The sequence below is a fragment of the Macaca nemestrina genome, chromosome 6 (assembly GCF_043159975.1).
Source record: "Macaca nemestrina isolate mMacNem1 chromosome 6, mMacNem.hap1, whole genome shotgun sequence".
Classification (NCBI taxonomy): Eukaryota; Metazoa; Chordata; class Mammalia; order Primates; family Cercopithecidae; genus Macaca; species Macaca nemestrina.
This window is the reverse complement of record NC_092130.1, coordinates 89835965-89980143: the sequence shown is the minus strand read 5'-3', so window position 1 is coordinate 89980143 and position 144179 is coordinate 89835965. Positions and strand designations below refer to the sequence as shown.

The 144179-nt window shown below is 36.8% G+C and overlaps 1 long non-coding RNA gene across 1 annotated transcript; it reads right to left on the bottom strand.

Moving 5' to 3' along the window:
• Positions 1 to 48076: 48076 nt before the first annotated feature.
• On the bottom strand, positions 48077 to 117653 carry LOC105475020 (uncharacterized). The gene is made up of 4 exons (XR_011624862.1): positions 117271 to 117653; positions 99713 to 99773; positions 49817 to 52562; positions 48077 to 48527 (listed from the first exon to the last, which is right to left on the bottom strand). It is a non-coding gene; the product is annotated as an uncharacterized lncRNA (long non-coding RNA).
• Between the last annotated feature and the right edge of the window lie 26526 nt (positions 117654 to 144179).

Below are 144179 nucleotides of genomic sequence, written 5' to 3'. Positions count from 1 at the left end.
CGAACTAGGAAGGCTTTTACACTGTTGGTGGAAGTGTAAATTTGTTCAACCATTGTGGAAGACAGTGTGGTGATTCTTAAAGGATCTAGAACCAGAAATACCATTTGACCCAGCAATCCCATTACTAGGTATATATGCAAAGGATTATAAATCATTCTACTATAAAGACACATGCACACATATGTTTATTGAAGCACTATTTACAATAGCAAAGACTTGGAGCCAATCCAAATGCCCATCAATGATAGACTGGATAAAGAAAATGTGGCACATATACACCATGGAATACTATGCAGCCATAAAAAAGGATGAATTCATGTCCTTTGCAGGGACATCAATGTAGCTGGAAACCATCATTCTCAGTAAACTAACACAGGAACAGAAAAGCAAACACTGCATGTTCTCACTCATAAGTGGGAGTTGAACAATGAGAACACGTGGACACAGGGAGGGGAACATTATACACCAGGGCCTGTTAGAAGGTGGGGGGGAAGGAGAGGGAGAACATTAGGAGATATATTTAATGCACACAGGGCTTAAAACCTAGATGATGGGTTGATGGGTGCAGCAAACCACCATGGCACATGTATACCTATGTAACAGACCTGCACATTCTGCACATGTATCCCAGAACTTAAAGTATAATTTTAAAAGAGATAGATAGATTTAGTTTAACATTGTCAGATTTAGCCAATAAAAATTCAGAACACCAAGTTAAATTCAAATTTCAGATAGTCAAAAGTATTTTTTACTAGTGTAATCTATATTTAGGATATACATATACTAAAGTATTGTTTATGTGCAATTCAAATTTAAGTGTTTAATAATTTTTAATATAAATATGTCCTAATTTTTTTTTCTTTTTTTTAACTTTTAAGTCCAAGGGGTAAAAGAGCAGGTTTGTTACTTAGGTAAATTTGTGTCATGGGGGTTCATTGTACAAATTATTTCATCACCGAGGTATTAAGCCTGGAACCCGTTAGTTATTTTTCCTGATCCTCTCCCTCCGCCCACTCTCCACCCTAAAATCGATGACAAAATTGGAAGTAAAACACTCCTTAGCAAATGCAAAAGAACTGAAGTCATAAAAAACAGTCTCTTGGACCACATGGCAATCAAATTCAAAATCAAGACTAAGTAATTCACTCAAAACTATACAATTACATGGAAACTGAATAACCTGCTCCTAAGTGACTTCTGGGTAAATAACAAAATTAGGGCAGAAATCAAGAAGTTCTTTGAAATTAGTGATAACAAAGATACAATGTATCAGAATCTCTGTCCTAAATATTTTATGGATATATTTATACTAAAAATTATTTGTTAATAACCCAAAATTAAACTTTAATTGAACCTCAAAGGGTTTCTGGAAAAGAAGCAAAACACTAATGAACATGCACAGATTTGGGATGTTACATGCAAATTTATTTCAAGAAAAGTAGAAGACTACAGGATTTCCAAAACTTGCTTTGGCCTGTTTGTAATTAAATGTGTTTGCATTCATGCATATGTATGTACTCTCTCTTTAAATCACTGCTCAGTTCCCCAAACAACTTCTTATAAAAAATAGATCAGATTCAGTTGGCATATGTTAAATATCTATAATTTTTTTTAATAAAGAAAGTATTTTGTGTTGTAGGTTATATACACAGGTTCTAAAGGTAAAAGAATGTTGTGTACTGTTTACAGAGTCAAGCTGTTTGATGTTGTATGACACACTGACATTTTTGGGTCAGGCAGAAAAATCTGTATTTGCTCCTTGACATACTTTATTACATACACAGTTCCAGGAGAAACCAATCATTTGGAATTTCAACTTGGCTCACAAAAGGAGAGAGGCTGGGTGTGGTGGCTCACGCGTGTAATCCCAGCATTTTGGGAGGCCAAGGTGGGTGGATCATCTGAGGTCAGGAGTTCCAGACGAGCCTGGCCAACATGGTGAAACCTCACCTCTACAAAAGATAGAAAAATTAGCCAGACATGGTGGTGGACACCTGTAGTCCGAGCTACTCAGGAAGCTGAGGCAGGAGAATCACTTGAACCCAGGAGGCAGAGGTTGCGGTGAGCCGAGATCGCACCACTGCTTTCCAGCCTGGGCAATAGAGTGAGACTTTATCTCAAAAAAAGAAAGAAAAGAAGAGAAGAGAGAAATGTAATTCTGCCAAAAACTGGGAAAATAGGAGCAGTGTATAAGAATAAAACTTATTTATTTGAACTCTTCTGCTACACTGGAATCAACTTTCTGCACAGATTTGCACCAGAAATTTAAGAGCCTGAATTATCAATTATTGGTCAGAGTATCTCCTCTCCTCTCTGATTAGATTCAGGTAACATAATCTAAAATATGGTTATTATTAAAAAAAGTTGGTACATTTAGATGAGGTATATATGAGATGTAGTTATTTAAATTATTTGCAGGAAACTGAAACAGAGTCAAAGGATAGAGAAACTCACTTTTTGAAATTAATTCAGATAGAATTCTTGGAACTTGTTTAGCAGAATTGATTGGCTCTAAGTGAGAGATGTCACAAATCCCATTGATAGAGCAAGTAATATCATTAACTTTGATTCATAAACCTAACCTTGAGTGAGTTCAAGGGCGGCAGGGCTTAGTAACTGGCAAGCACATCCACTTCACTGGTAGAGTCCCTTCTGAGACATTTAGCTTAATTCAGATACTACTGGAAATGAAAACAGTTAATAGGGTTCAGATTAGCAGATAATACACAAGAAACTATACTCACAAAACTTATCATGTCTAAAGGGAAAAAAGAAAACACTGCTCACAGAAAGAAAAAAAAAGTAGCCATTATATGTAATTGGTTGATACGTATTTAAGAGTTTTATGCTCTCAAAATATATGATTTCATTATACACACTTAAGGTGACCATACAGTTTATCATCCAAACCTTGACATATTTTGCCCAGGACAAATGCTAAACCAAAGAGAACTCCTGGACAACGGGCATACATTGGGAATGCAATGGGCAAACTTTAACGTATACATACTATGATTTGTATATACAATAAAAATAAAAATAGAAAATTATTTAAATTCATATAATCCATGAAGCAATCAAAATAATCATAGCTAACATTTTTGATGTTTACTATGTCCCAAATGTTCATTTAATCCTGGCATCAATCTTATCAAGTAAGGAGCTATTACTATTTCCAACTTACAAATTGGTAAATTATGACCCAGAGAGGCTAAGAAATGTTGCTAGAGTCACAAAGCTACATAATGTAGAGTGAAAATTTGAATCCACACAGCCTGGATACAGAGCTTGTATTCCAAATGAAAACATTTGCTAAAAGAGAATTAATTAAATTAAATAACTGGATGTTAAGTATAATATATTCAATCACATATAAGAACTAGATAATAAGAAAATATATACTCATTTTTAAAGATAATGACTATATTATAGTCCCATTACAAATGTGGCAAGTGTGACCCTGAAAATAAGACACTCTAATTATAGACCACCCACCCAAAACAGATTCTTGAGCCCTACCCAAGACTTAACTAAGAATTCCACTTGATTCTTACAATTAGTGTTTGAGAATGTTTCCTAAAAAATAGGAAACAAGAGTAAATTGGTGGTGTTGCATTTATGCTGTTGTTATAATTTTGTCTTTGTTTTTATAAGAACATGGAGCTTACAATAACTAAGCACAAGCACTGACTTAGAATGATGATCTTTAAGTACTCAAAAACAACTACACTAATTTAATCTCCGTTGATTAAAAATATTAACTTCTACCCACCAGCTCACTAGATGAAGTTTTCTTATAAAAACAATAATTATGAACAATATGTAATTTGGTACAGAAGTTAGATATTTAAATCATTGTTACAAAATAACCACCACTGACAACATAGGATAAATTATTTTGATTATATTATCTGTATTTAAAAAGCTGAAGTTGTAGAAATGATTTTCTTTAACTGCATCTAGGAAAGTCAAAAATATGAGTTCTGTTATCACTCAATATTATTTGTGAGATTTTTTATTTTAAAATATTTTAAAATGCATTTTTCATTCAATTAGATTATAATTATCACAGGTAAGCACACTAAAACATATAATGTCCTTATTCTTTTAAAAATATTTGCTTATACTTACCCAACATTATTCTAGGCATGAGTTACAAGTCAGACAACAAAATATTATAAGCAAAGAAAAAAAATACTTTTCTTCTAGAGTTTACTGTTTAGCAAGTCTTGTGCTTCCTTGGCCTTAAAGTATTTGACTATTTTTCAACAAACTTTCAGGCATGCGAAAAAATAGTGTACCAATAAAAGAAAATGCCTGCTCTTATCTAAGCACTAACCAGGTCGTACCCTTCTTAGCTTCTGTCTTAGTCTGCTTGTGCTGCTATAACAGAATACCTTAGACTGGATGATTTATAAATAACAGAAATGTATTTCTCACAGTTCTGGAGGCTGGGAAGTCCAAGGTCAAGATTTCATGTCTGTAAGGGCTTTCTCTCTACTTCCAAGAGGGCACCTTATTGCTGCATCCTTACATGGTAGCTGTGTCCTCACATGGCAGAAGAGCAAAAAGAAACAAACTTGCACCCTCAACTTCTTTTATAATCCCACCCAAGAGAGCAGAGTCCTAGTGGCCTAACTACCTCCCAAGGGCCCCGCCGCTTAATATCATCATCTTGAGGTTTAAGTTACAATATGTAATTTTTGGAGGGACATATACATTCAAACTATAGAAGTTTCCAAAATCAGAGAAGATTGAGCACATCCAAGATGGTATGTTGGCAAGGTTGTGAAGAAATAGGAACCCTTATACACTGTTTAGCAGGCATAAAAAATGGTACAGCTGTATGAAAAAATGAAGATTCCTCAGGACAGTAAAATTAGAACTACCATATTATACAACAATCCAACTTCTGGGATATAGCCGCAGGAATTGAAATCAGAATCTTGAAGCAACTGCACCCCATGTTCAATGCAGCACTATTCTCAATAACAAAAATATGGAAACTACACAAATGTCTAACATCAACAGATAAATAAAGAAAATATGGTATATTCATAAAATGGAATATTATTCAGCCTTTAAAATAAGAAATTCTACCATTTGAAACAATACGGATGAACGTTGAGGACGTTATGCTAAATAAAATAAACCAGTCACAGAATGACAAATAGTTCATGATTCCACTTATATGAGGTATCTAATATAGTCAAACCCATAGAGGCAGATAATACAATTGTAGTTACAAGGACCTGGGAGTAGAGGGAAAAGGTAAGTTGTTCACTGAATATAAAATTTCAATTATGCAAGATTAATAATTTATGGAGATATGTTGCACAACATAGTAAGTAGAGAACAATACTGTATTGTGCACTTAAAAATGTAAGAGAGTGGGCCAGGCATGGTGGCTCGTGCCTGTAATCTCAGCCCTTTGGAAGGCCGAGGCAGGTGAATCATGAGGTCAGGAGATCGAGACTATCCTGGCTAACATGATGAAACCCTGGCTCTACTAAAAATACAAAAATTAGCTGGGCGTTGTGGCACGTGCCTGTAATCCCAGCTACTCGGGAGGCTGAGGCAGGAGAATCGCTTGAACCACAGTGTCGGAGGTTACAGTGAGCCGAGATCGTGCCACTGCACTCCAGCCTGACAACAGAGTGAGACTCCATCTCAGAAAAAAATAAATAAATAAATAAATAAGAGAGTAGATCCTCATGTATTCTCACAATAAGAACAAAAATGAGACACAAGGAAACTTTTGGAGGTGATGGATATGTCTATTACTTTGGTTGTGGTGATTGTTTCATAGGTGTTTCTATATGTCCAAATTCACCAATTTGGTGTGCCGTTTCTGTGCATCAATTATACTTCAATAAAGCAGTTTTTTTAAAAAGGGATGAAGGAAGGGAAGAGGGGAGGGAAGGTGGTTACTGTTAGTTCCCAGGGAGAATAAGAGAGAAAGTTAGGGTAGAAAAAGTGTAAACTGAACCACTAGAATAAGTTTCAGTCAGGTAGAGAAAAAAGAAGAACCATCTTATGTGAGGCAGGGGACAAGGAGACTCAGACGTCTTTGTGTCTAAAGATGGACAGAGATGTTAATCACCTCCTTAATTTGAAGGGGCACCTCAGTTAATGATTAGCTTAGCTCTCTTTATGCTATTCTGGTAGATCTTCCCAGCCTCCCTGCTTGGAAAGAGACCTCCAATGAGAATGGGGTAAGCAAGCCCTTTAATGAGAATTAGAAAGAAGGAGGAAGTGTGGTGAGTTTATTTTTTGGAATAAAAGCACAAAGCAGAAAATCAATGGGACACCCAGCTACTTTGCCAACAATATGCAAAACACTAATTTTGGAAGGTCCTGTTAAGCTTGGTATAGTCTCTGAGTATTATTTTTATTCTCCACTATCTGTTTCCCAGTTGTGATCACATAATAGTAAAACTCACCTAATGAAAGCACCTGCTTGCTTGTGTTTACAAGAAATAAAAGCAAGGGTCCAAAAAAAAAAAAAAAAAAAAGAATGAGTAAGACCTACTATTTGATAACACAATAGGGTGACTATAGTCAATAATAACTTAATTTTACATCTTAAAATAACTTAAAGCATGTAATTAGATTGTTTATAACTCAAAGGATAAATGCTTGAGGGGACAGATACCCCATTCCCCATGATGTGCTTACTTCACATTGCATGTCTACATCAAAACTTCTCATGTAACCCATAAATATATGCATCTACTATGTACCCACAAAAGTCTTTAATTTAAAAAAAAAAAATTAAGTCAGGCCCAAGTAAATCAAATGACGGTATGGCAGTTTTAGAGGAGAGAGGAAAACAAATTTAGTCCTGCAAGCCCTGCTTATGCTGAAAAAAAGAAAAAAAAAAGAAGAAGAACACTAGGAGTTGGCTGAGTCTTAGACATATACCTGAGGCCTAAGAGAAGATATCTGTTTCGTGTGCACAGAATTTACATTTGGCACCAAACAGGAAATAATGTTTCAGTCATTCATGGGGGCAAAAGGGTGGACAAGTTGTACTGAGGTGGATAATTGCATCATAAAAATGCATTGCTTATTCTTCATTACCTAATGCACTGTAAGTTCTTCAAGGGCAGAGATTGAGTCTCCATTTTTGTCTTCCTATGGCCCACCTTGGTAACAAATTAATTACTCATAAATGTTGATACAAAATAAATGAGTGGTTTAATTAATTACTTAAAATGCTTTATAAGTCTCAGACTTACAGTTTTAGAAAAATAACAAACACAGAATTCTTATTAGGCACTAGAAAAACATGTGTCATGGAGGAATTGATATTTGATCTGAGTCTTGATCAATGTAATGTGGAAAATGGGGAAAGAGATCTTTGAGGCAGAGATATTAGAATTTGCATGATGAAGAGTAATTTTGGGTGGCTTACATGTATGGGAGGAGGCATAAGACACAAAGTATGTCAAGGCCCAACTATGAATAATCTTAAGTGTCATGTGAGAAAATTTGAATTTTAATCAATGAATCATGAGAAATGGGAAACCATAGAAAGTTTATAAGAATGCAAGTGTGACTTGTGATCTGATTTGTCTTCTGGAAGGTGAGATCTGGTACTAGTTTGTATGAAGGACCAAATGGGGACTAGAAAAGAATCAAGTTATGAAGCTATTGCAATGGTTCAGGAAAGCAATAAAATAAAATATGGACAAAGATAAATAAGGCACAAATCTATGCTATATTTAAACATGTAATTCCAAAGACTTCTGATGGATATGAGATGGAGGATATAAGAGAGAAAAGACTCATGGAACGCAAGGTTTCTATCTAGGGAAGTTGTAAAGCTCTCTTTACTAATAAAATCAAAAAGAGATGGAAGATTTGGCAGGAAAGGCCAGATATCTGTATGGGACTTTCTGAGTCTGAAGTGCCTGCAGACATTTTTATGAAGATGTTCATAAAACATCTAGGAAATTAAATATTGATATCTGCAACTCTGGGAAAGACTTGTGTTGGGCATGGATTTGAGATTTCTCAACAAAGAATTAGAAGATGAGCCCAGGATAAGTAGCTCATCCTGTAAAAGTAGGTTGAACTGGAGGGGAAAAGCCTGAAATTGAAAATCCAGAAAAGTCAACATTCAAGTAGCAAGAGTTGAGGAGCAAACAGAGAATATTCAGGTAGTCAGGAAGAGAGACAGAAGAGAACTTCTCACAGAACTCAAAGGAAGTCCGATTTCAATGAATGATTGAACCAGATAGCAAATAAGATGACTGAAAAAAATTACCACTTAACTGGATAATTTGGAGACATCTGATGATCTTATTGCAGCATATTGAATTGAGAAAGCAGAGTACAAAAGCTGGAAGAAAAAAAAAAGTAAAGGGAAAATGGTACATCACTGGCAGTTAGCAGCGAAGGAAAGAGCACGATACTGCTTGCAGCTTGAAAAAGTGCCAGAATCCAGAAATTGCTCTGTCTCTGGGAAGTTCTGCTCTCTGATCCCTGATTAAGGACAAGAGAGGGGCAAAAATCTGTCTTTGATCCTAACTCCCTATTTTTTATTTTTCCTCTTTCTTGATCCCCTTGTCCACTTTTCTGATTTAGCCTTGCCTTGTAAGTGCTTCCCCTCTGAGGTCTAGGTAAGAAAGATTGAGATTCCACCAGCACTAGACAAACCCAGCAGTCCAGAGCAGTCAAGACAGATTTGACGGTTTACAGGTTGAGGGGAGATAGATGTGCCAGCTACAGAGGAAACTATGTTTTCCCAATATACCCAAATAATAACATCCCTCTGAAATTCAAAAGAGCCACTAAACTTCACAGAATTCTTCACCCAAACATGCAGCGAGCCTAAAGCACTTCCATTTTTCTTATTTTGACTTATTTTTACCTCTATAAGTCTTTCTTTATTTTGAAGTGATTTTCTGGGCCTCTATCTTTCTGTTGGATATTTCCCAAATGTTTTGAAAAATTCCAACTGACATTGTAAACTTTTTTACTGAGTTGAAAAACTTTATCATGGGGCCTTCCCTCCCTAACCCCCATTTTCAAATGTAAACCAAGTTGGTTTAATTCTGGAGGTCACATGTAATATTTGCCATAAGAATTGTCTAGGAGGGGAAGGGTAGAATTTAAATACTAGTTTAGACCATATTCAGCCTTATATAAGTCTTATGAAATATATAGTTAATCTAATTTATAAGCTACAGTTTTTGAAAAAAATACAATACATTGGGTGCTTATTTCAAAGTGGCTTTTTCTAAAAAAAAAAAAAAGTACTGTGAATTACTAAAGTGAAACTATTCTTTTTTCAGTGTCACTGCCCCATTTTATATATTTTTCGAAATCACTTGCTTTTATATTAATGTAAGTCAACCAATGCCTGTCTCGGGAAAGATTCCATATGGTTGAGTCCAAAACCACTCTCTGCCAAACACATGGAGGCGTCTGGCGCTCTGGAGAAACTGACAAACGTAAACTCAAGAAAATAGAAGGGCCTTTGTTCTCTTATTCCTCGTGTGCTGCCTTTCAACCTGCCCATGGCCTCACGGCAGGCGCTTATCCAAGGCAGGAAGCATTCTGTCTGAGTGTCTTTGAGCCTTGCTCTTGTTCCAATTCCAGAAAACCACAGATTCGTTTATTTGCAATATTTCCAAAAATTCAAATGGCCTAAGGAAATGAGTTAGATGGAGCAGTTAGTAATTTGTCCCTTTAAGTTCCCAGTGTTTGTTTCCTGAAGATTTAACAATTTCAGTGTGCCTTTCTAGAGTATTAGTAAGCCAATATAAACATCAAAATTCTTAAGCTGTGATTTCTGATTTCTTGTTGAATAGCACCACCTCATGGTTATTCTCCTTTTTTAATTATTATAAGAGATAGCTGACAATATTTGATTTCCCATTCTTATGTGTTTTACTTTATAGCCATGACTAAAACTAAAGTATGTTCAAATATAGTTTAAATAAATTCATTTTTCTGGTGAAGCTATTTATATTTATCCACCAGCTCATCATTTGCCCCTGAAGTTTCATTTTCCTACTCCTTTGAACACCTAGCACATCATTTTCTGTAGAGTGGATGCTGTATGGATGTGTGTTAAATGAATCCATCTTTGTCAGTCTCACTATTTCAATAACCATCTATATGATGGATTTTAATTTAATTTTCTTCTTAATCCATTCTAAAATTCAGTATCACTCATGCAAAAATATGTAACTGAATGTCAAATAATTTCTTAAAACTTAATACATAAACAAAGTTTCTCACATTTTCTTTTTATAAAAGTTTGTAGCATTATTACTTCTGAAATCCTAATTTAGAATCTTGCAGACATGCTGATTCTAACTTCTTGGTCCTTTCCTTATTTCATATTATAATACTGTCCTTTCTATATCATATCTTTCCTTTCTTTTTCCTCCTTAGCTAAATCTTCGGTTCAATTTTTGTCAAAGTTATGCTGAGATTACAACTATTTTACCAGCCACCTCTTTTTAAGCAGATCCTTCTCCACTTTATTTCAAAACTCATGCTTTTCTGCTGAATTCAAAAATTAAAATTAAATACTATAAAAGTTACATTTAAAATCATTGGCACCATTATTCTTTCCATTAAAGCACTCCTCCATATAAAGATAAATATTTAGGTTTAAAGATGTTCAGTATCACTTTATTTATAATACTATGAGACTGGAAACAAAGTAAATGTCCAACTGACAAGGAGATTAATGCCTCTACAAGCAGAAGTGGAAAAATTATTGTACATTCATGCAATGGAATATTAAGCAATCATTAAGAATATTGTTTTTAAGCAAAAATTAGTATTAAATGAAAAGAGCAAAATTAAGGGAAAAAAAAAGTCAATCTATTTTTTTTTTTTTTTTTTTTTGAGATACAGTCTCAGTGTGTAGCCTTGACCTCTCAGACTCAAGTGATTCTCCTGCCTTGGTCTCCTAAAGTGCTGAGATTACAAACATGAGCCACCTCACCTGGCCACAATCATATTTTTTAAAAATATATGTGCAAAGGCCAGAAAACAATATGTAAAATGCACAGCAGATATGTTGTTAACAATAAGTCTTTTTGTATTTCTCTAACCTTTTCCTATATTGTGCTGATTTTATTAGAAAGGATGAATTAATTATACAATAAAATTATCAATGTACTTAATTCTTCTTGCTCTCTCCAAATTAGCATTTCATTCTGAGTTATAACTCATCAGTTCATGTAAATTTTAAAATTTTAATTTTAAATGTTTCCTTTCATTTCTCAAAAGAGACAGCTGCTCTAAAGCACCTTAAAATAGGATACTCCATCATGTAAGGCCTTAATGAAATATTTAAAATAAAAATGTACATGTGATTAGTTGTCAAGCTCAGGTAAGTTGCTTTAAACAAATTCAACCCACAGTCAGAGAGTTTCATATAAGAAAATGAATTGAAGAATTCACTCATCTTCATAACTACAAACCACTCTGGTAAATTGTCCACTTGGAATGGAAGTTGATCAAAAGCTAACAATGGAAAAATATGGTTGCAAGTGTATCTTATCAATCCTTTTCCAATGGCTGTTTATTTAGATACACAAAGCAGTCTGGTCTCAGTGAATGGAGTTCATGGTCACAGACCCAACTGCCTCATATATTCCATATACAGCTTCTCACTTCAGTGCCTTGCACTGCCACTGACAAAGCTGTGGTGATTGCAACATCAATAGTGGTGAAGAAAGGGGAAGATGAAAGGAAAAACATGGAAAAAAGAAAAGAAGGGGACTCAGTAAAAACAATATATTAATACATGTATTAAGCGCTTCTCTTGTGCTAGGCTCTATGTTCAGCTCTTCTCATACCTTGCCACACTTATCTTTATTTATTTACTTATTTATTTAGAGACGGAGTTTTCACTCTTGTTGCTCAGGCTGGAGTGCAGTGGAGCAATCTCGACTCACTGCAATTTCTACCTCCCAGGTTAAAGCGATTCTCCTGCCTCAGCGTCCCAGGTAGTTGGGATTACAGGCATGCGCCACCATGCCTGGCTAATTTTTTGTATTTAGTAGAGACGTGGTTTCACCATATTGGTTAGGCTGGTCTGAAACCCCTGACCTCAAGTTATCCACCCACCCATAGTGCTGGGATTACAGGTGTGAGCCACCATGCCCAAACCACACTTTATTTTCACAGTGACTTTAGGAGGCAATGTACTGTCATCATCTCTTTTTGCCAATAAGGACACTGAGATTTATGAAAGGTAGAACACTATCAGTAGGGGACAAATTTGTTGCTTCAAAACCATGCTCAACCATACTCTTCTGACAGTCGGCCATGGACTGTGAAACGTATTTCAGGTATGTCCTTATGAGAGGGATAAGAATAAAAAAAGGAGTGCAGAGATCTGATTAGATCCATGTATAGTAAATAAATTTTACCTTATTATTGGAATCTAAAAATGCAGATTCTAGATGTCCTCACAGAGAAGAAAGAAGCTCATGTGACTAAAATTGTGCAAGAGAACAACAGGTGGGAAAGTCTAGGCAAATGCCAGAGCCTGGCTCTATTTAGTTTTCAGTGACTCTCAATAATACCTTTTATTATGAGATTTCTCAAAATGAACCTTTACCAATGTTCACAATTCTAATGCTTCTTCTTCATTTTCTTCCTGTTCTCATTTTGACACCATTGTTTCTTCCATTGTACTGAGAGAGGGGAAGGAGTTTTAATTTGTTCCAGGAGCAGAGTTCTTATGTCTTCAATGGAGTAGAGGAAGAGAAACACTAAAGGAGGTCAGGAGAGAGGATAGGAACTTTCTCATGTGCCCCTGATCAACCAGCCCTACATTCCCCAATATGCCAATGACCATCTCACCTCTTCTCCTGGCATCCAATTCTCAGTCTAGAAACTCCATCTTTCCTACTACTGTACAGCCCTTGCTCTTCTGGCCAAGTGAGTGGGTAAGGAGACTAGAGAATTCTCACTGGACATAGGTATTTTCTGGCATCCAAAATGTTGGTGTATTCGATTAGGAATTTTAAGTGTGGTATTTTTGTATATTTAGGGGATATGTTCTCAAAGTAATCTCTGTGTCTCTTTGGCCAGGAAACATAATCACAGTGAAGGTAATAATAACATACCATGTGAAGAGATTGGTTTACTTTATTTAAAAAAAAAAAAAAAGGCCAATTTAAATCCAACTCTAAGTTTTAGTGCACAATAATCTATTTCTTAAACTTGAAGGAGTTTCCACATGGTAATTTTAAAATGGAAAGAGAGAGTGAAACTGTTTATAAAACCAAATCTATAAAGTATTCTACAAAACCAGTGTATCAAACAGGTTTACAATTAAAAGCTGCAGGAGGCTGTAAATTAGCCACAATACTAGCAAGTTCTGCCATCCAGATAAACAAACTTTCAAAAAAATAAGACTTCACAAAATTCAACTCTATAAATATAATAGAATTACAAAAAAATCCCAATAATTCTTAGAAATAGCAGCTCATTCTACAACCTGATAATTTGAAGCTGTTTATAGTTCAAAATAAAGTGTTTTATCATTCTGACCTTTAAAATGTAAAACTTGAAATAAAATTCTATTCTTATTGGTTATCTTTTTATTTAGAAATCTTAGATTAAAATGAAATTATAGTTATATGTTCATGTGTGTTTTTTCCACGTTAGGCAGTAAGAAATTTGAGGAGAAAAAAGATCATTATTTATTTATGTTTGCATTTTTCTAGGAACATTAATTAATATTCATTCTAGGAACATTAATACAGTAATTTACACATTGTAAGTGTTAAAATATCTTATAAAATACTTATTTTTTTCAGTAAATTTAAGACTACTTCAGTGAAAATCAAAATACGTGGAAGAATTCAAATGTAAAGAATTATTCTGGAATGTTTTCAACCATATAGTCTGTGTTACAAAAGGAGATTGAATTTCATGAAAAAGTATAGGTTAATTGGCAATATTCAAATGTCAGGTGATAGTGTTGGTGAGTATGTAAGTAACAATCCCACACAATTTATGTGTGGATAGGTAACTAAGTACTTAACTGTTCAAGAATAAGCAAAACCCCTCTCTAACTTCCAATACAGACTAATGGAGTTGGCCATAATTTTAAGAATATGCAGACCTCTTGACTTGAGGGAAAGAGAAAGTTTTTAGTTTGAATCATGAAACAGATTGCCAAATTATCCCAGTTTATGCATTTTGGAGAATAGCGATTAGAAGAAAATTGGAACAAAAAAGAGAATAGATTCCTTTAGATGACAAGGAGGAGCATAACAGGTAAAGATTGCACTCAAATGGCTGCTCAGGAATCTAGACCCAAAGTCACAAAATACGTATTTCTATAAGCCTGATACTATACAGAGTTTTTTAACGAAGTTACATATTTAATCCCCAAAGTCTCATGAGTTAGACTCTATTAATCTGTCCCTTTTACAGATGATGGAGTTGAATCTTAGGTTAAATAACGTGCCCAAGTTCATGAATCTCAAACGAAATACACATCCATATAAAGTCTATCCTCTCCTGATTCAGTACCACAAAGAGAAAAGTTACAATGAAGAGGATGTTTCATTGTAACTTTGATTACTGTGTTTAATTACACATAATTACTGTGTTCCTAAGAGGTAGCTCCAGCAATCTTCAGTTTGTATTATAGAAACAAACACGGGGAACCTGTACATCTGCCACCCAGTTTATAACTGTAGTCACATTAGAAATGGATACTATCATTCAGGTTTGAATATTTGTCAGATGTGAAATTCAATACCAGTACTTAATTTGTAGATTTAGAGGTATTCTTAATAGCTTTTTGTCCTTTTTAAATTTCAATTTTATTTTAGTGGATATTTTTTCATAACTTCATTAGCACAATTTACCCTCCAACGTACAGACAAAAAACTCTAAGTTCTAAGACCCAAAGTGACCAAAGTGAATGAATCAATAAACATATTAACTTGGATACTATTGGCAGTGGATAAGGACAGTTTAGAATTTGGAAGACAAGGTCTTTATATTGGGAAAGACAAGTCCTCAGTAATGGAAGACAGAGAAAAGAAGAGAATTAATTTATGGTCACTTAGTAATTCATTTGATGTATATTAAGTTAATTCCCCTTATGTGCCAGGAGCTATGCTAAGAACCATTCATATAAATATGAAAAAGAGAAGACTTCTGCCCTTACATAGCTCCTGATCTAGAGGAGGAAACCAGTTTTTCTTATAATTCGGTGGTGGTGTGGGGCTCAGAGGAGGGAGAACCAAATGAGCAACTGGTGAGGTTTGGGTGAAGGGTGTTAAAAATGGCTGCCCAGAAAAGCAGATTTTAAACTTCAGTATTTAAAAATAAGTAGGAATTGTTATACCAAGTAATAACAGTAAAATCATAAATAATAGTGAAATTATGCCAAAAATGAGAAAATATCATTGACTCAAAAACAAAAAGGCATTCCTAATTGCTGGTGGTAAAAGTATGACTGGGAAATTAGAGAAAAGGCAAAGACTACAGAGTCAGAAAGGGACAGATCATAACCAGCCTAATATCCTTCACTAAAGATTTTGGAACTTGATACTTGAGATGGGGCGATAGTAAAGAATTTTAGTGAAGTTTATGATCATATCATATTTTAGAAATGACAAACTAAAATAATATTTTCATGACTTTATAAAACAAGGAGAATGCTTTGACATCATGTTAAGTAAAATGGTAAAGTAAAATTATGTGCATATATAAATTATAAATATGATGTTTTCAATATTGTCAGAAACAAAAATCAAAAAAGATTGAACAAAAAGAAAATACATCAAAATAATGAGTGATTTTAGGTGGTGTAGGATTATAGTTAAATTAATTCAATAAACACATATTATGTATATTTAAATTTCATTTCTAAAAGATTTAAAGCTTCACTGCTTTCTTTGTAAAGAGCTGAAAGCTAGAATGAGTGTCATGTCTCTTTTATTTTATTGTAAGTATGTGTTAAAATTTAATATTGGTACTCTAGAATAATGTATCCTAAAAAGTAGTCCTTATTCACTACAAATTCACAGTGAATTTAGTGTTGTGTTTGAAATGAAGTTCCTATTCCCATGTTGTTTTCCTTCAAAAGATACAGGAATTGGACTAGCATCATTATTTCTGGAGAAAGACAAGTATGGTTTATAGAACTAAAAGGCCATGCTCAAGCTAACATAGGTTTATTTCCAGATGTCCGTTCTCTAACAAATTGCTTAATATTCCTGGAAAAGGGTGATCATAATGATGGCCCACAGATGTGTGGAGGGTGTGGTAACAGAAACAGGATGTGTGGCCAAACTTCAGCTCAATTAATTGTAGTTAATTATATACCATTAACACTCACATCTGAAAAATGGTTGAAAGCACAGATGTCATTCTTACATATTTAGATATTTTTTCCCCAGGTTCATCATTCTCTAAATGTGGTTTAAACTATTTTTCCCCAAGGATGTTTCCTAGTATGTCAAGATTTAAGTGTGTCTGCTTCTTTTCTGCTCATTTATGTGGGCTTTTAAGATCTTTCAGTGACAATTCCACCGTATTTCCATTTCCTTGCCTGGAACTGGTGACTCATCTGAAATTTTGCAAATTGTATCCCAAACATAACATCCATAAATATCTATGGCAATTTATGGATATAAGGAAGTTAGGAAATTCCTTGACTATATGGCTGTTTGCTCCATGTCCACATATGCATACTACATAGGAGCTGGTCTTGACAAATTTGTAGAGTGGTCATAATTCTGATGTTTAATTTTTAAGCACGCTTGACAAAGAAGAAAGAAAAAAATATTTGTTTATATGAATCATTCTTCTGTCCCAAACTTACCTATGCTGGCTGGTCTCATTCAGAATTAAAGGCAAAGCACATGTATCTACAAGACAATGTAGTCTCATGCTCCATACCCTCACTGACTTCAGCTTCTATGCCTCTCCCCCTTAGCTTGGTTCCAGATACACTGACCATCTTGCTATTTCTTGTACATGTCAGGGCTTTGCAGTTGCTATTTCCTTCTTTCTGCAGCACTCTTCCCTAGATCCCTACATAGCTCACTCCCTTGCCTCCCTTAAGTCTATGGTTAAATGTTAACTTATGAGTGAGTTCCTCCCTGCCTAGCTAATTTAAAATAGTAACTATCCCCACCAGTTCTCTCCAGTATCCCCCTTCTCATGCTTTACTTTTCTTACTGAACTTGTAACATCTGACATACTACATATTTTATGTGTTTGTTTATTTTCTGTCTTAGTTAACTAGAACATAAACTCCATGAGAGCAGGGATTTGTGTGGGTTTAACCATTGCTATATGGCCAGCATCTAGAACTGTATCATCACATACTATATGCTCAATATATTTTTATGGCAAAAGTACATTAATCAGTTTAAGTTAGGGATGTTATTTCAAAAAGCAGTACTTATTAAACCAGAATAAATTGGGTTTAATTGGAAAAAATAAATAGTACATTTATTTATAGTAAAAATGTTATTTGTGATAATCTCAGAGTAAACAGGGTCTCTCAATTATATGAATAATTCATAAGGAGGAAGAAAGGTGGAATTGGAAACCAATAGAAAACCTTCAACATAACAAAACTAGTATAGGAAGTACCAGCCCAGCCCTGGGTAGTAGAAGTTGTTGTCAGCAAAATCTGGTTTCAGGATTTTATTATTCAAGACTTCAGGGAGTAGGAGCAGGTAGTACCTTTCCTTCTAGTTAGAAGACTGTAGGCCAGTGACCATAAATATCACCATTCTACTACCAATTTGGAACAGATGAACATAAATAGGATATATTTGACCCAGTTTGTCAAAAACTTCATTCTGTCTATATGAAGCAAATCATAGAAAGTCATATGATTGTAGAGATCAATGCTGTCTGAAACTAAGCAATTCTAACGATTGTCTAAGAATTGGAGTGCAATGCTATCATAGAGGCATTGCGAAGCTCAGGGTGGTAGTTATTTCCAGGGTCATGACCCATGATTCTATTAAATGGAAATGGCACCCCTTAGCTAGGATTGTGAGAACGGGCACTTCGTAAGCACTAAGCACACCAAAAAGCCATCCTCAATGAAATGGAAAGTAAGGCTTTTCTGGAAACGTTCTGGCAACAAGTGAGATTGCAGAAAATTTCAAGAGGAATGGGGCTTTCTAGTTCCCATGAGCAAATATGTTTAGTTGACTATAGAGCTCTCTTCCCTTTTATAGAGGGACTTGGGAAACAGGCAAATTTCTAGGTGGAGTGTCATGCCAAGCACAGGCAGTATATGATTTTAAAGGGGAGTTGATACAGAGTCAACTTACTGTTTTCTGAATCCCATCGTAGGGAGCAGGAATGGGAGAAAATATTATTTTAATGGAAACAGGAGCATACCATTCTCAAAGGGACAAAACCTTGGCAATGAACGATGTCTTTCAAAACTATAAATCAGAGACTGAAGCCTCAGGATAGAGAATAATGTTGATATTCTCACCACACCCATTTCCTCATGCTTGAGAGAGAGCTGTTCATTCTCATTCCCCAATTATGCAAATTTTTAAGAGATTTCCTCCAGTTTTGGAGAGCTCTGCCTGAAACAGTTTCTCATACTAGGTCTGCATGTCATACAGATTGAGTAGCCTGAAATAAGTGTCCATAAGATATTAGATAATATGTTTTTATCTTTTCCAGAGCATGACCTATGGAAAGAGTTTATGGACAACTTTCTTTTCCAGCTACAGAAAATATTTTGCTGAAGGAAAGGTGTAACCTAATGAAAATATTGATTTTGAAAACATAATATGGTTTGCAACTACTTAAATCATCCTTGGTGTAAGCATTTACCAAGATAAATGGTTCTTTGTTTCTAGGAAATTATCTTTATGGGCCACAAGAGACTTTTTTATTGTACAAGATAATGGGGGCTCCTACGATAATCTAGATAGATAAATCCAAGTGTGGGAAATTGAGTGAAATCTCTCCTGTGAAATAGAGTAACAGGAATTTTGTAATTATTTACTAATAACTACAAAATAGTAGTTGGCAAATGGGGTGAGAACCTTGGAAAAAGAAAGGGAATCAATCTTCACAGTAAGTTGAACAGACCTTTGTCATGCAACATGATATCCACTAGTCACGTGACTAAATTTACATTTAAATAAAATTTAAAATTTAGTTCCTCAGCCTCATTAACCACATTTCAAATGCTCAATAGCCACATGTGTCCAGTGGCTACTGTATTGAACAGTGCAGAAAGTTTTGTTAAACAACTCTGGTCTAGAGAGATAGGACCCTCAGGAACATGGTTTTAGGAAGGGCAGAGAATTGTTTTCTCAATGTAAGGAAATTCTATTTTTTGCAAATCTTCAACAGAAATCTGTTTGGCCCAGAATTTCAGTCATTAATATTAATGGTACCTTGGGGAATGGAGAAAGAGAAGCAAAGTTCTAAAGCTGGGGGGACCAGCCACAAAGTAAACAGAAGCCTGACGTTCAGCAGGAGACATGATAATGGGTCCTGGAGATGACAGTAAAGAAGCAAACTTCAAGCAACCTTGATTTTTTTTCAAATATTTTAGGGAAAGTTAGCCCTCAAAAGAATGAAGTTGATTGAAGCTAGGTAGTGCTATTTTATAAAAAGAAATTTGAGCCATTTTATTTAAATGTTAGAATAAACGATAGCTCCAAAAACTGGAGGACTTGATGAATTCCAGTAGGCAGACATTTTGCTTACCCTCATATGTAAGTATCAAATACTTTTTGAAGTAGGGACTTGGACTATTGACTTCCTGATCGTAGCCCCAGAGATGTAAATGCTTTACTGCAGGGAAGTAAACCAAGGGTAGTATTTAACTTCAGTTCATTATAGATGAGAGGATTTTTTTTTTTTCTAAGACTAACGTTTAGCCTTTCCTAACATAATTTCACATCAGAGATATACATAGCAGAAGACTCTGAACTGGCTTGCACTTCCCCTCTCAGGATAGCAAAACTCTCCACAAATGATAGAAAGTTGTACCTATACTATCTGGGTTGACTTTTCAATGAATCTACTATTATTTCTCCAAATGAAAAAACATAATTACCCTATATTGCCTCCCTGTTTAGAGAAAGAAAAAATTGAAGGAGACTTATGTATTTCTAACAAAAATGACCCAAATTTGTGTTTTCCAGAACAGTATGGTTTGAGAAACAATATTATATTTATATTGGAGTGTACCCTTCATTTAATTCACTAAATAGCAGATTTCTTTAAAAGAAACAACAGTTATCCTTCACAATGCCTAGAAAAGAGCATTTGATAATGAATATTTCCTAGTTACATCCCAAGTTAGTGCAAAGATCAAGAGCTACACTCTGTATGTATTGAGCCCTTGAAATATTGCTAATCCAAATCTTCCTGTGTTTGAGGATAAGATATACACCAGATTTTGAATAAAATATCTCAATAATTTTATATTGGTTTCATGAAATAATAATTTTGATGTTGAGTTTTAAAAGATATATTAAAATTAATTTCCTGTTTCTTTTTATGCTTTCTAATAAGGTACTAGAACACTTATTAATTCTATATGTGGATTACATTATATATCTCTTGGCCAGTGCTGATTTAGAAAAGTCATGCAAGGGAAAGAGCCTTGAAAGCAAAAGAGACGTTAAATAATAAAACAGACAAAGAGCAGAAATGTAACACAAATAGAGAGAAACTGTTTTGAGGCATCAATGGAAAGGCATTGGAGGTACAAAAAATAATCCTCATTATTACAATTGTTTAAAACCCTGCATCTAAAATCTGAACTTTAATTTACTAAATGCAGAGTGAAATAAGACAAAAATGAGAAGTAGATGCTTGAGAAAGAAAACTACATATATCTGGAACTAGTCATAACAGATATATTTGTCTCAGCCACTCCAGGATAATAGTTTCACCAAATAATAAAGAAGAATAGGAAGTTAGAGTCTGAAACCCATTTATATTACTTTCAGTTTATTCTGTAAAAGGAAATTTCATAGCCAAGCTTCAGTCAACCAACTCACCAGATTAGCCTACACTCTCACTTCCTCTATAAAGCACAATGACTAATGCCCAAAGTATGCTGAATGCTTCAGCAGCAAAGACCAGATTAAGCCTATTGCCACCCCGCCCATGACTCTTCTCGCAGATGGTCCCAAATTTACCACCCTTATGTTGAAGCAGGAAGGACAGACAGAGCACAGAGGCCAGTTAATAAAAATCTAGACCTTCCAAGCTTATAAACCATGTCTAGATCTTTGGCTGTGGTTATCACTACATGGCAATAACCAGAAACAAAAAGATCAGAGACCACTAGAATTTTTAGGAAATTGAATGATGGCAAAATGACCTTGTAGTCTTTTTAGCAATGAAATTCCCATGACTTTTTGAACCTTACAGCAGTCCCTGGAACCCCAAATCCCTTGCACCAGCAACAAGGAGACCACAAAGTCTGTTTGAAAACAAACAAAAAGCACATGATTCATCACCCATTTCCTAAAAAAATAATTAATACTATATAAGGCTCAGGGCCATGGAGAACAATAAACAGGGCTATTCTCCCAGGGAACAAAACCTTAACGTCCAGCTAGACTGACCAAGAAATTTACTTAATTGCCCTGAGAGTTTGCCTTCCCAATTTCCACGTGTTTTCCACTCTTCCCTGTTCTGTATGCAAATTTCTATTATACTGAATAGTTTGAGAAACAATATTATAATGACAGTGTGTACCCCTTATTTCATTCACTAAAGAGCAGATTTCTTGAAAAGAAACAATTTCTATCCTTCTCAATGCCTAGAAAAGTGAACCTACTCTAATCCACCATTGTATAATACATGCAAGGGAAGAAGTATAACTGGCCTTTTAGTTTATAGGTCAACAGAACACAATTAATCATCACCTTTACACTAGTTGGAAAGGACTGAACATCACCCAGAGACTTTGGACTTGAACAAAGGAAGTGGATGGGATTTGGTGGATGTCTTCATTAGGGATAGAGTGTTTTATGTATGGAAAAGGGAATTTATGTGCAGGAATAAGTGGATAATGGATGAACGAAAACAGACACATGCTTAATATTTGCAGGGCCTGAGACAAGAATACAAACGGAGGCATAATATCAAGCTATTAAATGGAAAATTTTTGTCATAGATTGTTTCTCAAATGGCCATCCCTCCCATCTTGCATGGCTTTTTGCAATGTACCTTTGCCACTCCTCCCATTAAGTGGTTAAACTTATTTGCCCTCTTTTTTACCTGGGCCGATTCTATGACTTACTTTGAGCACTAGAATATGGTAGAAGTATGATTTTTGTGACCAGGCTTTAAGGCCTGCAACTTCCTATTTTTACCCATCATGGAAGACAACTGCCATGCGAAGAAACCCATAATGAACTCTTTGATGAGAAGAAAACACATGGAGAAAGAGGCAATGTAGAGATGACCAAAGGCACCGTAATTGGCAGACAGCATCAAAGTTCCAAACACATGAATTAAGCCTTCTTGCATCCTCCAGCCTCAGCCTACAACTTAAGGAACAGTTTCCACAGGGACAGTAAAATGATTGTTGTCTTAAACCATAAAGCTTTGGTGTGGTTTGTTATATAGCCGCAGATAAATGATACCATCTTCCTACTTTGGCATATATACCTACATAATGAGCTGAAAAGCCAAATTCAATTTTATACATTTCAAGCTCTTCTGAATTCTCCATCAGAAGTTTCAAATGCCGGGAAACATGGCTCATATATTCTTCTATTCTCTTCCCACCTTTGGCTCTGTGGATACTATAAGGGACCTCAAACATATGTGTGAGAATTCCCATCCTGCTCACCCAACCTCTATTCATACTCCTGAAGTACATGTAGTTCACCATCCAGAGGACCCAAGAGGCACTGGATACAGGTCCAAGGCTGTTCAGACAGGGAGTTTTAGACTTTTGAGTAGCCAGGTTAAAAGGAGGGCATGGATTCTGGTTAGGCAAGACCCCTTGGCTCTGTGGGATCCCCACCACACATAGAGAGGCATAACCAGAGAAGTTCAGAGCAAAACCTACTAAAGCATTTGCCTGATTTCAAAAGAATAGATCTGAATAAATCAGAGACTGCTCAGTGTTCCTTAATATCTATTCTCCCCTTCTTATATAACAATAAACATTTTAGTGAGCACACGGTCATCTAGCTACAGGCTACATTTCCAAGCTTCCTTTGCAGATAGGTATGACAGTGTGACTAAGTGTTTTGAGGTGATGTGTGCAAATTATGGGTCATACCATTAAAGTGGCAGAGCCTATTCTTCCTTCCTTTTTCCCCTTTTGCTGCTGACTGGTATATGAATGTAATGGCAGGAATGGCAGCAGTCATTTTGTAACATTAGTTGGATGACTAGAGCAACTAGTTAGCTATAGGTTCTACCCCTAATCATTGTTGAGCTATCATTAAAAATATCAGCCTTAAAAATATCTAACTAGGGCCGGGCGCCGTAGTTCATACCTGTAATGTCATCACTTTGGGAGACCGAGGTGAGCGGATCACCTGAAGTCAAGAGTTCAAGACCAGCCTGACCAACATGGTGAAAACCCATCTCTACTCAAATGAAAAAAAATTAGCCAGGCATGATGGCGAGTGCCTGTAATCTCAGCTACTCAGGAGGCTGAGGCAGGAGAATCACTTGAACCCGGGAAACGGAGGTTGCAGTGAGCTGAAATCACGCCATTGCACTCCACCCTGGGCAACAAGAGTGAAACTCTGTCTCAAAAAAAAAAAAAAAAAAAGAAAAGAAAAGAAATATATATATTATAATATATTATATAATACATATCTCTTTCTTGGTTTTTCTGTCAGAGAGATAAAAATTCTTTCTTCTCTAGGCCAATGTTATTTTAGCTTTAATCTATATCCTACTGTGTAATTATCTTTATAATTATATAATTGGATAAATTTTTCATTAATTGAAAAATGTGAATATGAAAGAAAGTCATTGTTTCTTTCATACTCACATTTCATACTCACATGCAAATTAAGGTAAATGCTTTGGAAAGGCTTCATAAAGTCTAAGACAAAAAAAGCAGCCATTGAATTGAGAGTAGAACTATTATAAAAATAATGGGAGATGAGGGAATCATGAAAATATATCATGATTCTGCACTCAACTTCACAAGTACCTGGAAGATTTTTCTACACATTAAAGACACTGAAACTAGAAATGTTTAAAGTTGCATTATAGGTATGCTTATTCAAGAAAGAAGAGGCAGAACTCCAAAGAGTGGACATAACGCTCACAGAAAAGGGCCTCAGCTTACAGCTAAGGGTTGGCTAATGCATACATATGTGTATGATTTAAGTTACAAAATGTTAAGGTAATCCTGACTTTAAAAAAGCTTTTGATTAACCAACCATCTATAGGGCCCAAACACAAGGGAAGGCTTTATTGTACACAATTTCACTTATGGAAATTGCATAAAAAATACATACATTCTTATTTCAGACTGTGGATTCAGTCACTCTAAAGCAACTGTTTTAGGATCTTCATACAATCTCAGACACCTCTAATTATAGATTTCTGCTTGGGTGAGGTAGACTACCATTTCAGTCAACTTAGTCAAAACATTGGTACTCAGAACCCTTTCTAAGTTTTGTTTCTGTTTTTTTAAACTAAGGCCGCTTTCTGTTTGTTAAACGCCCAGGTGATAAATCCTATTTTATTTATCTATTTTGTTAGATAGCCCTAGTTTGATGTATTTATTACCATATACTATAACCTGAGCCTCCTCTCTGTTTAAAAGTTCAGGAGAAAAAAGTTCTAAGAAGAAATAAAAACATTTTTGACTTGGGAAATAATTTCTTTCAAAATGAAAGCTACCTTTTTCTAAGGGCCAAAGAAGTCTTCCAAAAATGTGTTTTGAAATAATTTTCTGGTTTTTCTCATAGGTTATTTTTGCTATTAAAATAAAATTCCTTCCTATCTTCATATCAACACCCACAGTTTTCACTAGTTTCTTTTATAAATCTGGCTTACCGTATGGTAGATTTATTTAGCTTCATGGACTTAAGCGTGTTTTGAAGATTCACCCACAAATATTCCCTATATCTGTCCCGGATTCCTGGCCTTATATAGAGCTAAATCTGGTTTACTTTTATCTAGTGTTTTCTCAAACCCAGAGACAAGAATATTTCTTCTAAGAGCTCTGGAATACTAAACCATATACCCAAAGCAACTTCTTAGTTTGAAGTGGGGTGGAGGGAGAATCACAGAGAGTAATGAGGTTAAAAAAATTGATTTAATCTCTAACATAAATTTTACAACACTGTATTTCTTCACATTATCCAGTCCTTATTACTTTAGCATGCATTTTTATTTGTGAGAAGTGGCACAGCATATTGATTAAAGGCTAAGTTCTTAGGTTAAACTATCTGCTTATAAATCCTCAACCCATCACTTGCTACCTATGTGATATCAGATGAATTACTTACTTGTTGCAACCCTCAGTTAATGGTATAATAATAATCATCACTCACCTATGTTGTACAAATGAGAAAATATATGTAATAAGGTTAGCTTAGGATTTTAAATGCAATAATTGATCAGCTAGTACCAGCTTTTGTAGACTGTGAAAAAAACTGATAATGCAGAAAGTCATAATTAATTAATTGGAAATGTTATTCATCAAAAGATTGTAACAGAATGGCATATACAAGATAATGATAATAATGCCAATTCAGAGGAATATATGAATAAATTTTGGAGGGATTAAGCACAAACAAATAGTTACTATGATGAAGCTATAAATACTTTTTTAATGATAATGTTGTAAAGTTACTTTTATGATTTAAAACAAGTGTTTGGAATCCAATTCTCCACTGGATGACTCAACAAAATGTTTTTTTATTGAATTATCTTTCTCATTTTTCCTGGTGCAACACAAATATATAAAAGTAGTACTAAATGAGGACAATCTAATAAGAAATCTCCATCTAGGAGATTTTCAGAGGATACTGCCAGTTGGTCTGAACCTGATATCCATTTCCACAAAATACCGTATTATCCAGCAAAATGTATTATTAGTCAATAAATGAGTATACAGAAAGAAAAAATGTAGATAAATGTGTGATGACAGAAAGCAGAGTAGAGGAAAGGAAAGAGAGTTCGCATCCTGATGCGCTTAACCTGCCTCCTGGGGGACAGCCTTTACCCAGTTCCGAAAAGCATTGATCTAGACCTTTGCAAACCCAAGCCTGTCAAACTCACTTCCAGTCTTCCTTCCCACCTCCACAGAAACCTACGTGGACTTCAGCTAATAGAATTGTGCCTTTTAGAAGAATGCTGGAAAACTCTCATGTGAGTAGAGACGCTGTGTTTTAAAAGACAATTACTGGCTTGTTTGCCATCAGCATTCAAAAGAACTGGAATATTACGTACATGATTCCATATAAATAGATTACTAAGAACAGAATAATAAGGCCTTATTTTTTAAAAATACTGAAATTTATCATTTGTAATAATTTCAACAGAACTTAGGACTTACTATAACTAGGCCTATAAGTAAATTTTCCAAGATTTATTATTTTAAAGTTTTAAAGTTGGTTTCACATTTTAAAGAGACCACTTGATAAGTTAGTAGTTCAAATAAAATTATAGAACATTGTATTTAAATAAATACACACTTTCAAGAACCTTTTATGTTTTAAAAATCCCCATTATGAATGCAAAACAATTGATAGCATACTTGTAAATCACTTTTATTTATTGATGAAAGTATCTGTAAGAATTAATTTAAAATTTTAACAATGATAATAGTGAACGTGTTACTTCGAGAAAAGACAAGCAGAGCCTAATGAAATAAGCTCATATTTAGGATCATGAATTTATACAAATAAATGGAACACATCTGAGAATTAGTATATATTTAGTCTAAATACCTATCCCTACTTCAACATCTAATATAGAGTGCTTACTAAAAATTAATTATTGTATTTTACTTTTTTGAGAGTAGGAACCAGACAGAGTTGGAGACACAAATTCAGTTAAACAGAAAACTGTAATTAATCAGAATGCCTCAGTTGCCAGGCTTCTTCTAACTGGCTCAGTGTATTTAACATAATATAATTACTATAGAAATCAATGAAAAACCTTTCTATATTTTTTGTTATTTTGGAAGCATCCAAGAAAAATTTAAGCCATTTACATGGATGTGAGTTTCTCACAGTTCATGAACACTGAAGTGTCTATTTCAGAGAAATAAAACCCAAAACATTTGAGGGTTTACTAGCCAACAGAGCCTAAAACAGTATCAGAGAAACAAATATTTATAAAGCTATTATGTGATTCATTGCTTTTCTTCCAAAGTAACTATTTAAACCAGGTAATATAATAAAAGAAACGGTTAGTAAATAAAAGAGCAAGAAGAATGGGTCCAGGGACTTTGCTTTTGTTTTGGAGCGTTGTTCATTCGTTTCCCCAAATTCAGTTTACAGCAAGTTGTCATTATTCTATTCACGTTTAGAGATGAGGTCTCGCTATGTTCCCCAGGCTGCCTCGAAGTCCTGGGCTCAAGGGTTCCTCCAGCCTCGGCCTCTCGAATAGCTGGGACCACAGGTGTATGCCATGGTACTCAGCATTCTCCACTTTCATCAAAACGTTTTGACAAATGTGCTCTTTGTTATGCATTCAAATTAATTCAATAATTATACCTGGAAAAATTGGATTACTAAGAAACACAATACCAAACAAAGATTAAACAATGTATCTTTTCCTATACATTAATAAGGTCACTATTTTAAACTGATTTTTTTTTATTTTGTGCCTCATGATGTCCACGTAATATTTGAGCATTGAAAAATTCAAAACTTTACTAAGAACAAAACAATTCCTCATGCAAAACTCTTAAAATATCCTTGGTGGAGCTTTCACTACTCATCATTAAAAATGAAGCTTAAATATTTATAGAAGTTGTAGAAATTCTAAATAGACTAAAAGCATAGATTCTATGTGTCTAGATTATAAATTGATAAAAAGAGTAATATCTTCCTGAATGGTTTGTAGCCCAAGCAGACAAATGCTAGCTGTGACTCAAATGAACAGTTGAGTATATCTGCTGATTAACTGAAATTGATATTACTTAGCTTAAATAAAAGAGAGGGATGGATTATCAGAATATGAAAAAATCATAGGTGTACTTCACCTTAAATAGCTATAGATGGTGCCAATATGACATTTAAAATTCCCTAGAAATAACCTAAAAGTTAATAAACATACTTTTTAATCTTCACTAGTCTGAAAAATTCATGCTCTGGTCAACAAAAAATGATTTCAGTTCTCTACCACAGAGTGACTAGTATTTTATTAAATTTCATGAGCTTCCGCCACTTTATGTATTAAGGACACAGAAATCTTCACTAGTCTTGAATCTTTGCAATCTTGACAAAAGAATTCCTACAACTAGCAAGCCCAAAAAGGTAATTAATCACATAATAATTATTATCTCTTTCCTCACACAGAGACCAAAGTTAAAAAATCTTACATCTTAATTTTATACAGCCTTACAAAAGGAGACTCTAAATGAGGAGGAAACTTTAAAGATTAACGATCTCAAGAATCAATATCGTGAAAATGGCCATACTGCCCAAGGTAATTTATAGATTCAATGCCATCCCCATCAAGCTACCAACGAGTTTCTTCACAGAATTGGAAAAACTGCTTTAAAGTTCATATGGAACCAAAAAAGAGCCCGCATCTCCAAGACAGTCCTAAGTCAAAAGAACAAAGCTGGAGGCATCACGCTACCTGACTTCAAACTATACTACAAGGCTACAGTAACCAAAACAGCATGGCACTGGTACCAAAACAGAGATATAGACCAATGGAACAGAACAGAGTCCTCAGAAATAATACCACACATCTACAGCCATCTGATCTTTGACAAACCTGAGAGAAACAAGAAATGGGGAAAGGATTCCCTATGTAATAAATGGTGCTGGGAAAATTGGCTAGCCATAAGTAGAAAGCTGAAACTGGATCCTTTCCTTACTCCTTATACGAAAATTAATTCAAGATGGATTAGAGACCTAAATGTTAGACCTAATACCATAAAAACCCTAGAGGAAAACCTAGGTAGTACCATTCAGGACATAGGCATGGGCAAAGACTTCATGTCTAAAACACCAAAAGCAACGGCAGCAAAAGCCAAAATTGACAAATGGGATCTCATTAAACTAAAGAGCTTCTGCACAGCAAAAGAAACTACCATCAGAGTGAACAGGCAACCTACAGAATGGGAGAAAATTTTTGCAATCTACCCATCTGACAAAGGGCTAATATCCAGAACCTACAAAGAACTCAAACAAATTTACAAGAAAAAAACAAACAACCCCATCAAAAAGTGGGCAAAGGATATGAACAGACATTTCTCAAAAGAAGACATTCATACAGCCAACAGACACATGAAAAAATGCTCATCATCACTGGCCATCAGAGAAATGCAAATCAAAACCACAATGAGATACCATCTCACACCAGTTAGAATGGCAAGCATTAAAAAGTCAGGAAACAACAGGTGCTGGAGAGGATGTGGAGAAATAGGAACACTTTTACACTGTTGGTGGGATTGTAAACTAGTTCAACCATGATGGAAAACAGTATGGCGATTCCTCAAGGATCTAGAACTAGATGTACCATATGACCCAGCCATCCCATTACTGGGTATATACCCAAAGGATTATAAATCATGCTGCTATAAAGACACATGCACACGTATGTTTATTGCGGCACTATTCACAATAGCAAAGACTTGGAATCAACCCAAATGTCCATCAGTGACAGACTGGCTTAAGAAAATGTGGCACATATACACCATGGAATACTATGCAGCCATTAAAAAGGATGAGTTTGTGTCCTTTGTAGGGACATGGATGCAGCTGGAAACCATCATTCTCAGCAAACTATCACAAGAACAGAAAACCAAACACTGCATGTTCTCACTCATAGGTGGGAACTGAACAATGAGATCACTTGGACTCGGGAAGGGGAATATCACACACCGGGGCCTATCATGGGGAGGGGGGAGGGGAGAGGGGTTGCATTGGGAGTTATACCTGATGTAAATGACGAGGCGATGGGTGCTGACAAGTTGATGGGTGCAGCACAGCAACATGGCACAAGTATACATATGTAACAAACCTGCATGTTATGCACATGTACCCTAGAACTTAAAGTATAATAATAATAAAAAAATAAGTAAATAAATTTAAATAAATAAATAAAATAAAATAAATTAATTAAGTGGCCATCTTTCATGTGGTTTTGGGCAGATTAATCTTTGCTTCTTGCAAGAATTAAACAAGAAGGCAGATTTGCTCTGTGAAGAATCATATCATCACGGTCAAGAGCACAGGCTTTGGATTAAAATCAAACCACATTTGATTCTTGGTCAACAATTATGTATTATATGATATTGGGAAAATGATTTAACCTTTTTTTGATGCCTGGCACATGTAAGTACTTCAGGTTATTATTACTAAGAATGACAAATCAGTTTTATTAAATATAAATTAATCAAAATTGCATGTAAGTCCCAAGAAATTTGTGAGTTTGTTATTGTAATCAGAGTTAAATAAATGCTTGCTATGAATGACTTATGAAAAAAAAAAAAAAGATTAACGATCTCTTTTTCTTGATGAGGATGCTGATACCTAGAGTGATAGGATGTTGTCATTCCTCACTGGTTTACAGCAGAAAGAGCATTTGTACTCACATTCCTTAGTCCCAAGCCACTGTCCATCCTGAGCAGCCTTCTTCAAGTGAATCAGTTCACTCGCTCTCTCTCTCTCATCTCTCTCTCCCTCTCTCTAAATCTCTCTCTTTCTCTCTCCTTGTCACTCTCTCTCTTGCCCTCTCGCTCCCCGCTTCATAGACTCTCGGGGGCGGGGGGGCGGTCTTTAGTCTGTCCTTCTTTAAAAACATTAAAGTTTTAAGTTCTGGACTTGGACAATTCCTGACTTGCCAATACCTTGAGATTTCTTCAAGTTAGTTTATTAAAAAGCTAGTCTGTTCCCAAATGATTTCTATAATTATTTTCTTAGAAGAAATAATTTGTAATATCATGGTGATGCTGTAGAGTATACTGTAGCAGGACAAGCCGCAGACAAAACTCCCCAGACACCAAGTTAAAGAAGGTTAAAGAAGGACTCCTGTCTCAAGAGCCGAGCTCCCGGAGTGAGCAATTCCTGTCCCTTTTAAGGGCTCACAACTCTAAAAGGGTCCATGTGAGAGGGTCGTGATCGATTGAGCAAGCAGAGGGTACGTGACAGGCGCTGCAGGCACCAGTGGTCAGAGTGAAACAGAACAGACCGGGAAGTTTTACAATGTCTTTCTATAATCTATAGATAACCTCAATTGCTAGGTAAGGGGTCGAATTTTAACTGCCATGCTTAGGTCAGGCAGGCCCAGGCCTGGTTTAGGGTCTGGTTCCTTTGTTTCGGGTCTGGTTCCTAGGTGCTGGGCTACCTGCTTTTAGTTTTGCTTCTCTTTCCTTTTCTGAGTATAAAACAATATGAGAGGGTCTGTCTCTCTTCTCTCAATACTACCCTGTTGTCTGTTAACCTAGATAAAACTAATATAATAAAAAAGTGATCACACAGCAGCAAAATCTATATTAGGATCTTGATTTAAATGTGTTAATATTTCTAACAAGCATACAGAATAGCTCAAGTGTTGCTAAACTGTCTTTATTAAAAGATCTGTCAAAGGACACCTCCATCTTCATAATTAGAGTACGTAGTTTAAAAAAAAGTAAAACATCATGTATTATGTAGACAAATTTCCATTCTTTCGTCTGCTATGACAAACATAGTCTCACAAAGGGAAAAGACCCAAGTATTGATTCCTGTAGAAAATTTACTTCATGCTGCTATTTCTGTCTCTGCTGAAAGTGGCTTAGAATTTTTTCACCTCTCATAAATTCAGTGGTTTTTCGCTATGGCCTGTTTCTTTGAGGACTTCATACTACATTGTTTCATTCAGAAAATTTTTCTTCCACGTTTCCCCCTTACATAAATATATAAATATAATATCTATATATTTCATTTATATACACACAGGGAAAAAGAAACAGAATCCTCTTCTACTAAAGGAATAAAATAAAATGTCATCCATTATTATTATTATTTGAGACAGAGTCTTGTTCTGTCATCCGGGCTGGAGTACAGTGGTGCAATCTTGGCTCACTCTCACTGCCACCTCTGCTTCCTGGATTCAAGCAATTCTCCTGCCTCAGCCTCCCGAGTAGCTGAGATTACAGGTGTGTACTGCCAAGCCTCTCTAATTTTTGTAATTTTTTGTAGAGACAGGGTTTCGCCATGTTGGTCAGACTGGTCTTAAATTCCTGGGCTCAAGTGATTTACCTGCCTCGGCCTCTAAAGTCTTGGGATTACAGGCTTGAGCCACTGTGCCCAGCCAAAATGTCATCAATTATTAATACTATATTAAAGGAATTTGATGTTAATGGTTTTCAAATTACACCCTAAATGATAGGGAATTCTGCTCCAAGTTGATCAACTTGACTGATTCTTAGACAGTTTTAGGGATATACACTTAGGTTTTGGGGGGGGGTGGTTAAAATTTTAATTGTTATTTATATACTTATTTTTTCATTTACTTCTGAGTGTCAAGAAAGAGATATACACTTATGTTCCATACACACCCTATGCAACCCTTATTGGTTAGATTAGTTATCTAAGTGAAGGTTATGATGATAAAAATAAAATGCACAGTTATCTTTGGACAGCATACCTTGTATATCTTGCCAAAAACAAAAAAACAAAAAAACAAAAACAAAAAACTTGCATAAGCCTGAAACTTGGATTGCTTTGAAGGTGATTTGTTTCATGTATTTAATAATTGGTATTAGATCAAAGTCATTAAAACAACAGTCAGCATAAATAGCTTTTATCTGGGAAGCTGGAGGGTTTCACTTGAAAAATCTTTTGTCCACTGTTAAACTGTCTTGAAAAATCATTTTCACTCATCTTCTCATTAGAGGAGGTGGTCGCAGCAGCTATTTTTTTTAATTTCTTTTTTATTGTATAAGCAAAACATGAGGGGAAAAAAAAAAAAAACCTTCAACAGTAAAGATAATGGCTTGCCATAAATCCAGGAAAAAGAACAAAACTTTGTTATCCATGTTACAAACCCCCTTGAAGTCGGATAGCCCCTTATCAGCTATAATGTTTGGGTCTAGCAGAATGAGGCTTGAAATTCTACCCTTGTATATTCAGAAGTGATTACAAGGCATTTCACTAATAAGTATTGTATGTAAGGGCATTTTTTGAAACATTTACTACTTACTACTAGGAGTCCTTAAATAAAATACAGATTCTTTTTCTCTATAAAATTTAAATTATTTTGTTCTGATTTGACTATGAATAACTAGCAAATATTTTTTATTTATTTATTTATTGTTATTATACTTTAAGTTCTAGGGTACATGTGCATAATGTGTAGGTTTGTTACATATGTATACTTGTGCCATGTTGGTGTGCTGCACCCATCAACTCGTCAGCACTCATCAACTCGTCATTTACATCAGGTATAACTCCCAATGCAATCCCTCCCCCTCTCCCCTCCCCATGATAGGCCCCGGTGTGTGATGTTCCCCTTCCCGAGTCCAGGTGATCTCATTGTTCAGTTTCCCCCTATGAGTGAGAACATGTGGTGTTTGGTTTTCTGTTCTTGTGATAGTTTGCTGAGAATGATGGTTTCCAGCTGCATCCATGTCCCTACAAAGGAAACAAACCCATCCTTTTTTATGGCTGCATAGTATTCCATGGTGTATATGTGCCACATTTTCTTAATCCAGTCTGTCACTGATGGACATTTGGGTTGATTCCAAGTCTTTGCTATTGTGAATAGTGCTGAAATAAACATACGTGTGCATGTGTCTTTATAGCAGCATGATTTATAATCCTTTGGGTATATACCCAGTAATGGGATGGCTGGGTCATATGGTACATCTAGTTCTAGATCCTTGAGGAATCGCCATACTGTTTTCCATCATGGTTGAACTAGTTTACAATCCCACCAACAGTGTAAAAGTGTTCCTATTTCTCCACATCCTCTCCAGCACCTGTTGTTTCCTGACTTTTTAATGCTTGCCATTCTAACTGGTGTGAGATGGTATCTCATTGTGGTTTTGATTTGCATTTTCTGATGTCCAGTGATGATGAGCATTTTTTCATGTGTCTGTTGGCTGTATGAATGTCTTCTTTTGAGAAATGTCTGTTCATATCCTTTGCCCACTTTTGGATGGGGTTGTTTGTTTGTTTTTTTCTTGTAAATTTGTTTGAGTTCTTTGTAGGTTCTGGATATTAGCCCTTTGTCAGACGAGTAGATTGCAAAAATTTTCTCCCGTTCTATAGGCTGCATGTTCACTCTGATGGTAGTTTCTTTTGCTGTGCAGAAGCTCTTTAGTTTAATTAGATCCCATTTGTCAATTTTGGCTTTTGTTGCCATTGCTTTTGGTGTTTTAGACATGAAGTCCTTGCCCATGCCTATGTCCTGAATGGTATTTCCTAGGTTTTCTACTAGGGTTTTTATGGTATTAGGTCTGACATTTAGGTCTCTAATCCATCTTGAATTAATTTTTGTATAAGGCGTAAGGAAAGGATCCAGTTTCAGCTTTCTACTTATGGCTAGCCAATTTTCCCAGCACCATTTATTAAATAGGGAATCCTTTCCCCATTTCTGTTTCTCTCAGGTTTGTCGAAGATCAGACGGCTGTAGATGTGTGGTATTATTTCTGAGGACTCTGTTCTGTTCCATTGATCTATATCTCTGTTTTGGTACCAGTACCATGCTGTTTTGGTTACCGTAGCCTTGTAGTATAGTTTGAAGTCAGGTAGCGTGATGCCTTCAGCTTTGTTCTTTTGACTTAGGATTGTCTTGGAGATGCGGGCTCTTTTTTGGTTCCATATGAACTTTAAAGCAGTTTTTTCCAATTCTGTGAAGAAACTCATTGGTAGCTGGATGGGGATGGCATTGAATCTATAAATTACCTTGGGCAGTATGGCCATTTTCACGATATTGATTCTTCCTATCCATGAGCATGGTATGTTCTTCCATTTGTTTGCGTCCTCTTTTATTTCGCTGAGCACTAGTTTGTAGTACTCCTTGAAGAGGTCCTTTACATCCCTTGTAAGTTGGATTCCTAGGTATTTTATTCTCTTTGAAGCAATTGTGAATGGAAGTTCATTCATGATTTGGCTCTCTGTTTGTCTGTTATTGGTGTATATGAATGCTTGTGATTTTTGCACATTAATTTTGTATCCTGAGACTTTGCTGAAGTTGCTTATCAGCTTAAGGAGATTATGGGCTGAGACAATGGGGTTTTCTAAATATACAATCATGTCATCTGCAAAGAGGGACAATTTGACTTCTTCTTTTCCTAACTGAATATCCTTGATTTCTTTCTCTTGCCTGATTGCCCTAGCCAGAACTTCCAACACTATGTTAAATAGGAGTGGTGAGAGAGGGCATCCCTGTCTTGTGCCAGTTTTCAAAGGGAATTTTTCCAGTTTTTGCCCATTCAGTATGATATTGGCTGTGGGTTTGTCATAAATAGCTCTTATTATTTTGAGATACGTTCCATCAATACCGAATTTATTGAGCATTTTTAGCATGAAGGGCTGTTGAATTTTGTCAAAGGCCTTTTCTGCATCTATTGAGATAATCATGTGGTTTTTGTCTTTGGTTCTGTTTATATGCTGTATTATGTTTATTGATTTGCGTATGTTGAACCAGCCTTGCATCCCAGGGATGAAGCCCACTTGATCATGGTGGATAAGCTTTTTGATGTGCTGCTGGATTCAGTTTGCCAGTATTTTATTGAGGATTTTTGCATCGATGTTCATCAGGGATATTGGTCTAAAATTCTCTTTTTTTGTTGTGTCTCTGCCAGGCTTTGGTATCAGGATGATGTTGGCCTCATTTTATGAGTTAGGGAGGATTCCCTCTTTTTCTCTTGATTGGAATAGTTTCAGAAGGAATGGTACCAGCTCCTCCTTGTACCTCTGGTAGAATTCAGCTGTGAATCCATCTGGTCCTGGATATTTTTTGGTTGGTAGCCTATTAATTTTTGCCTCAATTTCAGAGCCTGTTATTGGTCTATTCAGGGATTCAGCTTCTTCCTGGTTTAGTCTTGGGAGAGTGTAAGTGTCCAGGAAATTATCCATTTCTTCTAGATTTTCTAGTTTATTTGCGTAGAGGTGTTTATAGTATTCTCTGATGATAGTTTGTATTTCTGTGGGGTCGGTGGTGATATCCTCTTTATCATTTTTAATTGCGTCGATTTGATTCTTCTCTCTTTTCTTCTTTATTAGTCTTGCTAGCGGTCTATCAATTTTGTTGATCTTTTCAAAAAACCAACTCCTGGATTCATTGATTTTTTGGAGAGTTTTTTGTGTCTCTATCTCCTTCAGTTCGGCTCTGATCTTAGTTATTTCTTGCCTTCTGCTAGCTTTTGAATGTGTTTGCTCCTGCTTCTCTAGTTCTTTTAATTGTGATGTTAGAGTGTCCATTTTTTATCTTTCCTGCTTTCTCTTGTGGGCATTTAGTGCTATAAGTTTCTCTCTACACACTGCTTTAAATGTGTCCCAGAGATTCTGGTATGTTGTATCTTTGTTCTCATTGGTTTCAAAGAACATCTTTATTTCTGCCTTCATTTTGTTATGTACCCAGTAGTCATTCAGGAGCAGGTTATTCAGTTTCCATGTAGTTGAGAGGTTTTGATTGAGTTTCTTAGTCCTGAGTTCTAGTTTGATTGCACTGTGGTCTGAGAGACAGTTTGTTATAATTTCTGTTCTTGTACATTTGCTGAGGAGTGCTTTACTTCCAATTATGTGGTCAATTTTGGAATAAGTGTGATGTGGTGCTGAGAAGAATGTATATTCTGTTGATTTGGGGTGAAGAGTTCTGTAGATGTCTATTAGGTCTGCTTGCTGCAGAGATGAGTTCAATTCCTGGATATGCTTGTTAACTTTCTGTCTCGTTGATCTGTCTAATGTTGACAGTCGGGTGTTGAAGTCTCCCATTATTATTGTATGGGAGTCTAAGTCTCTTTGTAAGTCTCTAAGGACTTGCTTTATGAATCTGGGTGCTCCTGTATTGGGTGCATATATATTTAGGATAGTTAGCTCTTCCTGTTCAATTGATCCCTTTACCATTATGTAATGGCCTTCTTTGTCTCTTTTGATCTTTGATGGTTTAAAGTCTGTTTTATCAGAGACTAGGATTGCAACCCCTGCTTTTTTTTGTTCTCCATTTGCTTGGTAAATCTTCCTCCATCCCTTTATTTTGAGCCTATGTATGTCTCTGTGTGTGACATGGGTCTCCTGAATACAGCAAACTGATGGGTCTTGACCTTCATCCAATTTGCCAGTCTGTGTCTTTTAATTGGAGCATTTAGTCCATTTACATTTAAGGTTAAGATTGTTATGTGTGAACTTGATCCTGCCATTATGATATTAACTGGTTATTTTGCTCCTTAATTGATGCAGTTCCTTCCTAGCCTCGATGGTCTTTACACTTTGGCCTGTTTTTGCAATGGCTGGTACCGGTTGTTCCTTTCCATGTTTAGTGCTTCCTTCAGGGTCTCTTGTAAGGCAGGCTTGGTGGTGACAAAATCTCTAAGCATTTGCTTATCTGTAAAGGATTTTATTTCTCCTTCACTTATGAAACTTAGTTTGGCTGGATATGAAATTCTGGGTTTAAAATTCTTTTCTTTAAGAATGTTGAATATTGGCCCCCACTCTCGTCTGGCTTGTAGACTTTCTGCCAAGAGATTTGCTGTTAGTCTGATGGGCTTCCCTTTGTGGGTAACCCGACCTTTCTCTCTGGCTGCCCTTAAGATTTTTTCCTTCATTTCAACTTTGGTGAATCTGGCAATTATGTGTCTTGGAGTTGCTCTTCTCAAGGAGTATCTTTGTGGCATTCTCTGTATTTCCTGAATTTGAATGTTGGCCTGCCTACTAGGTTGGGGAAGTTCTCCTGGATGATATCCTGAAGAGTGTTTTCCAACTTGGTTCCATTTTCCCCTTCACTTTCAGGCACCCCAATGAGATGTAGATTTGGTCTTTTTACATAATCCCATACTTCTTGCAGGCTTTGTTCATTTCTTTTTCTTCTTTTTTCTTTAGACTTCTCTTCTTACTTCATTTCGTTCATTTGATCCTCAATCGCTGATACTCTTTCTTCCAGTTGATCGAGTCGGTTACTGAAGCTTGTGCATTTGTCACGTATTTCTCGTGTCATGGTTTTCATCTCTGTCAGTTCATTTATGGCCTTCTCTGTATTAATTATTCTAGTTACCAATTCTTCCACTCTTTTTTCAAGCTTTTTAGTTTCTTTGTGCTGGGTAAGTAATTCCTCGTTTAGCTCTGAGAAGTTTGATGGACTGGAGCCTTCTTCTCTCATCTCGTCAAAGTCATTCTCCGTCCAGCTTTGATCCATTGCTGGTGATGAGCTGCGTTCCTTTGCAGGGGGAGATGCGCTCTTATTTTTTGAATTTCCAGCTTTTCTGCCCTGCTTTTTCCCATCTTTGTGATTTTATCTGCCTCTGGTCTTTGATGATGGTGACATACTGATGGGGTTTTGGTGTGGGTGTCCTTCCTGTTTGATAGTTTTCCTTCTAACAGTCAGGACCGTCAGCTGTAGGTCTGTTGGAGTTTGCTTGAGGTCCACTCCAGACCTTGTTTGCCTGGGTATCAGCAGCAGAGGCTGCAGAAGATAGAATATTGCTGAACAATGAGTGTACCTGTCTGATTCTTGCTTTGGAAGCTTCCTCTCAGGGGTATACCCCACCGTGTGAGGTGTGGGGTGTGGGTCTGCCCCTAGTGGGAGATGTCTCCCAGTTAGGCTACTCAGGGGTCAGGGACCCACTTGAGCAGGCAGTCTGTCTGTTCTCAGATCTCACCCTCCATGTTGGGAGATCCACTGCTCTCTTCAAAGCTATCAGACAGAGTAGTTTGCATCTGCGGAGGTTTCTGCTGCTTTTTGTTGTTGTTGTTGTTGTTGTTGTTTAGCTGTGCCCTGTCCCCAGAGGTGGAGTCTACAGAGACAGGCAGGCCTCCTTGAGCTGCTGTGAGTTCCACCCAGTTTGAGCTTCCCAGTGGCTTTGTTTACCTACTTAAGCCTCAGCAATGGAGGGCGCCCTTCCCCCAGCCTTGTTGCCGCCTTGCCGTTAGATCGCAGACTGCTGTGCTAGCAATGAGGGAGGCTCTGTGGGTGTGGGACCCTCCAGGCCAAGTGTGTGTTATAATCTCTTGGTATGCCCGTTTGCTAAGACCCTTGGTAAAGTGCAGTATTGTGGTGGCAGTTACCCGTTTTTCCAGGTGTTGTGTGTCTCAGTTCCCCTGGCTAGGAAAAGGGATTCCCTTCCCCCTTGCGCTTCCCAGATGAGGCAGTGCCTTGCCCTGCTTAAACTCTCACTGGTCGGGCTGCAGCAGCTGACCAGCACCGATTGTCCGGCACTCCCTAGTGAGATGAACCCAGTACCTCAGTTGAAAATGTAGAAATCACCTGTCTTCTGTGTCGCTCGTGCTGGGAGCTGGAGACTGGAGCTGTTCCTATTCTGCCATCTTGTTCTGCCCCTAGCAAATATTTTTAATGAAAGTATAGTTGATAAGAGGGAGGGAAAAACATTCTTTTGTTTCTCTCATCTATTATAAATTGTCAGCCTATAAAAAGATGTTTAGGAAAGTAAATTGCCATTCAGTCATAGAGTGTAATTCATGCTTACTGACTATAGAACAGCATTGGGTGTGTGCTCCAGCCATTTCGTATCTCTATTTTAAAATGATGTTACATTTTCTGGTAAGACATACAAATGTTTTCTTGTTTGTTTTTGCTTATACTGAAAAGAGCTAGTCAGAAGTACACTGAGTAAATTACAAATTGCTAAGGAACTACTAGGTAACTATTTTACTTAAATCCCTAATAGTCTCAGTTATGCTTGCTAAATTGTAGCAACTTGATCTATAACTTAGAGGAAAGAGATTCTGGAAAATTGGGAGAAAGTATTTTGAAACAAAAATATGGCATTTCTCTGTGCTATAATAATTTATTTTTCCTCTTTAGCATGGAGGAAGTTTATAGCCATAAAAACAATGTTTCTCAAACTTTAGTGAATATAAGAATCATCTGTGATGCTTTAAAAATCTAGGTTCCTGACTGCCCACATGTAATCAAATGCAATGAATCAGAGCATGGAGTGAACATTCTAATATGTGTATTTTGGAAAACATGTATACTTTTTTGAAATTTTTATTTCAGGTTCAGGAGTACATGTGAACGTTTGTTATACGGGTAAATTGCACATCACAGGGGTTTGGTATACAGATTTTTTTGTTGCCCAGGTAATAAGCATAGCACAGCACCTGATAGGTATTTTTTGATCCTCTCCCTCCTACCATCCTCCACCCTCAAGTAGGCTCCAGTGTCTGTTTTTCTCTTCTTTGTGTCCATATGTTCTCAAAGTTTAGCTCCCACTTATAAGTGAGAACATGTGGTTTTTAGTTTTCTGTTGCTGGGTTAGTTTGCTTGGGATAATGGCCTCTAGCTCCATCCATGTTGCTGCAGAAAACATGATCTTATTCTTTTTTATGCCTGCATGGTGTTTATGTACCACATTTTCTTTATCCCATCTACCACTGATGGGCATTTAGGTTGATTCCATGTATTTGCTATTGTGAAGAGTGTTGGGATAAACATATGCATGCATGTGTCTTTATGGTAGAGCAATTTATATTCCTTTGGACACATACCCAGTAATTGAATTCCTAGGTCAAGTGGTAGTCCATTCTGTTTTAAGTTCTTTGAGAAATCTCCAAACTGCTTTTCGCAGTGACTGAACTAATTTGCATTCCTACCAGCAGTGTATAAGCATTCCCCTTTCTCCACAATCTCGCTATAATCTCTTATATTTTAACTTTGTAATAATAACCATTCTTACTAATGTGAAATGGTATTTCATTGTGGTTTTGACTTGCATTTCTTTAATGATTAGTGATGTTAAGCGTTTTTTCATGTTTGTTGGCCACATGTGTGTCTTCTTTTGAAAAGTGTCTGTTTATATTTTGCCCACTTTTTAACAGAGTTGTTTTTTTCTTATAAATTAAGTTCCTTATAGATTCTGGATATTAGACCTTTGTCGGATGCATAGTTTACAAATATTTTCTCCCATTCTGTGGCTTGTCTGTTTACTCTGTTGATAGTTTCTTTTGCTGTTCAGAATCTCTTTAGTTAAATTAGGCTCCATTTGTCAATTTTTGGTTTCGTTGCAATTGCTTTTGGCATCTTCATCATGAAACCTTTGTCAGTCCTACATCCATATTGTATTGCCTAGGTTATCTTTCAGAGTTTTTTTATAGTTTTAGGTTTCACATTTAAGTCTTTAATCCACGTTGAGTTGATTTTTGTATACAGTGTAAGGAAGAGGTCCAATTTCAGTCTTTTGCATATTGCTAGCCAGTTATCCCAGCACTGTATTGTTTGTTTTTGTCAACTTTGTTGAAGATCAGATGGTTGTAGGTGTGCAGCATTATTTCTGGGTTCTCTACTCTGTACCAATTGTCTACGTGTCTGTTTTTGTACCAGCACAATGCTGTTGTGGTTACTGTAGCCCTGTAGGATAGTTTGAAGCTGGGTAATATAATGCCTCCTACTTTGTTCTTTTTGCTTAGGATTGCCTTGGCTATTCAGGCTCTTTTTTGATTCCATACGAACTTTAAGATAGTTTTTTTCTAGCTCCTTGAAGAAGACCATTGGTAGTTTGATAGGAATAGCATTGAATCTGTACATTGCTTTGGACAGTATGGCCATTGTAACAATATTGATTATTCCTAACCATGAACATGAAATGTTTTTTATTTGTGTATTCTTTGATTTATTTGAGCAGTGTTTTGTAATTCTTGTTGTAGAAATCTTTCACTTCCTTGGTTAGGTATTCCTAGGTATTCTATTCTTTTTGAAGTTATCGTGAATGGGGTTGAGTTCTTGATTTGTCTGTAAGCTTGAATGTTATTATTGTATAGGAATGCTACTGATTTTCGTACATTGACTTTGTATCCTGAAATTTTGCTGAAGTTGTTTATCAGGTCAAGGAGCTCTTGGGCAGATACTATGGGATTTTCTAGGCGTAGAATCCTCTATCTGCAAACAAGGATAGTTTGTCTTCCTCTCTTCCTATCTGGATGCCTTTTTTTTCTCTTGCCTGATTGCTCTGTCTAGGACTTCCAGTACTATGTTGAATAGGAGTGGTGAAAGAGGGTATCCTTGTCTTGTTCTGGCATTAAGGAGAATGCTTCAAGCTTTTTGCCATTCAGTATTATGCTGGATGTGGATTTGTCATAGTTGGCTCTTATTATATTGAGGTATATTCCTTCAATGCCTAGTTTGTTGAGGGCGTTTAACATGAAGGGATATTGAATTTTCATTGGAAGCCTTTTCTGCATCTATCAAGATGATCATGTGGTTTTTATTTTTAGTTCGGTTTATGTGAAAAATCACATTTATTGATTTGCATATGTTGAACCAATCTTGCATCCCAGGGATAAAGCCTAGTTGATTATGATGGGTTAACTTTTTGATGAGCTGCTGGATTCAGTTTGCTAGTATTTTGTAGAGATTTTTGCATCTACATTCATCAAGGATATTGACCTGAAGTTTTCTTTTTGTTGTTGTTGTGCCTCTGCCAGGCTTTGGTAACAGGATTATGCTGTCCTCATAGAATAATTTAGGCAATAGTCTCCCTCCTCAATCTTTTGGAATAGTTTCAGAAGGAATGGTACCAGCTCTTCCTTATATATCTGGTAGTATTTGACTGTGAATCAATCTGGTCCTGGGATTTTTCTGGTTGGTGGGCTTGTTACAGATTGAATCTTAGAACTCATTATTGATCTATTCAGGAATTTAATCTCTTCCTGGTTCATTCTTGGGATGTTGTATATAACCAAAAATTTATCCATTTCTTCTAGGTGTTTTAGCTTGTGTGCATAGAGGTGTTCCTAATAGTCTCTGATGGTTCTTTGTATTTCTGTAGGGTCAGTGGTAATGTCCCCTTTCTCATTTATGTTGTATTTATTTAGATTTCTCTCTTTTTTTCTTTATTAGTCTAGCTAGTAATTTATGTTATTAATTATTTCAGAGAACCAGCTCCTGGATTCATTGGTCTTTTATATGGTTTTTCATGTCTCAGTTTCCTTCAGTTCTGCTCTAATTTTGGTTATTTCTTGTCTTCTGCTAGTGTTGGGGTTGGTTTGCTTTTGTTTCTCTAGTTCCTCTAATTATGATATTAGGTTGTTAACGTAATATCTTTCTAACTTTTTGATGTGGATGTGTAGCTCTATAAACTTCTCTCTTAACACTGCTTTGGCTGTGTCCCAGAGATTTTGGAATGTTGTATCTTTGTTCTCATTAGTTTCAAAGAATGTCTTGGTTTCTGCCTTAATTTCATTATTTTCCCAGAAGTCATTCAGGAGCAAGTTGTCCAATTTTTATGTAATTGTGTAGTTTTGAGTGAATTTCTTAGCATTCATTTATGTTAGTTTTTATTAAATAAAACTAGAAGTTAAATTAATTGTTACCAGAGTATTTGTTTATTACAGAGTTATTGGACTAATTTACAGCTCCATCAGCAGTATATGAGAGAGTTCCAGTTTCTCTGTGCCTTTGCCAACATTTCCTTTTTTAATCATGCTAATGGGTGTGAAGTATTATTGTACCATATTCTGGATTTAATTCACCTTTCTTTTATAAATAATGAATTTAAGCACCTATTTATAGGTTTACCCAGCATAGGAATATCCTTATTCATGAAGTCTCTTCATATGCTGTCCATTTTTCAATTAGGTCATCTGTCTTTTTCTTATTGATTTATGGAGGTTCTTATATATATTCTTTTTATTGATATATAATATTTGTTCATTTTTATGCACTACATGTGGTATTTTATTAAGTGTATAGAACACATAATGATCAAATTAGAATATTTAGAGTACTCATCACATATTTACAATTTATATGTGTTGGGAATATTTAAAGTTTTCTCTTCTAGCTCTTTTGAAATATTCAATATATTGTTGTTAACTACAGTAACTCTACTCTGCTAAGATTGGAGTTTATTCCTTCTGTTCAACTCTACGTTCATACCTATTAATCAACTTCTCTTCATCCCTTCTACCCACAAACACACACACAAACGGCCTAGCCTCTAGTCTATCAATCTACTCTAACTCCATGAGGTCAACTCCTTTAGCTTCCACATATGAGTAAGAACATGTAGAGTTTGTCTTTCTGTGCCTGGCTTATATCGCTTTACATAATGACCTCCAATTCCATCCAGGTTGCTACAAAAATGATTTCATTCCTTTTTTTTATGATTGAATAGTATTCCACTCTTTATATGCCCATTTTCTTTATTTATTCATCCATTGATGGGCACAGGTTGATTCCATATCTTTGTTATTGTGACTAGTGCTGTAATAAACATGGGGGTGCTAGTATTGCTTTAATATAATTTATTTCCTTCCCTTTGAATAAATTCCCAGTACTGGGAATGCTAGATCATATTGTAATTCTATTTTTAGTTTTTTGAGAAATCTCCATACTGTTCTTCATAGTAGCTGCACTAATATAAATTCCAGCCAACAGTGTATAAGAGAAGTTTCTCTTTTCTCTGCATCCTCATGAGCACCTCTTATTTTTGTGTTTTTAATAATAGCCATTCTAAAGGGAGTAAGATAGTATCCTATCGTGGTTTGATTTCCATTTTTCTGATGATTAGTGACATTGAGTATTTTTTAAATATAACTGTTAGCCACATGTATGCCCTCTTTTGAGAATCTTCTATTTATATCCTTTGCCCACTTTCTATTGGAATTATTACTTTTTGTTTGTTTGTTTGTTTAGTTGAGTTCCTTGTATAATCTGGATATTCACCCCTTGTCAGATGAATAATTTGCAAATATTTTCTCTGATCCAATAGGTTGTGTCTCCACTCTGTTGATTGCTTCCTGTGCTGTGCAGAGGCTTCTTAGTTTAATATAGTCCCATTTTTCTATTTTTGTTTTTGTTGCCTGTGCTTTTGAAGTCTTAGCCATAAAATATTTGCCTACATGAATGTTCTGGATTATTTCCTCTGTGTTTCTTCTGGCAGTTTTATGGTTTTGGGTCCTATGTTTAAGTCTTTAATCTGTCTTGAGTTGATTTTTCTTTATAATGAGAGCTAGGGTTCTGAGTTCATTCTTCTGCATCTAGAAATCTGGTTTTCCCATCACCATTTATTGAAAAGTTCATCCATTCCCCCAAGGTATGTTCTTGCCACCTTTGTTGAAAAGTAATTGACTGTAAATATATACATTTATTTCTGGATCCTCTATTTTGTTCCATTGATCTGTGTGTCTATTTTTAACACAAACCATGCCGTTTTGCTTATTTTAGCCTTGTAATACAGTTTGAAGTCAGTTAATGTGAAGTTCTAGCTTTGTTCTTTTTGCTCAGAATGATTTTGGCTGTTGAGCCCCCCAATAGATGTGGGGTATGTCAGTAGGGCTCTAGGGTTGTAGAAATGTGGGAAATACTAGGCCCTAGAAAAGGATGTAATCTAGTGGGCGCTGGGCTCTCGGAATGGCACCATGCTGCAGCTGCCTAGGATTCAGGGTGTGTGGGACCTGGCATGAGCGCCTTCTCTGGAGCAATGTTGTCATGTGGTCTCCAGACAGATCCTTATGCTATTCTCAGGGGCCATGTGTGTTTCTCCCATGGCTGGGTTTGCAGGAGTTTGCCGTGGGAATGTGAACTAGTTGATATCTGTCACTTACCCTTTCCCCACACTGGGAAGTCTCTCTGGATTCCCAGACAACCCTGACTGAGCTGGCTGCCTCACTTCCCTCTCCTTCTGTGTCTCATGTGTTTCCTGTCACTTCTGTTAAATGCCAGTTTTCTCTCTTAGATTCTCTATTCGATGTGTGATTATTTACTTGCTATTTTGGTTCCTCTTTCTGGAGGAGGCATCCACCAGATGCCTCTGGTCTGCCCCTTTGCAGCCCTTCTCTTTATATAGTCTTGACAGAAGTCTTTCGTCATATATATGGAGTGTGAACATTTTCTTCCAGTCCACATCTTTCCCCTTAATCCACTTTACGGTGTCTTTGGCAAACAGAAATTCTTAATATAATCCAGGTTTTCAATTCTTCCTTTTATGCTTAATGCTTTTTATGTTCTATTCAATATTTCTTTGCCTATTCCAAGGCCACAAAATATGTACACCTATATTTTGTTCTAAAATTCCCTTTGTTTTGCTTTACACATTTAGCCCAGTAATCAATCTAGAATTGACTCTTGTATATGGGGTGAGATAGGAGTCAAGGTCCTCATTTTTATAGCTATCTATTAAACCCAGCATCATTTAATGAAAAGATAAAGCATTATTTCCCATATATGCAGTGTTCTTTTTCATAAATCAGTTGAACATACATACTGTGGTCTGTTTCTGAACTTTATCCTGTTCCATTTGTAGTTTATTCATGTAGCAAACTCACACTGTCTTTGTTATGTTTTATAGGTATACTGATAAGCATTTTGTTTGTAGTTATGATGTTAGCATGTTTAGATAAGGAATTCTGTGGTGAATGTGAGCATGTGCAGTTTGGATGTGCATGTGTATTTGTGTATTTGTGCATGTGTGTGACTGTTTCACAGAGTTACATGAGCTTTATTTTTTAAATTATGGACTACTAACTTAATTATGAACTAATCAAGGTGCCAGATCACATGGTTTTAACAAATTTAAAGATACATATTTAAGAAGAAGAAAGTAACTTTTGAGTGCTGGACTTCCACATATAAACATATAATGTAATAGATTCCTAATAGTAAGACCAGTTATTGTAAGCTTTTCTGAACATAATGCTAACAACATTCTTTGTAAGGCAGACTTCTTCTTATCCAGTTAACTGATGACATTTGTCCCTTATAACAAATCTAGCCATATATCTACTGAATAAAAGCAACTGCCCACGTGATTGATTATACTGCTGACCTTGGAAAATATTTTAACTTGCAACAGTGTATAAAATATTGCAATCCACTAATGATCCCATGTTCTACCAGTAGTGTGTCAATTCTAATAATAAAATAAGATAATTGGGATTCTTAGGTAAAAGACATCCAATCTGAAAAGCACTCTTTCGTAGGTTTGGATTTACAAAACTGAGTCAATGTTTTAATAAATCAAGAAAGGAGGCTGGGCACAGTGGCTCACACTTGTAATCCCAGCACTTTGGGAGGCCGAGGCAGGTGTATCACATTGAGGTCAGGAGTTTGAGACCAGCCTGGCCAGCATAGTGAAATTTCATCTCCACGAAAAATACAAAAATTAGTCAGGCACAGTGGCACATGCCTGTAGTCTCAGCTATTTGGGAAGCTGAGGTAGGAGAATCACTTGAACCTGGGAGGCAGAAGTGGCAGTGAGCCAAGACTGCACCACTGCACTCCAGCCTGGGCAACAGAGCAACACTCTATCTAAAAAAAAAAAAAATACTAGATAGGAGAAATAAGTTCTAGTGTTCTATAGTAGTCTAAGGTAAGTATAGTTAACAAGAATATATTGTATAGTTTCAAATAACTAAAAGAAGGATATTGAATGTTCCCAACAAAAAGAAATTATAAATTTTTGAGATGATGGATAGCTGATTATCCTGATCTGATCACTATACAGTATATGTATCATAACATCACCATGTACCCCATAAATGTGTACAACTATTATGTGTCAGTTTTTAAAAAATATTTTGAAGAAAGAACTCTTGCTTAGGTTAAAAAAAAAAAAAAGAAGAAGAAAAGGCAGGGGAGACTAGAGGGACTAAATAAACTCTTTCGACTGCTTACTATAATTACATTTACTAATCAATTGCTCACTTCAATTTTTTAGGTAGAACGAGTTTTAACATACCTTGATATTTTAAAAGTCAAATTAATTATTTTACATGGTCAGGATCTGTAGAAAACAGACTCTGAATCAGAGATTGAGTGCAAATGTTTTTATGGAAATGCTCTTGGGAACACCACCTCCAGTGAAGTGAGGGAAGCAGGATTAGGCAAAGGGAGCACTTATCCTGTGTTATGAGGTCTCAGTCACTCCCATGGAGAGCTCTAGAGCTGAGATAATACTTCAGAGATATCCTGAATTAGTAGAGGTGACTGGAACTTTGTGTCTACACATAGACCACTGATATGAAATTCCCCACTAGAAATGGAGCATAACCATGGTCATGGCAGTTCCCTTTCGAAGGCAATTGCAGGGGTGTGATTCAGCTGTGAGCCATCAGCAGGCAACACTCCCAGCAGCTAGGGACTGCTGTCCCAGAAGGTAGACTCTGGGTAATGAGCTACAACATCCACTGCAGTTCACCATTGTCCCTTTTGGATTCACTTGCTTCATATAAGTTTACTCCAGACAGGTTTTCCATGATTCTGGTTGGTCCTATTTCCTGAAAAAAATTATAACAAAAATGATAATAGGACAAACCATAGTCTGCATGGCTTCAGCTAGTTTCAAGGTTAACTAGTAATCACCATTCTTCCTGCAGTAGTCATTCCATGTTGATCACATCCTCAGCAAGTGCCTCTGCTGTTCTAGGTGGCTTACCTAGTGGAATGACCAAGACTTTCATCTCTGAGAGAACTGAAATCCTAGGAATTATGCTGTTCTCATGTCATGGCTGCTGGACATGTCCACTTACTGTCAAAATTTGGCATTACTACCAATAGGCACCCCAGAGGATCACTTGGATCTAAATCATATTCTCTACTGATCCCATTTATAAGAACAGTCCTACTTCCTGATTTTCAAGTCCATTTGCCCTACCAGTTTGGTGGAAAGAAAACAAACAAACAAACAAAAAAGGCACCTAAAGTAACTGAATAACAGTCATAGCTCAAAGTTTACTGAGAATCTTTATGTATTTCCTGGTGAAAGCATTCCACTTCTTGGGACCAAAATTTATAGAAACACACAATCTAGTGTTATAGTGAGAGAAAGCACAAATTTCCCAGGTAGATTACTGAGATGCTGTTCATACGATCCACTCCTACTTCCACCCATTGATTCCAAGATCTATGTATTATACCCACTGAGAACACATGGCCATTGATTTGGAGTGTATTCTGCATCTAAGAGAATGGCATCTTATCTTTGCAAGGGCAAGGTATCATCACTAAACTGATGTATAAACAATTCCTCCAGAAAGCATTTCCAGGGGTAGAATGGGTGGTGACTATAAGTGAGCAAGAAGTTTCTTGTTGGAGTGATAGAAATATTCTAAATTGAATTGTGGTCATAGTTATATAACCTATAAATATGCTAAAATTCATTGAATTGTACATTTAAAATGAGTGAATTTAATGATACATGAATTATTTCTTGATAAAACTTTTTAAAAGACAATTCTATCACTCTATCTGGCCATCAGCTTCTCTATGGAGTGGTATGTGATGGGGCTACTAGACTCCATGTTTATATTCCCAAGGTCACACTTCCTTCTGTAAAGTGCATCCTTGAATATCATGCTATATTCTGAGCCATGGAATAAACACTCCGCCCACTCTCAGAGAGTGACTCTGGTTGAAGTCCTGCAGACTGGAACGAAAAACCATAATATGTGTCTATTTCTGTCAAGATGATTCACTCTCCTTCCAGGATACAAGGGGTCTAATATATTAAGTTGACACCAGTGACTGGTATCTCCCCTAGAAAGATGGTGCCAGAGTAGGGAATCACCTTTGGTCTCTGTTGCCAGCAGATTGAATCTTTAGCAATAGTAGGAGCTAGATCAGTCTTGGTAAGAGGGAGGCCACACTGTTGAGCCCATGCATAGCTTTCATGCCTGCTGCCATGGTCATGCTGTTCATTGTTCGTGCTGTTCATTGTGCCAGCACATGGTTGGTGGATGAAAAAGATGGCTGGTTCATCTGCTTGATTGTTTAGTGCTTATTCCATGATGGATTATTACAACCATTTGATACAAAGATCTTCACAATTTACACTCAAGCTCTCTAAGATTTCTTAGGTCTAGCCACATGCTTCCAGCCCAATATTTCATTTTCTATGCCCCTGACCAGACAGCCAAACTATTCACCTCTGTTAATGAGTTCACATATATATTTTACTCAAGCTTACAGCTTTGTTCACTGGGAGATTTTTCCATGTCCCCACTGTATTTCAGGGCCACTCCCAGATATATTTGTAATGCAATGGTAATATATTTCTAGCTTGCACCACATAATGAGTAAGTCCATCTATGAACCAAGCTTCACCTGTTCCCTTCTGTGTAAGCAGTCATAGACTGCTTTAACTGGTACAGCAGCTGCAATAGTTAATTGAAGGAGAGGCATCAGTGGAACAGCAATGGATATCATGGACGGCTGGGCCACTCATTCAAACATCTTATGAACTCTGGCCCTGCTTATGACTGACTCCAGACCTACCACTTCCTTCTGAGGATAAACTGCTGACAGTTCACCATGTAGAGGGTCTAACAGAAACCAGCTTATAATGGGAAGCTCTGGTCATAGCGTCACTTGGTGTCCCATTGTCAGGAGTGCTGTTTCAACTAGGGTCCAGCAACACAACAGGAACTATACTTCTGAAAGCCATATAACTGTCTACTGCAGATAGCATGGCCTTGCTCCTGAACCCTGGGGGTCTATTGCAGTTATCCTACCAGATCTAGCCAGCAATTTTACACAGCATCTTTTCCTACCACAGGTTCCTCTAATAGCACCAGATCTGTCAGGCCATATGGCCCACACATCAAGGCTGCTTGCACCTTACCATAGACCTACTACAGAGCACTTCTTTGCTCTGAGTCCCACTCAAAGCTGGCAGTGTTTATGTCACTCAGTAGAAGCAGCTAACAGCATTCCCAAGTGTGAAAAATGCTGCCACCAGATAAACATATGATGACCTCTTTTTTACAGGTCAGGTGTGTATCCAGAGGCAGCATGTTTCACACTTGGGAGTGCTACTAGATGTATTGTTGTAAGTTATATATAGCTGGACTATATTGAGCCAGAAGGGTACCTCCTTTTTATCACTTCCAGTCCAGAAACCAATCCATCCCCAACGGGGAAGCTGAGTTGCAGAGGAAAGAAAAATGTGTGCATGCATCTCCAAATGTATGTGTCTGAATATATGATCTATCAAGAATTGTCATTGAATTTGGACTTAGCTAGAATTTCAAAGGCTAATATGATTAAATATCTTATTTTGGAGATGGAATATTAAACCAAAAAACTTCAAATATCTACTCCCAAATCACCCAGTTCACTTGTGGCTGAGCTGGAACAGAGTTTAGGATTTTAGGTATCAGATAACCATCAGAGTTTCTGCAGATGTCGCTCTACTGATTAATGGAGTTCCCCAAGTGGTATGATGAAAACAATCTTCCTGCTTTTCTTGATTGCCATTTGGCTTTACAGCTATATGTTCTATTTTTCCTTGCTTTAACGTATCCCTCAATATCCCCAGCCTATTTATTCATTAATGCCAGGGCAGTAAGTGTTCATTAATTATAAAGTGTTCATTAATATGCTTCTTTTTTTTCCTTTCTGTTTCTCTGGTAGCCCTCCACCAACTTGGGACAAGAGGGCACCTATTGTTTGAGTATTGTCAGTAGGTAAACTAGAGAACAAAGTAATCTAAAATCTTGGCTTTTAAAATCAAAACCTGAGTACAGAAGGAAATTCTGAAAAGATAATGACCTGAACAAGTCTCTAGAAGACTCTAGCCTCTAGTGCAAGTTTCTAGCACTAGCTCTGAATTATCTACCTTTGACCAATTACAACAACAACAAAAAACAGGTTGAGTTTCATAAGAGCTGGAATGAAATGAAGTTGTGGGCTCTGAGGAGCTCCCTGTGGAAAAAAAATTGGCAGTATTCCTTACTGCCCCTACGCCCTGGTGACTCACTGAACACCTACAGAAGAGTCTTGAAACCTGAGAGTGAGGATCACAAAGCAACAGACCCATGAAATAGTTTAACCTACGGAGATCTATGGATGGGTTGACTGAGCAATGGGTTGGCTGAATCTTTGCTTCCCTAAGGCTGAGCAGGTATGAAGAGATCAGGGAATAGAGGGATGCCTCAATGGACTCCCTGCCACCATCTCCTGGCAGAAGGTCACTTCACCTCTTACCACTTGTAGGACACCCAGTGCTTGAAGTTCATCAACCAAAAAGTCAGCAAAGAAAAAGTAGCAATCCAACCAATGAGCTAGCAGCCAGTGTGCTAGAGAGTCAGAGTAAAAAGAACACATGGCCAGCCCATAGACCTGCCAAAAGAGATAGGTGGCAACTATAATAGAAAAATCATTAGGGCACTCAAGGAGATGCAAGTATGGCATCCCTAGAGAGGCTGACAATTGCAGATTGGGCCAGCTAGAACATGGCTCAAGACTCCACAGAATGGACAGGACACAGCAATCCCTTTGTCATATTTTCAGATCTTTTTCTAAGGACAGTTTTTCTAAAAAAGAAAAAAGGAAAAAATAAATACAAATTAGAATAGAAGGAATAAAATAAAGTATATCAGTTATAATACTAAACATTAACATATTTATGTGACATTAAAAGCAAAGACCATCATAAACTACAAAACCTAATGCTAGCTATAAAAACTATATACCAAAATAAGGCACTTAAATTTATTTTTAAATGACTGAAGACAAAACATTGAGCAAATAATTATGAGGCAAATGGGAAAAAAAAGACAACAGGCATGGTTATATGAAAATCAGATATGGTATCTTTTAAACTGGTAAAAATCTTTTCAGAAAACTTGATATGAGTATTTGTCAAAGTTTTATCTCAAACTTTCTATAAGGAAGGAGACCTAAAACAGGCCAATTAAAACACTTCTTATTTGGTACAGATATTTACTTTTTTAAGAAAAAAAAAGGAGTGGTTAAATACTGAGTCATATATGATTAAAGAAAAAAGAAGGAACAGGGAGAAAGGAAAGGAACACCTGGTTGATGATGATGAGGCTCCTGATGGACAGTCAGCCAGGTACATGGGTAATTAGTTTTCAAGAAGGGATCTTAATCTTATTAAAACTTGTCAGAAAATTGCCTAAGCATTTTCAAGAATGCACATTTCTTTCTAGAAAGAGATTTTGAATTACCTTACATGGACCAAGCTGGGCACAATTTTCCTTTTATAAATAATAAAACCAGTAATCAGGAAAAAAAAAAAAAAGAGAGAGAGAGAGAGAGAGCGACATTGGGTAGTAATAGCAAATACAATTTGTCTTAAATTTGTATGGAACATAAAACAGATAATCTAAATATATTGCTTTTAAAAACAAAATGTATAGTGATTAATGTACTCTTTTCAGAATGCAACAAATCTAGCAGAAAACAAAAAAGGGTAAAGTCATGCATAATATAAGAAGTCAATCAATAAGTTTGATTTAATACAGAGAATTTTTCATTCTTTGATCAGAGAATACGCATTTTTCATATATACATAGAATATTTATAAAACAATCAAGTACAACTCCTAAAGATGAAAGGCTTTAACAGAGGTATAATACAAAAAGATTGGAAAGGATATTTATCAGACAAAACTGTTTTATTCTGCCCTCCACAACAGTATCCACTCTAACAGACTAAGATCCCAAAAGCTAGAGAGAAGGAAGAACCTTAGAGGATGTGTCCACTGATTATAATTCTGTAATGTTTTTCTTGTATTTTTCCACAGCCATAACACCATATCTGTTTTTTACAATTTTAGCTTCTTTAAAATGAAAGGAGAACTTTGGGGAAAAAAATCCACAAAATTAGAGTTCCAAATTCTAGATTTCCAGATTTTTCCCCACCCCTTACAGTTGTTTTCCCATACTTAAATCAATAGCATTTTTTTCATCCAATTTGTATTGCTTGTTTTCCAAAAGCATTCAAATTATTTTAATAAAAATAATAGCTTTCCTTTTTGTGTGTGCATGTTTCTTGGTTCACAAATTAACAAGTGACTTCAAATTTGACTCATAGCACAACTGGGGCTAGCAGAAAATATAAACTTACAAAGGAGTAGCTATTAACTACTCTCATTTTGCTTGTCCTGAGTATTAGTCAAGTTTGTTTTATAAGGAAGCTGCGGAGTGTTAGTTAACCCATAATCTATAAATTGGCATTTAGAAGACAGACTTTCATGTAGTTGCATTATTTACTTATGTGCTAGTTTTTAAGTCTTGATTTTGACAAATGTGGGGTTAAGAAAAGTGAATCTTCTTCTCCGATAAATAAATTTTAATTACTCTATGAAAAGTGCCAAATACTCAAAAATGTAAACTGTTAATTTCTAGGGAAAAAAGTAGACATAATGAAGTAAGTCAACTGAGGTATTTACAGGTGAAAAATGATAAATATCTAGGAACAAATGTTAGATTCAAAGATTTCCCTAATATTCAATGCTTTTCATGTTTTGTGTTTACCTTTTTGCAAATTTAGAGATTCACTCTATTATGATAGCTTAAGAAGGTGTTATGAACAGTGAGTAATATATTCTGATTAGAGTCACAAAACTTTCTTACTACCAGCCTAAGCTCCTAAAAGGTTGACTTCTCAGGTCATTTTGTCAGTTAATGTTAAGAATGGAACTCAATTGTGTGTGGTGGTTTTTGTGAGTTTTTTTTGTGTGTGTGTATGTGGTTTTTTTTGTTTTTGTTTTTTTGTTTGTTTGTTTTTTGTTTTTTGGGTTTTTTGTTTGTTTGTTTTTGAGGCAAAGTCTCTCTGTCACCCAGGCTGGAGTGCAATGGCGCAATCTTGGCTCACTGCAATGTCTGCCTCCTGGGTTCAAGTGATTCTCCTGCCTTAGCCTCATGAATAGATGGGATTACAGGTACCCACCACCACGCCCAGGTAATTTTTTTGTATTTTTAGTAGAGACAGGGTTTTACCATGTTGGCCAAGCCGGTCTCAAACTCATGACCTCAAATGATCCACCCATCTCAGCCTCCCAAAGTGTTGGAATTACAGGCTTGAGCCACCATGCCCAGCCTCAACTGTGTTTTAAGCCTTGTGATGGATATAGTGAAAATTAATATGCATAATTATTAAATTTAGAATCTGATAGAATTAAAGTAAAAAGGGAGCATTAGTGTAAGTAAGGGAATATACAGCAGGAAAGAGGGAGATTTTGCTGGTTAACTCTTAAAATGTGAACCAAAACCTCAGAAATTCTTGTCTGTCATCAGATTTAACAAATATGTATTAAGTGGTCACTGTGAACCAGATACAATGTGGCATTACTTTCAAATTTCAACTCTGTGTTTTTCTTGTCTTACATGGAACTAAACATTAACCAGTGTCCCAAACTAGTATTTATTATTAACTCTTTTGCTACATATTAGCCTAATAACTGCACAATTGTTTAATTTGTGTTATACATACCTCAGTCTCCCTGCCCTATTAAGCACAAGTCCAAACATACTTTACCTGTAGTGTCAATTAAAAAATGCTGGCTTTAATTTAATTTTCCAGTTTCTAATAATGACACAAATGTTAATGGATAATTTAATTAATAGAAGCTATTGTGTAGATTACTAGTTACAAAGTTTCTGTTGCTTCTGTGTTAAATTATTAAGCACAAGTATTGTAACACATTCAGAGTAGAGAGGGTAGATTTGGACATGATCATAAACATTTATGATTTATTTGTTAATCATTCTCTAAACTGACTGAGATAGATAGATAGATAGATAGATAGATAGATAGATAGATAGATCCCTCTAGGGATTTATATTTGCTGAACTCTAATCTTCCAACTTTTATGTCATTCTTATCTGATTTAGTGACCCACATCAATTCTGGACTAAGTTATTACACTGGCCACCTGGATGCCTTAATGCATATCCACAGGAGTCCACTTGGAGATGACTTGGTATTGGCATAGAATTAGTCCATCCAATGTATCCAGAACACATGCCACCTAAGTGGGGAATCTTACCTCTATCTGAGATCATTATTTATAAGCCAGAATTATAATGGATGGACTTAAATTCACAACCACTAATTCATAAATGAGCATACAATTAAATGGTACTTTAACTTTTACATAATACAAAAAATTTACATTTTCTCATTTTGCATGTGAAATTACCTAAGTAAGATGAGAAAAAATGGAAATGAGAAGCTATAGAACCAAGGATTTCATTTATACCAATAATGCTGAAAATACAACACAGCATTTCCTGTCTTTAACGTATTTCAGTTGCAGTAACATTCAGCCTATATTAATGAAATGATTCCAAAGTTCATGAGCTCAATATGTTACTACAAAAAAAGCAACTGGATATAGCATACGCCCTATTTGGCAAAGAGGGAAGAAAGTGTGTTTCCTATGGGGAAAAATAGCACTAAAAGAATTCCAAAATAGATAGCACTTTGAGTTTTATATATGCTTTTCCATGTATGGCTAACAGCCTGGTCTATGGCATGAAGAGCACAGATAAAACTGTTAGCAATCAAAACAGGTCGCCTCGTGATTTGGAGTATTAGCCATACTGTTTATGTTTTCATGAAATTGTGAGTAGTCTGAAACATTTTACTGATTCACAGAAGTGAATGAGTTAGTTAAGGAAATAATAAACTCCTAGTTTTCTCAAGCCCTTTTGAATGGCAGACACTTAATATTTGGAGTATTGTCAGAATCTACTCAAATATAAATAGACACCATCTATTTAGTATTAAGAACATACTTTAAAACCACAAAGGAAGTAATCACAGATTAGGTTCTCAGTGTCTACTTTCTTTAAACTTTGGTTTAAAGAAACCTCATTTATTTTTGAAGATATTTGTTCTCTGAGAGGAAGGAGCAAGGAAGAGCAATTCAAAGTCTACCACACTTTCCAGGCACAATATGAGGACAAGGACCATCTTTATGGATGTTTGTTCTGTGCTGAGCTTAATGCTCTGACATTGCCATCTTGAAACTCTTAGTAATTCAATAACAAGGGACACTGCATTTTTATTTTGAACTGGGCCCTAGAAATCATGTAATTAGTCCTGAGAAGAAGATTGGCTATGACTTAGGACACAGTTTCCGTGCTTTAGTTTGCCACCAGGATATAGATAAGCATAAGTCCTTGTTCTCTATTTTTCTACTATTTCACATTCTCCATGAATATTATTGCTCTAATTTCACCCAGATCCTGAATCATGATCCTCTTTTTTTGGAAAAAAAAATAAAAAAGCACTAGAAAGTTACAGATTTAGCAACTATAAATATAAGCAAATTGACATAAAATTATCTTAATAATACAGAACATATTTTGTAGAAAGGCCAAGTTAATGTCAACTGAAAATAGTTAAATTTTTTAATATAGAAAAAATACAAATAAGAATAATAACATTAAGCATCAATTTTTATCCTAAAAGAAAAATTCACATTTGATCACCAGTATGTTCTAGAGAAGTTGTAGCATTATGTTTAAATACCAGAAACATATGTGAGTATATATCTATCTGTAGCAAATTTTGTGACTGCTTATTAGAAAAATATTTTGAGGAGTAATATATGATTAATTTCTTAATATTAGAAATTGCTTCAGTATAATAAGGCTTTAAACACTTTTACAGTATTCATTTCTGTGAATTAAAGGAAGTTTTCTGGCCAAAAACCTGTTACCTCTTAAACTCTTTCAAAACCAGAAAGAGCAAGTAATAATAACCCAACCCAGGTTACAGTTGCATAGTTAACCCTTAAGTATTATCCCAGAATTTATTGCTGGCATCATTCAAATGATAACTGAGTCAGAGTGTCAAAATCCTCTAGCTCCAAAAGCCAGAAGGCACAATTCAGGTTATATTAATATTAGTGTTAAAAAGTCACTGATTATTCATTTCTACCATGACTTTATACTGCTTCTCATTTCTTTGTGGAGAAAAAAAAAATCTTTCAAATACTTGTATAGTCCTGAGGCCATATTCTCAGATAAAGCAAGTACCTTATTAGTGATATAAAGTCACAAATGTTAGGAAACTCTAACGTCCTTACAACCTCTCGCACACAATGGTACTAAAAATCCTGCCCCAAACAAAGCCAACAATCAAATAATACTAGCTATGCACCAGGCACTATTCTAGAAGTTTTACCTATACAATTCATTCAATTCTGCCATCAGTTAGCTACTATTTTAAACATGAGAAAACCAAGGCACAAAGAGGTTAAGTAATTTGCCTAAAATTACACAACTGGCAGTGGTAGAGTTGGATGTCCAGTCCAGAAAGTCAGCTCGAGTCTGTGCTCTTAAGCAGTATGTCTCACAAGAATTGTATTCTTTTTGTTTTTGGAATTTCTACCATTAAGATGTAAAGGCTATTGTTCAAATGAAGCTGCCTTGGAATCGATCATTTCTAAGGAAGAAGGGAGAAGAATATGAGAGCCAGCTTATAGAGGTGGATGAGAACAAGAGGTCAACAGAGACCAATGGACAAAGAAAGAAACGGATGGGAAAGCAAATAGGAAGAAGTGTGTGCATGCTCCTCACCTATAACTATCATGCCAGAGACTGGAAACGATAATTTTTTGTTCCCATCCACTTGCAAAAAGCTTCCGTATATCCATCCAAGTAAGAGGGATTCATTAGTGAGAGGATTTTATCATCAAAGAGAAAAATAATAAAAATAAACAGCTGCCTAACTGAACAGCAACCAAAATAGAGTAAATAATAAAAGGTAAATAATTAAAGTTAAGTAAGTCAATACATTTTCATTAGTTAGCCCCTAAGTATTATGCCAGCATTTATCACTGGCATCATTCCAACAACACTGAAGTAAGGGCATTAAAGTCCTTAAGCTCTAACAGCCAGAAGGCACAATTCAGGTCATATTAATATTAATGTTCGAAATTCACTCACTCTTCATTCCTACCCATAACTTTGTACTGTTCTTTATTTCTTAGTATAAAAAAAAAATCCTCCAAATAATTCTTACAATGTAACTTCATAGAGGTTATGATCAATATCTTTATTTTACATATGATGATTATTGAATTACAATTTCCAGTTAACTCCTACTCTATGTGACTTTAAAATTTTATAACAAATTTTTATTTTCTATTTACTGAAGACCCAGAAATTGGAATTATATTTCAGAAATGAAATGAATTATTTATTCATTCTTCTAGGTCCTAGTTCAATGTCATGCCATCTTTCATTATATTCCTCATCCAAAAAAAAGCTTTTTGATTTGGTTACTTTGCTAGAAGTTCACAGATTTCTGTTTCATTTACTCATGATATTTATTGAGCACCTGCTTCACATCAAACACTTTGTAGGTGCTTGGATACATCAGTGAACCCAACAAATGAAGATCCCTGACCTGTTAGAGTTTGTGTACTAGCCACCAGGGCATTCACCTTTAATTCCTTCACACAGAAATAATTTTATATTACTTGTAAAAATTGCCTTTTCTTAAAACAAATCTAGCAGTTCGTAACTGGTTTTATGGAATAATTAAATGCACAAATGACATAAATGCAGAAGGGCATTATTTGCATTATTTTAAGAGTCTTAAGATCAGAAAACCTAGTAGCAATTTAGTCACAGCTTTGTGCAGGATAGGTGTATAAGCTATCCTACTACAGAACCAAGTGAAAAATGAAGAAAATGTTTCCAAATATATGTGCATTTTAAGGTCTCAACAGTTGAACGAGGCAAGGAAATATTCAGTGATGGGTATTTGGCAAAGACGGGAGTGTAATAGTCAAGAAAGGAGGAGAGAGGTTCTGTGTCATCATTTCCTCAGTCTCGTCCTTCAGCTTTCAGTGGCTTGTGGATATTAGTCCACTATATTCATGCTTAAATGGCTTCCCATTTTAAAATACTCATTGGGCTGTTCATCCCACCGCTGTTCACCTAACCACTGTTCTGAATATTTAAAATACACCTTGGTGGCAAATTCTAACCTCTAGCTAATACTCATTCTTCACTTTCTTCTGGTGTTTGTTTGTTTGTTTGTTTGTTTTATCTGTAAGCACATGTACAAAATACAAATCAGCAAACTAAATCCAATATTGTCTGTGTTTTTTCACTGCTATGAAAGGTACCACACTAGGCTTTGAATACATAAAACAGTTTATAAATAAAAAATATCTACCATTTCCACCCTTAAGAATCCAGTATTCATTTTAACAGTTGAAATAGACAACCAATGTTACAGACACAAAAGGGTACAGCAGCATAGAGGACATTCAACCCTGTGATGACCCCGTACTTCAGCAATTTCTTAGTAAATGCTGCCACCGTGTGGTGTTTCATTCTAAAATGAATTTCAGGATTCATTATACAATTGAACATTGCAAAATAATACACAATAATAAAAATTATTTTTCTTACAGTGTAACATTACCGACAAACTTATGGGTACTATTTATTACAATGCATACATTTTAACTAAATGATTTTATATAGATAAATACTTTCTTTTACTCTCTAGTTTTTTATATATAAACATTTTATAATAGTTTTACTTATCTTCATGTAAAAGAATGTTCCTTTAAAGCTAAAAATACGTCACTAAAAATACAAAAATTTAAAACATAATTGTCAAAAGCATAAGCTAGTTTTTTAAAGTATAGGTTTCAATTTGGTGTATAAAGACTATATAAAAACACTTTGAGCTTTAAAATGTGTAATTATATCTTTGTTCAACAATTGTGCTTTAAAGTATGATTAATGTTAATTAGATTTATGTCTTTCCTTCTTTGTATTTCCAATTTCACTAGGATATTAAATTCCAAGGAAATTAACAGGCAAACTAGATAGAAACCTAGAGGGGTATGTAATGTTTATTCTCACCTTCAAGGAGAAAAACAACTTTAAATACATCCTGGAAAGATAAAGCAAAATTTACCATCTTTATTTTGAAAATTATTATTGATAAATATTATTTCTTATACTCTATCCAACTCTGTCATTCAACTATTTAAAGAAATTTTTTCTGAATTTGTCCTCATTGGTAATCGAAAAGTGATTCTCTAACTTTTGTAAGTTCTTCAGTTTATTCTTCGCTTCTCAATGAAATTAACTATATCTCACCTAAATACAAAAAAAAGAACAATTTTTCTTCATAAGCATGACACAACTTTCTGAACAATGTGAAAAAATATAAAGTTTGAAATAACAAAAGTAATACTTTAATTTAATATATAGTATGTAAAAATATGAAATAGTAAATTCCATTTAAATTTAAAATATCAAGTTTATCTTGATAAAATATGACAATCAATCTTCTCAACTCTTCAAGGAAAGGATGCCTGGAGATTACCATGCTTAATTAAATATGTAGTCTTTACACTGAGACCCATGTCAAGAAAATAGGTACAGAAGGCTTAACCTAATGAAAGAAGTCTTTAAAGAAACCCAGTATCATAAAAGATAAACTAAAACTGATTTCAAATCATTTTTTAACCTAAAGAGAATTTTTTTCTCTGTGACAAAATTACCCCCCAAAACTGAATAAACATTGAAATCCTATCAATTACTATGTAGTATTTTCCCTCAGCAAGTTTTGCTGTTTTGCTGATTTTCAGACCTCTCATGTAATATCAGCTAGTGCTTCTGTCTCAAACAGTTTAGCCCTTACATAAAAAAATCAACTCAGTTGTTACTGAAATCCTGTGGGCGGTGAGAAAGATGTCCTAATGACTACTGCAAGTCCCAAGAGTTAGAAATGGATATTGTGACTGAGTTTAGCATTATTTTTCCTGCCTATTCAATAGTCTTTAATACTCAATCTTATTTCTTGACTAAGTATAAGCACACACACTCCCTGTCTCTCTGTGTGTATACATACTTATATACATATATATATCTATGTGTGTGTGTATATATGTGTATAAATTATTTATTTATTTATTTATTTTAAAGACAGGGTCTCACTCTGTCACCTAAGTTGGAATGCAGTAGCACAATCACAGCTCACCACAGCCTTGAACTTCTGGGTTTAAGTAATACTCTTGCCTTGGCCTCCAAAATGCAGGTATCACACGCATGAGCCACCATGCCTGATTTGTGAGCACAATATTACACATGGCAACATAACAATGACTGTTCTAAAATGAGCTAAAATAGTTTTGTTTATGCATTAAAATACTTTCTTATTAGCCTTTGATTTTAGACTAAAAGTCATTAGAGTTATAAGAGCTATTTCTCTTCTTGAAACTTATTATGACAAAATCTTTACCCCATGGATGCAGATAAATCCACAAAAAAAGTTCTTCAGAAAAAGTCCCCTGTTAGGTGCCGGTGGTAGAAAGCAGAGAAACTCTCCTGGACAATGATTGAATTAAACATTAGAAAATATTAGAAAAGTAAGATCGTGCTGAGTAAAGCAGAGGAAGAAATCCACACCCACCCACAACTTTTCATAGAACAGAGCAGAAGGTGCAAGATCTTTCCAAGGAATTAAAGTAAGTTTTTAATAATGTAAGTTACTAAATCAGAACCTTCTTTCTCAAACTTATATAGTAAGTGAAAGCTAAACGACATAATGGAGGAAATTTCTCAAAGTTTCTAGTTAGGCGTACATATCATAGAACACAATATTAATGAATATTGTATGGATGATTTGTTTGAAAAATGCTACTAAGATGAGTTGAGAGACAAGTGTAAAGCTATATCTTGTGGGCCAAGCTACATTTCCTAAAACTCTTTATCAATTTCTGAAACTATCTCACTTCTTTACCAAAGATATTTATGAGGCATCATTAAGTATATAATAGTATATTGGGTTTTGAAAACTAGTTTCTTGGAATAAAAAGAAAAGTGAAATAGATATCACCATTAGAATAAACTATTCATGTTAAAAATTACAGGTCATTTAAAAAAAGTAATTTATTCTCAAGGTTTTAGTCATCTGTGGCTTTTAATATTATTTATTAACTCTACTTGTTCCATTTAGTTCTTTTTCTTACAATTTGGATAACTTTAATATGAATACTTGAATTTTAGACATTTAACCCTAGTGACATCAGAATCTGCCAAAGATAAAAACTGATCTTTTCCTGCTATTTCAAAAGAAGTTCAACTTCCTAAATTTAAAATATCAGCAATGAGTCAGACTCAAACCAGTATAGTCAGTATTTTTAAAGCAGAAGTTGGAAGAGTTTTTGTTTTGCTGAAGCATTGTGTTTGTGTGTGTGTGTGTGTGTGTGTGTGTGTGTGTGTCTGTGTGTGTGTTCGTGTTCCATTTTGTTTCATTTTTATAAAAGCAGTATAAAACTTGGAGAATGCTAAAGTTATGGATTTTAAATCCTGCAAATAATGTTTTTCTTTTATAAAAAGTTGCTGAGGCAGTTTTGGTTTTGGTTTTGTTGTTCTTACATAATTCTGCTTTGGTTTGTGGCCTCACAGATTTTTGAAATAATATAAAGGAGGAAGAAGTAGAACATAGTAGGTGGTTTATACATGAGACACAAACACAGTGACTGAAAAACAATTATTTGATAAAAAATGAAAAAATAACTCTAAAGAGAATAAGATGCAAACTATTTTTTATTAAATTCTTGCTACATACTACATCTTACTAAAGACCATGATCCTAATTCTGCTTTTTCATTGTAAAAAGAGAAAGAAGAAGGAAAAAGTTTTAAAATATTAAGGATGTGTTAAAGGTGTGATTGCATTAAATTTGGACTTTTTCCTTGGCATATTTTCGGGGAATTAGAAGAGAATTGACCAAAGGAATGACTTCCTTGGTTTGAAACTTATTTGTTGAAACAACTAAAATCATCCAGGGGAGCTGGGCATGGTGGCTCATGCCTATAATCCCAGCAGTTTTGGAGGCCAAGGTGGGATAATCATTTGCGGCCAGGAGTTTGAGACCAGCATTGGGCAACATATTGAGATGCCCCTCCCCATCTAAAAAATAAAAATAAAAATTAGCAGGGCGCTGTGGTTCATGCCTGTCATCTCAGCTACTCAGGAGGCTGAGGCAAGAGGATCGCTTTAGCCCAGGAGTCTGAGTCTGAGGTGAGCTATAATCATGCCACTACACTCTAGCCCGGGTGACACAGCAAGAGTATGTTTCTTTTAAAAAAATTATATAAATAAATTCATCCAGAGAACTACCATTGTGCATGTCTCACACTCTGGGAAACAGTCATCTAGTGATCTCCCTTTTCCTGAACTTCTACAACTTTTGTCACATGTACATCCCATGCATTCTGCACACAAAATATATCTTTGGTATTTTTTTTTAATCTGGTGTTTTTAACTAACCTTAAACGCTGCTTAAGAGCAAAGTCCACATAATTTTTTTACTATTCCAAACTACTTATGACGGCATGTTACACATTAAAATGTCCTTCAATATTTGTTCATGAAGTGGTTGTACACCTAGCTTTCCAACATGCATGGATGGCGCATAAACATATTATTAGTTATGCTTGAAGTAACCTCATGCTATATTCTGTTTCATAAGCAGATTTTTCAAGAGAGCATATGTTCCAAAAGCCACTAAAATACACATATTTGCTCAAATAAAGCTGACAATTTGATAGATTTGAATTGAAGAAATGAATTTTAAATCTCTACTCCACAGAATGATGACATATACCCAGTCCAATCCCTAATTTGTTTGAGATTGTGTGTGATTTACTCTACATCTTACATCTACTGGCTGTCTTTCATGGCATTTGACTTATTTGAGTCTTTGCAACCTTTTTTCTGTGAACACGTCTTCTGCAGTAATTATATTTTTTTATTTTCCATAATCAATACTATTGAGATGTAATTTATATAAAGGAAAAAGTACCAGACAACTAATATGTAGAACATTTTCAGTACCCAAAAAAAGTTTTTTTCTTGATCTCTTGCTGTCACTTATCCCATCCGACAAAACCATTGATAATGGGATTGCTGGGTCGAATGGCATTTCTGTCTTTAGGTCTTTAAGGAATCGCCACATGGTCTTCCACAATGGTTGAACTAATTTACACTCGCACAAACAGTGTGTAAGAGTTCCTTTTTCTCTGCAATCTCACCAGCATTTGTTACTTTTTGACTTTTTTAGTAATACTATCTCACACTAGTCAGTGGCTGTCTCACTGTGGTTTTGATTTGCATTTCCGTAATGATCAGTGATGTTGAGCTTTTTTCATATGATTGCTGGCAGCATGTATGTCTTCTTTTGAGAAATGTCTGTTCATGTCATTTGCCCACTTTTTAATGGGATTGTTTGTTTTTTCTCTTGTAAATGTGTTTAAGTTCCTTATAGACACTGGATATTAGGCCTTTGTCAGATGCATAGTTTGCAAAAATTTTCTCCCATTCTGTAGGTTGTCTGTTTACTCTGTTGATACTTTCTTTTGCATTGCAGAAGCTCTTTAGTTTAATTAGATCCCATTTGTCAATTTTTGCTTTTGTTGCAATTGCTTTTGGTGTCTTTGTCATGAAATCATTGCCCATGCCTATGTCCTGAATGGTATTGCATACATGGTCATCCAGGGTTTTTATAGATTTCGGGTTTTACATTTAAGTCTTTAATCCTTCTTGAGTTAATTTTTGTATATAGTATAAGAAAAGGGTCTAGTTTCAATCTTCTGCGTATGGCTAGCCAGTTATCCCAGTTGCAGCAGAAATTGATGGGTCTGTGCTTGATCTTTCTTTACTGGAAGAGGCTCTCTGTTATCTCAGGCAGTGTTTTGATCTGTGAAATGCCCAGTTTCCTGAGTTCCATGCAGGCCCTGGAATGGGGGACAAAGATGAGTAGATATAGGTCCACAGTGTATGTGGTGGGGGGTGTGAGATGAGGGGCACGTTGCTGTACCAGCTCCACCGTTATCCTGAGGCTTGTCACTTTCAGTTAAGGTAGACACTGTCATTTATCTCCAGGCTGCCATGCAGCTGAGGGTCATGGAAAATACCTGTACCATGGCTCTCCACCAGATTGGCCTCAGGAAAGACCTTTTCCTCAGCGCAACATAGATAGCTTTGCAGCTCATCTGATCAACATTCCTGCAGCCATTCCAGGTAGAGAGAGAGAAGGGCCCTGCCCACTGTGTAAGCCCAGCCTGGTGGGCACAACACCCATGGTGTTGCAGTGCCCATTATAGCCTTGGAATGGCCATCCACAGGTACAACTGTACCAACCTCTCGTAAGAATAGCCAAGGCTATGTGTGCAGCTGTGGGTGGGGGAAGCTGGGAGGAGAAATTCCCCTCTTCATATCTGTTTCTGAGCACTGGTGCCACCTGGCCACTGAGATAGAACCATGCTCCTCCCATACAGAGCCCAGTGCTGCACCTGCATCTCTGCTGGGAGGTATGAAATCACTTTCAGTTCCCAAGCAAGTAGCTTTAGAGCACAGGAGAGTGCCACTCTGATCTCCTTTGTCCCAAAGGGTGCTTTGTTGTGCTGTACTCTTCCTTCCCCTATGGACAATCTGCCCTAATTGTTAGACCTCCAGGAATGCTGCAGCTCCCCTGAATCTTGTCAGCCTTTTGTGGTCGTCAGAATTGAGCACAGTCTGAGCACACTCTGGTGAATGTCTGTTCGGGATTGCATGATGCAAAAATACAAGGACTAAGACTGCCCAGGCAGGACAGAGTCCCAGAACGGGTGGGACCAGTATGGTGCCCACCACCTCAGATTGAGTCTGGAGAGAGGGCAGGTAACCCTGCAGGGGTGGGAGCAGGTACACCAAATGCCTGGAGATATAATCAGGCAAGGAGTAGAGATGCCACCTCTGCACTATACTCTTTGCACAGGAAGGGAGGAGTGGCCCATGTTCCCAATCCAGTCTGTGGAGTGGGAACCACCTCCCTCCCTCTCCTCAGAACCAGTAGGACTCACTCCCTTAAATGACTAAGGCAGCAGGCTGGGGCACCCAGCAATGTCACACGGAGACTAGTCCCAGGTCACAAAGCTGTTCCTGGCTGCAAATCTGACTGCCTGGGAGAAACTGCAGCTTCAGCAAATCTCCTCCCACTTCAGTCCTGTGATGTGAGAGAGTCCAGTTCCAGCTGCCATGGCTGGAGTACACTCCATACTCATTCTGGTCTCCTTTCGCAAACCAAGTACTCTGGCCAAGTACTCTGGCCATTTTAGTCTCTGGCCAGAGACTAAAATGCCTGCAGCGGCCACCGCTGCCAGGTTATCAAATAATGACTGACTTAGTATGAGCCCAGATTGAAAACGGAATCTTCCTCTCAGTCCTAGGTCTGGGAAAAGGCCTGCAGCTTTTTCCAGTGTCCTTTTTCTCTCACAGTCTCCCAGACTCTCCCCAAGTTAGCTTCAGGGTTTGGGAGAAACAAGGCGCTCTCCCATAGCCTGGGTTACATAAACAGCCAGTGGAAAGGTGAGTCACAGAAGAAAACTCCGCCGCTCTCTTCACTCTCTTTCCTCAGCCAAGCACTGCCACACAGGCTGCTTGCCTCACTTCTCTTTCCCGAGTGTCTGAACTATCCTTCACCTTTTTGGTGACTTCTCAGTATTTCTTCTGGAATAAATCCTCACAGTGTGAATTTATATGCACTATTTTGCTATTTGCAAGTAGACAAGCTATGCTAAAAGCCTTTAATCCACCATTTTTGGGATAAAATTCCTGATATTGGCAATTTACTTCATTTCAGGATTTTTTCTTGATCAATATAGGTAAAGATTTACCAATTTCACTATTTTTCCGGAAACCAGGTTTTGGCTTCATTAATTTTCTCTAATATTTTCCTGCTGTTAATTTCATAGATTCATTCTTTTATTTTTATTCTTTCTTACTTTGGATTTAATTTGATTTTCATTTTGTGATTTCTTTTTTATTTTTTTAGGACAACAGAAATTTATGATCTCACAGTTTTGGAGGTTATAAGTCCAAAATAAAGGTGTCAGCAGTATTGTACTCCCTCTGAAGGCTCTAAAGAAGCATTTTTCTTTGACATCTAATTTCTGATGGCTCCTGCAGTCACTCCAATTTCTACCTTGGTGGTCACATAGCCCTATTCCTTTTGTATGTCTCTCTGTCTCTGTTTCCAAATATCCTTCTCCTTTCTCTGATAAAGATCCCAGTCTCTGGGTGACATCCTAATCCAGATAACCTCATCTTGATTTGATAACATCTGCAAAGACCCTATTTGCAGACCTACATTCAGAAGTACCAGGAGTTATGACTTCAACATGTCTTTCATGGACACAATTCAACCCACCACACTATTAAATAGGGAGGGATTTGACTCAGATGTAACAGAAACATTATCTATTCACAGAAATCTAGCAGTGGAGTCAGTGGCAGATGTCGACATCATTTTTTTTTTTTTCAGTATTTTTTATTTGGAAAACAGGTGGTTTTTGGTTACATAGATAAGTTCTTCAGTGGTAATTTCTGATATTTTGGTGCACCTGTCACCTGAGCAATATAAATGATATACAATGTGTAGTCTTTTATCCCTCATCCTCCTCCCAACCTTCCCTTTGAGTACCTAAAGTTCGTTATACCATTATTATGCCTTTGCATTCATATAGCTTAGCTTCCACTTATAAGTAAGAACATATGATATTTGAGTTTCCATTCCTGAGTTACTTCACTTAGAATAATGGTCTCCAACTCCATCCAGGTTGCTGCAAATGACATTATTTTGTTCTTCTTCATGGCTGAGTAGTATTTTATATTGTATAAATGCCACATTTTCTTTATCTACTCATTGGTTGATAGGCATTTAGGCTGGTTCCATATTTGTGCAAATGCAAATTGTGCTGCTATAAACATACATCTTCAAGTGTCATTTTCATAGAATAACTTCTTTTCCTCTAGGTAGATACCCAGTAGTGGTGTTATAGTAGGTAGCTAGGGACAGGCATGAGTAGCACAGGAGAGGGCTCCCGCAACCAGGAATATCAAGTGACCATCAGGTGATGGTCAGGTAGTTATTAACCATCTCTCAAAAATAATAATTGGTCACAGCCAGCACCAGGGAAAGGCAGTCATTCTCCCTAGAGATAGAAAAAAAACCTGAAACTGGTGATCAGCAGCTCTCCAATAATATCTCAGGAGTTGGATGAGTGGGCTTGAGCATGTGCAGTTAAGAGGCAAAATAGTGGAGTTTAACTGTATATGACTCAGAGATATTCCACCAGTAAGGGAAGAACACCTCAAGTGAGCATGCATTCGACTCCAGTAAACACACCGCACATGCTCACCTCTCAAGTGCTAGCAGACCACTGCACATGCAGGCAGCCCACCCCAAGGGAAGAATCAGGGAAGAAGAAACAGAAGACCCTGGAAGTATGCCAACATATAAAACCCCAAGTCAAAAAGTCAAACCGTGCTCTTGTCTTTCTAGTCGCTTGCTTGGCCCTCTTCCAAGTATACTTTCTTTCCTTTTGTTCCTGCCCTGAAGCTTTTTAATAAACTTTTGCTCCTGCTCTAAACTTGCATCAGTCTCTCCTTCTGCCTTATGCTGCTCAGTCAAATTCTTTCTTCTGAGGAAGCAAGAACTGAGGGTGCTGCAGACCCATACAGATCTGACACCGCTAACACGGGATTGATGAGTCAAATGGTAGTTCTACTTTTAGTTCTTTAAGGAATAAATATACTGTTTTCCATAGTAGTTATAGTAGTCTACATTCCCACCAACAGTGTAACAGTTATTTTCACAATATTGATTCTACTCATCCATGAGCGTGGGATGTGTTCCCTCCACGCCAACATCTATTATTTTTTTATTTTTTAATCATGACCATTCTTGCAGGAGTAAAGTGGTATCTCATTGTAGTTTTAGTTTGTATTTCCCTGATAATTAGTGATAATGAGCATTTTTTATGTTTGTTGGTCACTTGTATATATTCTTTTGAGAATTGTCTATTCATGTCTTTAGCCCACTTTTTGATGGGATTATTTGTTGTTGTTGTTTTTCTTGATGATTTGTTTGAGTTCCTTGTAGATTCTGGATATTAGTCCTTTGTCAAATGCATAGTTTGCTAATATTTTCTCCCATTCTGTGGGTTGTCCGTTTACTCTGTGGATTGTTTCTTTTGCTGTACAGGAACTTTATAGTTTAATTAGGTCCCATATATTTGTTTTTGTTTTTGTTGCATTTGCTTTTGCATTCTTGGTCATGAACTTTTTGCCTAAGCCAATGTCTAGAAGAGTTTTTCTGATGCTATCTCCCAGAATTTTTATTGATTCGGGTCTTACACTTAAGTATTTGATGAATCTTGAGTTGAATTTTATATAAGATGAGAGATGAGGATCCAGTTTCATTCTTCTACATGTGGCTTGCTGATTATCTTAGCACCTTTTGTTGAATAGGGTGTCCTTTCCATACTTATGTTTTGTTTGCTTTGTTGAGGATCAGTTGACTGTAAACACTTGGCTTTATTTCTTGGTTCTGTATTCTGTTCCATTGGTCTACATGGCTATTTTTATACCAGTACCATGCTGTTTTGGTGACGATATCCTTGTAGTATAGTTTTAAGGCATGTAATGTGATGCCCCCAGATTTGTTCTTTTTGCTTAGTCTTGCTTTCACCACACAGGCTCAGTTTTGGTTCCATATGAATTTTAGGATTGTTAGTGATGTGAAGAATGATAATGGTACTTTGATGGGAATTGCATTGAATCTGTAGATTGCTTTTGGCAGTATAGTTATTTTCACAGTATTGATTCTACCCATCCATGAGCATTTGTTTGTGTTGTCAATTATTTCTTTCAGCAGTGCTTTGTAGTTTTCCTTATAGAGATCTTTCACCTCCTTGACTAGGTATATTCCTAAGGGTTTTTTTTGTTTTTGTTTTGTTTTGTTTTGTTTTGTTTTTTTAATTTTTAAATTCCAGGGTACATGTGCAGGATGTTCAGGTTCATTACATAGGTAAACGTGTGCCATGGTGGTTTGCTGCACCTATCAACCCATCACCTAGGTATTAAGCCTGGCATGCATTAGCTATTTTTCTTGATGCTCTCCCTACCCCCATCCTCTTCCAACAGTTCCCAGTGTGTGGTGTTCCCCTCCCTGTGTCCATGTGTTCTAATTGTTCAGCTTTCACTTATAAGTGAGATCAAGCGGTGTTTGGTATTCTGTTCCTGCATTAGTTTGCTGAGAATAATGGCTTCCAGCTTTATCCATGTCCCTGCATGTCCCTGCATTTGGTACATATACACCATGAAATACTATGCAGTATTTCATTTCCTTTTATGGCTGCATAGTATTTCATGGTATATATGTACCAAATTTTCTTTATCCAGTCTATCACTGGTAGGCATTTAGGTTGATACTGTATCTTTGCTATTGTAAATGGTGCTGCAATAAACATAATGCATGTGTGCATATTTATAATAGAATTATTTTATTCCTTTGGGTACATACCCAGTAATGGGATTGGTGGTTCAAATGCTATCTCTGACTCTAGATTTTTGAGGAATCACCACACTGTCTTCCACAATGGTTGAACTAATTTACATTCCCACAAGCAGTGTAGAAGAATTCCTATTTCTCCACAGCCTTGACAGCATCTGTTGTTTCTTGACCTTTTAATAATCACTATTCTGTCTGGAACAAGGTTTTGATTTGCATTTCCCTGATGATTAGTGATGTTAGGCATTTTTTCATGTTTGTTGGCCCCATGTATGTCTTTTTATTGAGAAGTGTGTTCATGTCCTTTGCACACTTTTTAATGGGGTTGTTTGTTGTTTTCTTACAAATTTGTTTAAGTTCCCTGTAGATTCTGGATATTAGACCTTTCTCAGATGGATACATTGAAAAAAATTTCTACCATTCTGTAGATTGTCTGTTCCCTCTAATGATAGTTTCTTTTGCTGTGCAGAAGCTCTTTAGTTTAATTAGATTCCATTTGTTAATTTTTCCTTTTGTTGCAATTGCTTTTGACAGGTTCATCACAAAATCTTTGCCCATGCCTATGTCCTGAATGGTATTGCCTATATTTTCTTCTAGGGTTTTTATAGTTTTGGTCTTTACATTTAAGTCTTTAATCTATCTTGAGTTAATTTTTGTATAGGGTATAAGGAAGAGGTCCAGTTTCAATTTTCGGCATATGGCTAGCCAGTTCTCACAGCACCATTTATTAAATAGGAAATCCTTTCCCAATTGCTTGCTTTTTGTTATTGTTGTTATTGTTGGGTTTTTCTTAGGCAGAGTAACTCCATCACCCAGGCTGGGGTGCAGTCACATGATCTCAGCTCACTGCAACCTCCACCTCCTGAGTTCAAGCTATTCTTGTGCCTCAGCCTTCCAAGTAACTGAAATTACAAGCATGCATCAACATGCCCTGCTAATTTTGTGTTTTTAGTAGAGAGAGTTTTGCCATGTTGGCCAGGCTGGTCTCAGACTCCTGAGCTCAAGTTATCTGTCAGCCTTAGCCTCTCAAAGTGCTTGTATTATAGGCATGACCCACCATGACCAGCCTGTTGCAAATGCTTTTGGTGATTTCATCAGAAAATCTTTGCTCATGCCTATGTGGTATTGTGTTGCAGGAAGTCAGGGACCCCAAACGGAGGGACCAGCTGAAGCCATGGCAGAAGAACATAAATTGTGAAGATTTCATGGACATTTATTAGTTCCCCAAATTAATACTTTTATAATTTATTATGCCTATCTTTACTGCAATCTCTGAACATAAACTGTGAAGATTTCATGGACACTTATCATTTCCCCAGTCAATACCCTTCTGATTTCCTATGCCTGTCTTTACTTTAATCTCTTAATGCCCGTCATCCTTGTAAGCTGAGGAGGATGTATGTCGCCTCAGGACCCTGTGATGATTGCGTTAACTGCACAAATTGTTTGTAGAGCATGTGTGTTTGAACAATATGATATCTGGGCACCTTGAAAAAAGAACAGGAGAACAGCAATGTTCAGGGAACAAGGGAGATAACCTTAAACTCTGACTGCCCGTGAGCCAGGTGGAACAGAGCCATGTTTCTCTTCTTTCAAAAGCAAATAGGAGAAATATCGCTGAATTCTTTTTCTCAGCAAGGAACATCCCTGAGAAAGAGAATGACCTCTGAGGGTGGGCCTCTGAAATGGCCCTTTAGGGGTGGCTGTCTTTTACGGTAGAAGCCAAAGGGATGTAATAAGTCCTGGTCTCCTGTAGCTCTCCCAGGCTTATTAGGACAAGGAAATTCCCACCTAATAAACTTTGGTCGGATCTGTTGTCTGCTCTCAAACTCCATCTCCTGATAAGATGTGATCAATGACAATGCATGCCCAAAACTTCATTAGCAATTTTAATTTCACCCCATCCTGTGGTACTGTGATCTCACCCTGCCTGCATTTGCTTTGTGATATTTTATTATCTTGTGAAGCATGTGACCTCTGTTATTCACCCTATATTACTATGTACTTTGGTGTGTTTTTGTAGTGGCTGGTAACGGTTTTTCCTTTCCATGTTTAGTGATTCCTTCAGGGGCTCTTGCAAGGCAGGCCTGGTGGTGATGAAATCCCTCAGCATTTGCTTATCTGTAAAGGACTTTATTTCTCCTTCACTTATGAAGCTTAGTTTGGCTGGATGTGAAATTCCGGGTTGGAAATTCTTTTCTTAAGAATGTTGAATATTGGCCTCCAATCTCTTCTGGCTTGTAGGGTTTCTGCTGAGAGGTCCACTGTTAGTCTAAAGGGCTTTCCTTTGTAGGTGAACTTGCATTTCTCTCTGGGTGCCCGTAACATTTTTTCCTTCATTTCAACCTTGGAGAATCTGACGATTATGTGTCTTGGGGTTGTTCTCATGGAGTATCTTATTGGGGTTCTCTGGATTTCCTGGATTTGAATGTTGGCCTGTCTTGCTAGGTTGGGGGAGTTCTCCTGGATGATAGCTGAAGTGTGTTTTCCATCTTTGTTCCATTCTCCCTATCTCTTTCAGGTACTCCAATCAGTCCTAGGTTTGGTCTTTTTATATACTCCCATAGTTCATAGCTTTGGTTTGTTCCTTTTCATTCTTTTCTCTCTAATCTTGTCTGTTTGCCTTATTTATATCTTATTCAGAAAGATAGTCTTATATCTTATTCAGAAAGATAGTCTTCAAGCTCTGACATTCTCTCCTCCACTTGTTTGATTCAGCTATTGGTACTTGCATTTGTATCATGAAGTTCTCATGCTGTGTTTTTCAGCTACATCAGGTCGTTTATTTTCCTCTATAAACTGGTTATTCTAGTTAACAGCTCCTGTAATCTTTTATCATGGTTCTTAGCTTCTTTGCATTGAGTTAGAAGATAATCCTTTAGCTCAGCGAAGTTCATTATTACTTGCTTTCTGAAGCCTGCTTCTATCAGTTCATCCATCTCAGCTTCAGCCCCATTCTGTGCCCTTGCTGGAGAGGTATTGTGATCATTTGGAGGAAAAGAGACATTCTGGCCTTTGGAATTTTCAGCATTTTCACATTGGTTTTTCCTCATCTTTGTGGATTTATCTACCTTTGATCTTTGAGGCATTCACCTTTGGATGCTGTTTTTGTGGCATCTTTTTTCTTGGTAGTGGTGTTGTCGTTGCTGTTTGCTTTCTTTTAACAGGCCCCTCTTCTGCAGGTCTGTTGCAGTTTGCTGAAGGTCCACTCCAAACCTTGTTTGCCTGGGTATCACTGGTGGAGGCTACAGAACAGTAAAGATTGCTGCCTGATCCTTCATCTGGAAGCTTCATCCCAAAGGGGCACTGACCTGATGCCAGCCAGAATTCTCCTGTATGAAGTGTCTGGCAACCTCTCTTGGGAGATCTCACCTAGTCAGGAGGCACACTATCAGGGACCCACTTAAGGAGGCAGTCTAGCTGCCCCTTAACATTGTAGGTTCACTGCCTCTGGGGGAATCCCCCTCGTCCAGATTGCCTGGACTCTTCAAAGCCAGCAGGCAGGAAAGATTAAGTCTGCTGAACCTGAGACCACGGCCATCCCTCCCCTCAAGTCCTCTGACCCAGGGAGATGAAAGTTCTGTCTAATAAACCCCTGACTGGAGTTGCTGGAATTCCTGCAGAGAGGCCCTGTCCAATGAGGAGATATGGATCTGGTTCCCACCTAAAGAAGCAGTCCGGCCATGATTTGCCATAGCCACTGCACTGCACTGTGGGAAATTCTGCTCAGTCCAAACCTCACAGTCTCCCTAGCACTGGCAGGGGAAAGCCACTGACTAGATCCACAGTAACAGCAGTTACCCCTTCCTCTCCTCAGGAACTCTGTCATCTTAGGCCAACTCCAGGTTGCTGTGCTGGCCAGAGGAGATTCCAAGCCAGTGGGTCTTCGCTTGCAGGGTTCTGTGGAAGTGGGAACTGCTAAGTGAGTCTGCTTGGCTCCCTAACTTCAGCCCCCTTTCCACAAGAGTGGATGGATCTCCTGACTCACTGGAGTTCCAAGAGCTGCCAAAGTATGCAAAAAAATGCAGCTCAATGCCTGCCCCAAGCGGCTGCCTACCCTAGCAGCTGCCATGGGTCTGCACAACTTTGTGCTTCCAGCCCAGGGCTCTGGTAGTGTGACAACATGAGGGAATCTCCCAATCCATGGATTGAAAATCTCCATGAGAAAAGCATCATTCTCCGGGTGGGTAGCACAATCCCTCACTAGGGGAGGGAGGTCCCTTTGCCCCATGAAGCTCCTGAGCAAACCATCAGTCTACCCTGCTTTTCCTTGCACTCCATGGGTCGCACCAACCACCTAGTCAGTCCCAGTGAGAGAATCTCTCGGTATCTCACTTAGAAATGCAGAATTCACTTGCTGTTTACGTTCCTCTCAGTGGGAGCTGCAGACCGGAGCTGTTTCTACTTGGCTGTATTGGCCCCTTCCCTTCCCAGTTGGCTTCTTCTAAGTTGTTTTTAGTTGTTTGCTTGTTTGTTTGTTTGTTTTGCAGATGCTATAAAAGGGGGTTGAGTTCTTGATTTTTTTCTCAGCTTGGTTGTTGTTGGTGCATAGCCGTGCTGCTGATTTGTTTACATTGATTTTGTATCCTGATACTTTGCTGGATTCATTTATCAGATATAGGAGCTTTTTCATTGAGTAGAGATTTCTAGGTATACGATCATATCATCAGTAAAAAGCAGCAGCTTGACTTCCTCTTTACTGATTTGAATGAACTTTATTTCTTTTTCTCATCTGATGCTCTGTCTAGGACTTCCAGTACTGTTAAACATAAGTGGTGAAAGTGGGTATCCTTATCTTGTCCCAGTTCTCAGAGCAAACGCTTTCAACCTTTTCCCATTCCATATAATATTGGCCATAGGTTTGTCATAAATGGCTTTTATGATCTTAAGATGTGTCCCTTCTATGCCAATTTTGCTGAGGATTTCAATCATAAAGGATGCTGGATTTTGTCAAATGCTTTTTGTATATCTATTGAGATGATATGATTTTTGTTTTTAATACTGTTTATACGGTGTATCACATTTATTGTTAAACCATCCCTGATCCCTGGTATAAAACCCACTTGATGACGGTGTATTATCTTTTTGATATGCTGTTGGATTAAATTAGCTAATATTTTCTTGAGGATTTTCGGATCTATGTTCATCACAGTATTGGTCTGTAGTTTTCTTTTTTGTTATGTCCTTTGCTGGTTTTGGTATTAACATGATACTGGTTTCACAGAATTATTTAGGGAGGATTGCCTTGTTCTCCATCTTTTGGAGCAGTTTCAGTAAGATTGGTACCATTTCTTCTTTGAATGTTGGATAGAACTCAGCCATGAATCCATCTGGTCCTGGACATTTTTTGTTGGCAATTTTTGAATTATTGTTTCAGTCTTGCTACTTGTTGTTGGTCTGTTCAGAGCTTCTATTTCTTCCTGATTTAATCTAAGAGGGTTGTATATTTCCAGAAATGTATCCATCTCCTCTAGATTCTCTAGTTTCTGTGTGTAAAGGTATTTATAGCAGCCTTGAATAGTCTTTTGTATTTCTGTGGTATCAGTTGTAATATCTCCCTTTTATTTCTAATTTAGTTTTCTTGGATCTTCTCTCTTCTTTTCTTGATTAATCTCACTATTGGTGCATAAATTTTGCTTATCTTTCCAAAGAAACAGCTTTTTGTGTCATTTGTCTTTTGTATTTGTATTCATTTCAATTTCATTTAGTTCTGCTCTGGTCTTTGTTATTTCTTCTATTCTGCTGGGTTTGGGTTTGGTTTGTTCTTGTTTCTCTACTTCCTTGAGGTGTGAGCTTGAGGTTGAGATTGTTTGTTTGCACTGTTTCAGACTTTGTGATGTGGACATTTAATGCTATAAACTTTCCTCTTAGCACAGCTTTTACTGTATCCCAGAGGTTTTGATACATTGTATCACTATTTGTTCAACTCAGATAATTTTTAAATTTCCATCTTGATTTCATTGTTGACCCAAAGATCATTCAAGAGAAAATTATTTAATTTCCATGTATTTGTATAGTTTTAAGGGTTCCTTTTGGAGTTAATTTCCAGGTTTTTTTTCCACTATGGTCTGAGAGGATACTTTATATAATTTTGATTTTCTTAAATTTATTGAGGCTTGTTTTGTGACCTATCATATGGTCTATCTTGGAGAATGTTCCATGTGCTGAAGAAAAGAATGTATACTCTGCAGTTGTTGGATAGAATGTTCTGTAAATATCTGTTAAGTCCATTGTTTCTTTGTTGACTTTCTGTCTTGATCACCTGTCTAGTGCTGTCAGTAGAGCATTGAAGTCCCCTACTATTACTGTGTTGCCATCTATCTCATTTCTTAGGACTAGTAGTAATCGTTTTATAAAATTAGGAGCACCAGTGTTAGGTGCATATACATTTAGGATGTGATATTTTCCTGTCGAACTAGTCTTTTTATTATTATATAATGTCCCTCTTTGTCTTTTTATATTTTTTATTTATTTATATATTTTTTTACTGTTGCTTTAAAGTCTGTTTTGTTTGATACAAGAATTGAAGATGCTACTCCTGCTTGCTTCTGGTTTCCATTTGCATGGAATATCTTTTTCCACCCCTATACCTTAAGTTTATGTGGGTGCTTATGTTTTAGGTGAGTCTCTTGAAGACAGCAGATACTTGGTTCGTTGATATTTATCCATTCTGTATCTTTTAAGTGGAGCATTTAGGCCATTTACATTCAACATTAGTATTGAAATGTGAGGTATTGTTCTATTCATTATGCAAGTTGTTGCCTTTATACCTTCTGTTATTTTTTTCATTGTGTTATTGTTTTATAGGCCCTGTGATATTTATGCTTTAAGCAGGTTCTATTTTGGTATATTTCCAGCATTTGTTTCAAGATTTAGAACTAGGCCAGGTGCAGTGGCTCACATCTGTAATCCAAGCACTTTGGGAGGCCAAGGCAGGTGGATCACTTGAGGTCAGGAGTTCAAGACCGGCCTGACCAACATGGCAAAATCCTGTCTCTACTAAAAATACAAAAACTAGTTGGGCATGATGGCATGCACCTGTAGTCCCCATTACTCAGGAGGCTGAGGCGGGAGAATCACTTGAACCCAGGAGGCAGACATTGCAGTGAGCCAAGATCGTGCCACTGCACCCCAGCATGGGCGACAGAGTGAGACTCTGTCTCAAAAAAAAAAAAAAAAAAAAAAAAAAAAAAAAAAAAAAAAAATTTAGAACTCCTTTTAACATTTCTTGTAGTACTGGCTTGATAGTGGCAAATTCTCCCAGTATTTGTTTGTTTGAAAAAGACTTTATCTCTCCTTCATTTATGAAGCTTAGTTTTGCCAAATACAAAGTTCTTGGTTGGTAATGGTTTTGTTTTAGGAGAGTAAAGATGGGACCCCAGTTCCTTCTGGCTTTTAAGTTTTCTGCTGAGAAATCTGCTGTTAATCTGATAGGTTTTTCTTTTAGAGGTTATCAGACACTTTTGTCTTACAGCTCAAGATTATTTTGTTCATCGAGACTTTAGATAACCTTATGACTATGTGCCTAGGTGATTATCTTTTTGTGATGAATTTCCTGGGTGTTTTTTTGAGCTTCTTTTATTTGGATATCTAGATCTCTAGCAAGGCCAGGGAAGTTTTCCTCAATTATTCCCTGAAATAAGTTTTCCAAACTTTTAAATTTCTCTTTCTCCTCAGGAACATGAATTAGTCTCAGGTTTGGATGTTTAATATAATCTCAAATTTCTTGGTGGTTTCGTTCATTTTTTAAAAATTCTTTTATCTTTGTCTTTGTCAGATTGGGTTAATTTGAAAGCCTTTTCTTCAAGCTCTGATGTTCTTTCTTCTACTTGTTCTATTCTACTGTTGAACTTTTCAATGTGTTTTGCATTTCTCTAAGTGTATCTTTCGTGTCCAGAAGTTGTGACTGTTTTTTCTTTATGACACCTATTTCTCTGGAGAGTTTTTCTTCTATAACCAGTATTTTTAAAAAATTTTCCTTAAGTTGATTTCACCTTTCTCTGGTATTTCCTTAAGTAGCTTGATAATCAACTTTCTGAATTCTTTATCTGGCAAGTCTGAGATTTCTTCTTGGTTCACATCCATAGCTGGGGAGCTAGTGTAATCTTTTGGGGGGTGTTATACCAATAGAACCCTGTTTTGTCATAGTAACAGAATTACTTTTCTGTTTCCTTCTCAATTGGGTACACTATTTCTGTGGAGAGGTCCGAAACTCAATGCCTGATGTTCAGATTATCTTGTCCCATGGAATGATCCTTTGATGTGGTGTTCTCCCCCTTCCCATAGCAATGGGGCATCCTGAGAGCTGGACTACAGAGATTGTTATCACACTTCTGAGTCTAGCCACCCAGAGAGGCCACTAGGCTCCAGCCTGTTGCTAGGGAATGTCTGCAAACAGTCCTATGATGTGATCCCTCTTCATGTCTCCTAGCTACGGATACCAGCTCCTGCTCTGGTAGAAGTGGCAGGGAAATGAAGTGGATGGTGAGATTCCTTGATTATAGATATTTAGTATGCTGGCTTTCTTAAATGCTGATTATATTAACAGTGAAGTTTTCACATGGACACACTCAAGACCTCTGGTTAGCTAATATGTTGCAGGCAGTGGAATTAGGTGTTGTCTTCTCCTTCCTAGGATCAAGGTTATTCTGTCATGAGTTGCTGTAATGGCTTGAGTTGGTTGGCCTCCAGCCAGGAGGTGGTGCTTTCAAGAGAACACCAGCTGCAGTAGTAGTAGGGGTATCTAAGCTTGCCCTAAGTTGTCCAGGGGAGGTACGTTGGTTTCTCAGGTGATACATGGGGTCATAAAACTCCCAAGAGTTTCTGTCTTTTGTGTTTGGCTACCAACGCAGGTAGAGAAATACTATCAGGTAGAGACAGGGTTAGGCAAGTCTGGACTCAAACTCTCCTTGGGCAGGGCTTGCCATGGCCACTGTGAGGGATGAAAGGTGGTTCTCAGGTCAATGAGATTATGTTCCAGAAGGGATCTTGGCCACTTCTGCTGTATCATATAGTTTGCCAGGGAAGTGGGGGATAGCCAGTAGCAAGAGGTCTCACAGAGCTCCGATGCAGTTGGCGGGCCAGTCTCGCTCCTGCAGTGTCCCGCTCAGACCTTGCCCCAGGCCCTGAGCTTCCATACTGAGAAAGCAAGTGGCAGCTCCTGCACTCCTGCATTTATGTCTGCAGCAGCTCCTGCTCATCTCCTCAATTCCACTCAAGAAAATTGTGCCCAGTTGAAAACACTACCAATTTCACTTGGAAGCTTCCTTTGCCCTGTGACCCCTCCCCAATTCCACTTGCTGCCTTCCTTGAGAGCCTCTGTGAAGTATAGTCAGCGATGGCTTCCCTGGGGGAACTTGAGCTGGAGACTGGGAGTGCCTGGCAGGCACCTCCCATTACTTTCTACTTTTACATTCCACATGACTCCCTAAATCTGTTTTAGCTCTAGGTAAGGTTAAATCCTTCTCCTGTGATCTGAATGTTCAGATTCCCCAGGGGAACTTTGTGTTTGGAGGCAGGTTTCTCTGCCTCACACTTTGGGAACTCAGTTTTTTACCTGTTTTTGCAGAATTTGCACTGTTGTGCCACTTCTTTCAAAGAACCTGTGAATTATTTTGGTTTTCCTGGTACATTCCTGCAATGGTTCTTGAAGCAAAAAATCACAGTGTAATTCTCCATATGCTATTATGTCTGTCCAAGTGGGAGTGGCACATTATCCTGTCTCCTATCTTCTGTCACCTTGTCTGCTATCCCTCTCCTTTTTGTGATTTCTTAATCCAAATTTAAATCAGTCATTTTTTGACATTTCTTTTTATTAATACAATCATTTAAATCCATGCATTTTCCTCAAAGTAACATTTTAGAAATGCTTCATTAATTTTTATATTCTGAAATGTCATTTTCATTTCCAAAACTTTTTCAATTTCCCTTTGTAAGATGTTCTTTGTCTCATGAAGTATTTAGGCATTTATATTTAATGCAGTTCTCAATATGGTTTAAATCTACTATCTTCCATTTTTTTTCTCATTTGTCCCATTTTTTCTTATTCCTTTTTCCCTTTTTGGAGGGGATTGAGTATTTTATTATTACTCCATTTTATTTTTACAGTTAGCTTATTTATTATGTCTACTTCTATGATTTCTTAGTGTTTTTCTGTTATCAGTATCCATCTTTAATTTATTATAGTGTATCTTCAAATAATATATTGCTTCCCATGTAAGAAACTTACAGTTTATTTTCATTTCTCCCTTCTGTACTTCGTGCTGTTGTCATTTTGCTTTTTAGCTCTATGTCTATTTTACTTCTGGAAATGTTACAAAACCCCCAGTTATGTTTTAGACCTACGTTAGACCTGTTTTCCATTCTGAGTACTCTTGAGTTTTGTGTAGATCCAAGATTCCATATCATGTCTGTTTCTTTCTGACTGAAGAACTTACTACAACCTATCCTGTAATGAAGTTATTCTGGCAATGAATTTTCCAAGATTTATTTTTGTCTAAAAATGATTTTTTTCACCTTCCTTTATGAAAATTTTTTTTATTCTTTAAGTTCTAGGGTACATGTGCACAATGTGCAGATTTGATATGTAGGTATACATGTGCCATGTTGGTTTGCTGCACTCCTCAACCCATCATTTACATTAGGCATTTCTCCCAATGCTATCCCTCCCCAAACCTCCCCACCCCCCAATAGACGCCAGTGTATGATGTTCCCCACCCTGTGTCCAGGTAATCTCATTGTTCAATTTCCACCTATGAGTGAGAACATGTGGTGTTTGGTTTACTGTCCTTGTGATAGTTTGCTGAGAATGATGGTTTCCAGCTTCATCCATGTCCCTACAAAGGACATGAACTCATCTTTTTTATGGCTGCATAGTATTCCATGGTGTATATGTGCCACATTTTCTTAATCCAGTCTATCATTGATGGACTTTTGGGTCGGTTCCAAGTCTTTGCTATTGTGAATAGTACTACAATAAACATACTTGTGCATGTGTCTTTATAGCAGCATGATTTATAATCCTTTGGTTATATACCCAGTTATGGGATTGCTGGGTCAAATGCTAATTCTAGTTCTAAATCCTTGAAGAATTGCCACACTGTATTCCACAATGGTTGAACTAATTTACACTTCCACCAACAGTGTAAAAGTGTTCCTATTTCTCCACATCCTCTCCAGCATCTGTTGTTTCCTGGCTTTTTAATGATTGCCATTCTAACTGGCATGAGATGGTATCTCATTGTGATTTTGATTTGTATTTCTCTGATGACCAGTGATGATGAGCATTTTTTCATGTGTCTGATGGCTGCACAGATGTCTTCTTTTGATAAGTGTCTGTTCATATCCTTTGCCCACTTTTTGATGGGATTGTTGGTTTTTTTCTTGTAAGTTTGTTTCAGTTCTTTGTAGATTCTGGATATTAGCCCTTTGTCAGATGGATAGATTGCAAAAATTTTCTCCAATTCTGTAGGTTGCCTGTTCACTCTGATGATAGTTTCTTTTGTCATGCAGAAGCTCTTTCGTTTAATTAGATCCCACTTGTCTATTTTGGCTTTTGTTGCCATTGCTTTGGTGTTTTAGTCATGAAGTCCTTGTCCATGCCTATGTCCTGAATGGTATTGCCAAAGTTTTCTTCTAGGGCTTTTACAGTTTTAGGTCTAACATTTAAGTCTCTAATCTATCTTGAATTAATTTTTGTATAAGGTATAAGGAAGAGATCATTTCAACTTTCTACATATGGCTGGCCAGTTTTCCCAGCACCATTTATTAAATAGGGAATCATTTCCCTATTTCTTATTTTTGTCAGATTTGTGAAAGATCAGGTGGTTGTAGATGTGTGACATTCTTTCTGAGGCCTCTGTTCTGTTCCATTGGTCTAGATATCTGTTTTGGTACCAGTACCATGCTGTTTTAGTTACTGTAGACTTGTAGTATAGTTTGAAGTCAGGTAGGGTGATGCCTCCAGCTTTGTTCTTTTTGCTTCTGATTGTCTCAGCAATGCAGGCTCTTTTTTGGTTCATATGAACTTTAAAGTAGTTTTTTCCAATTCTGTGAAGAAAGTCACTGGTAGCTTGATGGGTATGGCATTGAATCCATAAATTACTTTGGGCACTATGGCCATTTTCACAATATTGATTCTTCCTATCCATAAGCATGGAATATTCTTCCATTTGTTTGTGTCCTCTTTTATTTCATTGAGCAGTGGTTTGCAGTTCTCCTGGAAGAAGTCCTTCACATCCCTTGTAAGTTGGATTCCTAGGTATTGTATTCTCTTTGTAGCAATTGTAAATGGGAGTTCACTCATGATTTGGTTGTCTGTTTGTCTGTTAATGGTGTATAGGAATGATTGTGATTTTTGCACATTGATTTTGTATCCTGAGACTTTTGCTGAAGTTGCTTATCAGCCTAAGGAGATTTTTGGGCTGAGACGATACGGTTTTCTAAACATACAATCATGTCATCTGCAATCAGAGACAATTTGACTTCCTCATTTCCTAACCGAATACCTTTTATTTCTTTCTCTTGCCTGATTTCCCTGGCCAGAACTTCCAACACTGTGTTGACTAGGAGGGGTGAGAGAGGGCATCCTTGTCTTGTGCTGGTTTTCAAGAGGAATGCTTCCAGTTTTTACCCATTTATTATGATATTGGCTGTGGGTTTGTTATAAATAACTCTTATTATTTTGAGATACATTCCATGAATACCTAGTTTATTGAGAGTTTTTAGCATGAAGGGCTGTTGAATTTTGTTGAAGGCCTTTTCTGCATCTATTGAGATTATCATGTGGTTTTTGTCATTGGTTCTGTTTACGTGATGGATTACGTTTATTGATTTGCATACGTTGAACCAGCCTGGCATTCCAGGGATGAAGGCAACTTGATTGTGGTGGATAAGCTTTTTGATGTGCTGCTGGATTTGTTTTGCCATATTTTATTGAGGATTTTTGCATTGATCTTTATTCAGGGATATTGGTCTAAAATTCTGGGGTTTTTTTTTTTGTTGTTGTTGTTGTTGTATGTTTGCTAGACTTTGGTATCAGGATGATGCTGGCCTCATAAAATGAGTTAGAATGGATTCCCTCTTTTTCTATTGATTGGAATAGTTTCAGAAGGAATGGTACCAGCTCCTCTTTGTACCTCTGGTAGAATTATACTCTGAATCCATCTGGTCCTGGACTTTTTTTGGTTGGTAGGCTATTAATTACTTCTTCAATTTCAGAGCCTGTTATTGGCCTATTCAGAGATTCAACTTCTTCCTGGTTTAGTCTTGGGAGAGTGGATGTGTGCAGGAATGTATCCATTTCTTCTAGATTTTCTAGTTTATTTGCGTAGATGTGTTTATAGTATGCTCTGATGGTAGTTTGTATTTCTGTAGGATCGGTGGTGATATCCCCTTTATCATTTTTTATTGTGTCTATTTGATTCTTCTCTTTTCTTCTTTATTAGTCTTGCTAGCAGTCTATTAATTTTGTTAATCTTTTCAAAAAAAACAGCTCCTGGATTCATTGATTTTTGAAAGGGCTTCTGTGTCTATCTCTTTCAGTTCTGCTCTGATCTTAGTTATTTCTTGCCTTCCGCTAGCTTTTGAATTTGTTTGCTCTTATTTCTCTAGTTATTTTAACTGTGATGTTAGGGTGTAGATTTTAGATCTTTTCTGCTTCCTCTTGTGGGCATTTAGTGATATAAATTTCCCTCTATACACTACTTTAAATGTGTCCCAGAGATTCTTCTGGTACGTTGTGTCTTTGTTCTCATTGGTTTGAAAAAACATCTTTTGTTTCTTCCTTAATTTCATTATTTATCCAGTAGTCATCCAGGAGTAAGTTGTTCAGTTTCCATGTAGTTGTGCGATTTTGAGTGAGTTTCTTAATCCTCAGTTCTAATTTGATTGCACTGTGGTCTAAGGGACAGTTTGTTGTGATTTCTGTTCTTTTACATTTGCTGAGGAGTGTTTTACTTCCAATCATGTGGTCAGTTTTAGAATAAGTGTGATATGGTGCTGAGAATAATGTATACTCTGTTGAATTGGGGTGGAGAGTTCTGTATATTTCTATTAGGTCTGCTTGTTGCAGAACTGAGTTCGGGTCCTGGATATCCTTGTTAACCTTCTGTCTCATTGATCTGTCTAATATTGACAGTGGGGTGTTAAAGTATCCCATTATATTGTGTATAAGTCTCTTTGTAGGTCTCTAAGGACTTCCTTTACGAATCTGGGTGCATATATATTTAGGATAGTTAGCTCTTCTTGTTGAATTGATCCCATTACCATTATATAATGGCCTTCTTTGTCTCCGTTGATCTTTGTTTGTTTAAAGTCTGTTTTATCAGAGACTAGGATTGCAACCCCTGCTTTTTTTTTTTTTTTCTTTCCGTTTGCTTGGTAGATCTTCCTCCATCCCCTTTTATTAGCCTATGTGCATCTTTGCACTTTAGATGGGTCTCCTGAATACAGCACACTGATGGATCTTGACTCTTTATCCAATTTGCCAGTCTGTGTCTTTTAATTGGGTCATTTAGCCCATTTACATTTAAGGTTAATATTGTTGTGTGTGAATTTGATCCTGTCATTATGATGTTCACTGGTTATTTTGCCCGTTAATTGATGCAGTTTCTTCATAGCATCCTTTACAATTTGGCATATTTTTGCAGTTGCTGGTACTGGTTTTTCCTTTCCATGTTTAGTGCTTCCTTCAGGAGCTCTTGTAAGGCAGGACTGGTGGTAACAAAAATCTCTCAGCATTTGCTTGTCTGTAAAGGATTTTATTTCTCTTTCACTTATGAAGCTTCGTTTGGCTGGATATGAAATTCTGGGTTCAAAATTCTTTAAGAATGTTGAATATTGGACCCCACTCTCTTCTAGCATATAGGGTTTCTGCCAAGAGATCTGCTGTTAGTCTGAAGGACTTCCCTTTGTGGGTAACTCGACCTTTCTCTCTGGCTGCGCTTAACACTTTTTCCTTCATTTCAACCTTGGTGAATTTGACAATTATGTGTCTTGGGGTTGCTCTTCTCGAGGAATATCTTTGTGGTGTTCTCTGTATTTCCTGAGTTTGAATGTTGGCCTGCCTTGCTAGATTGGGGAAGTTCTCCTGGATAATTTTCTGAATCATGTTTTCCAACTTGGTTCCATTCTCCCCGTCACTTTCAGGTACACAATCAAACATAGATTTGGTCTTTTCACATGGTCACATATATTTTGGAGGCTTTGTTCATTTGTTTTTACTTTTTTTCCTCTAACTTTGTCTTTTCATTTTATTTCATTAATTTGATCTTCAATCACTGATACCCTTTCTTCCACTTGATGAAATCAGCTACTGAAGCTTGTGCATGCATCACGAAGTTCTCATGCCATGGTTTTCAGCTCTGTTAGGTCATTTAAGGTCTTCTCTACACTGTTTATTCTAGTTAGCCATTCGTCTAATCTTTTTTCAAGGTTTTTAGCTTCCTTGTGATGGGTTCAAACATACTCCTTTAGCTTGGAGAAGTTTGTTATTACCGACCTTCTGAAGCCTACTTCTGTCAACTCGTCAAAGACATTCTCCGTCCAGCTTAGTTCCATTGCTGGAGAGGAGCTGCAGTCCTTTGGAGGAGAAGACACACTCTGATTTTGAGAATTTTCAACTTTTCTGCTCTGTTTTCTCCCTATCTTTGTGGTTTTATCTACCTTTGGTCTTTGATGTTGGTGACCTACAGATGGGGTTTTGGTATAGATGAACTTTTTGTTGATGTTGATGCTATTCCTTTCTGTATGTTAACAGTCAGGTCCCTCAGCTGAAGGTCTGTTGGAGTTTGCTGGAGTTCCACTCCAGACCCTGTTTGCCTGGGTATCACCAGCAGAGGCTGCAGATCAGCAAATATTGCTGCCTGATCCTTCCTCTGGAAGCTTTGTCCCAGAGAGGCAACTGCCTATATGAGGTGTCTTTTGGCCCCTACTGGGAGGTGTCTCCCAGTTAGTCTACACTGGGGTGAGGGACTCACTTGAGGAGACAGTCTATTCATTCTCAGAGCTCAAATGCTGTGCTGGGAGAAACACTGCTCTCTTCAGAGCTGTCAGACGGGGATGTTTAAGTCTGCAGAAATTGTCTGCTGCCTTTTGTTCATCTGTGCCCTGCCCACAGAGGTGGAGTCTAGAGGCAGTAGATCTAGTTGAGCTGTGATTGGCTCTGCCCAGTTCAAGCTTCCCAGCCATTTTTTTTACCCACTCAACCCTCAGCAATGGCACACACCCCTCGCAGATCGATCCCAGACTGTTGCGCTAGCAGTGAGCAAGGCTCCGTGGGTGTGGGACCCACCAAGCCAGGCACAAGAGAGAATCACCTTGTCTACCGGTTGCTAATACCTTGGGAAAAGTGCAGTATTTGGGCGAGGAGGGTCCTGTTTTTCCAGGTAGTCTGTCACAGCTTCCTTGGCTAGGAAACAGAAATCCCCTGATGCCTTCTGCTTCTTGGGTGAGGCAATGCCCTGCCCTGCTTCAACTCGCCCTCTGTGGGCTGTACCCACTGTCCAGCCAGTCCCAATGAGATGAACAAGGTACCTCAGTTGGAAATGCAGAAATCACCATCTTCTGTGTTGATCATGCTGGGAGCTGCAGACCCGAGCTGTTCCTATTCGGTCATCTTGGCAACTCCCTCAGAAAAATCTTTTTACTAAATATAGAGTTCTATATCCTGCTTCCCCACCCTTCACACTCATATATCATTTCAGTATAACTTGGCTTAATCGGTTTCTAGTGAGAATCACACAGTCATTCTTTTCTTGGTTCCTCTGTGAATAAATGTGTTTTTATTTTTATTTTTTCTTCTGATCTTTAATATTTTCTCTTTATTACTAGTTTTGCACAATTTGTAATGTGTTTTGGTGTGAGCATCTTTGAATTTATCCTGCTTGAGTTTCTTTGAGCTTCTTAGATCTGTGGGCATTTAGTTTTCACCATTTTTGGATATTTTTTGGCCACTAGTTATTTACATATTTTCTTTTCTCCTCTTTTTCTGGGACTTCAAGAGTGTGTGTGTGTGTGTGTGTGTGTGTGTGTGTGTGCGCGCGCGCAAATGCGTGCATGTGACTGCTTTCCCATAGTTCACTGAGCCTCTGTTCATTTTTCTTTTCAGTCATTTTTGCTTCATTTTTAATGTTTATATTATTTTGTCTTCAAAGTCTTTAATCTTTGCTTCTTCAGTGTCTAACCTGCATGTTATTCCATCCTATAAAAGTTTCATCTCTAGAAGTTCTGTTTGGTTCTCCGTCATTAATTTTATATTTTTCTTTACATCATGGAGAATATTTAATACCTATATATACATATTCCATATGTGTTCATGTATAAAATAGTTTTAAAGCCTTGCCTGCTAATTCCACGATCATTCTCATTTCTGTGTCTGTTTTTATTGACAGATTGTTCTTCTGGTTAAGGATCACATTTTCCTGCTTTCTTCAAATGTCTAGTAATTCTTTGAACGTCAGACATGAATTTTATGTTGGTAAGTGCTGAATTTCATTTAAGTAATGGTGGACTTTGTTCTGGCAGGCATTTAAATTCCTTGCAGATCGGCATATTTTTCAGGCATATTCTAAAGCTTTTTTAGAGTGGGTCTAGAATTACCTTTACACTGAGGTAACAGCCCCCACTACTAGGGCATGACCTTTTTGGGATTTCTAGTGACTGCATTATGTATTCAGTAAGATTGCTCCACTTTGACTAATAGGAACTCAAATAATTCCTAGCCCTGTGTAAGTTCTGTGAGTTATTCAGCTTCTGGTTCTCCGTTAATTTTTCTCTCCCAGGTAGTTTTTCTTTACCTGACTTAATAAAGTTCTACCATTATGTTTACAGATTTGTATTCAGCCAAAGACTCAAGGACCTTATATAGATCTCTGGAGTACTTTTTGTCATAGCAACTTCTTCCCTGGAAATCTTCCCAGCAAATTCTAGCCGCCTCAGCTTCTTGATCTCAGGTCTTGGTTTTTTCAACCCATTAGGACCATAGGGCTTTGTTTATATTTCTCCTCCCTTCCCTGCAGTCTAGAAATTCTCCTAGGCAGAAAGCTAAGGGCAATTATAGATTTCATTTTATATGCTTCCCTTCTATTAGGAATCCTAGTCCTATGATTCCTGTTAAACAACTTCTGAAAATAGGTTTTTCAGCTATTTTTCCTGTTTTCTAGTTGTTTTGTCAAGAGAGGAAGACCCATAGTACCTTCTCATTCATGAGTAAAAGAGCACATTCCCGTGGTAATCAGTCTTTTTAGAGATACTGCATTTTCTTTGGGATGATTTTATTGTTGGCTCTATTAAGAGATACAGTATTCATAGTTACAGAGCATATTTTACCTAGTTTTTTGGCTGAGCGTTTCCAAAAGTATCATGAAAGTCGAAGGCTTCTTGATAGTAGTATTTCCATATGTGGTGCAGGATGAGTGACCATAATTTATACCCTTCCCTGGGATAAAAAGGATGAGTGTTTCCAATGGGATGTATGTTTGCAGCTCCTGGTTTTATGCAAATTGCTGAGGAATAGCCCCTCTAGTACATGGTCTGTAACTTTAAGTCCTGTTTTGTGTTGCCAAAAAATTCCTAGCCTCTAAAGCATTGCCATAATGGGCCACACAGCTTCAATTCCCACTTGCCATTACTTATTTCCACTTTATGTCCAGCTCCTAGAGATTTGACTTCCTTGTTTTGAAACTCAGCTATGTGATTTTATACAGCTATAAAATGGTAATACATTTTCTGTAATTCCATGTGTTTGTAAAGAAAGAATGCTTTTCAACATCAGCTCTGTCTATCATTTGATTATTTGTGTTCCAAAATTTTTACATGATGCAACTGCAGGTCTAAAAGATTATGTGATTTTTATCAGGGTAGAAACTGATTAGTAAGAGATTAGTAGAAGGGCAGAACAGTCACACCTTTTACATTTTTTTAAAAAAATCAACAAGTATTTTGTTGCACTTCAATTAATATTGAATTGAAATTTTTCATTTACTGCCCCCCAGCAAAAACTAAATCTAGCTTGAGTGCTGCAAGTGTACAGCATATAGGAGTTAGCACATAATAAATATTTATCATTGTTGGATGATTAAAAATGACAGAAGTATGTTGAAAAATCAATTTTTTAAATAAGTATTAGAAGCAAGGAGCAGAAGATAAAACTATTGCTAAGAAGTTTAGTATTATTACTTTCAAATATGTTGAGGATTAAGTCTGAAGCTTATGGAAATCCATATATAAGCCTTTTAATGACTGGATTTTTAAAATTTGTTATTGGCATATTGAGTGTTTTTAATATTGCAAATGATTTTGTTAGTATCTTTCCTGAATAAGTCTACATGCTCTCACCCTACCCTTTGTCAAGTTTAAGAGAGTTCATTTTGTTCAGAAGAATGTTCCAGTACATGTCTAAATTTGGTTACTATAGTTTTCCTCTGGCGAAATTGCCATATTTTATTATGCTTGTTTTCCATTTTCTAAAAGAACATTTATTTTTAAAGTTTACAATAATAAAATTGGATGTCCTTGAAAAAATACGAGATTTAAACAGTATTCCTTTGCAATTTCTGTTAAGTAGATTGGCTGGTTATTTTCAAAGTAGGGATTGTGTCAATCAATGTCAATTGCATTGTCTTCTCCAGGTTTGTCAGACACTGTTCCAATATAATCCAACTTTTTAAAACATTTGGGATAATTACTCCTACATCTTTTTCCACATTCTAGGCCAGATACAGAAATAAATGAATGTTAGAAGTATAGTTAGCCAATTTGCATGTATAAATGTCTAGTCCATTTATATCAGTCCAAATATGTCTCCCTTAATTTAATGTAAGCCTAAGTGCCTTAAAGTGATATGATTTTAAAAAAGGAAAAGATAAAATAGCATTATTTATAGTCAGTGAAATAATCCATGAAAGATTAGGAATAAAAGCTTAAATTTTGATTAAATGACCAATTAAAAACAAAGAATAGCTACAGACTGAGCCTCAATCATAGAGAAGCCATGACACTTAGGAAGAGAAGCATGAGCTAATTCATACAAACAATAAAAAGTTACTAATATGATGAAGTCTGCTGAATTCTAAATTGCTACTGGGTAATTTTTCAGTTAAGTATAAATGTAGCATCTGGCACATTCATCCAACTTGAATACATGTCATGTGGTGAAATAAAATATGAAGAGCTATTTAAAATTTGAAAGATGTAGACTAAATGCTGCTAAACTGTTTAGCATTCCACATTTTCATTCCTGAAAATCTAACTTCTCTTCAGGTTTTTCTTTCTTCTCTAATAGTAGCCTTAACATAACTTCTAAATTTAAAAAAATAGTGGAATGAATCATGAAAAATAAAAATATGAATTCCAAATAGATGCATTTACAAAACACTAAGCCATGCTCAACAAAACTTTTTTTAGGAACTCAATCTTAGAAATGTTTTCTAATATTATTCTTTCATAAATGCTAGTTAATAAAGAATAAGCATCTTGCATTTATGATTTCAGAAAGACTTATAATATTTAAACAAACACGCTCATCAACAGAGACAAATAAGTGTCTGAAGAACAGTGCTACAGGAAAATCATTTTTAAAATAAATTTTATCCTTTTATGACAGCCATCTTAGTACCATATATCTTAAAAATTAAAATAATTACCCTGAAAATGCCCTGCTGCACATTAGTTGTGGTCACAATACTTTAGAGCCACTATGAATACCATCAGCAGAAGGCTTGTGCTTCCACAAAATCATATATCATGCAGGTATTAAAAGAATAAGTCGGCTGGGCACCTGGAGTCCTGCATTCGAGGGCAGGAAGCATCCAGCATGGGAGAAAAATGTAGGCTGGGAAGCTAGGCCAGTCTCACTTTTTCACGTTTTTCTGCCTGCCTTATATTCGCTGACAGCTGATTACATTGTGCCCACAGGGTGAGTCTGCCTTCCCAAGCCACTGACTTAAATGTTAATCTTCTTTGGCAACACCCTCACAGACACACCCAGGATCAATATTTTGCATCCTTCAATTCAATCATGTTGACACGCAGTATTAACCATCACATGTCTACCTTTGTCAACTTAAACCCATACACATCTCCTGAGATCATACATAATCTTCAAATAAAGACAATAATAAGGTCATAATTACGCCTAACATAATACAATTATCTTTAGTACAACCAGAAATGCACCAATCCCCAACTCAAATACTATTACGTAAAGTTAACAATACTTCAATGTTGATATGAAGTCAATAAATCTTATGTCGCATGATGAAGTCAAAGGAAATAAAATGAAGATATTTTCTTAGTACATGTACTAAGTAGTGTATACATGTACAAACATGATTTTAACAAAAGGAGGAAATACTCATGACAGTTACACTCCTCATTTCTGAAGCTGGTCATGTGGTTGTAGCTGGTATTGATGACTACCTTCTTCTACTACCCATTCTGTATTTCCTTTGCCTTCAGCAAGCACCTCAGCAGATCATGTTTTTTTCCTGGTGTAGTGACCCAAACCTTCATTCCTGAGGAGTCTGGACCATTTGTAGTCCTGCCTGGATTGAGCTATTGTGGTTTCCCAGTGACCTTAATCACAGGACATGGTAATACTAAGAGACGCCCTAATGGATCTCCTGTATTCCAATGGAGCAGTAGACTGATTTCATCTTGATGGTCCGGGTCAGTCACCCCAGCCAACACTGTAACTCCCTTTTTAGCCTGTGGACTTAAAGGTAGGAGGAACCCAAAGTGTCCAGGTGGCAATCTTAACTTCCAGTTTAATGGAATAATTGTCGTGTCTCCTGGTGGCAGTATTCCTCCATCTGGAACTAAAACCTCTAGACCAGCAGAATGTGATGTCGCAGGAACAGGAAACAATTTTGCTATTGGAACACTAGGGGTGATGGTGAGTGGTGCCATTTCCACTTGCACCCCTTCATTCCTGGACCCATGAATCCTGTCTATGGGAGAAACAGTAACATATATTGGACACTGATTCAGAGCATACATGGCCTTCTGGAGAACTTTGTCCCAGCCCTGCAGAGTAATGTCAGTGTACACTGTTGACAATGTAATTGTGACTTCAAAAGGCCATTCCACTGTTCTGTCAATCCAGCTGTTTCAGGATGATAGGGAACATGGTAAAACCAGTGAATTCCATGAGCATGAGCCCACTGCTGCACTGTTTTAGCTGTAAAGTGAGTGCCTTGGTCAGAGGCAATGCTGTGTGGAATACCATGATGGTGGATAAGGCATTCCATGAGTCCATGGATGGAGTCTTGGCAGAAACATTGCATGCAGGATTGGCAAACCCATATCCGGAGTAAGTGTCTGTTCCATTGAGGACAAACCTCTGCCCTTGCCATGATGGAAGAGGTCCAATATAATCAACCTGCCACCAGGTAGCTGGCTGATCACTCTGAGGAATGATGCCATATCGAGGGTTCAGTGTTGGTATCTGCTGCTGGCAAATTGAGCACTCAGCAGTGACAGTAGCCAGGTCAGCCTTGGTGAGTGGAAGTCCATGTTGCTAAGCCCATGTGTAACCTCCATCCTTGCCACCATGGCCACTTAGTTCCTGGGGCCATTGGGCAATAAGAGAGGTGGCTGGGAAAAGAGACTGAGTGATGTCCAGAGAATGGGTCATCCTATCCACTTGATTATTAAAATCCTCCTCCGCCGAGGTCACTCGTTGGTGAGCACTCACTTGGGATACAAATATCTTCACAGTTTTCAACCACTCATAAAGGTCCATCCACTTACCTCTTCCCCAAATTTCTTTGTCACCAATTTTCCAATCATGCTTCTTCCAAGTCTCTGACCATACAGCCAAACCATTGGCTACAGCCCATGAATCAGTATATAATCGCACATCTGGACATTTCTCCTTCCAGGCAAAGTGTACAACCAGGTGCACTGCTCGAAATTCTGCCTACTGGAAAGATTTCCCTTCACCACTATCCTTCAGGGATGTCCTAGAAAAGGGTTGTAATGCAGTGGTCCACTTTTGGGTAGTGCCTGCATATCATGCAGAATCATCTGTGAACCAGGCCTTAGTCTTCTCTTCCTCTGTCAACTAATCATAGGGAACTCCCCATGAGGCCACTGGTGCAGGCTAGGGGAGAGGAGGCCGAGTGGCAGGAGAGGAGACCATGGGCATTTGAGCTACTTCTTTATGTAATGTATTTGTGCCTTCAGGACCTTCTCGAGCCCAATCACGTATACTTTCATTTGATGATGGAATGCTGCTGTGCATGACCGACTTTATGGCTAGATAGGTCAGAATGCACCCAGTTCATGATAGGCAATTCAGATCACATGGTGACTTGAGGATCCATAGTCAAACATTCAGTTTCCACCAAAGCCCAGTAACAGACCAATAGCTGTCTCTCAAAAGGAGAGTAGTTATCTGCAGAAGATGGCAGGGCCTTGCTCCAAAATTCTAGAGACCTCCCTTGTAATTCACCTATGGAAGCCTGTCAAAGACTCCAAACAGCATCCCTATCTGCCACTGACACCTCAAGCACCACTGGGTCTGCTGGGTCATATGGCCCAAGTGGCAGAGCAGCTTGCACAGCAGCCTAGACCTGTCGCAGAGCCTTCTCCTGTTCTGGACCCCACTCAAAACTGTCAGCCTTTTGGGTCACTTGATAAACGCGCTGGAGTAACACACCCAAATGAGGAATGTGTTGCCCCCAAAATCCAAATAGGCCCAAGAGGTTGTGCCTCTTTTTTAGTTGTAGGAGGGGCCAAATGCAGCAACTTAGCCTTCATTTTAGAAGGAATATTTTGACAGGCCCCACACCACTGGACCCCTAGACATTTTACTGAAGTAAATCCTTGAATTTTAGTTGGATTCATTTCCCATCCTCTTGCATACAAATATCTCACCGATAAGTCCAGTGTGTTTGCTACTTCTTGCTCACTGAATCCAATCAGCTTAATGCCATCAATGTAATGGACCAGTATGACATCTTGAGGAAGCAAAAAGCTATCAACATCTCTCCAAATAAGATTATGATACAAAGCCAGAGAGTTGATATACCCCTGAGGTAGGATAGTAAAGGTATATTGCTGGCCTTGCCAGCTGAAGGCAAATTGCTTCTGGTGGGCCTTATGGACAGGAATGGAGAAAAAGGCATTTGCCAAGTTAATGGCTGCATACCAAGTACCAGGAGATGTATTAATTTGCTTAAGCAATGAAACCACATCTGGTACAGCAACATATTATTCAATGACAAAAAGCTGAAAGCTTTTCCCCTAAGAAATGGGAGTAGACAATGATGCCTACTCTTATCACTCTTAGCATATACTGGAAGTCCTAGTCCGAGCAATTAGGCAAGAGAGAGAAATAAAGAGAATCCAATTTGAAAGGAGGAAGTCAAATTGTTCCTGTGTGCAGGCAACATAATCGTATATATAGCAAAACCTGAAGACTACAAAAAAAAAAAAAAAAAAAAACCTCTTAGAACTAATAAGCAAATTCAATAAATTCCTGGATACAAAATTGATATTCAAAAAACAAAATTCAAAATTAATATTCAAAGAAATCTTTCTAAACATAAATAAAGAACTAGCTGAAAAAAGAAATCAAGAAGGCAGTGCCATTTACAATAGCTACCAAAAAATAAAATAAAATACCTAGGAATCAATTTAACCAAAGAGGTGAAAGACCTCTACAAGGAAAACTGAAAAACACTGATGAAAGAAATTGAACAGAATTCAAACAAATAGAAAGGCATCCCATGCTCATAGATCAGAAGGACTAATATTGTTAAATGACAATACTAACCAAAAGAATCTATAGATTTAATTCAATTCCTATCAAAATATCAATGACATTCTTCATAAAAATAGGGAAAAAAAACCCTAAAACTTGTACAGAAGCACAAAAGACTCTGAATGGCCGAAGTAATCCTGAGCAAACAGAACAAAGAAGGAGATATCACACTACCAGACCTCAAAATATACTATAATGCTATAGTAACAAAACCAGCATGGCATTGGCATAAAAACACATAGACCAATGGAACAGAATAAAGAACCCCAAAATTAGTTAAACCATATATCTACAGCCAACTGATTTTTGACAGAGGTGCCAAGAATACTAATTGGGGAAAGGACATTCTCTTAAATAAATGGTGCTGGGAAAACTATCTAAATACAGAAGAATGAAACTAGACCCTACCTCTCCCCATATGCAAAAATAAGCTCTAAATGAATCAAAGACCTAAATGTAAGGCTTAAAAGAGTAAAACTACTAGAAGAAAACATTAATGAAATGCTTCAAGACATGGATTTCAAAAAAGATTTTATTAGAGCACAGGCAACAAAAGCAAGATATAAGCAAATGGGATTATATTAAACTAAGAGGCTTCTGCACAGAAGAAAAAAATCAGTAGAGTGAAAAGACAACCTATGGAATGGGAGAAAATATTTGCAAACTACTCATCCAACAGGGGATTAATATACAAAATATACAAGGAACTCAAACATGTCAATGGCAGAAAAAAAATGACCAATTAATCTGAACAGACATTTCTCAAAAGAAGACATGCAAATGGGGAACAAATGTTTGAAAAAAATGCTTAACATCACTAATCAGGAAAATGCAAAACAAAATCACAATAATGTTGTGGGGTATCATCTCACCCCAGTTAGAATGGCTATTATCAAAAACAAAAAATAACAAATGCTGGCGAGAATGTGGAGAAAAAGGGAACTCTTAACACACTGCTGGTATGAAGTAAACTAGTACAGCTACTATGAAGAATACAAAGGAGCTTCCTCAAAAAACTACAAATAGAACTTCCATATGATCCAGCAATCCCACTACTAGGCATTTATCTAAAGAAAAGATTTTATCTAAAAAATCACTGTATCACAAGGGACATCAGCACCCCTGTGTTTATTACAGCACTACTTACAATAGCCAAGATAAGATACATCATAGGTGTCAAGCAACAGATGAAAGGATTTTTTAAAAATCTCACATATGCATACACACTAGAATACTATTCAGCCATAAAAAAGAATGAATTCCTGTCATTATGACAACATGGATGGAACTAGAGGGCATCATATTAAATGAAATAAGCCAGCAACCAGAAAGTTAAATATTGTGTGTTCTCACTGATATATGGAAATTAAAAAGTTGATCTCATAGAAGCACAAAGTAGAACAAAGATTAATAGAGGCTTAAAACGGTAGGGGGAAGGGAGAGGTAGGGAGAGATTTGTTAAGGAATACAAAATTACAGTTAGATAGGAGGAATAAGTTTTAGTATTCTAGACCACTGTAGCATGACTGTAGTTAATAATAACACATTATATAGTTTCAAATAGATAGAAAAAAGATATTGAACATTCCCTACACAAAGAAACGATACATGTTTGAGATTATGGATATGCTAATTACTCTGTTCTGATCACTATACATTATATATGATGAAGTATCACTTTGTACCCCATGAATATGTACAATTATTATTTGCCAATTTTTTAGATTTTTTAAAAAAACAAAACATTTTCCAGTGACAAAAAGGTGCAATTCTATAGAACTACTGGGAGCCTATTGGGCTCTTTCGTTCATTCAGAGCCTCAGATCTCTCTAATGTGTTTACTGCAGTTTAGTTCATGTATTCTATAAAATTAAAATTATGATTAACTTAGATGTTTGAATCCTAGACTTACCGCTGTCCAGATAACTTTAAGTAAATTATTTCTCTATATTTTCGTTCTTCTCAAATGTAAAATGGTAGTAGTATACTAATGTGCTTTACAGAATTTTAGTGATGGTTAAATGAGATGGCCTATGTAAGCTCTAAATTAGCATAGTTTGGCCAATAGTAAGTTCTCAAAAACACTGTGTGTTATTGTTGCTAGAAATTATAAATATCATTTATCATTTAGTAAAAATTTATAGTTTATTTATTTTATTTTATTATTTTTGAGATGGAGTCTTGCTCTGTCACCCAGCCTGGAGTGCAGTGATGCAACCTCGGCTCACTGCAACCTCTACCTCCCACGTTCAAGCAATTCTCCCACCTCAGCCTCCCGAGGAGCTGGGATTGCAGGTGCGCACCACCACTCCAGCTAATTTTTGTATTTTTTGTAGAAACAGGGTTTCACCATATTGGTCAGACTGGTCTCGAACTCCTAACCTCAGGTGATCCACCCACCTTGGCCTCCCAAAGTGCTGGGATTACAATCATGAGCCACTGTGCCTGGCAAAAATTTATAGTTTAAAATAAAAATTTTAAAAATAATTTAGAAGCATATTATTATTATAAATACTTTGAATGATGGCATGTTTGTATACTCAGCTAGCTTTCTAACCAGATATCATTGATGTATTTTATATATCAAAATGAAATTCACTAGGATTTTGTTAATTTCTTACGTGATTGTTAAGGCTAAAATGCAATCTGTTATTAAAATGACATCATGTCAGTTCTGTTTCTCAAAACTAAATTTAAAGAAGTTGCCCTTTAGGCATATTCTGGTTGACATGCGGTTGAATTATTTCTAAAGAACATTCATTCAAATGCAACAACAATTTTATTTAGATCCTGAAACTTAAAATTTTGGCATGGCCTTTTAATGGAGGATCTTCCTTTTAAATGCCTGATAAAGATTATAAGGAAACACAGTCCTGACCAGTGAACATGAACCCTTAGACTATTTGGAGAAACATGGCTGAATGTTGGATGATTGTGAAACACCCATCAGAACTGTAGGTAGCACATTAGGCAGCAAATGTGGGAGGCAAAAATGATCCAGCTCAACTTTTAGGAGGTTTTCAAAACATTTCAACTGTAAATGAATTGAGTGGACCACGAAACTGATAAAATATCTAGGTTGTCATCTTCATTTTGGGTTACATGGATCATGATTTTTTCATTTAGTAGGCAAAGATCAGGCATCTCCATGTAAGTAACAGCCTTCTGTGTTCTGGTCTCCTTCCCACCTCTCTACCACCTCCATCCCTACTAAGTACTAAATTTTGCTGACATTTTGAAAAAGATCACAACTTTTGTGCATGTTTCTTTTATTATTTGGTGGAATCACTTCCTATTTTGACAATTCAAGAAGTAAATGATAATGTGACCCATTTCCCTAAAATCAAGGCCTCCATTTTGCATAACACAATGAGATTTTTAAACAGGAAAGGGAAAAGGAAGAATTTAATTAGTAGGGAAGTTTGAAAATATACTTTAAAGAATATACAGGAAAGGAATAAGGGCATTTGACATCCTCTAGAGATCTTTTCTATATAACTAATGCATATGAGAAAAGCAGATGTTACCAATGGAAAATGTGAAGCTGAAACACCCCATACTTACCAACCAAAATCACAGGGAATGCTTCCTAGGGACCAGGATATTGCTCCGTCAGGAGAGGTCTCTAGAAATCCAAAAAATTGTCAATTATCATTCAGTACAAAGACAATGATAGTGGATCTAGGAATACGTATTTAGAGAATTGGTTTCTCTGAAAGGAAGGCTGAAGATCATGTTAAGACTTTGAAATGAGTCCAAGTCAATATTAGCATAGACTCAGATTTATTTTCAATAATTATGTCTCTCCAATTTACATTAAGATTCTATAGTCTTGAAATGACCAGGACCCATGTGGTCCAAGATCTTTAGACCACTTCAAAACCTCGTCTGATTCTGCACTAGCCTCCTTTGGGCCAAAAAAACATTGGTCTAGGTATTGCTTCCTTATCATAGCTCTATTTTCAACATGGAGAGTAAAGGACATGTGTGACCACAGCACAATTATCCTTGATAAGATGTTCTCCCATACAAGTTGTTTCCAAAGGTAAAGGATTAAAGACATGATGTCCACAATGTCTGAGCATCTGAGACGTATGAAGAAGTGAATTCCTAACACATATGAAAATGCATTGTCTTCAAATTGAGTGATGGGTTTTAAAGTTCGGGAAACAGGAAAGTTAAAAAATCTATTATACTTACTTGTATTTCTTTATTTCTTACATTAAACAAGTGGAAAATAAAGAATTACTAGAACTGGGCTGGGTGCAGTGGCTCACGCCTGTAATCCCAGCACTTTGGGAGGCCAAAGCAGATGGATCACCTGAGGTCAGGAGTTCACAAACAGCCTGGTCAATATAGCGAAACCCCATCTCTACTAAAAGTACAAAAATTAGCCAGATGAGGTGGCAGGTGCCTGTAATCCCAGCTACTCAGGAGGCTGAGGCAGGAGAATAGCTTGAACCAGGGAGGCAGAGGTTGCAGTGAGTTGAGATCATGCTACTACAGTTCAGCCTGGGCGACAAGAATGAGACTCTGTCTCACAAAAAAAAAAAAAAAAAAAAAAAAAAAAAAAGAATTATTAGAACTGGCTTATATACAAGAAATTTTTAAAGCAAACAAATGTAAATGGGATTTAATACTATTCTCCACAATGTCAAAAAGCAGTCTTCTTTCCTTGTACCCAGAAAAACTTCCTTTTTAAACTGCAAAACAATTATGAACATTTGTTCAAACTGTTTAAATATGAACACTTATGAACCATCATCATTCTATTGTATTGTTTATCAATAAAGATTCTATAATGTTTCTGAAATAGTCTTGGAAATAACCAGATGGGCTGAGACCTATCATTATTAGAACAAATTGAGCTAATACTTAAGTTGATTGTGCCTATTTGTATGGCCTTCATGTTGACTATTTGTTAAATGCCTACTTGTATCAGACATTGTTTTAGGTATATTGTTTTAATACTATAAATATCTCATTTATTACTGAAAATTGGGACATCGATTAACTTGTCAAAAATAACAACGGCTAGTATGTAGCAGAACCTAGATTCAAACTCAGATCAGTCTGCTTCTAAAACCTACACCCTGTTTCCTAAACTGGGTTGCCTTCTAAGGTAACCTGTTTAACAAATGCTGAAAGAACTAGTCCCTTTTCTGTATACACATTTATAACATCTTATGGATAATGAGAACCCCCAGTGTCTTATTACTAATATCACTCAAAAAACATTTCCTGAATGAATGAATGAATGAATGAATGAATGTTCAACTAACTCATCTCCAGAATCAGGCAGATCATTCTCAACTCAAAAAATATGACTTTTATATTTTATATAAAATATATATTTTCTATTTTAAATAAATATAAATACTGTATTTTAAAAACATCTTTAGGGAAGCATAATCCACAATTTCATTTGGCAACCAAGTATTTTCATTTTAAAAAATAATTTTCAGTGTCTACAAAACTAACACCAAGAGCTTTATATGGTAAAATTATGAAACAAGTGAAGCCTGTTAGTTCAGTATGAAATAAAACAGTGAAATCATTTCTTTTACTCTTATAAGCAAACAAGAAAAACACGGAGTTGGATAGATGAAAATATTTCTTAGAAATATAAACTTTAACATTGATTCCTTTTTCTAATAAAAATCTAACTTAGGCTGGGTGTGGTGGCTCATGCCTATAATCCCAACACTTTGGGAGGCCGAGGTGGGTGGATCCCCTGAGGTTAAGAGTGCAAGACCAGCCTGGCCAACATGGTGAAACCCTGTCTCTACTAAAAATACAAAATTAGCCATGTGTGGTTGTGCATGCCTGTAATCCAAGCTACTTGGGAGGTTGAGGCAGGAGAATCACTTGGACCTGGGAGGTGGAGGTTGCAGTGAGCTGAGATCACTCCACTGCACTCCAGCCTCTTGTTTCACTCCAGCAACAAGAGTGAAACTCCTTCTCAAAAAATAAAAAACAATTTAAAAAATCTATTAAATCACTGTATTTTCATTTGGATTAATGAAATTATCTCTTCCTCCAAGGTTGTGAAACAGTCTATTTTGTTTTTGTTTTTCTTTTGAGATGGAGTCTCACCCTGTCACCAGGCTGGAGTGCAGTGACGCGATCTTGGCTCACTGCAATCTCCGCCTCCCGGTTTCAAGCAATTCTCCTGCCTCAGCCTCCCAAGTAGATGGGACTACAAGCGCGCACCACCATGCCCAGCTAATTTTTGTAATTTTAGTAGAGACGGGGTTTCACCATGTTAGCCAGGATAATCTCGATCTCTTGACCTTGTGATCTGCCCATCTCGGCCTCCCAAAGTGCCAGGATTACAGGTGTGAGCCACTGAGCCTGGCCCAAACTGTCTATTTTCTGAATATGTTTCAGCCCTTCTGATGATATAGAACTATGGAAATCTACAATAAGTAGAAAGATAAGTATTGAATTCATGTATCTTACAGAATGATCTACTTATAAAGTCAATATTTTACAATGTAAACTACAAGTGTTTCAGCCATATGCTGAGCCACCTAAAATCAACACTTCTTTGAAGCCCACAGAATTTCTCACCTCCTTTAAAAAAAGAAGTCCATTACCAAGAATAGGTCATCATAAATAGAATCATCTTAGTCTGGGAAAGGTGGCTCACACCTGTAATTCCAGCACTTTGGGAGGCCAAGGCAGGTGGATCACTTGAGGTCAGGAGTGTGAGACCAGCCTGGCCAACGTGGTGAAACCCCATCTCTACTAAAAATACAAAAATTAGCTGCGCATGGTGGCATACACATGCAGTCCCAGCTACTTGGGAGGCTGAGGCAGGAGAATCACTTGAACCCAAGAGGCAGAGGCTACAGTGAGCCAAAATCATACCACTGCACTCCAGCCTGGGCAACAGAGCGAGATTCTGTCTCAAAAAAAAAAAAAAAAAAATCAGCTTAAACCTAAATAAGAAAAATATTATTCAATGTTTCACTTTTAAGTCAGCAATTCAAAAAGTACTTCATATATTTTCAGCCACTGCATGTTGCATTATGCCACAACTTAGAAGTGTTCGAAGTAGAACAATTGACAGAAACAGCTCTCTTGTCCAAACATAACAGTTTTCCATTAAAGCGAAATAAATAATAAATAAACTCTAAACTTTCACCTAGATCTTTCTTCAGGAGTAGACTGTTGTGATATGGAGCACTCCATACATGCTCACCCTGACAATATGTTCAGATGCTGTCCCCTTGGAGAAGTCTCCCTGACTACCCATCACACACCCAGCCCTCCAAGCAAAATATTCACTCTTTTCTCTGATGCTGAAGATGTTTTACCAGGACACTTATTTCATTATAAATAAGTGTCAGTTTTTATAATCAGTTTTTTTTTTTTTTGTCTTTTTGTTTTGGTTTGGTTTGGTTTTTTTTTTTTTACTGTACTGTGAAATTTTTGACTGGTAAAAGGATATCTTAGTCACTGTTCAATATTTAAAGATAGATTTTTTTTATTAGCATTATCTTCTCCAAACTAAATGTATTCACTACTTCTCATCATTCCCTGCATAAAGGTTTTCCAAATCCCTTAAACAACCTGGCCACCCTCCCCTGAATGCTCTTTGCTTAGTAAATATCCGCATGATTCAAAAATAACATTCAACATTGGAGTCAAATCTATTTATCTGAAGCAGACCTACACAGCTCTCCCGAGTTTATGCCATTGTGATCCCTTTTATGTCAAACCAGCTTATAACATGTTTCTGTAAAGAACTAAGCATCTGGGATAGTGTATAAGATAGATTAAGTCATTCAACAGGCATATATTAAGTAGCACCAATGTACCAGGCACTGTACTAAGAGCTGAGGATCCTACCATAGTCACATCAAAGAGGCGTTTCTTGTGTAGCTTCCCAGCATGTATTAACACATGTGTCACACATAAATGGGGGTTTCATAAACAACTACTTTTGGTATGCTCTGGGTTATATCAATATTAACAGGCTTCTTTTTTTAAGACCTTTTGCAAATTCTAATATATAAATCATGACTCTACAAGACTAAGAATATAATATGTAGCATTTCCCAAATATTTGATCATACCACAGTGTTTTCACAAAGCATCTTGAAGAAGCATCTCCTGAGAATACTTTGTACAGTACCTTCTAGAATCTATAGAGGAGTAAGCAGATCATTGTGGTCTAGGGAAATAAGAGCAAAGGAAGCATCCCAGGGTGAGACGCAAGTAAAAGTACAAGGGTTGGATGCAAGTACAGGGGGTGTAAGGGAAAGCTTCTAGAGAGAAGAGATACTCAATACAGATCTCCAAGGACACATCTGAGTAAGTTAAGTGAAAGAAGTCAGTGGTGAGGTTTTCAGAAAGACTTTTCAGGTATGGGCAAAGCCCAAAGGGGCTTACTATGCACAGTAGCATTTCATGGTCAGAATGACAATCACATCTACATTAGCTTGAGGAATCACAGGAAAACATCATATTTTTAAAAATCGTGAAAAAAATTCATTAGAAGTCCTTAACTTCTAATGAGAATGTGACTGCTATCAGTCAGGAATTCTCCCCACTTCCAAACCTACTCTTCCAAAAAGTACACAAAACCAAGAAGAAAGAAAAATTGGAATTAAATAAAAACATTTTCAATGAAGCCAAAAAACATATCATCTGTAGATCCCTAAATATAACAATGAGTTGCTAAAAACAATTAAGATTGGGAAGAAGTTAATAAGGGAGTTAAAAAGGAGTCAAATCACAGAAAGTGGAACCTGTCCACTGTTGCCTTGAATCCCAAAAAGCACCAATGAAAACACAGCTTTCTAAAAATTGAAGACCTATTCTGAAATCTAAAAACTGTAATTCTTGTTTACAAGGATGTAGGAGCTGTATTGAGCAAGGCAGGAAATGGTTTGATTTAGAGTAGCAAAAAATGAGGGGCTCTAAAACACACACACACACACACAAAAGCCATATTTGCAGGAAGCTGTCTGCTTCTGTGGCATAAACTTGTGTAGAAATTTTCTATGTAGAGAATTATTCTGTGTGGTGATGACTCTCTTTACATAACTCTAATGAGCTCTACAGAAAATAGCTGGTCTAGTAAAATACATACATTTAATAACTAAATTAATAAAAAAGAAACAAGTACAGGCATAACTCGGAGATATTGCAGGTTTGGTTCCAGATCATCACAATAAAGCAAGTCACATGAATTTTTTTGGCATCCCAGTGCATATAAATGTTATGTTTATACTATACTGTAGACCATTAAGTGTCCAGTAGCATTATGTATATAAAAAAGTACATGCCATAATTTAAAAATAATTTATTGCTAAAAAATGCTAATAATCATCTTGGCTTTGAATAAGTTGTAAGCTTTGTGCTGGTGGAGGGTCTTGCTCTACTTTGATGGCTGCTGACTGACTACAGTGGTTGTTGCCTAAAATTGAAGCATCCATGGCAATTTCTTAAAATAAGACAATGAAGTTTTCTGCATCAATTGATTGTTCATTTCATGCAATATTTCTCTAGTATGCAATGCTGTTTGAGCATTTTACCCACAGTAGAACTTCCTTCAAAATTGGAGTCAATCCTCCTCAAGCCCTGCCACTCAGTGCTCTATCAACTAAGTTTATGTACTATTCTAAGTCCTTTGTTGTCGTTTCAACAATGCTCACAGCATCTTCACCAGAGTGGATTCCATCTCAAGAAACCTCTTTCTTTACACATCCATAAAAACCACTCCTCGTTTGTTCAAGTTTTATCCTGAGATTGCACCAATTAAGTCCCAACTTCAGGCTCTGCTTCTAATTCTAGTCCTCTTTCCATCTCCAACACATCTGCAGTTACTCCATTGCACTGATGTCTTGAACCCCTCAAAATCGTCTGTTAGGGTTGGAACCCTCTTCTTCCAAACTTCTGTTAATGTTGATATTTTGACCTCCTGCCATGAATTGTGAATGTTGTTAATGGCATCTAGAATGGTGAATGCTTTTGAAAAGACTTTCAATTGACTTTGCTCAGATTCATCAAAGGAATCACTAGGGCAGCTGAGCACTATGTAATGTATTTCTTAAGTAGTAAGATCTGAAAGTCAAACTTACTCCTTGATCCATGAGCTGCAGAATGGATGATGCATTAGCATCCATGAAAGCAACATTAATCTTCTGTACATCTCCATCAGACCTCTTGAGTAACCAAGTGCATTGTCAATGAGCAGTAATATTTTGAAAAGACTCTTATTCTGAGAAATAGGTCTCAACAGTGGACTTAAAATATTCAGTAAACCATCCTGTAAACAGATGGGCTCTCATCTAGAGTTTATATTTTCATTTATAGAGCACAGGAAGAGTAGAGACAGCATAATTCTGAAGGCCCTAGGATTTTCAGAATGGTCGATGAGCACTAGCTTCAACTTAAAGTCACCAGTTGCATTAGCTCCTAACAACAGAGTTGGCCCATCCTTTGAAGCCAGTCATTGACTTCTCTCTAGCTTTGAAAGTCCTAGATGGCATCTTCTTGTAATAGAAGGCTGCTTTGTTTCCACTGAAAATCTGCTGTTTAGTGTAGCCACCTTCATCAATGATCTTAGCTAAATCTTCTGGACAGCTTGCTACAGCTTCCACAGCAGCAGTTGCTGCTTCACCTTGCACTTCTATGTTATGGAGACAGCTTCTTCCGTAGCCTCTACTAGGTTTTAATCTTTGCTAGCTTCCTCACTTCTATCAGCCTTCATGGGATTGAAGAGAGTTGGAGACTTGCTGTAGATTAGGCTTTGGTTTAAGGAAATGTTGTGGCCGATTTGATCTTCTATTCAGACACAAAAAGTTTCTTCATATCAGTAATAAGGATGTATCACTTTCTTATTATTCATGTGTTCACTGGAGTAGCACTTTAATTTCCTTCAATAACTCTTCCTTTGCATTTACAAATTGGCTAACCAATTGGTGCGAGAGGCCTAACTTTCAAACTTATCTCACCTTTCTACATGCCTTCCTCTCTAATGTTAGTCATTTCTAGCTTTTCATTTAAAGTGAGAGATATGGTCAGGCACGGTGGCCTGTAACCTCAGAATTTTGGGAGGTCAAGGACTGGCAGATCACTTGAGGTCAGGAGTTCAAGATCAGCTGTACCAACATGGTGAAACCCTGTCTCTACTGAAAATACAAAAAAAAAAAAAAAAAATAGCTGGGCATAGTGGTGGGCTCCTGTAATCCCAGCTACTAGGGAGGCTGAGGCAGGAAAATTGCTTGAACCCAGGAGGTGGAGGTTGCAGTGAGCCGAGATAGTGCTACTGCACTCCAGCCTGGGTGACAGAGCAAGACTCTATCTCAAAAATAAATAGATAGATTAGAGAGAGAGAGAGATACAACTCTTCATTTCACTCAAACTCTTAGAGGCCATTGTGGCATTATTAATTGCCATAATTTAATATTGTTGTGTCTCAGGGAATAGGGAGGCCTGAGGACAGAGAGAGAGATGGAAAGCAGCTGATTAGTGGAACCATCAGAACATGCACATTTATAGATTAGTTCGATAAAGAACTTTTATAGATTAAGTTCTATAGAGAACATTTATAGATTAAGTTCTGTTAAGATGGGTCCAGTTCATGGTGTCCCAAAACATTTGAAATGTAATAGTAATATCAAAGGTTACTGATCACAGATCACCATAATGGAGATACAAATAATGAAATACCTTGAAATACTGTGTGAATTACTAAAATGTGACAGACAATCAGTGAGCACATACTATTGGAAAAACTGATGCCTTGCTTGATGCAGGGTTGCCACAAACCTTCAATCTAGAAAAAAAATGCAATATCTGCAAAGCACAGTAAAGTAAAGCACAATAAAATGAAGCATGCCAGTACAAAATCAATACAAGGCAATATAAAGAAAAAAGATATCAAAAACAAAAAGAACACAGCAGAAAAATGTGACCAAGAAGAAAAAAAATCAAACAGAAAAAAAGTAATTCTTATAATACATTCATTAAATCATATTGTGAAGCTGTAATAATTAAAACAGGAGGTAGTGAAAAGAGTAGACAGATGGATGAACAGATTAGTACATTCAGAAGCTGACCCAAATACATACATGAATTTAGTATATGTCAAAGATGTCATCTCAAGTCAGCATGAAAAAGAGGTAGTGTTTAATAAATGGTGTTAAAGCAGCTAGGAAAACATCCAAAAAATGTTTACATCAAATCCATACTTCACACCATACACAAAGATAAATTTCAAATAGAGCAAAAGTTTCAGCTCTTACCAAACACTGCTAGAAACAAAACCTTACAACGTGTACATACTTCCATCATTGGCCATCTATGAGGATATTTGATTCCCAAGCAATTGATACTTTCAACACTTTTAATAATTGCAAATCAAATGAGTAGAAATACGGCACCTGTTTTTTTTACATTTGCATTTCTCTGGTTACTGCAGTTTAAATATATTTTAATGTGTTTCTTGACCATTTGAATTCCCTTTTTTGTGAATTTGCCTGCTTGAATCTTTGTCTACTTTTTTATTTGGTTTTATTTGGTTGTTTGTCTTTTTCATATTGATTATTTTAGGATTCCTTTTTACTTTCTAGAAAGCAATCTAGGTTTGCTTTGTGTGAGGCAATTAGTTTCTTCTATATCATTGCTTATCTTTTCATTGTATGTATGGTATCTTCTGATGTGCACCTGTTTTTAATTTTGATGGAGACAAGTTGTCATTCTTTTCCCTTGTGATTTTTCTTTTTTGTGTCTTGTCTAAGAGGACTTCCTGACCTCAAGGTCATAAAGATATTCTATATTATCTACAAAGAAGGAGAAGAAAACAGAGAGGAGGAGAAAGGAAAAGAAAATATTTAATATTTATAGTATATATTTGATTCCTATAGTATAGCAAAGCATATTAGAAAAATAAGAGACTAATGACAGACTAAGGATAATCTCTGTAATGTATATCACAAGCCAATCTTTTTTTTTTTTTTTTTGAGACAGAGTTTCACTCTTGTTGCCCAGGCTGGTGTGATCTTGGCTCACTGTAACCGTTCAAGCCATTCTCCTGCCTCAACCTCCTGAGTGGCTGGGATTACAGGCACTACCACATCTGGCTGATTTTTGTATTTTTAGTAGAGACAGGGTTTCACCATATTGGCCAGGCTGATCTCGAACTCCTGACCTCAGGTGATCCACCTGTCTCAGCCTCCCAAAGTGCTGGCATTACATGCATGAGCCACCTTGCCCAGCCCCAATCTTTATAACACAAAAACAATACTAGAAAGCCACAAGAATATATAGCAACACAAAAGATAATTGTCAGAATGCATTATCAGTTGATAATGATAGAACTGTTTATAGAAAATTAAATACAAAAAAAACTTTAATTGGATAATAGAAGAAATACTAATTTAGAATAAGCTATAAGTCTATGTTTCACCTAATAGATTAACAAAAACCCTTAAATTTTGACAACAGCCCATTGACAAGGCAATGGAAAAACAGATACTTTCAATTATTGCTGGTGAGAATATAAATTGGCACAAGGTCTATAGAAGGCAACTTGAAAACTTTTTCTAAATTACAAATATTTACAACTGTTTACTCAGCAGTTCTATTTCTGACAATGTATATTAAACTTACGCATAGGAAAACAAACAATATTCATTGCTGCACTGTGAGAGCAAAAAATTGGACTATATTAAATTATCAACAGGGATCCGATTAGAAAAATTATATCTGTACAATAGCATCCTATGCAGCTGTAAAAAAAGAATGAGGAAGCTTTCCATATACTGATACATAAAGACCTGTGAAATGCATTGTATGTTTTTTGTTTGAGGTTTTTTAATGAAAATTATATATATTCAAGATGTACAATGTGGTGTTTTGATATACATAGTGAGCGGATTACTACAGTCAAGTTAATTAATATATCCATCTTTTCATATAGTTGTCTTTTCTCTGTGTGTAGGAGAGTGGTAAGAACACTTGAGGTCTACTCTGTTAGCAAATTTCTAGTGTACAATACAATATTATTAACTATTATGCTGTACACTACAGCATTATTCACAATTACCAAGATATGAATAAATTATTATACACACACACAAGTGGAATATTATTCAGTCTTAAAAAAGAAAGCCTGCCATTTGCAACAACATGGATGAACCTGTGGAACATTACGCTAAGTGAAATAAGCTCATGCGAAAAAATGCTGCATGATCTCACTTATAGGTGAAATCTTCAAAAGTTGAATTTATAGAAACAGAGAGTTGAATGGTGGTTACCAGGGATGGAGAAGTGGGAGAAATAGGGAGGCCCTGGTCAAGGGGCACAAAGTTTGTTGTATGGGATGAATAAATTCGGGAGGCCTACTGTACAGCATGACTCTAGTTAATAATAGTATTGTATATGGGACCTGTATTGTTAATTTAACAAAGCAACTTGTGGAGGAAATGGGTAGGAGACAGAGTTTTGTGAAAGGCAGGGAAAGAATATATCATTTATTGGTTTGTATTTGCCTAAAGAAACCCTTGGAGAATAAGAATACAAAATGAGATAATTACAGTGGTTACCAATGTGTGAAAAAGGGACAGGAGGTAAATGAGTAAAAAGAGAACAAGGAAAGGGAGGCTTTGCAGACTACACATATTTACATTTGTAAAAATGTTTTAGGCCGGGTGCGGTGACTCACAACTGTAATCCCGGCACTTTGGGAGGCCGAGGCGGGCGGATCACGAGGTCACAAGATCAAGACAATCCTGGCTAACACGGTGAAACCCCGTCTCTACTAAAAATACAAAAAATTAGCCGGGCGAGGTGGCGGGCGCCTGTAGTCCCAGCTACTCCGGAGGCTGAGGCAGGAGAATGGCGTCAACCGGGAGGCAGAGCTTGCAGTGAACCGAGATGGCTCCACTGCACTCCAGCCTGAGCGACACAGCGAGACTGTCTCAAAAAAAAAAAAAAAAAAAAAAAAAAAGAAACATTGTATTGCCTATTCAATTAATTTAATTTAAAAATTAATTTAAAACAACTAAACTTAATAATATTAATTTAGTTGAAAAGATAGAAGCCAAACAATAAAGGTGATATCTTCGGCTATCTTTCTTCCTGTCTCAAAGTTTGAAAAATTGTAGAGATTCAGTGGAGAAGTGGTCCTCTGATTAAAGTTCTAGTATGATGCTATTTTTATGTGTCAAAACAAATTAAGTTTCCTATGATATTTCAGGGCAGGAATTATAAATTCAAAATGTTTTTTCTAAAGGATACTATAAAGGGATGAAACAATTTATGGTAAGCTGAAGCAGTGAAGATATTCCATGCAATACAAAAATGTGAACTTCAAATTAATCTGAAGATCACATACAAAGGGAAGAACGCAACTGTACCATTAAATGATCAACTGACAACATGAAGCAGAATATAGTGAAATACATAACATTTTATTATCACATCTATTTCCTGCAATTCAGAAAAACCATAAAGAATATCTTCCAAATCTGTAATTTAATGCATAACACTGTAACACATTTGTAAAGTAAGTTTTAAAATGAGTCAGCCTTATAAGGCTGAGTGACATTTTGTCACAGATTTAAAGGAAAAGGCTGTCTCTGTTAAGATCTTATAATATATATAATAAAGAAACACACAGAATAAGGTTAGACAAATTTGAGAATTTTGTTATCACTTTAACATCAGGGTGTTAATGCATATGTAACCACAAATATTTGAACTATTTCTTCCATTATATCAGATGACAAGAAAGGTGCCTGAAAATTGTCTTATTTGTTCAGGTAAATTAAATGATGTCAGATCAATGAATGGTGTGCTTATCATTATAGAATCTAGATGTTCAGAGTATCATGGGCTAAAACAACATTTGTAATGGTGTGAAAATGAAATGCTTCAACATCAAAAAGATTCATTTCCCAGAAAGGATTTATTTTTACAGTTATTCTTTTTCTGTTGGACTAGCTGGTTTATGATTCTTGTCTGCAGAGAAAGAACCTGAAAACAATAACTGTCACTTTAATTAAGCACAGCAAAGGTAGAGAAACAAAGGGAGCATTCAAAATGGATAGAGGGGTGGGGAGGGAACATTCTTGTGTTTGTTAGTTCACCTGAAACTAACTCTTAAAGTTAGTTTAAGAGCTAAATCTTGTTCTCATAGAAGCACATACTTGGTGTACAAGAAGGAATGACCACAGGATGGGGCCAAAGGCGAAGATAGTTGAAACTCAATGAGCTGAAAAGCTTACTATAAAGGGGAAAAAGGAAAGGGACATTCTCAAGACATTTTACTACAGATCCTGTGGAAGTAATGTCATTTAGTCTTTACTGACTTTTCCTTGAACTTTGGCATTTTTACACTTTTTTTTAACTATTTAATTTCAGCAGATGAGGGAAGAGCAGGAATGCCAAACTCCTGGTGTCTCCCTCAGTTCTGCTCCATAGAGGTTTTGGCCTTGAAAGGTCTGTGGCTCCACCCAGGGCTGCAAGGATGGATGGCAACTTTGGGCAGAAGAAGAGAAACAGGCCCAGGAATGGGGAAGTGTTATGACCACTAACCCTGCTACCATATAGTCAGATATTTTTTATTCATCAAGAGAAGTTAAAAGTCTATATCTCATATATTCTTGATATTTAAATGTTTTTTAAAAGTTGTTCACAGGCTGAGGGTAGCTAGTTTGCAACCTGTGTGCTTTAGTAGTAATAACAGGTAACCCTTATGCAAAACTGCCTATGCACCAGGGGTTGTTCTAAGTATTTTACATGTATAACCTCATTTCAAACTCCTAATAACCACTTGAGGTAAGACCCTTTTATCCCCATATTTAAGATGAGTAAACTGAGGCACAAACAAGTCTATAGCTTGTCCCAGGTGGCACATTTGGCAAATGGCAGAGGTAGGACTTGAACCTAGGGAGTCCACTCCAGAATTCACACATTTTTAAACACAAAGATGTTTCTATAAGAAAATTTCCCCTTCAAAGAGCTAGTTATAAATATTTGATCAATTATAGAACTAAATCAGCTAACCTTAGCCCTAGGCCTACTGATATATTTCAGCTAAACCTTTTTCTGAAGTTATTTTTTAAATTTTTGAGAAATTAATGAGCCATCAGTGTTTCTGAAGGGCCCACTTTGAAAGAGAAGTTATTTGAAAAATATAAGCTTACTGTTTATTATTTTCTAATTGTAAAACATCATTTTGAAAAAAATATATTTTTTATGTTTTAGCTACCACATCTCATTTTGCTTTTGAATAACTTTCTCATTGAGAAATACTGAACTGAAACCAGAAGCCAACATAAATAATGACTTCTAAGTTTTATTTGAAGATTGAATTCACACTGTTTAAACATTTCTTTTTTTTTTTCTTTTTTTTTCTTTTCTTTTCGAGGTAGGGTCTCTCACTCCATTGCCCAGGCTGGGGTGCAGTGGCACAATCACAGCTCACTGTAGCCTCTGCCTGCCAGGCTCAGATGGTCCTCCTACCTCAGTCTCCTGAGTAGCTGGGACTACAGGCACACATGACCATCCAGCTAATTTTTGTTTTTTTGTAGAGACAGGGTTTCTCCATGTTGCCCAGGCTGGTTGAACTTCCAGGCTCAAGTTAATCCACCAACCTCAGCCTCCCAAAGTGCTGGGATTACAAGCATGAGCCATCACACCTGGCTGATAAATACCTTTTTCAAAAAGTAGGAGCTCATCTTATATTACACTGTAACTCTTCAAAATTTTTCACTTTATTATCTAATTTTATACTCTTACCAATTTAAAATTAGTCAATTTAAATATGAAAAACAAAGGGGCTAGAAACTGCTTACTCCTTGTGTGAAAAATGTGGAACTGTCTGGTATGCACCATGTGTATCTACTAGCACCTCACTATGTGTGGAAGTCGTTTCAATGTATTTGTTTCACCTGGGAAGTTTGGTAGCTACTTTGAGAAATGGAATTACCACAACATCCTTTGAGGAGAGTATAATGTAAAGTTGTCTCAAAACCTGCATTCAACGTGGCACTCAAAGTCATCAAGTCAGACTTCAACAATTCTAAGAATAACTATTAACATCACCATTTCTGGGCATTTTCCTTCCATTCCTAAATTGTTAAAACAGAGCTTGAGATCATTATCTCGAATGCGTTTATCATGAAGTTCAGATAATATGAAATACTGTATAATAATAGTATGTTGCCTCAGAGACATATTTAATTGGGGACTAAAACGTTTGCATATATTGCATATATGATTTTTAGCATATAGTGACAATGGCTCATATAATGAAATGATCATCATTGTGATAGAGGGCTCTGAGTAAATTCTGCTGATCTTTTCTTAATACTATACAGGCTAGGCTAGTCTCTACAATTTTTTATTTTTATTTATTTTTTTGGGGGGGACATATTTCTCGCTTTGTCGCTCAGAGTTGAGTGCAGTGGTGCGCTCTTAGCTCACTGCAACCTCCGCCTCCCGGGTTCAAGCAATTCTCTGTCTCAGCCTCCCGAGTAGCTGGGATTACAGGTGCCCATGACCACGCCCAGCTAATTTTTGTATTTTTAGTAGAGACGGGGTTTCACCATCTTGGCCAGGCTGGTCTTGAACTCCCGACCTAGTAATACACCCTCCTCAGTCTCCCAAAGTGTTGGGATTACAGGCATGAGCCAGGAAGCCCAGCCTAGTCTCTACATTTTACAGTAGGAATTTAATTGTGTGCATTTGTGTGAGGTAATACAGTATATGTTACATATTTAATATTCTCTCTGTCTCCTTCTACACACACACACACACACACACACATATCATACAAAAATGTCCACATGTTATATTGGTATATTTTTCAAAGTGAGTTTATAGTGAACATTTTTCCCATCTTTTATTTTCTCACCTGGATGCTTTAAAACAACCAAAAACTAAAATACAATATCCATGTTGCAATCTGGTTATTCTTTGGAAGGATAGACATGTAGAATAACCTTAAAAGATTTTTAAACTTGTACAAAATAGGTGAATTATTACACTAACAGCAGTAAAATTTCTTAACAGAAAAGCTTGATCTAACAGTTAAAAATGCCATTAGCCTTCATGGAAGATAAGAATATGCTCTCTACTTTGCCAACAAACATACAATATAAGTTTTCTTCTACAAAATAAATTTTGAAAAGCCGTACTTCTGGAGGTTTGATTTACATTTCTGATGGTGAATTAGGAAATTAGACTAAGCACATTAATGAATCTAGAGGATAGTCTTTTCAGTCCAAGAATGATATGAAAGCAGTACCTTACTAAAGATTAAACCTAACTTCACATAAAACTTCCAGTATTCTAGAAGATGGCACCAACATCTGCAATAGTAATAATAGTAGTGATCCTTTATTCAGCCTTAGTAATTATGTGCAAACTTTATATGCAGTTCATAACTGGCAATGGAATTAAGATAGTATTTGTATAGTGTAAGATAACAACCTGTCCATGACTGCCTTGGTCACAAAATCTCTGTGTCCTCTGCAATTCCAGGATGAATATGAGTAACTGCAGTTGTATATTTTACACTAGTGAAAAACATTAAAATTGATGAAAAGGCAAATGTAATGTGCTTAACTGATCCCTCCCTTCAAAAATCTAACCCTTGTGTCATTTTAAAAAATGGTTAAGAAATAGGTTAACTTTTTGTACAGCATGAAAATTTCTTTGGCTCAAGCCTCCACTAGAAAACCTAAGACAAGGTCGGGCATGGTGGCTCAAGCCTATAATCCCAGTACTTTGGGAGGCCAAGGTGGGCGGATCACGAGGTCAGGAGATCGAGACCATCCTGGCTAACATGGTGAAACCCCATCTCTGCTAAAAATACAAAAAAATCACCTGGCGTGGTGGTGGGCGCCTGTAGTCCCAGCTACTCGGGAGGTTGAGGCAGGAGAATCACTTGAACCTGGGAGGTGGAGGTTGCAGTGAGCCGAGGTCGCACCACTGCACTCCAGCCTGGGTGACAGAGTGAGACTCTGTCTCAAAAAACAAACAACAACAACAACAACAACAAAAACTAAGACAAAATCTACTGGGTAACACTGTCCTTCAACACATGCAAACCATGTGGTGACAAAGCAAAAACAAAAAAGCAGCAGTATTTGAAAGTGACCCCAATCAAGGCACCCGGACTCACTGGTTACTCACAAGTAGTTTGCTTCTTGCCCTTCCGGTGGTGTGCACTGTTTTCAGAAGGTTGGCTATTCACTCTCCAATGGCATAAGCCTGTTGCATCGTATCTACAGGTGTTACCCTGTAGATAACTTGTATCTGCACCTTTCAGAGATGTTAACTGTAAGGAAGAAACCTAAAACATTCGTTCTGATGAATGACCCTCCATCAGGTCCAATTCTTTCTAAAGAAACCTCTCTTGTAGAGAGTCCTTGTGTGGGAAAGAAACAACTACATTCAGTGCATGCAGAAGTATGATACTCCATACTTACTCTGAGGAGTCTACTTTTGTACTATTAAAGCTCCATCTGTACCTGATGTTGCCTATAAGGTCACCACTGTCATCTCCAAATTCAGACTTTTAGCTCGCTACAGCTCCAAATCCTCCTTAGAATAAGCAAGAGTGATTCCCTGAAGTGCCACCATGAAAGGATGTCAAAGCATTAATATTCCTCACTGACATAAGATACTGGGGAGCATTATTAAAGACAAACACATATGAACAATAAAAGGTAGTTCTCTGCCCTGGAATTTCTACTCCCTTCCTTACCCCATGCGATTTCAGCCAATAAAGAGCTTGGCTTGCTTTTTACAAGCAGGGTCTTGCTCTATTGCCCAGGCTGGAGTGCAACGATGCAACCGTAGTTCAATGCAGCCACAAACTTCCAGGCTCAAATGATCCTCCCACCTCAGCCTCCCAAGTAGCTAGAACTACAGACACATGCAACCATGTCCAGCCAACTAAAAAAAAAAAAACACATTTTGTAGAGACAGAGTCTCACTATGTTGCCTAGGCTGGTCTCATACTACTGGCCTCATGCAATCCTCCTGCTCAAGCTACCAAAGCACTGGGATTATAGGTGTGAGCCACTCCACCTGGCATAGCTGGACATTTTTACTGTGCAAATACTAAATATTTGAGTCACCCCTACTACCTTCTCCTATGACCTGGACGATGCCAGCACTGAAGGGTAAGTGAGAAGTTTGAGGAAGTCATTGAAAACTCAGTAGACATTCAGGCCTTCATCTGCTTTTTCTTCCAATTGAGCTGGGTCCATGGAGACAGAGTGAACAGCATTGGACAGGAAGCCAAGCTTTGCTAGGTAGCACAGAGGTCTTAGATAAAGCAAACAAAGCAGGGCTTTGTGAGGTGACAAAAAGGAAATGAACAAAGTCACACCCTAAGCCCATCCTCCAGGCAGTCCAGTGAGCAGGAAACAAAGCCACAAAACCAATGGCCCCAGTGTTGAGAATATACTGTACAGGTGGTCAGAAGGAAGTTCAAGTTAGGTTCTGCCTTTTAACCCACTTCAACGTATTCTAATTGCCTACAGTTGTACTCTAAGAAAATAAGGGAAGGGCCTTTTTACTTTAAGCTTTTATTAAACATCACATATTCATATACCGAAGCTCTTTTTAAAAATAAAATGAGTCTAATCTTACAAAATATTTTCTTATATTAACAAAGAAATCTATGGGTAATTGCTAACAGTGCTATTTATTTTAGAAACTGAAAAAAAAAAAAAAAAATGAAAGACAACTTAAAGATTTAGCATTCTGCCCAGAATCTCCTTGTCACTTAGCAAGGATAAACCCAAGCTTTCAGATGTTAAACATTTTTCCTATTCTCAAAATGCAGACAGGCCACTGTTGATAATGAGGAGCATGATGGCATTTTAAACCAGAATACTTATTGAACACCTAATACCTAGACAATAAGAAAATGACATCTAATCTAAACACCAAGGACAACACTATCAATGTTGAGTAAAGCAAAGAAATAGAATATTTACAAACAATTAAAAGTTAAATTATGGAATAAAATATTTTTGTCATAGACATTTGGGAAAAATATTGAGTGTTTATGTGTGTGCGTGTGTGTGTACACACATACAGTCATGTACTGCATAATGACATTTTAGTCAATAACAGACTACGTACACAACATTGGCCCCATAAGATTATAGATCTGAAAAATTCCTATACCCTAGTGACTCTGTAGCTGTCAAAATGTTGGAGCACAACACATTACTCATGTGTTCGTCATGATGCTGGTATAAACAAACCTCCTGTGCTGCCAGTCATGTAATAGCATAGCACATACAATAGGGACAGTACATAACACCTGATAATAAATGACTGTGTTACTAGTTTATGTATTTACTATGTTATACATTTTATCATTACTTTAGAGTTTATTTCTTCTGCTTATTAAAAAATAAGTTTAAGTGGATAACAACCTCAGGCTAATCCTTCAGAAGGAATGCCTTCCAGAAAAAGGCATTTATTTAGGAATGCCTTCCAGGAAAAGGCATTTTTGTCATAGGAGAAAAATCTATGTGTCATAACATAGGAGATGACAGTTTCATGCGGGCTATTGCCCCTGAAGGCCTTCTACGACCTTCTACATGAAAGGGTTATTGCCGCTCCAAGGCCTTCAGGGACAATATGTTCCAGGAGACAACATGAAGGTCCTGGAAGGCCTTCAGGGGCAATATGTCCCAGGACAACAGGTAGAAGTGGAAAACAGTGGTATTTTCCACTAGCGTAGGCCTAGGCCAGATGTGTGTTTGTGTCTTCATTTTTAGCAAAATAGTTTTAAAATTAAAAAAAAGTTAAAAATAGAAAAAGTGTGTGGAATATGGATGCCAAGATATAAAGGATATAAAGAAAATATGTTTGTACACCTGCACAATGTATTTGTGTTTAGGTGTTATTGTGAAGTAGTCAAAAGGTTTAAAAACATTTAAAAGTTTATAAACTAAAAAAATTACAGTAAGAAAAGTTTATTAAAGAAAGCAAACTTTTAAAATAAATTTAGGGTAGCCTAAATGTACATTGTTTATAAAGTTTACAGTAGTGTACAATAATGTCTTAGGCCTTCACATTCACTCACCACTCACTCAGGGAGTGACTCACCCAGAGCAACCTGCAGTCCTGCAACCTCTGTTCATGGTAAATGCCCTAGACATGTGGACCACTTTTAAAACCTTTTAAATTGTATTTTTACTATGCCTTTTCTATGTTTAGATACACAAATACTATTACATGACAATTACCTGTAGTATTGAATACTATATTACAATTATATACTGTATTACAAATACCTGTGGTATAGTACTATTACTATTGTAATACAGTATATAATTGAAATATAGTATTCAGTACTATAGGTAATTGTCATGTAATAGTATTTGTGTATCTAAACATAGAAAAGGTATAATAAAATGCTGTACCTTTTTATTAACATGTTGTACAGGTTTGTAGCCTAGGAGCAATAGGCTATACCATATAGCTTAGATGTGTTTAGACTATACCATCTAAGTTTATGTAAATATACTCTATGATGCTCATACAAAAATGAAACTGTCTAATGACTAATTTCTCAGAACATATTCCCCATCATTAAGTGATCCATGACTGTGTTCTCTCTCTCTATATATATATATAGTACAAAACTGTGTGTACTCTCTATATATAGTGCTTAACTATATATATAGTACACAGTCATGGATCACTTAATGATGGGCTATATATCATCATATATATATACAGATGGCCCCCAGTGATAATGATTTAACTTACTATTTTTTGACTTCTTGATGATGCAAAAGCATTGTTTATTCAGTAGAAACTCTACTTCGAGTATCCATACAATCATTCTGATTTTCACTTTCAGAACAGTATTCAATAAATTATGTGAGATATTAAAATAGGCTTTGTGTTAGATTATTTTGCCCAATTGTAGACTAATTTAAGTGTTCTGAGCACATTTATGGTAGGCTAGGATGAGCTAGGATGTTTGATATGTTAGGTGTAGTTTTTTTTTTTTTTAATGGAGTCTCACTCTGTTGCCCAGGCTGGAGTGCAGTGGCATGATCTCGGCTCATTGCAACCTCACCTTCCAGGTTCAAGCGATTCTCCTGCCTCAGCCTCCTGAGTAGCTGGGATGACAGGTGTGCATAACCACACCCAGCTAATTTTTGTATTTTTAGTAGAGATGGGGTTTCAGTGTGTTGGTCAGGCTGGTCTCAAACTCCTGACCTCATGATCCACTCACCTGACCTCCCAAAGTGCTGGGATTACAGGAGTGAGCCATTGCACCTGGCCGTTAGGTGTATTAAATGCATTTTCCACTCACAATATTTTCAGTGTAGGATAAGTGTATCGGGATGCAGCCCCATCATAAATGGAGGAGCATCTGTATATACAATTGAGTGTCTAGGTAATGTTTCAGGAAGGACACAGAAAGATCTAATTGGTGTATAAGCAAAGGATAGTAGCCAAGACATCCTGAATCCCCTAAAACAACTCATTCAAAATAAGAGAAATAGGAATGAGTATAGTATGTGTGAAGAGACAATGAGTGAAATTAATCTGGGCAAATTAGACTGCATAGGTTAGGGAGCAATGAAAAATAAATCTATATAGGTCAGGTAGTCTCAGTCTTGTGTACATGGCCAAAAACTTGAAGGTGATGTCAACAGGACATTATAGGTTCTGTAAGAGGAGCTGACACAATGCAAGGCATGTTTTAGGACACTATGCAGGTTAGGTTTAGAAAACGATGACTTAAGCCATGCATATTAGCCATAAGGCTAAATCAAATATTCAGACATGTTGTCATAAAGATATGGCCGATAGGACACTTGAAAAGGAAATGAAAGGGTAAATTTGAGAAACATTGAAAAAAGAAGAAACCCAAGTCCCTAATAGACTGAATATGGAAGAGTAAAAGAACATACTGAAAGTGACTCCAACAATCCTTCCAAAATAAGGATGCCTACAGAATACTACTAGAACCTACTGAGAGAAATGGAGAGGGTGAGAAATGTGGCCTTGAGTAAGGATGGGGTGGGACTTTATTTTTTTATTTACTGTAATTCAAAGCAATGACTATGAGCACTCAACACTTTCCTAAATTGCCATCAATGGAAAAAAAAAAAAACTCTAATTCTGAGGAACTTTTAATGTAGTGTGCCAAAAATGCAATGCAGACTGTTAAATGAAATGAAAAGAAAGAAAACTGAATGTGAAAACTGTGATAATTAATTAAATGCTGTTTTTTTAAATCAGTGATATAACTGAAAATAAAGGACTAACACAGGAAATGGGGGCAGTGGATTAAAATGTCACAAATGGAAAGCAGGATGCTGAATCTTGAGTTATGCATTGAGAGATTAGAGATAGAGAAGGAATAGCTGAGGCGGAGCCAGCCATAGCAGAATCTGCTGAGCTATCACAGCGGGCCATGTGGCTAGGGAAGCTGCAAGAGTAAATGTGATCCTAAGCGAAAGGAACAAGCAGTGGAGAAAAGCCTGCCTTAAAGCTAGATTTGCAACACACAATCCTAGAATCACAAACTAGTGAATAATCTAGAGGCAACCTTACAGTACTACTTTTCATGTGTGCTAACACAAGTATTATCTTATGCTTACTATGTGCTTGCTCTAGTACTATTCTCCATAGAGATGGAGGTCTTGTCAACACTTTCTGTACTATTTTTTAAAATAATTACTGTATTCAACACTTTCCCTTGACAAATGCCACTTGTTTGAGTTGCTATAGAAAGTTGCACACTTAAGAACAAATTTTAATAAACTATAAGTGGGTGGAATTCTTCTTCGAAACCTACACAGTTCTCAAAGTGGGGTGAGAGGAATAAAGGTAGTGGAGAACAAAGTACTTTCAAAAATTTGAGCTACTGCCTATAATATCAGCACTGTGGGAGGCCAAGACAGGCAGATCATTTGAGGTCAAGAGTTCAAGACCAGTCTGGCCAACATGGTGAAACCCTATTTCTACAAAAAATACAAAAATTATCCAGGTGGTAGTGGCACACACCTGTAATCCCAGCTACTCAGGAGGCTGAGACAGGAGAATCACTTGAGCTTGGGAGGCAGAAGTTGTAGTGAGCTGAGATGGTGCCACTGCCCTCCAGCCTGAGCAACAGAGTGAGACTCCATCTCAAAAAAAAAAAAAAAAAAAAAAAGAAAACATTTAAGCTACTGTGCAAACCAGCACAGAAATAGAATTCTACAAAGTGAAGATAATGAGCACATGGTTAATCAATAAAGCTGTTGAGTTCTGCAAAGCATAGAGCAGAGCTTCAGTACTAGTACTTCAGGCTTGACAATAGCTAGTAACAATGTGATTTCCACCGGAATACACAAATTAACTTTTTTTAGTATTGTAGAGAGTATCACCTTGTTTATGTTTGGAAAGTGCCTGAGTTCAAATCCTGGCTTCTCAACTTATTACTTTAAAGACAAGAAATTTATGTAATTGCTCTATGTTTTCATCTGTGAAATGGAGGAAATATTATCTGCCTCATCTAGCTGTTTTTAGGATTGAGATACTATTTGTAAATCACTTAGCACATCGCCTGGCCCATAGCAAGAGCTTATTAAGTACAATATAATTGCTATTAGGAGAATTTTTTCTTCCCTGCCTAAATAAGGACTACTGGCAAATACCCAATTAATATTATTTCTGAAATATAAATGATATGTATAGTAATAAGTCCTTTGATTATTGGATTGCCAGTCACTGATATTTTGAGGTTCTTTCTAATTTCCTCTTTCAATCCCTCAGAAAGACATTTTAGGCCTTATAGAGATTTAACATTTCCTTCAAACCATGAGTTGTTTGGCTATAATATATTCCAGGAGTTTAACTGAGCACCTGCCATATTCCAGGAACTAAAGCAGTAGTATTGTTTTACATACAATTTTTCTACATGTACCAAAACAAAGAATTCCTTGGTAATAACCAAAAAGTTAATTAAAAATTAAAACGAATGGTTTAAAGAATGCAACTAAAAACTATAAAACTTTGTAAGAGATTAACTAGTATCTCTTTCATTGTCAATACACCAATTTACCTATTTAGATTTCTTTTAATAATATGTATGGAATTTCAAGTTATAACATCATAGCACCAACAAATAGATTATTACAGTCAGATGTGTCTTAAGCAGTAAGACTGTATTGCATCAAGAAATTTCGCATATGTGGAAATATAAGCCACATAGATTCATAATTTAAGAAATATCAAGACATTTATCAGTGCCTCCTTTCACCAGTATAACATTGTGCTATTGTTTGCATGTAAAATTATCACCCACTAACAGTTTGGAAAACCCTTTGAGTTGCTTCCAACAAAGAATTCCGTTGAAAAAGAAATGACATGCAAAGAATGCTCAGTATATATTGGATAGTAAGATGTAGGAATGAGAAAGTGTGGAAACGCATGAACTGTGATATATTTCCTTATTTAATCCTGTCACTTAAATTCCCCAACTATTCTCTCAAACTTAATCACAAAACATATCCTGACCTTTAACAACTTTCAAGGCTGAAATGTTAACCAACATTTTGCAAAATTCTTTAAACACTTCCTCTGGAAAACACACAGCTCAAAGTGCTAAAATTGTCTCCTATAATAACCACAACAGGATCGTAACAAACCTGCTTTTAAAAACCAAATAAAGTCTTCCGTGGGGGCGGTTCACCACTTCCCCTTTTTTAAAATGCGGGAACTAATTTAGCTGAGAAGATAAAAGCAAGAGCTGCCTACATATGTACAAGGAAACTAGATCCTAGAACATAAAATACCTCGGGGGCAGGGTGGTCTGGACAGTTTTCAGTAAAAAGAGCTTTCTCTGACTTAGAATGTCACAAATGGAAGGCAAGGAGTCAGAAACATGTATGTATTTGCATTGAAGCAGACGGAGGAAGGGACAGAGGCACCCAAAATTACTTTCAATGGTAACTATTTATGTGTTTTCCAATTATGTAATTTTATGTCATTTTCAATTTAATGTCAATATAAAGATACTTAAGAATTCAAGACTAAAATGAAGGGCTACTCTCAAACCACCACAGTATCAGAAAAGTAAAGAGCCTAGAGTTTCTGTCAGAGGACCATACCCTCCCCTCGTTTTATAGGAAGAACTCATGAAATACCATCTCTTCCATAAACCCTTCACTCTTTCAGAAAGGTGGTCATTTATTACCATCCTAGGAGGTCTAAACACGCATGTAGGATGTGGCCTTCTCACCAGAAATCCCATAAAGTACATTTAGTTCATTACTCATGTATAACTTGCCAACTTCATTTTTGTATTTACTCAAATTACTAGTTATCTTCTTGATTATACATCTGAGGGATACATTCAATGGACTCTGGTATATTATAAACTGCAAGAGTATTGGGCACAAGCCTCATTAGTTCAACATGTATATTTGCTAACAGTATCTTCATGTAATAAATGTTCTGTAGTTTTTAATATAAGACAAGAATAGAGGGATATAAAATACATGAAGGGTAGACTCTGGCCATCCATCCTTGGCTTTTACTGAGAAGTTTTATGAGATTATCAGCCAACAGAGTGTGTCCCATCAATTTTTCTATAGACTTTTAAAATTTTTTTTGAAAAAATATGAGAGTCAAAAGCAGTAAGTCCTATTGTCTTTTAAATACAAGAAAACAAATGTGGTCAAAATGTGTCTTCATTAGTGATACTTACATGTTTGAATACAATTTGGCAATACTATTTACTCCTCTATTAATGTCACACAAATTATTTTTGAAAGGTGAAATTTAAATACCAAATTAGGAGAAAATGTACATGCAAAATTTGATCATGTGAGAACATACATGCCTAGGCAGAAATATGAAGTCAATTATGTGTATTTTCTGAATTTTCCCCTTTCTTAAAACTCCATATGTCTCCAGAACCCATGACTTCTTATTGACATATCAGTGTAATATATCATCATATTTTCCTTCTATCTTCTTCATAAATTTTTTTCTGTACTGGATTCAATTGTATAAAATCTTTGGGTTTTTTATGTACATATTTAATTTCCCCAGTCCTCACTCTATAGAAATATATTTGTCTTTTAATTGGTGTTTTATGGGATAATTTCTTAACCCAAGAAATTTTGGAATCTTTCAAACTGTGTCAGCTTTCTGTTACTGATATATCTATTTGGTTCTAGATATGAGTCTATGACTTGCCTAAGTATTTTTGTATAGGTTTAAAAGTGAAGGAAAAAAAACACAATCAATTGGTTGTTTTACGCAGCTAAATAGCCACTTCAACTCTCCCGTTCTGATAAAGGGAGTCATAAATTGTGACCCTCCAAAATTTAAAACATGACAAAATCCGACTATTTTATTTGGTCTTAACATTTTTATTGTCTTGGCTACATCACTTTCAATGACAATGGGAAAAATTAGGCAACTCTTCTTTCCCCAGTCTCATTCCTTCCCTGTTGTTGGAGGGAGACTTGTAGAGAAGTAAAGAACTGTCAACTTGGGCACCTTCCAGGGCTATAAAAGGGACCACCCATTGAAGCATAATGTTCTCCCTCTCTCATTCTGGTAAATTCTAAGCAAGAGAAAACAATTTCTAGTCTGCACAAAAATAGGTCTTGCTGGTTTTTTAAATGGTCTCAAATTCTCCCTCTCCCGACATCCATGTTTTCTTCCTGTAACTTTGTGAATCCTCCCATTAATAGAGGGAGCCTTTTTCTCCACCCTTTAAATCTAGGTTGGCTGTGTGGCTTGCGTTACTCAAGGATACTTACTTCAGCAAGTGACACAAGGAGAGGGTCAAAAAGTTCTTTACACTTTGGGACTTGCCTACTGGTTGTTCTGGGAACCCATCAGCTGCCATGTATATAAGCCCTTCTGAATAAGCATGCTGGAGACTGAGAATAGGCTTGCTGGAGGATAAGATGTGAACAGTTGTGCTAGTTCATGAAAGACAAGTCACCTAGGTTGTCCTATCACCCCACATAACAAGGAGCTAACTACCTGACATGTGAACCTGTGCCCCAATTGAGCTAACAACTGACATCAGACACAGAAGTGAGAACCCATAAGCTGCAATCAGGAGCAAAGTGACCAGAAAATCCCAGCCCAAATCACCAACACACAGAATCATAAACTAAATAAACAGCTGTTTTAAGCCACTAGGTTTTGCTCTAGTTTGTAATTCAGTAAAAGCCTACTGGTACACTGACTCCACAGGAAGGAAACTGGGATTTGTTTATTAAAGAAAATTTATTTTTCAATATGGGTTTGAACTTTGCTACTCCTGATCATTAATATTTGTCTTTCGGAGAGGTACATATGTTTGCTCTTAGGATGTTATAGTTTAATAAATGTCTGTAGTTCACATTTCTTTAATTGTCCAAAAGAAAATTCAGCATGGAAAATGCATCTATCTTGGACCAAAGAATAAGAAAACTCGTGGCCACAATACAGGATTAAGTTTCAACTGTCTCTGACCATCCTAAGGACTCTAGAAGTTCTTCTCCAGGTGTGCTCTTCTCAGACTGCACAAGTGTAGGGAGAAGCAGTTGGACACAAAACAGGAGCCTTCCTGCAAGTGGGATGGCAATTCATGAGAGAGGTGGTTGGAGATGATCACAGAGAGAACTGAAGGAGATGCTGGAAAGAGGGCAAGTAGAATCAACTAGGACTTGAGAAATTCTCATTAAATTTACCTTGTAAATTTACCATTTTCTCTGGTTCTCTGGGAAAAGTCCTATTTAACATGGTTTTAAACATTTCCTCTTCTACGTTGTAATTCCCTTTTGAAATTATTACAAACATGATGTGATAACCATGAAAGGACTGCTAAGAGCAGCTGGAAAATAATGCATGCCCCTGAAGAAGGCTCTGGAAAGACAGCTAGACAACTCTCTTCTCCACTCCTCCGCCACCAAACAATAGAGGAGGCTGACTTCTAAAAGAAGAAGGCAGGACAGTATTTGGGTTTCAAAACCTAGAAATATACAAAGGTCCCTGGAGTCAAGAATTATTCAGACGATACTTAATAAACAAAATATCTTTTAAGCAAGTTCCAGTTGTACTCCTGAAATAATCACTTTGAAATGATTCCTGGTTGCAACTTGGAGATGTTAGTGGCAATGAAATACTAAACCACTATGTAGCTAATTTCATCTTTTGAAGTTCCTTAAATAAGGGTCCCCTTTTCTCCTGAAACACTATTTTCCTTCTAGTCGTATTGGTATTTCTAAACACACACCTGGTAGACTGCAAGCCATCCAAATGAAAGAGTCATGTGCTAGCCATTAATGAATACCCCAAACACCCAAAACTACCCTTACTTTGAGTAGTTGTTCAATATTCTTTTGATTTATTTTAATAAAGTGATGGGTAGATTCCTGAATATTTACACAATCAACAGATACTTAACTTAGATGAATTAAATTAATAAGAAAACGGATTTTACTTCGAGAGTAGAGAGAACTATTGAGAGGTTTCAGATATAGTGAGTAAATTCTAGAAAAAATGAAGTAAGAGGCGGCTTGTTAAAATAAGTCTCAAACCACTATCTTAGTTGAGGTGTCATTAGTTCAGAAAAGAATCACACAAACACCTAGTTTAATAGCTTATAGGCTTATGAACTTTGTTCACTTTAGTAAGAAAATAATCTACCTTTGAAAACAAATTTTAACTATTTTCCACATGTTAATTTAAAGGCTTTCATGTACATTTAATTTTCTATATTAATATAATATAATATGTCTAAGACAAATAAGATCCAGGAGGCACTAAGTTGGAAAAGACAATTCTCAACTATTTCAAAGGGAGAGCAAAGGGATTGTTTCTATATAAACATTATTTCATTCAGTTTATCGCAATGTGATATTTTATCTCTCACCTTTCCTCCTCCTTGGAATTTTTGCTTCATCCTTCTTCATGCTTTGGGAAGAATCCAAGCCTATCACAAGATTATTAGGAAGGGTTCTGAAAATTCATGCCTCTAGATGAGAGGGGGAAAGAGTCTTTCAAAGTCTCAATATTAATTCAGAATCTTAATTCTGAATCTGAATTAAGTCATTTTAAAATACTTATATATGTAGCAATCATTTCAGGTTCTTAACAATAATAACTATGGCTAAATTATCTTTCTCAAACAATCTGTAAGATACAGAAACTGATTGGTGCTTATGCATTTTCCTGTCTCTGTAAAATTATAACTTCCCAAACCTTCTATTTTGTCCCAGAAAGATAAATTCAAAGGCCTAGTCTCTTGCCCTTGGCATTAATTTGAGAGACGATGCAGACATCTTCTCAAACATATAGTCCTTTCTAACATGGCACAAAGCAGATTTAAACAGGTACAATTTCAAAGCTGAGCAAAAAAGTTAAACGTTCATACTACAGATTGAACATCTAAAGAGATTTTAGGGAAAGTTCCCTTTGAAAATTCTGCCCTTGAGAGATAGTTCGCTTTTTATCACACATTTAGATTTTCATTTCATATTTGCTACTTTCACAAAGCATTCTGAAACTGTTTCCCCTCTCGTGGTTGAAGTTTAACACTAGATCTAATAGCAGAAACCACTTTTTTTTTTCCGTTTATCTTAAGCAGGAGCACAATCTGAATAAGTTGATTTTATTTCTCTCCTGTTGGGGAAGTTCAGTCCAAATATCTATAGACAGATTTCCAAGTTACCTCTCCCATATTTAGATTCAAACAGTTCATCACAAATACAGATTTGAAAATTATGTACACAAATCCTTTAAGGAAGTTTATTACATTCCATTTTGAATGACTGCAATTTGTTGGAACAGCAAGCAGGAAAGCTAAACATGTTTGCATATACACTGAAAAATTACATAATCTGAAAATTCTATTTTACTGGCAATTTAGTAACATACTACATTGCTACTGCAGGAACTATGAAATGTAGCATTTCATAAAATGCTGACGTTTTCTGAAATAATAACTTTAGATAGTAGCTTTAAAATTTTGAATAACACTAGCCATAGTCTAGCACCTTGCCCTCTGCTATGTTAGTTAAAGACCACAATTTCTCCTAAAGTGGCTTTAATGACATCAACTGAAATTGTAGCGAAAAAAGAGAAAAGGAAACAATAAGGAGAAAGGAAAGAAGAAAAGCAAATAACAGTGAAATAAATAAATCATTCCTGGTTTAACAATGTAAGAACAGTACTGAATTTCCAACTGAAGCTTCTCCAGAGTTAACATAGAACAAAGAAACAAAACTCTGTTACATAGAAATATCTTTTATATTGATGCTATGAAGTGAAAACTAGAGGCCACGTGAAGGTAAACTATAACCAACAGCAGAATCACCAACTGCCTCATCTACATTAAAAAGCACTTATTGAGTACACTATAGATGGCATGGAATGGTCTTAAGAGACATCTGTGAAAGACAGTATCACTTCAGCATGGTTTACGATAAGCAAATTCCAGTTAGCTGATATCAGTTATTTTAGACAAGAAAAACATATTGAAAAGCTGTAGCATTAAGAGTCAACAGTATTATCTACAAGAAAGATGCTCTGAAAAGTCAAATTTTTAAGACTTACCTCTTGCAGTTTATGAAGTGGTGAGAAAGGATTTTAATTTTTTTAAAAAAAAGTTTGTAACAGCTTGAAAGTCAATCGAACTACAATTTCTGTAGAGTTCCCTGAAGGGTATTTTGTTTATCTGTTTCTAGGATACATGACCTTCAAACTTGTTTTTAGACATGAAGCCACTTATTCAAATGAAAAAGATTAGCTCTGATATCTAGAGCTGCCTTACTGTTGAATAATCTTCCAGTTTCAGACCATGTGCATCCTTAAAATCCCTAATTAAATTCTCATCAGAATAGTGGCAGAAAAAAATGACATGAGGAAAAAGAGAGAGGTCATGGCAATCTTGATTGTCATTGTTGCGGCAGTCTTAAATGTCTCTGGGGACAATCTAACCCAAATCCCACTTTCAATTCCTTATTCCACTTCTCCACTCCATTCCAGCTAATCACACCTGAGGCTGCAACTAAGATTTTTTTATTTTCTGGAATGGCAAAATCTCAGAAGTCTTTATTTTTCTTTCATTCTCTCTGGCCACAGCACCCTTTCCAGATAACACTGTCATTCCCCACACTAGTGTTTCTGCCTTATGGATACAATTATTTCTTCAACATCTAAACTTCCCGGATGCATCACTGCTATCCCAAACCTAAATAGACCTCGTAAATCACTTAAACCTGTGCTTTAGAATCATTTGCATAACACGGTAGAAAAAAATAATATTTTAATTAATTTTAACCTTTTATTTCAATATTTTAAATGCTCAAGGCTACTTATGCCAGTGGAGATAACTAGCCTAAGAATTCTGGCTCCTCTTGCAATGCTCAGCCCTTAGAGGGATAAGAGGAGCTTTATCATAGCATCTCAGTGTGCTACAGCTACAAAAGACATTGTGAGTTTTTGAGGAGGAAAACTTTGGGAAGCTCTGACTTAAACTACTTTTTGCTAGGACCCTCAACTCTCTTGCCTCCTTATTCTCCCAACCAACCTGACCTCAGTGCTAGAGCAACAGACTCAACTATGGATTTCTTCTGCTCTTGAACATAAATTATTGAGCATTATGGGGAAAAGTCACAGGGTAAGGGGGACTGGTAGCAACACAAAGTCTTGGTCTCTAACTTTGGATAGGTTCTCAAGATCAGCAGGCAATCTTTTGGTGAGTTCCTAAGCAACTCCCTCTTGAATGCCATGTAACAGTCTTTTAAGCTTTCACCATTCTCTTAAAGATCTTAATCCTAAACCCTCAAAGACTCTTAGGCCCCCCTTCACAGAAAAACAGAGGCTATTAGGTAAGTGTTCTTTCAACTCTTGCTCTCTCCCAGGAAGACTTGTACCTGAATCCAGGAACTCCATCTTCTCTCAGGATTCAGTGGAAGACACACCCAAGTGCTGGCTCATTCCTTCTACACACTCGCTAGATTCTACTTTCTCTGAATTCCTTGAGGAAGCCTTCCCAAAAATTATACACTTCATTTACTGAATTTAAACCCAGCCTGTCTTTAAGCTGTTCCTTAGCCTGATAATTATGTTAAAATCTTTCTTAATTCTACATTTCCCTATTTCTCTTCATCCCACCATGGCCAAGCTTTGTGAAAGGAGCAGGTGACATTCATTATCTTCTTCACCTCCCATTTATTCCTCAAATGGAAATGTTTCTGCCTCCCTTCAATTCGCTGAATCTGCTGCTCCTATCAAAATCACTAATAACCTCCTAATTTCTTAACCCATTGGACGCCTTCCAGTCTTTAGCCTCCTGAACTCAACTTTGGCCTTCAAGACTTTTGACTCACTTTTCAAACCCTCGCCCTGCTTGCTTTCTGTGCTACGGTTCTTTTCTGATTTTCCCTCTATTTCTCCAGGTGCTCCTTTTCAAAATCTGTTGTGAGTCCCTCTTTATCTACCACCACTCTTTTTTTAAAACTTAATATGCTACGAATTTTATTATGAGCCATGTCTTCTCACTTTAAATACTTTCTCTGCAGTTCTTATCTAACCTCCTAGTTGTAAATGCCCACTATAAGCAGGTTAAAACCTTTACTTCTCTGTCTCTATCATTAGAATGTAAACATGTTGAGGGTAGGGAATTTTTCTTATCCCTCATTGTATTTTTAGCATCTAGCACATGTTATGTGATCAGTATATATTTGTGGAATGAGTGAAGGAATTTTACATCTATATTTTTATCCCAGATGTTACTTTTAAGCTCCAGGATAGTTATCACATTGCCTACTTTCTGTTTCCATTCAGATGTTTCTCACATGTCTCAAGTACATATTTCAGCCCAACCTCATCACACTTCTATACGTTCCTTATGGTGTTCAGATAACATTCACTAAGTGGGTGAGTAAGACACAGTGATCACCGAGCATTCTTATCATGATGTAGCTTTGTGGTTCTCTGTTATAAGAATTAACAGCTTGAAATGGAAAGTATAATGCAAGAATAATATTTCAGAATTTATTGATTCATACAAGGATATAAACATAACTCTTGAAAATATATCTAGGGCTTACTAATCTTGTAGTTTGGCCATACACTCACATATTCCTCTCTTTGAGCCTCCTGACACTAATTTCAGCCTTCTGATTTGATTTTTAATCTGCTTGGAAGGACTGTCATATTCTCTCAACTCCTTCTCTTCCTTTACAAAAATAGATGAGCTGCCAGTTCCTTCTGGAGACCTTGGGTTCTGTCTTCCTCTCTTGAGTCTGGAACGAATCCACATGCTACCTGTTCAAAGCTCTGAAGGCCTGCCTGGCTCATAGAATGTATCACCTACTATACGAACTACCTGTTGGTTTCTTTGTTTCCTCTACTACTTAATAAGCTTCTAGAGGACCAGAAGGTTGTTCTGTTCTTATATTCCGTATGCCCAGAGAGAAGCATAGTGCCTGACACAGAGTAAGTCCTTAATTAATAAATTTGGATAAATAATGCTGGCAAGATGAGGGTTTTGTTAATAGGATTGAATAGAAAGAATGAAATTATACACAATTGAATGGATAATTAGGTTAAATCATATGTTTTAATTCAGAATATAACTTATTCGCAGCCAGGTGTGTGGCTCACACCTGTAATTCCAGCACTTTGGAAGGCTGAGGCAGATGGATCACCTGAGGTCAGGAGTCCGAGCCAGCCTGACCAACATGGTGCAACTATGTCTCTACTGAAAATACAAAGATTAGCTGGTTGTGGTGGTGGGCGCCTGTAATCACAGTTACTTGGGAGGTTAAGGCAGGAGAATCCTTGAACCCAGGAGGCAGAGGTTGCAATGAGCTGATATTGCGCCATTGCGCTCCAGCCTGGGCAACAAGAGTGCAACTCCATCTAACATACATACACACACACACACACACACATAATGCACACACACATATATATACACATACACATATATATACACCTGTACACACACACACATATAACTTATTTGCTTATATTTGCTGATCTTCCAAAGGGATCAATAAACTCATCATCTATAAGCTTAATAAGGAGAAGAATAATGAAGCAGAGTTCTTTAATCCAGCCAGTATCATAACCACCTCAGATTTGGCCACTGTTCTGCACAGCTCCTGAATATGACAGAATAGGTCTTCACCTGCATTTTCCTTGGCATTCTCCTTTCTGCCTTTCCATGTTTTCTAAGGCCTTTTGCCTGAAATGTGGTCCTGATGACTAGAATTCTGGCGGCCATTATGGAGTTTTAAGAAAAAGGTAAACAGAATCACAGGAACTTCTGCGCTAACATTTTTAAGCCATGAACAAGCAACTACCTACCTCTACACTTCTCATTACAGAAGAAAAATAAGTCCTTATGTGCTTAAGTCACTGTGACTAACAATAGTCATATTCTTAGCTAACAGAATAGCCAACTACATAATATTATTTTAAATGTTTTGAGACATTCCTATCACCCGCACTCCTACCTCCCCACATTCTTACTGGATCCCCTTAACACACACACTGACACAGCGCAGCACACACACACACCCATATACACTTATCCCATTAGTCAGTTGGCCATAGCCTGAAATTACACAATTTGAGACTCATTTTCTTAATGTTAGTCTTTGATCTGTTTCAAAATATGAATGACCTTTGAATTAGCAGCACTTAAACATTAGACATTCATCCTTCCACAAACTTTTATAGCTTGCTTATTGTGTTGCTGGCACTCTGCCAGTGATGTGAAAGTAAAGAAGATACAGTCATTGCCCTGAGGAGATTATACTCCAATGATAAAGTTTTTCCCAGGCTGGACACAGTGGCTTATACCTGTAATTCCAGCACTTTGAGAGGCCAAGGCAGGTGGATTGGTTAAGCTCGTGAGGTTGAGGCTGCAGTGAGCCGTATTCTGGCCACTGCACGCTGTCCAGCCTGGGTGACAGAACAAGACCCTGTCTCAAAAAAATATTAATACAGGAAAGATAAAGTTATTCTCAAAAACTAACATTAATATGGAGTCTATGTGCTTGGAAAGAAGCATGAGTTTGTATTATTGAGGCACAAGGAAGGCATATCAAATTCATTATGGTGGGCAAGGGAAGATTTCCCAGAGGAACTTTCATTTTAGTCGAATAATCAGGACAAAAAAAGTTGGAGAGCTATTTGTGTCAGTGGGAGTGGCAGTGTGCAGGGAAAGCATAAGAGGGAAGAGATCAGCAGGGGGGAATTCTAGGCATGGTAAGCATGAAAAACAACACATTTCAGCCTGACTGACCCATAGGGTGTACCGACAAGTGTATTGTAGGAGAGAAAAGGAGGAGTCTTGTATAAAATTTTATGACTTTAAGCTTTATGCCGGACCTTAAAGAAAACCATGAAATATTCTGATATATGTTATAACATGATTAGATTTGCATTTTTGAAAGATTCTATTTTTCAGTAATGTGCAGAAAGAAATACAGAGGGATAAGTCAGGAGACAATGAGTACAAAGTGGTTTATCTCAGAAATCCAAGTAAACAGTGATCAAAACCTATGGAAGTAACAGAAACCATGACAGTACAGTTAGTAAGGGGGCAATTATTAGGAGATACTTATGAGATCAGATGGACAGAACTTGGTAAACAACCAGATGGAAATGTATAGAAGCAGAGGAGTTGGGAATGCTACCTAAGCTTCTCACTTGAGCAATAATAATATTTATAACTACCCCTACTAAAGCTTGATTTTTCATTTGAAACAGAGTCTCACTCTGCTGCCCAGGCTGGAATGCAGTGGCACAATCATAGCTCACTGTGACCTCCAACCCCTGGGCTCAAACAATCCTCCTGATCAGGCTCCCAAAGTGCTGGAATTACAGGCATGAGCCACTGTGGCTGGCCTAAAATTTTAATAGATACCAAAAGGTGACATTTGAACACAAGCCTCTGTGACTCCAAAGTCTGACAGATAAGTCAGCATTGCCTCCCAATGCCAGGCCACTGACATTGCCATATATCAAAATTAGGAAAAAGCATTTTGGTGATAAATAACAGAGAGGACAGTTTCACCTTATTCACTTTTTTCACTTTTGCATGTTCTATATGAAGACAAAATCTTAACATAAAATTTCTCTCTGTATTTCCAAAATCTCAACTCACTATGGGTGCAAACACTTTGTGATGGAGATATTAGAGGCTTGTAAATAGTACATATCCAGCTCAATGGTGTAAAATCCTGTAACAGAGACTTATATATACCTGGATGGGGTTAAATATACGTGATCGGTTTCAAAAGGCTCTTCTGAAAAATAACAAATATGCTGGTGCCAATGATATTTCATTGTGTTCTCACTTCTTTCCCTTGCCTCATCAAGTCTGAATTTCCAGTCATTAGTTACTATGGAATGTGGACTTCTCTCAAATGAGGTTTCAATCTGACACCATCACTATTTCACCTTTCCATAGCTGCAATAATTTCAGGCATCCATATAATAACCAGCACTAGAGATGTGTAAATAATCTGCCACAGTCCGTCAGTGATTAGGATTGTTTGTCTAAAAATGTCCTGAGGTCAGCTAGCAGGATGCTGTTCTTTTAACCTCTTCCCATTCTGGTTTTTGTTTTTATGTCATTTGCTCACTTCTCACAGGATGTGAATTTGACTGCAGTGTCACAGAACCATAAAGAACTTTGTGGAATTAAGACCGTACAGCACAGCCCATATTTCATTCATCCTTAATCCTCAAATGAAGTCTGTTAATGTTTATAAAAGATGTCTACATTAATGATTCCTTCTTCTTCCAAAGGCAACTTCTCAGTCATAAAAACACAGTTGACGTTTTTTTCTTTATTTTTCCTCAGAGTGGCACTATTTATAAGAAAAGAAAAGCTGGTTCATGCCACGAAAAATGGAGGGAATCCTTGGCTGTCTACATTTGCTAATCTCATGAAATAGAAAATATTTGAAACTGCTTCAGCTGATCCCCAATTTATCACACCCATGCAGATAAAATCACTGACATTGAAAATTATAATCCTGCAAATCTTATAATGCATATTTCGTTCACTAGACTGATAATGAGTTCTTTTTTAGAGTATCACTGATTCAGCCACAAGTCACTGGCTGTCAAAAAATGGCAGATTGCTCTTCTGATAAAGTGACACCATATGAAATACATATTTGAACACAGGCTGCTTTTTAAATTGTAGAGCTCACACCTAGGGAAGCAATACCATTAATTGGAAAATGTCTTAAGAAAGATCACAGTGTGTTGCAACAATGTAGTATCCAGTTATGGGTTTTGGACAACAGGAATAAAAGAAAACAATGTTAATTTTCTATTCAGTCTAAACAAACCATTAAGTTCTTTGTTAATGTGTTGAATTTTTCTTTCCTAAGTCCAGCAGTAGCAGAAATGCTGCCACTCTGAAACTTTCTCTATTGTAGTAAGATTCTTGTTATACAGTTCTCTGGCTTCAGTTCTAACACAATATTATATTGTTATATTGAGTTACTTAAATATAATCATTACCACTCTTCCAAAACTGCCATGAGGCCTGCACTACTTGGAAGGAGAATGAGGGTTTGATTTCCTTTGGGCAGGAGAGGGAAACTGGAGAAATCCTGTTTACTCCAGTTAGACTCACCAACCTGCTTGTCCTATATGACAGACAGACTCCTGCTGCAAGGGTCTAAATTCAGACTCTTTCTCCCACATTGCTTGTTTGGGATCTTCATCAGTCCCAGAAGAGGCACAATACATGTTTTATCCTGAATGTCAAATTTAAATCGAAGCAAAGAGAAATGAGGAGGATGGTAACACCTACCTCACCAGCCAGACCCGTTGAATATACCCTGGAAATGAATGAGGGCTTAGTGTTGCAGCCAAATCACTTCACATCTTTCTATTTAATCATTTCCAAATGCAATGTTTTAGGATTTACCAATTCTAATTTGAAAGCAGCCTTGTTCTCCCATCAAAGGTATGTAACCTGGAAAATCAGTTTTGGTGAGGATTGCTAAATAGCACAGTTTGTGTATTTATCACAGGGCAATAGTACTAAAACTCATGCACATAAATTGAAATATAGCCATTCTCATTTTAAGAAATACAAGTATTGGGCTGGGCACAGTGGCTCACGCCTGTAATGCCAGGATTTTGGGAGGCCAAGGCAGGCAGATCACTTGAGGTCAGGAGTTCGAGACCAGCCTGGGCAACACGGTGAAACCCCGTCTACTGAAAACACAAAAATTAGCCAGGCATGGTGGTGTGCACCTGTAATCCCAGCTACTTGGGAGGCTGAGGCAGGAGCATTGCTTGAATTCGGGGGGCAGAGTTTACAGAGAGCAGAGATAGCGCTGCTGCACTCCAGCCTGGGTGACAGAGGGAGGCTAGGCCTCAACAAATAAAAATACAAGTATTAAATTTCTGTGTTTCAACATTTCTGACTTATCTTTCCTAATTTTATGGAAGAATCCTCTAGACCTTCATAAAAACAAAGATTACCCGTGGAATTCCCTCCCAATGTTTTCCTGGGGGACTGAAAATGAAAATAAGCAGAATTAAAGTTCATATCAGTTTCATCTTTTGATGAAGACCCAGCTAGCAGCAAACATCACTTCTCCACTCACCCCCATCCCAGTGCCTCCTGATCAGTCAGTGACTCAGTTGAAAGTGTCTAGTTCAAGATAAAGGGGAGTTTGAAACATTTATTCAGAACCAAAATGAATGTATCAAGTTTGGTTTTTGCTAACTGTGCAAATCCTTTTCAGTGCATACAACATTCACTGAACCAGCCCAACAGGCAAGGTCCCATGATCCTGTAGAGGCAATACCATTGAATGTGTAGACAGGAACCTAGGTTTAGCAGGGGAATACCCAAGTATGCAAATAACTTCAATAAGATGATATGCAACCTTCAGCTCTCAGGTTAAATATTACTTCTTCAGAAAGGCTCATCTCTTCCTAAATCTAAATGGATCTTCTTTGTTAGCATTTCTCTTATACTTTTGTTTTTCTTCATCACAATTGTCACAATATGTTATTATATATTTACTTCATATTACTGTGTTTCATATGTCTTCCCCAGTTAAGGGTAAGTTCAAGAAGGCACAATTTTTTTTTTCCTTTTTCTCACTGTTACTCGGATTAACACAATGATTGTCACTGTCAAAAGAAAAAATAAGCAAATGAATGCAAAAACTTGATTCAATTACTGAGAGTGAAGTCTAAATAAAATGCAGTTAATTGATTTGGGAAGCCTTAGGAAGATTTCATAAAGGAAGGGAAATTTCTATAACTAGGATTTCAATATTTGAAAGGAAAGGAAAACAATGTATCCCCACTGGCTAAAGGAAAACTGTAAACAGAAGCAGAAAAGGGGAAAGTGCAAGGTTAGATTCATAAATGAGCTAATAAATATCACATGCCAGATTTGCTTTTCTATAACTACTTACCAAAAAGTACATTTTAATTTTAAGATATCTGGGTCTTGATTGTTCCACAAAATCTATACAAGACTCTAAAAGCAGCATTGTCTTTAGCAACTGAAAACACCTTGAATAGTAACATCATTAAAAATGATGCCACCAAAGGAAAAAAAATTCTGATATTTATTAGGACATCATTTAGGACACAAAATGCTATGTCAATTTTGCTTGCAAAGTAAGAAGTTTCCTGTGTTTTTGGTTGATGGCAGGCAGCCTGAAAGAAATCACAGCACTGGCAAAATAATTGAACATCTGTGTGGCATTAAGATTGCAATCTAAAAGTATATACACACCAATACATAAAAGAATATTTTGTTAAGAATGGGGACACCTTAGCTTTATAAGAATAATCCATTTGAATTTGTAAGTCTTGATCCAGCTTAGAACTCTGAATCTTATTATGAAACTTCTTAGATGCTTTTTTTCACCCTCTTCTAAAAGAAATTAAAATACTCTATTTCCATCTGGATTACAAAAACAAAAATAATGGCCATTTCACTAGGTTTAGCGTTAAAATAACTAATTACTATGAGAACACCATATGTGCCATTACTACTAATGTATTTGAAAGCTTCAGAAATTTAACCAGACGTATGTACTCAGAAACCATTTATTAAGCAACTACCACGTGCCACATACTGTGCTAGAGCTGGGCATATAGTCATAAATAAGACAACGGGTCATGTCCTCTTGGATCTTACATTCTACTGAAGTAAAACAGTAACAGTACAGCACAACACAGATAGTACAGGCAGTAACAAACATAATTACAGATAGTGATAAGGACCCTAAAGAAAATAAGACAGAGTAATAAAATTATATTAGACATGTACAATCAAGGGAATCATCTAAGTATTTGAAACAAAGATAATGAGTTAGTGGAAGAGCTTAAGAGTCAATTAGGACAGTGAAACTTCCCAGAGATTAACAAAAGCAGAATGTCCTCACTACTCTTAGGTTGGAGGAACAAAGGAAGGAGGTCATGTTACCAGTTTCTAAGGCTTGAGGTCATCTGGAAGAAGCTGGAATCACAGTGCAGGTGGAATGGAAGTACAATGGAAGAAGTGGAACCACAATGAAAGTGGGAACTGGAGGCATGAAGAGAACACAGGTAGCACTATAGGCACCATTTATAACTGTGGATAGCATTTTTTCCTTACAAATGTATGGAGTAATCAATACACATACCAAACAGCAAGAAAAAAAAATCTGTTTTAATTATAAAACGTTTTGGGGAGCACTAAATGGACATTTAAATTATTGTATATCATATATTCATTTTTTCAGGAAGTAGTGCGTAAGAATCTGCCATGTGCCAAGCATCATGGCAAGTATTGAGGATCCAACTGGGATATGGTACTAGTCATGCACCTTGACCACCTAAAGGTTAGTAATTGGTGATAATATTATTGTAATTTCTAGGACAGCTATATCAGTGCTTTGTACATAGTAAGTGCTCAATAACTGTCAAATGAATGAACAGTTATTTCATTTATTTCATCAAAATGAATAAATTCCAGTTATTGGTAACTTTCAATAACTAAAAACGTATATTAGAATATTTGACCGGGTGTGGCAGCTCACAGCTGTAATCCCAGCACTTGGGAGGCCGAGGTGGGAAGATCACCTGAGGTCGGGAGTTCAAGACAAGCCTGACCAACATGGAGAAACCCCGTCCCTACTAAAAATGCAAAAAATTAGCCAGGTGTGGTGGCACATGCCTGTAATCCCAACTACTCGGAAGGTTGAGGTAGGAGAATCGCTTGAACCCCGGAGGCAGAGGCTGTGGTGAGCTGAGATCCAGCCATTGTACTCCAGCCTGGGCAACAAGAGTGAAACTCCATCTTACAAAAAAAAAAAAAAAATCAGCAAGCAGGTTTAAACAGAAAACTGACTTTATTCCCTTAAGGAATAATTGTTAAAAGAGTTGAAATGGTTCCTGAAAAATGGTACATCACTGAAAAAAAGACATAGAAACATTTAAAAATTAAGCCTTTGAGCAAAGATTTGGAAAAGAAAAAGCAAAACTAAACAAAACAAAAGCCTAATTGGCTTCTTCAGTAATAGGGAAGTATTGGAAATTACTGGGGGAAATCAGTATAACCAACAATCCAATAATCAAGTACTTGCTAAGACCCTTATGCAAAATGCTACCATTTTAAACAGTGTGATTTAATGTGGAAGCAAATTAGCATAACATATAGAATAGAAAGGATATTGTCAGTTATTTTCAACATTTCTCTGCAAATTATACTCAAAATTCACTTAATAAGAACTTTTAAGATGTGTAAATATGCCAAAGATCTAGTGTTTTCTATGAGATTATATAAATTTTTCTCATTTACCCTACTCTCATGGCCTTTCATACATGTAAACGTTGTCTAGCATCTTATATTCACAGGTACATAGTTGGGAATAAAGTGAAAATCTCTTCTTATTTGCTATGGTATGATCAGTAAGCTAATTATCCAACAATAATGATTACTATAGTAATGTATGAATGTCTTAAAACCTGAAACTCTAAATGTTTGGTGATCTAAATATTAAAACATTACATTTTTTGAAGAACCAGCCAAGATTAATGAAAGAATAACCAAATAAATGGGTCTATATGCCAGTCTTGTGCTAGATACTGGAGAATACTACATAGAAACACTATCTAAAAACAATGATGAAAATTTTAATTTTCATAATTTTACATAATTAAAATATATGCTAAAATTATTTTTTAACTCACAAGAGAGAAATATTCCACCAAATCTGGCCAAATATCTGCTTATCTGAGGAAATAAAAAGAGTTCATTGTATCCAGATTTAGGATAAATCTGTTACTGCAAGCAGACGCATCTGTTGTTACTAGCATTGTGTGTATGTGTGAATATGAACTGAATATGAATTTTACTTTTATAAGCTTTTTTTTTCATCTAATTTCCAAATTCACAGTTGTGGTAAGATTTAAAGGGAACTAGTTCTCCTAAAACTCTAAAGAATGTAGCATTTATTTTAACTAAAAAGAACTGTAAATGCTGAGAAACAATGTGCTGCTGTGCTTATTCAGCCCAGTAACTCTGAGTTTTAATAAAATAATATAGCAGTCTTACATTTATGAGAAACCAAAGACCATTACAGTTCTTTGAGGGTAGGAATATACCAAGTAATTCTGAAGCATCTGCAGGCCTACCAGGATGAAACAAAGTCAGGAATCAAAAAAGCAGGAAATACATTTTTTCCCTTAAAATTAAATGAATCTATACCCAAAGGATGTGGCTGCTGTGATGGTAGATTATCACAGTTGAAGTAAAAGCACTTAACCTGGACTTGGCTTCCCTCATTGTCAGTATGAGGATTTGCACACACACACTACAAGGTTGCATCTATATAGCTAAGTCTTTGGCAGAGTAGTCAGGAGTGCTGATTCTGGAGGTACTCAGGACCAGGTTCCATCCTGGCTCTGCCTCTTTCCAGCTATGGGAACCTAAGTAGGTGGTTCACCTTTGCAAATGTGGTAACCTTCTTGAAATGGTGAGGGGAATGGAAGATGAAGCTTATCTCTCCACTACGGAGGGTTTTTTCAAGGTTCAGAGATCCCCTGTACTGGCCTCTCTCCATGTTCTATTCACTCTACTCCACCTCTTGGGAAATATTTCTCTGATTAGTAAATTTTGAAAGAATAACTTCTTACTCAACTCCAAGAAGCAAGCATGGACATAGAAATCAGAGAACAAAGATATATTCTGCACTTCCATGTCCTAAATCTTACCTAGGGAGGCTGTCCCAGTTCAGCATTATCAAAATTGGTGGGGAGGACTTAAAGCCACATCTTCTAACATGGCCTCTATTTTTTTTTTTTTTTTTTTTTTTTGGAAAAAAATCTACTCAGGAGGCTGAGGTGGGAGGATTGCTTGAGTCCAGGAGTTTCAGGTTGCAGTGTGCCATGATTGCACCACTGCACTCCAGCCTCGAACTCCTGGGCTCAAGCAATCCTCTGACCTCAACCTCCTGAGTAACTGGGACTACAGGCATGCACCACCACGCTCAGCTAATTTGTTTATACAAAAAATTAATATCCCCACATTACTTATTCCTCAAAGATCATGTTTCTCATGTAGTAGTATTCAGACCACCAGCATTAGAATCTCCAAATGCCCTTATAACAAATAAAGATTCCCAAATTCACTCAAACTAATGAATCAAAATCTGTAGGACTGTAGCTCAGGACTCCATATTTTTAACAAAGACATCATGTGATTCTTATGATTCACAAAGTTTGTTGTATTTTAACACATTGGAGTCTAGTGTAAGATGCCAATATAAAGTGGAAGAGGAAACATGTTAACTCAGTTATTATTATCTGCTACCAATTCAATTTGTTGAATTACACTGAATTGTACTTACTGTCAGATTATTGAAATTTATTTTTCTTTTTGTATCTCAGTTCTGTTATCCTGAGTAGTTGCTGGTAAGATACAACTTTAAAGGAAAAAAATAGGAAAATCTACTTCCAGAACATCTCTGTGTATGTGGAAACAAGAAGCAGTTATTACAATGTGCCTTTTAGTTACCAGATGTAAGGTGAATAGGCACCCCCTGTCATGGACACTAGCATAACTGAGCCTTTTTAAACTCTGAGTAGTTCAGCATAAGGATAAAAATCCTGCCTCCTGATCTTCAAAGGTTTTAAGGTGAAACAAAGTTTCTATAGACTTTTGAGAAAAAAACTGATTCTGTCATATACATGCACAAAGCAAACCAAAGTGGACCTGACAAAGATTTCCTAGCCCAGTAATTCACAAAGGGTGGTCCCCAGACCAGCCGTATCAGGACTTGTTAGAAAGGAAAATTCTTGAGCCCACCTGAATCCAACTGTATAAGTCTGCTAAGGTTGCCGTAACAAAATACGACAGACTTGCTGGCTTAAACAATATAAATTTATTGTCTCACAATTATGGAAGCTAAAAGCCAAAAGATCAAGTGTCAGCAAATTCGGCATCTCCTTGGCTTGCAGATGATGAGTCTCCACCCTGCTGTGTCCTCCCATGGCCTTTGCCCTGTGTGCATGCATCCAATGGTGTCTCTTCCTCTTCTTATAAGGACATCGGTTATGTAGGATTAGGGCACCACCGTTGTAACCTCATTTAACCTTACTCTTTAAAGGCCCTATCTCCAAGTACATTCTAAGGCACTGGGGGTTAGAACTTCAACATATGTATGTGGGCGGCACAGTTCAGTTCATAGCAACTACTGAGTAAGAAACTCAGAGGTTGGAGCCTAGCAATCTGTGTTTAATACGTCCTTCAGGTGATTTTAATACCAAGGTAGAGTTTGAGAACTGTGCTGGCTAATGAGGACCCCAACTCACCGTAATGAAAGGGTGGTCTTAGCTGAAGTGATAGGATTATTGTAAGGATCTATAGATTTTTGAGAAAAAACTGATTCTGTCATATACATGCACAAAAAGATTAGTCTAGAAGCCCTCAGGACTATCGTTGTTTTGGCAAACTTCTGAAATAGAGTTCTAACCAGAAAGTCTAAGTGTGAAGCTTGGCCCTACGCAA